The 122,552-nt window shown below is 43.6% G+C and overlaps 2 protein-coding genes and 1 long non-coding RNA gene across 3 annotated transcripts; 1 reads left to right on the top strand and 2 right to left on the bottom strand.

Annotated features, from left to right (window-relative positions):
• Nucleotides 1–3,200: 3,200 nt before the first annotated feature.
• On the bottom strand, nucleotides 3,201–5,640 carry LOC133346922 (uncharacterized). The gene is made up of 3 exons (XR_009755662.1): nucleotides 5,577–5,640; nucleotides 4,271–4,330; nucleotides 3,201–3,765 (listed from the first exon to the last, which is right to left on the bottom strand). It is a non-coding gene; the product is annotated as an uncharacterized LOC133346922 (long non-coding RNA).
• A 19,801-nt stretch (nucleotides 5,641–25,441) lies between these two features.
• Nucleotides 25,442–56,668, top strand: GCH1 (GTP cyclohydrolase 1). Its single transcript, XM_061559359.1, has 6 exons — nucleotides 25,442–26,332; nucleotides 44,678–44,787; nucleotides 45,951–46,006; nucleotides 46,196–46,227; nucleotides 46,829–46,913; nucleotides 47,942–56,668. Exons 1-6 carry the CDS (start codon nucleotides 25,927–25,929, stop codon nucleotides 48,066–48,068), a joined length of 816 nt encoding a protein of 271 aa, XP_061415343.1. The 5' UTR covers nucleotides 25,442–25,926; the 3' UTR covers nucleotides 48,069–56,668.
• A 5,046-nt stretch (nucleotides 56,669–61,714) lies between these two features.
• On the bottom strand, nucleotides 61,715–122,113 carry LOC133347248 (protein Smaug homolog 1-like). The gene is given in 16 exon segments (XM_061559358.1): nucleotides 61,715–62,206; nucleotides 64,047–64,130; nucleotides 71,179–71,248; nucleotides 71,250–71,357; nucleotides 71,937–72,192; nucleotides 72,505–72,626; nucleotides 73,603–73,688; nucleotides 75,129–75,362; nucleotides 77,082–77,199; nucleotides 78,906–79,014; nucleotides 81,865–81,973; nucleotides 82,392–82,697; nucleotides 85,812–86,049; nucleotides 89,292–89,674; nucleotides 118,867–119,843; nucleotides 122,006–122,113. Coding segments are annotated over 15 exon segments (2,559 nt in total). The 5' UTR covers nucleotides 119,174–119,843; nucleotides 122,006–122,113; the 3' UTR covers nucleotides 61,715–62,177.
• Between the last annotated feature and the right edge of the window lie 439 nt (nucleotides 122,114–122,552).

Genomic DNA, 122,552 nt, shown 5'->3' with positions numbered 1-122,552 from the left:
ACCAATTCACACCTTGTTGGCCACGTCTCAACGTGCATCCATCAAAGTCCCATCACAAGGGAGAAACACAACACAAAATAGACTAAACATGTTTTTTTGCCCGTATGGACCTGAAAACTCAATTTCCCTGTACAAGAATACAGGGTAAACCGGATGGGTTGACACGGTATGGTGTAGTAATATCAATACAGTATTTGTAGTCCCCTTAATCCGCCCACTTGTTGTTCCAGGAGTCTCAATGAATGAACGTTTGGAAGTTGGAGGGAGTACGTACCCGGGAAAAAAAACCGGAGTAGCTGGAGCAAACCCACAAATTACCCGTGTACTCTGTTCCACCGTGTGTCTGTGTGTGCGTGTGGGATGTTGAGGGGAGCGGTAGTGTAGCGGTTAGCGCGCTGCGATACAAACCCGGCGACCCGAGTCCGATTCTCGCTCACGGCCAACACCGGTGACAGCGATGATCTGAACCGCTCCTGGGCCTCCCCTAGGTCGACTCAGCCTCAAATGAGTAACTCGTGCGGTGTGTAAACATAGGCCACTCGGGAAAAAAGGCGGCCAGGCGTGGTGTTGGCCACCCACGCCCTTGCTAACGGCACTTGCCCCAACAGTATGTTAAGGCTATACGGGGGATCTTTGTTTTTTTTTAACTTGCCAAAGTTATGTTGGTAGTTCTTCTTCATTGCCATGGGGATGTATGGGAAGGGGGGGTGGAATTCCCCCTCCTACTGTGGACAAAAGGGGACAAGCCATATACTGTGCTCCCTAAATAGTCTTCACGAACACAATCATACAGACCAGCGTGGAGAAGTATGGTCATGTAATCCCCAATGAAGCCACGGTGTCGGGGTTTTCTTTGTACACACCAGTTGATTGACACAAAAGGGGCTGTTATATGTACATGTTACATTTTTGGATGTAAATGCCAGAGATGTAAACAAGTGATGTTGGCCATGTTTCAGGAGTCATTTAATGGTGCTGGACTTCCTTACATAATCTGACCACAATAACTGTCCCTCATTAAATTGTTTAAATTATCTTGAAATTAAAGGCAAAGCGTCTCTATTCTCAGGCAAGCATTGGGATGACACTAATTCTCATTGGTGGCTCTGTGGATGTCAGGGGCCAGTCTCGCCATGAGGATGATCGATGTTGACCTTCCAACAGATGCAACCGTTTTATTAGCCCCAGGCTGACAATGGGCTGAAATGACCCTCGCCATGATTTGAACACGTAACCTTTTAACTGTGGTACATGCCTTTTGGTCGTTTGAGTAGAGTAACACACTACTTGCATTCCATTGTTTATGTTGCAAATGTTATGCCACAACGCTGGGATTGACCAAATTAAAAGACCGAGCCAAATTCAATAACTGCTTCATGTCATTGGGTGACTAAACCACAAAAGTCGTAACTAGCTGCATGGGAAGCTTGCTTTGTATCATGTTGAAGTGCACAGTTCAAACTCAGCAAGAGCTTCACGGCGATGGTGCATTGCTCCATTATATGGCTAATTGGTTCCCCAGCCACCCCACCTGCACCACCCTGACCTTGTTTCATAGAATACAGTAAATTACTTGTTTTTTATTAACTTTTGGAGTGACACTTTGAAGTTCAGCCTATGTATTTGTTATTTTGTTTCTTCCAGATGCTGTAGTAACAGTAACATAAAACCCACTGGTCCAGGAAGTTTATTTAGGCTAAGGATCTGTGTTTATATGTTTGGAATGGACAGTGTTTTTTGCGTATTTATACAAGTTACGTGACACCTCAGTGCAGACAACCTCAGGGGATTCACTATATCAACCTCACCTATGTGTGGATGTACTGGTTTCAAGTTATTGTACAGTGGATAGTGTAATCTGACAACTAAAAGTTCACATTCAGGTGATCAAGCCAGAAGACTGCGTCGGGAGCAGCGGAGTGTATCGCTGTGATGTCTCCTTCGTAATTGTAGATCAGGCATTGCGTCGCTGTATGTTGGATGGTCTGTTCTGGATGACCACAGGCGCACGCTGGAGAATTTGTAATTTTCCATTTGTGTATCAGATATCTGCATGGTTTGTGCGGATACGGTTTAGGGTGGACTATGAGCTTCGTGGAAGACCAAAGCCATGGATTTTCTGCTCTGGGTGTTTTTCTCAACGGAAATACTATAAACGTAGAGAACATCACCCCCACCCGCTACTGTGAAAATTTGGCAGAGTCATGAGACTCGGTGAGGCTTTCCTGGTTAAAGAAACCTTCATGAGCCATCCCTCAGTCTTGTGATGCAACATTCCATATACAGTAGCTCCTACCCACGGGCAAACCAGAAGTCAAGCACAACAAGTTTGATGAGTTGAACATTTTTAATAATTGTTGGAGTGATACAACTGGAAAAGGTAACCGAATATGTGAACCTACAACAATTAGTCTACGCAGATTTAGAGAACAGGTGGGAGTGCTGTTGAAAACTGAATTGATCATGAAAGGCTGCATACAGATGTATCTGAATAAGAAAGTTTTAAATCAGTACATATGACCAGCAATATCAGAAACATCGACATTCACAAATAAACTGGAACAAAAGCTGAAAAGTGCACAAACATTTATGGGGAGAATTCAAATAATTGAATTACACTGACAGACAAAAAGAAGAAAATATGGAAACTAATTTTTATGGAAAAAAAAACAATTGATTTTAGACAAGACACAGTGCGAGAATAGATAATGACTGATTTAAGAGACCGGTGATGGAATGGCAGTCAAATGAGGGAATGTGTCTGAGAAGGTGACTCAACGAGGAGATGTCATGGGGAGGCCTTCCTGCAGCAGCGGATAGACAAGGGCTGATGATGAATACATTCAGAGTATTAATGCACTGAAGGGATAAAGCGTGGTTGGTGATAGATTAGAGAATAAGTGAAGTGTTTAACAACATGAGCAGCTCCACGAGAAATTATCACGTGTTTTACAAGTGCGAAATCACGACGTTTGGCACATAACGAAAATCACAACGGTGGTGGTTTGTATCGCCACTTAACAGCACCATTACAATCCCCAGTCTCAGAGAGTACCACCGCCCACTGGAACAGAGCCAAATTAACAGATGTGACTCATGACTTAAGTGATGCACAGAGGGTTGCATTCTCTGCTTCCCCCACCATCAGCCACCCATCACCTTGTTTTACCCTTCCCCACCCCTTTGATTTGTACCCAATCTCCTCCAACATTCGGGCACACATTTTACGAACCTGGCGTGTCAGCGAATGCATCATGAGCACTTATGTCAGCGTTCACCATAAATGGTGGCTCGGGTTAAACTAATCGGCGAAGATCCCAGAATAATGCATAGTGCACTTAATCCTGATTTGACAATTTAGATCTTGATAACAATAATATTTAAAACCATGTGTATGGGTTTTCCCAAGCACGCTTATTTCCCCGTCCATTTGCAAAAATATTCAAATTAGAATTAGAAAAATATGGCAAGCAGCATCCTCCCGAATAAAGCCTCATAAAACGTAGCGCCATTTTTCTCAGTAATAATTATAGAATAATTTAAACGTTTGTAATTTACAACCTTTTGTCAATGCCATGCTGGATGAAAGCCTCTGCATGTCATGTTCGTCATGAGTGTTGCTTGACCATACTTTACCACAGTGGTCTCAGTAGAAGATGAAGATATAAACAAGTATAACCCGTAAAAACAAGGTTTTTCACTATAAATCCTTTATATGCGTGGCGGCTAGAGTCCTCTCGTCCTCTGACTTGAGATGGCTGCCACCTATGGGTCAGATGATTGCATGGCAGCATTAAGCAATTGGTAATTAAATATAATATTTTTGTCCTAAAAAGTGCAAAATTTTGGAACAAAAATTTTCACGAACATTAATTGTCACGCACAACGAGTCTGTGTGGAAAATGTCAGCTCGATTGGATCACGGGAAGTGGGTTAAAAAACGACCGAAAGATTTGCACGGTCGTAAGCAAGCAAGCAAGCACGCAAGTGAACTTAATATAAAGGATTTAATAACAAATTACCATTAATTTCTTGGTATCTCGCCTGGTGCCACCGTGGTTAAACCCATCATCAAACAATTGGAAGGTTAACTAGTTGAAATCCTTGTTGGGTGTTGGCTCAGCCCATAATCCCTCCAGGGTAAATACAATTAGTACCACTTTCTCGGAACAAACTGGTTGACATCATTTGGATACATTTGCCCCTGCATATGGACATTCCACCACTCACTCAGAGCCACCAAAAGAGTGAACATGAAGGAGTGACTTACCATTTGATAGATGGTCCATCACTTGCATCTGTTGATTGAAGCATGACTGGAGATATAGGGCTACCAACAAAACCACAGAGACACAGTACCAAAAATTAGCATTGGAGCTTAATTTCTAAGAATCACATTCCAAGTAGCGGTGCGATTACAGAATGAAAGGTGCGCTGCAATATCTCACCGTATGTGTCATTGAAATGTACATTCTAACATAAAATTATACAACAGACTGATGTTTCAGGCAATGGGCCTTCTTCAGTGGCCCATCCCGGCCAACCTGAAAGCAATATTGTATTTTTACGTACTCTTTGGTTCTTTCGGTAGAGTCACGTAGGTATAAAAATAAAATAAAACAAAAAATAATACATCACGACGTTTCGATCGCCACACAAGCGGTCGTCCGCAGGTGGAAAAAATTATCCAGTTCCACTACTGAACCATGGATCAGAACCATGGTTCAGTAGTTCCACTGCTGAATTAGTTCCACTGAACCATGGTTCAGTAGTTCCACTGCTGGATTAGTTCTACTGAACCATGGTTCAGTAGTTCCACTGCTGGATTAGTTCCACTGAACCATGGTTCAGTAGTTCCACTGCTGGATTAGTTCCACTGAACCATGGTTCAGTAGTTCCACTGCTGGATTAGTTCCACTGAACCATGGTTCAGTAGTTCCACTGCTGGATTAGTTCCACTGAACCATGGTTCAGTAGTTCCACTGCTGGATTAGTTCCACTGAACCATGGTTCAGTAGTTCCACTGCTGGATTAGTTCCACTGAACCATGGTTCAGTAGTTCCACTGCTGGATTAGTTCCACTGAACCATGGTTCAGTAGTTCCACTGCTGGATTAGTTCCACTGAACCATGGTTCAGTAGTTCCACTGCTGGATTAGTTCCACTGAACCATGGTTCAGTAGTTCCACTGCTGAATTAGTTCCACTGAACCATGGTTCAGTAGTTCCACTGCTGGATTAGTTCCACTGAACCATGGTTCAGTAGTTCCACTGCTGGATTAGTTCCACTGAACGATGGTTCAGTAGTTCCACTGCTGGATTAGTTCCACTGAACCATGGTTCAGTAGTTCCACTGCTGAACCATGGTGCGATCGAAACGTCGTGATATATTATTTTTAGTTTTATTTTAGTTTTCTACCTACGTGACTTTACCGAAAGAACCAAAGAGTATGGATTCCTGCAGTCACGAAAGCTTCAAATCAAGATTAATATTGTATTTTGTTTGGTATGGAGTGGTGGCACGTGTCTATAATAGTGATTCATTATAATGGTTCACGTGTTTAAGTAGTTTCGTTACCTGCTGAGTTACGTCGTGGTCAGTAGATGGCAGTACAGAAGGTGTGATGGTGACTTCTGTGTAGTAGATCTTTGAGGACAGTACGTGCATTATATTCTCATACATTTGTATTTTATCCCTGTGAGCAATTCAGTTTGCTCTCATCGGCTAAATACCCATTTAGGCGTTGCCCAAAAACATTCAAATGCATGAACCTCATGCATGCCTTGCATGTCACTATTTTAAAATAAATGTAGGACATTCTTATTTCCTACAACACACAGTAAAAACAAGTGCAGTAATATATAATATTATATGAAGTACTAATCTCGGATAGTGTTGAGAATTTGAGCTTAATTGTAAAATTAAACGTATATGTAGCCTTTCTTCCATACACATTTTCCACTGCTAAATATAAATAATTTAGAAGTGTGCTCTTTTTTATTCGCAAAGTTGTACTAAATCATGATCAATGAAAGTCCGCAGTCACACAAGTGTCCGGGTTACATTACAATAAACAAACTATTTTTAGGTCAGCAAGGCAGTCATAAACCCAACTTTTGTGCGTCCTCAAAAATACAGCCAGGTAGTTGAATTCACTGACCTTGGCCACATGTTTCTCTAGGGCTTTGACATCACAGGTAAACACCAGAACAGTAACCAAGGGAAAGGTGAATTCTGAGACAAAACGACACAAAGATGTATTCACTGTGTGAATGTAATTGAAACCATAGGTTATTATCTGACCTCCAAGAATTAAGAATGGCATTGAGCTTCACCACATTTAACCATTTCTCATGTTTGCCAGATGATTAAAAGAGTAGATATATTTTAAGGTTCTGAATATTTATTTTTACTGACGCTACGTAAAAAAAGGCAGTGCATTTCTTTTCAACATTGTGGAAGTATTCATCTCCCATGGTGGCCTCGGGCCACAGAATAATTCCACATTTCCATGGGGGCCGCCCTCCCATCGCTGACCAGCCACAGTGGCACTCATTTTTGTTAACCCCGAGAGGGATGATGTACTGAGATGACACGTAACCAGGAGTTCAAATGTGAGTCACGCTCTATCTTTAGCTACAAACGTTAAACAGTGAACATGTACAATTCTCGAAGATAATGTAATCTTAATTTCGTAAACATCACCTGATGTATTCTAGGTTATTTTGGTAAAGTCACATAGAAGGGAAACAATAAAATAATAAAAATATAAAACAATAAAATTCTCACGACGTTTCGACTGCAACACAAGCAATCATCATCATGTGTGAAATCCACTGTGGATTGTTTTATATTTTTTATTATTTTATTGTTTCCCTTTTACGTGACTTTACTGAAATAACCAAGAATACGAATCCCTGCAGTCACGAAAGCTTTAAATCAAAAAGTCACCTGATGTGTTTTCCATGTACTCCCTACACAGTGTTTCTTCCAAGTTACTTATTATCTGTTGGGTAAATCAATTTCCGCAAATGTTTTGCCTACTTTATGCATAGTTTCCGATGCTACATCTCTACAATGTCAACTTGCAAATGTGAGTCTCCACACTTAGATATTCACTGGGAAAACAGTAATCTCTTTTTAAATCCTTTATATTAAGTTCACTTGCTTGCGCGCTTACGACCGTGCAAATCTTTCGGTCGTTTTTTAACCCACTTCCCGTGATCCAATTGAGCTGACATTTTGCACACAGACTTGTTGTGCGTGACAATTTATTTTCTTGAAAAAAAGTTTCCTTAACTTTACACTTTTTAGGAAGAAAAAAAATTATATTTAATTACCAATTTATTAATGGTGGCAGGCAATCATCTGACCCATAGGTGGCAGCCATCTCAAGCCAGAGGACGAGAGGACTCTAGCTGCCACGCATATAAAGGATTTATAGTGAAAAACTTTGTTTTTACGGGTTAATTTTTTTGGTAATTTTCTTTGGGGCCAACGGTGAAGTCCACATTCATATGGAATGGGCCAGTATCTTCATGGGAAAACCACGACAGCAGCAGTCCAGTTATGGGAGGGACATTACCATTGACTGAACTCTGCTCCCCATACAGTGCAGCACAATATACCGTCAGTGGTCATAGGGCCTACAAAGTGCAACAGTATCTTAAGTACAACGTATCCAGTGTGTGCGATTGCATTCAGGTAAACATCATAACACTTAAAACTCGCGCCTATGCTGCAGCTGTCACGAATGACCAGGGTTTTTCGATGCTGTTTAATAATGACGATGATTAAAATCAGGTCGGATTAACCATTGGCAGGGATATGTATAAAATCATGAATGTTTTATGACAACTTTACAACACAGATGGTATGGCATGCACACGTCTATTAGGAAATTACGTTGAATTTGGTGTGCTTTAGTATCCAGAAGCACTTAAATTTCCATTTGCAAAAGCCCCCATATACATTCGCTGGACAATGTCCACATGTATTTTACCTCTGCAATATGTGCGCATTGGCCCAGGACCATCTCCGACAACAGACCAAACAGAGAATCAGACATCCTCCTGTAAAGGTTGTGAGTTTGAATCCTGTCACAGTTCGGCTTTGCCCACCATCCTGCTTCGAGGTCAGTGTTGTGTGCACCGATTGGTGATTAGAGGGGCTGGCCACTGATCATTGGAACTGAGCGCCAGTCAATGCTACTGCCACCGATGCCGCCTTTCACTTTGCGTTTTCTCAACGCAGCAGTGACCCCTGGTGGTCATTCGAATGACATTAAACGGTTTTAAATGCCAGCGTTACGTGCGCTATCGTCAATGGCAGCTTGGTGTGACTGCTCCCATAACGTGACATATTCTTTGATTCTTTCGGTAAAGTCACGTAGTTAGAAGAAGAAAAATTATAAATAATAAAGTGAAGGCAAACTGTTTATAGAGGTTTAAAATGGGCGTAGCCCAAGTGTCAGCAGCATGGGCGGGGCAGCTAATGTTGATGTAAGATTGTAAGTGATACACTTGATGCAGCAAATCTGGCTGTGACGGTCCCACCTGATGACGGAGACTTGTGTTGCCTCCGAAACGTCGTGATTTTTATTGTTTTATTTTTATTAATTTTAATTTCATTTTTTACCTACGTGACTTTACTGAAAGAACTAAGAGTATGAATCCTTGCAGTCACGAAAGCTTCAAATCTAGAATTGTAAGTGATGGTCGTGGTGGGAAACGGCGGCGCTGGTGGTGGGTTTCCACCAATTAAAGGGCTGCCAGGTAATCATTGCACCTCGCTTTACACAATCGCACTGTTGACGGTGGAGGTTGCTGCTAGAGGTGATGGTAGTAGCGGGTAATGATGGTGCTGGTGGTGGGCTTCCACCAATGAACGTGACATAATCTCAGGATTCGGGGTAAATCATCGCAATGCAGTTAAGCACGAGGTTTCGATAAGACTTTAATAAGTGAGGTGTTATTCAATTGGTACGGTGGTAAAACTACGCAATTTTTTTGTTACACAAATTTCACACTCGGTGCGCTACTCCACCGTAAAAATCTACGATTGTATCGAGTTTGATAATTAGGAAATGGTTATAAATAAGCGGCAAGCTTCAGAGACATCGCAACGGAGAGTTGTTTATAAGAGCTACGTCTCCCAGATAAAGAGACACCGGGGAGACAAACGGAGATGCAGAGACAATACGGAGAGACATAAAAATTAGGTGTGTTTGCTTATAGCGCACAGACGTAGCTCTGCTGACATGTAATATGTTAAGTATTTAGTGATATTTACATGTTTTTTGACCGGGGTATTCATTCTTAAATATCATTAACAATTTACCTACATGGGGGGGGGGGGGGGGGGGCGAAACTCCTGTAATCTGCGTTTTTAGCGTATTGTTTGAGTCACAAATTGTGTCAAGCTCCTCCGATAATCCGCGAAAAAAATCGGATTCATGAATTCACGCGACTAATGCAGTGGGCACACCGTGAATTCTCAGGGAGAGGTCCATCCACATCACCGCGGATTTTTGGGTGTCTGCTGTATATATGCAGTCATTAATAGTTGTCCAAATTAAAATGGTTATTTATCAAATGTGTTCTTCAAGACAATTATGTGTTGCGTGACTCAGCAAGCCCGTTATAAGCGTGATACATTGTAAAGTCGCAATGCCTGGAACACTTCACGGAAGGCTCATGTTGACGAAACTGCAGTTGAAGAAGTTTTAAGGAATATTCGTACAAGTACAACAAATGAAAAACAGTGCGATAGCAAATATGAAACCCTTTCGACAAAGTTTCTGGGAAAATTATATCGCAAACATCTCGATTATCATCTTGTGCCGTGAAAAATATCGGCGACAACTCAAACAACTTACGGAACTCTGAAACCATCCACCAGAGGGCGCTCCAGACACATGCCAAGCGTCTGCTCTGCATTTACCATGAATACTCTTAGTGCCACACCATAGAAGTCTCACGCTATACTGTGCTTATCACTGGACCACTCTTCACACCGCCGATTAGCACGGTTGGCTACAAACGGCGTGAAAGAAGGTAAACATACATGCAGACTCAGGAAAGGTTGATTTCTGAGGTGGTCAGGTCACTTAGAAGTCAAAGCCTTGAGCCGGGATTGCTGAGATTCTGAGGTTAAATGCAGATTTCAGCCATGAGTGATTAAACTGGATTCTCAACTGTAACGAGTTGATAGTTTCGTCTCAGTCACCAATGTTTGCACCAAATAAAAGTTACATTACATTTTATTTTCCACTTATTTTGACTAAATTCCAGCTATGTGAATAAATATATTAATTTGACTGTCAGGCGATGAACTCATAACAAAGTCTAAAAATGTTTTAGCTTCTTTAAAGGCCACATTAAATATTTTTTGGGAAAGTCCTGTTAAAAAATTCTCTTCTGCAGCCATTATCTGACAAGGAGGGCACTGTCATGCACAATTATCAAATTATTTGTCTCATTATATGATGCACAGTTGAAATGTATTTGGGCCAAAAGAGTTTCATTCCTGTAGCCCAACCATTAATTTCTGCACAAAATTACTAGAGGTTAAAGAATTTTAAATTGGACACTACTGCATGGGCCACTGTTGATTAAAGATAGCAATTGTATACTGGTGTCATGGTCTAAAATGCAATTTTTTTTAAACATTACATTTGTTCAAATTGATATGTGACAAGTAAATCATTGTTTTCAGAGGTGTGTACAACCAGTAAGGCCAAACCGTAAAATGCAGGTCTTAACATAATTACACGCAAAACATAAGTCACGAACAGCAAGTTCACGAAATAACTAAAAATATCTGCATGAGGGACCAAGAAGATGGGCGAGAGCACTTTTGTGTCAATTTTGAGAACTCAACATTATGAATACATTCTAGATTTGAAGCTTTCGTGACTGCAAGGATTCATACTCTTAGGTTTTTCGGTAAAGTCACGTAGGTAAAAAATAATAATAATCCCACCTGAAGATGGATAATTGTGTTGCCTCCGAAACGTCGTGATTTAATTTAGTTATTTTAATTTATTATTATGTATATTTTATTATTATTTTTTACCTACGTGACTTTACCGAAAAAACCTAAGAGTATTATGAAAACCAACAATGGATCACTAACATCGTAATTCACAGAGAAAAATGAGCAAAACGTCCACAAAGAAGCATGGGGAGGTGCACGCTTTGAATTAAACTGAGAAGCAGGAAGAGTAACATTGCTTAGAGAACACAAGTAAGTTATTGACTGTTAATGAAGATGGGGCTTGAGCAAAACACATCACCAAAAATGACAATGGCCGGTATTCGAGACTAAGGACGGAGTGGCAGCCAAAGGAGAGAACACCCCTGAGAGGAACCCCATAATGGAGATGAAGGAAAACAGGAGCGAGATGGAGTGTGCATCGCACGATGGATATTGACAGCTTGGGGTGGCCTTCATCCAACATAGCCGATGGTCATCGACACACCGTAATATTGTCAAACGAAGTTCACTTAGAAATGCCTTTAAACACAAAATCTTCCAGCCGTCTTTACTTTTTGAGAGAAACCGGTACCTGTACAAGAATAATGAACATCAGCGATAGTTACTACGATAGTTATGGGCAGAGTTCAAGTCAAGCCACATCGGAAGTTCATTCGTTTACAGGCTCTGACAGTGTAAATGTCTTCACAGGGAAGGGGGGGGGGGGGCGACCAAAGCCTTGAAACTTAAACGTTTATATCGCAGAAAAGCGTGAGAGCATTTAGTAAAACGCTTGGAAGTGATCGAGATCACTCAGAGGACATTTTGCCCAGTCTATAAAAGTTTATGTTCACTATGCATGGACAGAATAACTGTACTGACATAAAATAAAGACGGGTACAACATCTTCAGACGTACATGCACATCAGACACTGGTCTGCCAATCAGACGCGGGATGCTTGCAATATCGTGCAATGCTTGCCACATACCAAGGCGCCGTCTTTATTATCACCGCTGACCACAATCATTCATCTCTGCCCACAGTCCTGCCGCTGCGACGCGGATAATGAGATATAATTTGGAGGATGAGTGAAATAAGTCAAACGTGCCCGCTTTGTTATGATTCCCAATAGGCACTTTGAAAACGTCTGCCTTCGTTAAAACTTAGAGCATGCTAAATCATTCAGTCATTTTAGTTACGAGACTGCCGTTTATATTTCATTGTCTGATCTCCACGCAATGTGCACGTTAACTCACGGGGGCGAAAGAAACATTTTTCAGATAGGTGCGGTGTCTGTGTGTGTCTGTTTGATTTTGCTGACTATTTACCGTTGCCCGAGGCACCCAAATCGTGCTTCAGAATGTCGTCGCTCTAGAAGAGGGTTGTGGGGTTTTCTTCTACTGGTATGAACACTCAATGGATGGTTTAAAACATATTTGGGGATAAAAAAATCCTCATGATAAAGTGCCCTATGACTCAACGTGGCTTTCCTAGATAAATAAGGAAACTCTAAATTAATCTATTATCTAACGTCATTGCCAATTGCCACAATTATACACACATACACACACTTCTGACAAAGGAACATAGCAAACACAATCTTGAATAAAGCTTTCGTGACTGCAGGATTTCATACTCTTAGGTTATTTCGATAAAGTGACGTAAGGGGCGAGAGGGTGCGGATAAAATTCAGAGGGCTTGGATGAAAGAGAGATAATAAATGAGACAAGGAAGTTTAGATATCAAACTTAACAAAATTTTTGAAATGTATTGCAACTGTTGTGTTTGCCGACTCTCTGAGTTGCATTACATTTCTACATTTTGTGAAGTTTGATATCTAAGCTTCTTTGTCACATTTAATTTCTCTCTATCACTCAAGCCCTCTTTGAATTTATCCCCCCCCCCTCCCCCTCTATGTAACGCCTTGTCACAGAGGCATGTTTCTCTCTTTCACCTGAGGACGATCGATTGTTGTTGCGATCGAAACGTCTCGTGATCTATTATTGATTTATTTTCCTATCTACGTCACTTTACCGAAAGAACCAGAGAGTATACGAACAGTAGTACTAATGATGATACCTGGCAGCCACGTTGCTCAGAGAAACACAAAACAAAGACATCGCAAAGAGTATTGAGTCATTGTAAATGAGTGAATAGGAGCGCAATATGGTGACCCCGAGCACCCATACATCCACGCAATCAATAGCAAAACAGGGAGACTGCGATAGAGCAAACAGGCGGCTGATGAGCTTGGTGATGGGATTCGCGGTGAAGATGTGCGTGCCGCTCATTTACGGGCAATATAACAGAGTGCCTGGGCTCTGCCTGGGCGTAATGAAGGGACGGCCACCGCAGCCACTTGTGCACGGCATCCATTTGGTTTTTTGTGGACGGCCGTTAAATGCCGCAGGAGTGAGTCGGAGGCACGGCTACGATGCATCTGTTCATTTTGGCTCCGTTTCAACAAATTAATCCGAATCAAAGCCAATTTCACTCTTACCATAACTTCCTTTGCCAAAGCCCCATCTGTAAGGCAATACATTACAGTGTCATAATGTTGTTTTGGGATAGTGGTGATGGAGCGGTTTTCTCAGTGATTTCACACGTGTACGAAGATTCTATGCTTTTATTTTATATTTTTTTCTGTGAGCAACTTCCCAATTTTGGACAAGCCTCTTCTCCATTTTCTTCCATTCCTTCCTTTTCCCAGCTGTTCTTGTCCATTTGTGGCCTTCAAATTCTCTCTTTGTGCCTTGCCATCTCTTCCACGAACTTCCTCTGATTGTTTTGCCTTCCTCTTGGTATCCACTCCCTCACCCCAAAAACCCTTGGGAAAACTCTGTATAAGTGAGCATTAATTAACTCTAATTCCAGCCTTAGGCGTTTTCAGCCAACTTAAAAAAATTGTAGGCATGCATACCCTCACACCCTACATACAATAGAGTAAGTAGTATCTTCTCACATTGGAGGGAGGGGAGTAAGAGGCCGTCAGTGGGGGCGACGGGCGAGGTGGTCAGATGCCCTCCGCAGGACCTAGAATAAGGCAGTCATAGGCCGTCGAAATTATGGTTTATGTAAATGTTGAGATGAGTTAGATTATTTTAGTTAATGTCATACATCCTCTGTCCCTTTCGGATGCTTGGAGAGCTGACAAGCACGGAGTTTGGTGCCTGGAACAAAAACATATTCATACCAACAAAAAACATCTACATTTAAATTATTTTCCCATTGAAACTACTGTGTCAGTATTCATCTCCATTCATAGCCTTCAGCCTCTGCTGGAAATTACGTTTTTTTATGGCTGTGGCTAATACAAGGTTTGATCAAAAAGTTGTGATGCTCTGTAATATGTGAGAATTCTCTCGTGAGTGAAGTCTCAATTGCCTCAAGTTGCAATGGGAGGGCATGCTGATGAATGCCAGTGGCCGAATTGCATCATCTCATTCCAGTGGTGGGTGGAACACTTTGCTGAAGGGACCGTGCCAACCCCCTTCTGACAGCTGGATTTCATGGCAAATGCTGAGAATGGCCCAAATTAGCTTCGAAACATCATAAGGGGTAATGAAATGGAAGTAATTATTTATTTTATTTCCCATGTAAAGCCCACTGAGCTATGAGCTATTTTTCGGAGATGACCTGGCCACATATGAAAGCTCTCAAAATTGGCGTATATCATATGTTGGAATTCATAGTCGCAGTGATATAATCTAAACGCACGTTTCTAAATATGGAGTGCATGACCACGGGGATAACATGTAAAGTCCAAATATACAACAGGTATTGTTAGGATTGGGATCGAATCCACGACCTGCTGCATATGAGGCGTGGGAGATAAAACCTCGCCTAAGCTCCGAATGGAAAACTCACATTGTAAATGCAAATCAAAAAATTTAATATTGCGTCGATACAATTATACACTTTCCCTTTGTCAATCCGCAGCAAGGTTAAAGTCTTCCCATATTGTGTCAGTGATGGTGGCTTGTTTGACCATACTTCGCCAAGCTGGTCAGGGTAGATTAGGTGAAGAGAGTTGTCTAGCACTGGTTCAAATATCGCTCACCGCTAACGAATGCCAAGACCAGGAGTCGATCTCAGGCACAGTGCGCTAACCACTGCTCCGCCCTTTTCAAGAAATGTAATTTCACTCCTTACTATCGCGAATGAATGACAAGTAAAATGCTTCCATTTCGGCTACTGTTGCTGTGGAAATTACATTAATAGCACAGCTTCAAAACAAAAGCTCTTGCCACCAAAATGTACATGGGAGAAGGATATCAATACCTCTGTTACTCGTTTTTGCTTTATCAATTAACTTGTCATCAGAAGATTGTGAGTTAAAGACCAGGGGGACTGCTGGTTTCAGCTTATACTACCTCTGAGGTAAAAACAAAATACGATTTTGTGAAAAGTCAGGAGTGGTCATCCTATGAATAGACCATCCCCTTTCATGGGAATAGAAAGTTTCCACCATTGGTTCATGGTCACCAGAATTAGTTCTGTGAAACTGTGGTGTGAAATGCCTACATGTGCATCTGACAATAATCTGCTGAAAATGTAGTTTGGTACAAAGTGCACCGCTTGCACAGTCAAACGCTTTCGAAGTTGGAGATTTCACAATGATCTGCTAAATCGATATGACAGCATCATCGTTTTCCTCGTGTGTAACCAACATTTCACTCTTCTATTTATTCTCACCGCTACCCTGGTCAACGTTGCCTTGAACTTCGCCGATTCCTCCCCGCTTATGTCGACAACTCAGTCGACCAGACTGAACGTTCCGTCTCGTTCCACGCTGTGCTCACCGTTCCCTCGCTGCTTCTTTCATCACACCGCTCAACATTGACTTTCCCAAGGTCTTACAACCTCGCTAAATTCCAGTATCACGTCCATTCTTATTTAACGGTGCAGTCTGTTTCTGGCCGCGAGGCATTTGGGACATTGGGCCTGTGTTTAACAACTGTGATTTTTTTTTAAGTTAATGTTTAGTTCTGTAATCATGCCACTCGGCTGCCTTCATTGGATGGTGGACTCAGATAAACACTTAATTAGGTACTTTGATTTCTTGTTAACTACTTACATCATATTATTATCGTCACCTTATTACAGGGCAATGTTTTTCCTGCATTAGATGCAAGTGGGCAGTCTGATGGATAGCGCAATTCTTGCCAATTGTTTTATATCAAACGCTCCCTAGTCCTTTTTGCATGAGTCTGTTAATTGAAGGGGTGGAACAATACATTTCTTCATCGATTAACGTCGATTCATAAGCTGCATAATACAGACAGAACATAATGCTCGTTAGAAAGAAAATCTGAGTTTTTTATTCACTTAAATGACACCAAAAATAAATGGTAATGCTACATTGAGGCTGATGGAGTGAACACAACTGTACAAACAAAATAAGAAAGAGGCAAAAAAATAATCGATTCTTACGTCAAAATTCAGCTCCAGATAGCAACAATTGATCGAATCGCGAGGGATAGATCATTATAACCCGAGTTAATATGTTTCACCGTTTGACTGACATTTAGAAATATTGACTTAAAGCTTTTGTGACTGCAGGAATTCATATTCTTTGGGTCTTTCGGTAAAGTCACGTAGATAGGTTCAAAGAAAATAACAAAAAAAATACAAAAAACTACGACGTTTCGATCGCAACACAAGCGGTCGTCATCAGGTTCGAAACGTCGTACCGAAAGACCCAACGAATAACACTTAGAAGTTTTAAGATAATGTACAAAGAGGATTGAAGTACATTTTGGGTGCAATGGAAAGAGTTAATTTTAAACATTCAACAATATATCGTTTTAGTTGTACTGTGATCTCACCTACACTGCTGAATGCCCAGGTAATTTAACCTCAGGGTACGGAGAAAACAACAGGGTGTGCGCGTTTGTGTAACCATTCTTTTCGCTTACCAGGGTGCACGATATGTGGACCTCAAAAGGGCATTGCAATTCTAAAAGGTCTGCAACAATCCAGGCTTGGGAGTATAATTGTGTGCTGGTGACCCATTGTGAGTCAGGCCAGAGGTACGCCAAGGAAGGAGGAGAAGCTGTGTTGACTCACCCGAGCATCCGTTTCAATAATTGTCATCGACCCCAGGGCTGAAGCAGGATTTATTATCCAGCGTGCGTCACCGGGCGGCAAATTTTTGTCACTATTAAGATCATTTTGGACAACAATGCTCAATCTGGAAAGGCCTAGCCATGGGTGGCAAGATAAAATGATAATGACGCAGTCATAGGTAGCTGGTCTATATGGGGGAAATCATATAGACCCTTTTACATATTCAGTAATTACAATTAGTGCATTTGTATTTATACACACGAATTCAATATGATACTTTATTGTGCAATGTTGTGGTAAGTAAACAGTGGATGTCCCATGGATAGACTGGGCCCTACCATAGGAGTATGGAATGTATACTTGTGGCTCAGGTCCATCAATGTCGATGAGATCTGCACCATTATAGAACTTTACATTTGTATTCTATTGTGTACATTGCCAACAGCAACTGTGGCAGCACCCGTTGTATTGTTTTGTCTTTGAAATTATTTAAAAATATGTCCCCACAATTTTATCCAAATTGGGCTACCAGTGTGATGTCGCGAGACGAATCATGATTTGATCTCTCATACAGCAGTGCCACCCTTTGTATTAGAAAATTGCCCACATAAGTGGATATCACAGAGTTACATCTGAGATCCCTTTCAGTCTCCTCTGTTCTACACAAATAGCTAGAAGTGAGCCACATTAAGTGTAGAACCAAATCTCATGTTTTTGTTCTTGTATGTGTATTCATTGGTGATTGGGCGAAGACCATCAATTCACTGCAACCTGAGAACCCAATTTAATCACAGCTTGCTATGCCTACATTTAAAATCGGGATGTCAGTGTTGCCGGCTGAGCGTTCTGACCTCAGAGGCACCCAGCCACCCTGCAGCAGCTGTTTTATTATTGCTTGACCTCATGTACTGTAAAATTAGGGTTCAAAGGCCACGGCCATGGTGGAAATTCAACATTCCCACGGCAGAAGTAATTATCCATAATGGAGTCTTTTTTTGGGGGTTAGAAAGCGTAACTATTAATGTGTCGGTAAATCCACCACCACCCAACACAACCAATTAGTAAGGTTTGTCACGTGAACAGACTATGCTAATTCGTTACTAGATCACACCGGTGTGTTGGAGAGTAAACCCACAACATTTACTTTCCAACACACCGGTATGATATAGTAACGAATTGGCATATTTTGTTTACGTGACAAACCTTACTAATTAGCTGCGTCGGGTGGTGGCGGATTTAACGACACATTTTTACTTACACGATCCAACCCAAAAAAACCTCTATTATGGATTATATTGGTCGTGAAAGCCTACGTGTTAAACTGAAGTAATTCTCTTCAGAGGATGACTGTTTAAATATAAATACGTACACACAATACATAAAGATCGTCATATCAAGATTTGCGAATGGTGAGGTGTGGGGGGGGGGTACATAGCTAATAAATGAGAAAACCCCAAACAGCAACAATTCTATACGAATTTCACACCGAGTCAAGAATACTTGTGTTATAACAGATAGGCCATAATCCTTCACGAAAAAAAGTATATTATTAACTTCCTTTTGGAAGACCAGCGATATCATCAGCTTTTCTCCGTTTCAAGGGAAGGTTATTCAACAATGTATTAAGGGAACACAAAAGAACCCACCAACTGCACACGATACGGTGACAGGGTTCGTAATTGCGCCTGACAAGGTGGCACCTGACTAACAATTTGAAGGTTGCGAGTTCAAATCCCGGTCTGAGGTCAACTCGACCTATCGATCATCCCTGTGGGGGGTCAATAAAAACACATTCCTGCGGAGGGAGCTGGTAGGAACGTTGGGTTGCTCGGTCAATGGCCAGGGTCAACGGCGGGGTGGTGTATTCCGCATATATGGCCGACTGTGAGGGCGTGAGTAGGTTAAACGTTGAGTTTTATAAGGGCACCACGGGGTGACCAGCCCCTCCCCACCCAGCCCCACCCAGCCCCACCCTCTCCACCCTCCCCACCCAGCCCCTCCCCACCATCCCCTCCCCACCCAGCCCCACCCAGCCCCACCCTCCCTCCCCACCCTCCCCACCCTCCCCTTTCCACCCAGCCCCACCCCTCCCATTTTTGGATGCACGACGGACGGACGGACAGAATAGTCCCCTGTGGGCTGGTGGAACCAGGAGGTTCCTACCAGTATTAGTACCACTTGGTGGGTAGTCAACTAACAGCGGTTGACCGATGGGAGGACTGTTCAACCGACACCAGTCTGCCCACGACCGGAAACAGTGACCAGCGCTGCCCCCACACTCACCAGAACGGCGAGGCACTGACATTCAGCTCGTGGATGGATTGTTTATAAATAGAATGCATCTTTGAACAGAAACGTGGCCCTCAAAGCGTGTCCCACCTCCACCATATCTCACGAGCGCGTTCTCTGGCCAGAGCCACAACTCCCCCCCCTCACCCGGCCGGCCGGCCGTCCCAAGCCTCCACGAGACGCTGACATTTGCTGCTGGCTATCTCCGCTGCCCACGCTGTCTGTGTCATCACACAGAGGCAGATATCATCTCGTTGTTTATGTTGGGGGCCCTCCTCTTTTTAATATCCCAGCTTTCCCGTGACGCTCGGAAACTGTGATTGCCATCATCATTATTATTATTTCCTCGGAACATTATACATCTTGCATGCTGCGCTCTGCTTTTTTGTTGTTGTCAGGTACCATTTTACCAAGGGTCGCCGCTCAGCCACTGCAATTACGCCTGGATCTAAATTGCTGTTTGAGCTGTTCATAAAAGGGCCAACAAATACAATTAACAACCAAAAGGGCAGCCTTCACAGCTGTGTGCATTTGCTTCACAATTTGAAAGTCAAATGGCAGCTGATTTAATAGTTCTTATTACAGGATGTGAATTCTATCATTTTATTCTATTGATTGTTATTATTTTTTTATGAAGAATGCAACTTTTGCCTTTTTGTTCAATGATGATACATTAGTGGTTCACTGATAGGGCTAGCAGGATTAAAACGTCGGTGTGCCTTACGTGCATCTGCCAAATAGGATACGTCTGTCAGTACCCATGCTCAGTGACCCATGCTCACTACGGCTGCTCACATGTGAATACCACCAACACTGTGACCTTAATATATATGAGCAGGTATGAAGTTCCATCTGTCAGTGCACTTGTTGAATCAGCCATTTAGTATTTCCCCTGCGTACTGCAGGGATAATACTTTTACCCAGGCTTCTCAACTCTTTTTGAGGAAGGTCATGGCAAATTTTTACAGTAGGGGGCGATGTTGATACTTTTACTTCCAATTTCATAATTGCCAGGAAATGTTTCAGCATTGGGATGTTTGCCCAATATCAGTGACAATGGCCAATACCAATTACATTGCATCGGAGGAAACTGGAGATGCCGGAGGAAAACATACAAACGACTGCTTCAAATATCACTTGCTACCGATGTTAGCCGTGCAGTTAACGCAGGTTACTATCAACATTTGTGGAATTTTTCGTTGTTCTATGGATGGACTTCTACTGCAACAGGAATGTGGAATTTCCAAAACGTGTTGATGGTTGTTAATGTAGATGAACAGTGAATTGCACACACTGACACCCACTAAGCTGTGTAAACTGTATATAGCATGTAATGTTCTGCATATTCCTTCAATAGAGGTGGTCATTCATGAATTTAGTTCATTCATTCATATATTTAACTTCTTTTCTCTAATTCTAGATTTGAAGCTTGATGCAGCAAATCTGGCTGTGACGGTCCCACCTGATGACGGAGACTTGTGTTGCCTCCGAAACGTCGTGATTTTATTGTTTTATTTTTATTAATTTTTATTTCATTTTTTACCTACGTGACTTTACCGAAAGAACTAAGAGTATGAATCATTTTCTCTACACAGTTAAAAAAAATATTTCTGCCAAAAAAAGTGACCAAAAAACACCCATAAGTTACAACAACAAAAACTAATTCTACCCACGGGAAAGCATGGCTGCTCTTAGATTTTATCGTCATCAATCATCAGCCATGGTCTATACACTGCTGGATGACGACCTCCACATATTTCACAGTTCGTGATGCAGCAATCCATCTCGCGCCTGCAACACGAGCTCATCTCATTGCTCCACGCGTCTCAGGCATGTTGTTCTCGACTTTCGGGGCAATTACCTTAGAAAGCTATCAATAGTACAGCTTTTTTTGTCATCTCCGAAAAATGTATCCCTCGCACCGTAGTGGAATAGTTGGAGGTTTAAAGCAATGACACCTGTGTGATATGATCTTCATACTTCCAAGTGTGTGTCTGTGCACAATGGTATTCACCTAGAACTGAATCATGTCCAATTATAGTCATTCAATAAGGGATTATACCTTCACAAACATTTTGTATATATGTTTAACACGCAGGCTTTCGTGACCAATATAATCTATAATAGAGGGTTTTTTTTTGGGTTAGATTGCGTAAATATATAAACGTGTCGTTAAACCCGCCACCACCCGACACAGCCAATTAGTAAGGTTTGTCACGTAAACAGAACATGCCAATTCGTTACCAGCACAGCACACCGGTGTGTTGGAGAGTAAACCCAGAACATTTACAATCTGAGTACGATGTTTCGCCAGAAATTACAGCCAGCATCATCAGGTGACAGACAGATTTGTGAAGAAATCCTCCTGTTTCATTCTTAAATAGAGGGATAGATGTGATGACGTCACTTGTGAACCACTCACGTGCGAAAGCCAGAGAGCAGGGGGGGGGGGGTTTAATGCCAACACATCACAATGGGTATCCATTACCGGTCGGGTTCTTCATATGGTGATCAACGTACATTATGCACGCGCGTTATGCATGCACATTGTTTTTGTAGAGCTCACAGGTAATCACCATCAACGTTACGGTGACCTGTATATGCATTAAGTTAAACAGTGCATTACTTGATGATTCGCTTCCAAGCAGCATTAAGCCTGTAGCTATCCCGACGGTTAATATTATTTTTATTTCTCTCAATTTCGATATATTATCGAATTAATCTTGGCCATTATTAACTAGTTTTGCACAAAACTTCAACATTATCAAAATCAATTGAGTGTCCTTGTTAGCAGGCGTGTTCTGCTACTGCTGACAGTTGTATTTGGGAGTATTTAATATTTATCTGATGTTCTTTTAGTCTCGTGGTGATCATTCGTCCTGTCTGACCAACATACCATTTGCCACAAAAGCAATTATTTCGGTACACACCTTCTGTTCAAGTTCAAGTTCATTTATTAGGTATAGCCCTGTGAGCCATTCAGCTCTTGAATCGGGTGCAACCGCAACAAACATAAACAAAAAACATGAACAAAAAACATCTTAAAGTGAATATGTGACTAAGTGCAAACAGAAAATCCAAGAAAAGACAGCAAAAATATTGCAGAAAAAACACCGTACACCAACGCTGTGTGCAAAAATCCCAGTGGGATGCAAGTCAAACAACAACAACAACCACAAGACAACTTAGATTAAGGCCATCCGTCTAACTCTGTACTACAACAACACAAACAATACACTTTTCGAAATCACCAAAATAAAGCCATGAAAGCAATGATAAAGCAATCATAGGAACTGTGACGGAATTTTCACAATAAATGGCATAAACAACATGTACTACCAAAACCCTGCAGCCATAGCTGGCTGCATGAGTCACTCCACAACAGCAGGAGCATCAATCGGAGTATTGTAAATTTTCAATGCACCTTTAAGATCAGCACACTAAATCAAAACACAGGTCATACTTTGTAGCGATCATCCAGAGCGAAACATTTTATTTTAGGTCACTGAATAGCACTGGCAGCTAGGGGTGTACAACTCCTCTAAAGCAGTTTTGAGTGAAGATCTCATAGGTAGTGACTCAAGTTTCAATTTATTTGCAACAGCATTCCAGACCCTGGGGGCATCAATAGCAAAGGCCCTTCCTCCAGTATATGTACGGCAATAGGGAATATTAAGCTGGTAAATGAGTGTAGACCTTAGGTCAAATTTGTTCTTTGAAACAGAGACGAGATCCAGCAGGTAATCTACAGATTTTTTTGCAAGTACATCATGAATAAATAAGATCTGGTGCACAAGCCGTCGAACATTCAGAGATGTTAAGTTTGACCCAATGTAGAGATCACAGTGGTGAGTCCTATATGGGCAGTTCAATGCAAATCTTAAGGCCGAGTGATACATTGAGTCAAGCTTCTTCAGTACAGTACTTGGGGCTGATTTATACACAATGTCACAGTAATCAAGTAGAGGCAGTATGGTAGCTTTAATCAATTCCAAACGGGACATAGGGGGGAAGCAGTGCTTGTGTCGATATAGAAAACCAATTTTAATTTTTGTCTTTTTCCCAATATAATCAATGTGATCTTCAAAATTCAGTTTTGAATCCAGGATGACCCCAAGATACTTATAGATCTTGACTTGCTCTATTTGATCATTATTTAAGGTATGTAATTGGGGAAAAATAACTTCCCGCTTTAGTCCTGGTGAGAAGCATAGCACCTTGGTTTTGGCAGGATTTAGGACTAGTTTAAGAGCAACTAGCTGATGTTGTAGTTTGTTGAAATCAATCTGGAGCTTAGCAATCACGTCATCCGGAGAGCGGCCAGCAGTAATTAGTACCGTGTCATCTGCAAAAAGATTTACCCTGGAATAATCCAGTTCAGTGCCCAAGTCATTTACATAAAGAGAGAACAAGAGGGGGCCGAGAATGGAACCCTGTGGAACCCCTTTTGTTATCTTAACACTGTTTGACCTCCAACCCTCTGTGAATACAGTTTGGGTGCGAGAAAAGAGGTAATTTTTTAACCATTTTACTGTTGATAGCTTCGGTAATACATCTTTAGTACCAGATATTCGTTTCTGTATTTCATGTACTGTGCCAAATCTGACTCGGATGTTTAGTTTTTTTTCCAAAAAATCTGGCTAGTTTATCAGTTACTCCTGCAATATACGATATTTTTTCAGATCTTTTATATTAAGTTCACTTGCGCGCTTGCTTGCTTACGACCGTGCAAATCTTTCGGTCGTTTTTTAACCCACTTCCCGTGATCCAATCGAGCTGACATTTTCCACACAGACTCGTTGTGCGTGACAATTAATGTTCGTGAAAAAAAATTCCAAAATTTTACACTTTTTAGGACAAAATATTATATTTAATTACCAATTGCTTAATGCTGGCATGCAATCATCTGACCCATAGGTGGCAGCCATCTCAAGCCAGAGGACGAGAGGACTCTAGCCGCCACGCAAATAAAGGATTTATAGTGAAAAACTTTGTTTTTACGGGTTATACTTGTTACCGTTTCGGCCGCGCCCGAGCAGAATATCCAGAAATGGAAGAGTTGTCAACTTCCACTTCCATGGTGAACTGGATGGACGGGTTTTGCGAGTTGAGATTATAAAAAAATTCGTTAAGTGTATATTTGCCCTGTGGCCAGACCACCAATGTGTCATTCACATATCTAAACCAAGCTATGTGTGTATGTTTAACTTTTTTGCGCATCGTACGTTTTAGACAACCATGCTATTTGGAGGTTGCGGCGAGACCAGATGATGAACAGGCGAGGCTTTCATCCAGCAGTGGATGGTCCACGGCTCACGATCATGATGATGACGTTAAAGATATGATTGTGATGATGAATGGTGATGATGGTGACGACGATGACGATTATGACGACGATGACGACGATGACAATGATGACGACAGTGATGGTTGCGGTGATGGCGACGACGATCATCATGTATCCTGCCTAAGACCCAATGAGAGTCAATATGATGCCTCTAACGTGAGTATTTTCTCTGATCCATCTTCTCCTCTTATACCACAGTATGCAGGGCTTCATTTCTCACTGGATATTTTTTCAGAGTTTTGCTGGACTGGATCGGCATAAGGCACTATCACTAGTATCCACAATAAAGTAACCTGTTATTTTTTTAATTTAAAGCTTTCGTGACTGCAGGGATTCATATTCTTGGTTCTTTCGGTAAAGTCACGTAGAAGGGAAATAATATTTCTATTGTTTTATTATTTCCCTTCTACGTGACTTTACCGAAATAACCAAGAATATAACCTGTTATTGTTATTATTAATGCTCTGAAATTCGTATAATAATACTGAGAAGAACGAGTCTAAGACAAATAAGGCGAGACGGATGTGGCATTGCCAAATTAATTCCGACTGAAACGAAGCGTTGAACGTACGCCGTCACAGATACCAGGTACACCCCATGAATCATCGACGTCTGTTCCGATTGCGTGGGCTGTCTGGTGGAGAGTGAGTGACGTGACGTTGCTCGCTGAGCGGCTGGAGGTTGCGAGGTGGGGGTCTCCCTCGGCTCTCGCTATAAATACCAGCTGGAGCCGGCCTCTCTCCTCACTTGTTGCGCACTTGCCGGCTACAGTTCCACAATCGCGCGCGCGCACACGCGCACGCGCACACACGCACGCGCACACACACGCGCGCGCGTAATTGCATAAGTCTTCACGCACATACGGCGCGAAAGAAGATCAACATTTTAAAGAAGATCAACATAATATTTCTTCACATACACACACATATATACCGACTCACACACACACTCCCAGCACACCTGTATAAAAAAAACAAATCACAGACAGGTATATTCATAATCACACACAGGTATCTACATAATATCCCACACACACACAAGGTGCCTGCATAATCACACACACACACTTGGCACGCCCCCTACGTGGACTTACACACAACGCACGCAGCTAACCGGCATAATCTAACGCACACGACCACCTACGTAAACACTCACACGGGGGAGCCGCATCAAACAACCCAGGGGCGATAGCTGCCTAGTCGCACACGCACACGCGCACACGGCAGCCGCACTCAACCGCGCGCATGAACGCTCACGCCAACACAACCATGGACAGCGGCAGCAGGAGCTGCTCCAAGTACGCCCTCGCTAACGGCTTCTCAGCAGCGGCGCAGGAGGAAGGGGATGAGGAAGACGGCGTGAGAAGCGTCGAGGGCACTCTGCCTACTCCTCCTGCTCCTCCTCCACTCGTGCTCCCTGCGAGTCACTCGGAGCGCACGAACGGGCTGCAGGTGGTGCCCGCTCCGGCGCGCGTCGCGCACGCAGCCCCAGCGGTCCCAGCGGCGGCGTTGGGGCAGCTGGAGGCCGCCTACACGGGCATCCTGCGGGGCATCGGGGAGGACCCGGGCAGAGAGGGGCTGCTCAAGACGCCCGGCAGGGCAGCCAAAGCCATGCAGTTCTTCACCAGGGGTTACCACGAGAGGCTCGCGGGTGAGTTGAGTTGTGGGGTTTTTTTTTTATTTTGCGCTGCGAGATTGTGAGGCTGTCACGGACGTTGTTGCGCTTTGGCCGTGAGTGGAAATGTAACTCGCGTGGCCCGGGGTGGTAAGGCTCGCTTGCGTTGAATGATGTACGACGCAGCTCTCCGTGAACAGACGGGATTGTACGAATGCTGAACTTCTTTCACACCACAGCGCGAAACCAACCGCGCTAATCGGAGGTGTGGGGGAAGGACAACAAACTAAACACAAAGAGCAGTTCTCAAGAAACGCGTTGTCAGACTGTTGGAGCAGGTTCTGTTAGCGAACGCATATTAAGGTCGTCAGCATATTTGGCGTCCTCTGGTCTAACATCGTTTGAGACGAGGCTCAAAAGAAAGCTGTCTCTGGTGTGGACCAATCAGTTTCAAGGACAATGCATATATTATCAGAGTACGCTTTTTGTTTGCATTCTGACCACAAGCATTGTGGTTAATGCAGACATGCTTCCTTGTAAAAATGTTTCAGTTTGGTGTTTTAACATCTCAACACCTGTTTTGTTGCCAGAAAAAAGGGGAAAAACCTATAATCGCATATTAAGGTCGGCCAACGCCAGGCTCTGCTGCCTTCGTGTCCCCAGCGATGTATGGTCACAAGCAACAGCGGATGCAGTGCTCATACAAGACTGGGTCGACCCGAGGGGGGGGCTCAGGACCGTTTTCAGATATTCCTCACCGATATTGGCCCCGTGAGCGGGAATCGAACTCAGCTGGCTGGGTTTGTAACGCGATAACTACGGCTCGCCACCACCGCTCCACACGCGCACAGCCTCTGAGTGTGTGAAAGTGCGAGCGGGGAGGGGGGGTATCGTAGTGGTTAGTGCAACTCGCGTTTCTGTGAGAGCGCGACGAACCTGGCGACCCGAGTTCGATTCCCGCTCACGGCTGAGCAGGCCCCACGTCGACTCAGCCTGAAATGAACACTTGACACGGTGCGTTAACATCAGTCCTGGGGAGACGGGGGGCAGCCGAGCGATGTGAACTAACTTCGCTTGGTGTGCAGGAGGTCGTGGGTTCGATCCGGACCCTGATGCCTGCATTTTTTCCGCGTGGTCGCGTGAATTTTTCTCCGAGTGCTCCGGGTTTTTCCCTCTACATTTAGAAACATGCGTTTTAGAGTATTTGGTTGCTGTACATTTCCACATGGTAAGCCACTTCGTTGAGCTGTCATTTGTGGGCAGGTCGCTTCTGAAAAAGAGCTTTACAGTGTAGCTCAGTGGACCTTACCTGGTAATATAAAAAATAGTTTAGTTTATACTTTATAGTTTGCCTGGCCTCACCACTCGCTCGTGCCGACCTTAATAGGCGCTCGCTAACAGCAATTGCGTCTGCAGTGTGTTCAGTATTTGTGAGTCTCGCTGGCAGGTCACGTAACACAATCACATCCGTGCCTTCATTTACGTGAATTCACTACGGCATTTGACACGCATCGTTGCACCCTCTCAGAGTGGGGTTTGGTATGCAAGTGAAAGTCATCAAATGAACACATGAATGTGTGTCAGAGGGGACTCGATGTGTCGGGTGCGTGTGCGTGTCCTGCCAACGAGATTTCGTCACTCCACGTGGACTCAAAGTGCACCCATCCTGACGCCAAGCGCCATGGTGACGTGGGCCACCTATTGGTGGCGGGTGTGTGTGTGTGAGAGAGATTGTGCGTGTGTGTGAGAGAGATTGTGCGTGTGTGTGTGTGTGAGAGATTGTGCGTGTGAGATTGTGGGGAGCGCTAGTGTGTGTGGTGGTTAGTGCGCTGAGATACGAACCCGGCCACCCGAGTTCGATTCCGGCTCACGGCCAGCACCAATGACGATTATTTTAACTCGTGCTGGCTCTCCCCTCGGTGCTCGAATGAGTACCTGGTGCGGTGTGCAAACATCAGCACTGGGGAGACAAAGGCAGCCGGGCGTGGTGCTAGCCACACCCCCCCTTCATAGGTGCTCGCTAACAACACTTGCCCCAAGCATCTGTTAAGGCCATACAGGCGAGCTTTGTCTTTGTGTGAACTTGTGTGTATATGAATGCATATTCTTAGGTTTTTTTCGGTAAAGTCACGTAGATAAAAAAAATACAATTAAAATTAATAAAAGTAAAATAAAATAAAAATCACGACGTTTCGGAGGCAACACAAGCCTCCGTCTTCAGGTGGAAGCTTATGTTGCCTCCGAAACGTCGTGATTTTTATTTTATATTTTACTTTTATTAATTTTATTTTTTATCTACGTGACTTTACCGGAAAAACCTAAGAATATGAATCCTTGCAGTCACGAATGCTTCAAATCTAGAATTATATGAATGCAGACAGCCGTTACCCCCGCAGTCTATTAAAACGTATTTGTGAATACAATTGTGGGAATTAATGTGTAGTGTGCGTGTGTGATAATTAATTAATGTATGAGCGTTGTGAGTCAGTGAACATGCATGAGTGTGAAAGTGTGAATGGGCACGTGGGGGCAACGCTGTGGCATTTGAGAGAATATCCGCGCAAGAGTGAATTCAAGTGTGATCGTGAATGCGCGGGTGTCTGTTAAAGAGATTGTGTGTTTTAATGTGCGCCGGAGTGAATTTACAAATGATCACACATGATTTGTTTAGGATAATTGCACATGCGTGAGAGTGAGCGAGTGATTTGAGTGCGTCAGGGTCTTTGCGTGCGCGTAGGTGTTTATACATTGCCGTGATCTGGGGCGCAGTGGTTAACATACTTACAATTGGAAATAACAATCACTAAAGAAGAATTCAAGAAGAAGGGAATAATTTATTCAGATTGCTTTAGGTTGAGTAACATCCCTGTTTCTAAACCAAACGTTTTTATTTTTCTCCGCCTTAAAAATGCACTGCCATCAGCATCCTGGATTTAATTAGTGGTCAACACACTGGGCCACCGCCCCCCCCCACGCCTAAGTTCAATTCCCGCTGACGGATACCATCAGCATCGAGCGATTCCTGCTGTGATGATGTGCTTCCCTTTAGCAGTGGATAGAGAAAAGTGCGTAATTCTATGATATTGATTATAACCATTTACTAACTGTAGCTTGGAGTCTATATTACATTATTACCAATATTGACGATCGATCCCTATCCCGTGAGCCAAGCAGCCAACTTATGCCTGCTCCGATTATGTGCAAACAATGGAACGTCATCTTCTTTGTTCTTTCGGTAAAGTCACGTAGAAAGGGAGTAATAAAATAATAAAAATAAAACATAATAAAATAATTCTCACGACGTTTCGGCTACAACCGAAAGAACCAAGAAGATGAATCCCTGCAGTCACAAAAGCTTTAAATCGAAATGGAACCTCAAGTAAACAACTGTCCACTGTTACTCATTCCCTGAAAACCACCCTTAAATGTCACTCCGCATCTGCTGAAGCTCCGGGACTGGATATCAAAACTTCATGTCACACTGCAATATCTTGATATTCCTCCATGGGACATCATTACCATCAGCACCAGCATCATTCAAGTGCTGTGTAGCAACATATATCACCACTGACATTTACAAACGGCTAGTTGTACTGTATACGTATGCCTGCCTGGCATTCATGCCATGCGGTCTACAGTGTTATCAGTTGTGATCGTTCTGGAAGGCCAGTGCATGTTTACTGATGGAAAGGCTCAGAGATTATGGGGTTATGAGGAAAAAAAAACACAAATGACACAGATGTACACACTGAAGCTTCCAGACAAAGGCACGTGTAACTGGACCGCTAGAAATGTAATAACAACAGCAACAGTAAAAGATTATTTGAGGAAATGACGGCACTAAAATTGCAGCAAAATTTGATTATGGCCAGGGCAAGGTTCACTATAGTCATCCGAATGGTTTAACACGTCAACCAATTTGGGTATGAGACCAGGCTCTTTTCAATAGAGATCTACTGGAAAATGTAAGCACAATTGCGTAAACATAAGTTGTATAAGTTCCAGTAAAAAAAATATGCTAGCAGGCTCACAATTGGTGAAATAAATGACCTTAAATCAAGATTATACAGGGTGGATCAAAACTCAGGACACATAGGGCCATTATTGTTTTTTTTTACAAATCACATAAGGTTATTTCATGCACGAATTCTCACCAATTGCATTTTGTTGTCTCAATTCATTCAGGTTACTTGGTCGAGTTTTGTCAACAACAGATTTGAGGTGACCCCACAGGAAGAATAAGAGAGTAGATATTCATAATGATAACGGATGGAATATTAACTTGAAGAATGAACAATAAAAGAAAGATGCCATTGTTAAAATAAATTACATTTTAACAATGGCTTTGTTAAAATATAACAATGGATCTTGATTTTACAGGGAGGAACAATGTTCCACACTGCCCACCAGGGATTATTTAGCTGTCTGTCTGACTGTCTGTCTGTCTGTCGTGCATAAATAAATATATAATACACACAGCTCTTTGATTGGTGGAGACCTTACAAACAGCTTATTGATTGGTGGAGACCTACTGCCGGGTACAGAGAGGGGAGGTGCCTAAGGGAGGAGGGTCAGGGGAGGGGCCTAAGGAAGGGGGGAGTCAGAGGGGCCTGAGGGGGGGGGTTCAGGGGAGGGGCCTGAGGGGGGGGGGGGTCAGCGGAGGGGCCTGAGGGAGGGGGGGTCAGGGAAGGGGCCTAAGGATATGGGGGGGGGGTGCTCAGTGGAGGGGCCTAACAGAAGGGGGGTCAGGGGAGGGGCCTAAGGGAAGGGGGGTCAGGGGAGGGGCCTGAGGATATGGGGGGGGGGTGGTCAGGGGAGGGGCCTAAGGGAAAGGGGGTCAGGGGAGGGGCCTAAGGGGGGAGGGGCCTAAGGGAGGGGGGGGGGCGATAGTTAAGGGGGCTGTCTGCCTGGCTACCTAAAGTCAAGTTATCTTTTATACATACAGGTAGGAACAACAGGTTCCACACTGCCCACCAGGGATTATTTGTCTGTCTGTCGTGCACGAATGCGCTGTCCAACCAAGTTCCTACCTGCCCACTCCGAAGGAACGTGTTTGGGCCACCTTATATGAGTCATGCATATGAGATTACATCCACACCTCTGGTGTTTTTGACCCTCTCACGCGTCGCACGCTCCGCGGACGCGGAGGAGTGAGCGGCTCGCAATTGTAAAGGTTGTGAGTTCAAATCGTGATTGTTGGTTGACTCAATCCAACATCTTTCTCGGGTCCATAGAACGAGTACCACATTGTATTCAAGCCAACAGCCGTTGTCCTGTGGAGAGACGCGTTCCTGCCATAGGAATGTGGAATTTCGGTGTTAATTTGGCACCGACAATGATCGGGGTTTCATTCAAGAAGGATTCATTTATTTAATTTTTTATCTGTTATTGCATCCATCAGCATCCTGATTACATTTGTCTGTGATTGGATTTCATTTATTACGTGGAACTTCCTTCTCGTTCATTCACTGTCTCGTAAATACACGTCCTTTAAATAGACAATAATGTTCACGGAAAAACAGTGCAGCCAAAGGCCTCTGAAATATTCCCCAAGACAAATCCTGCAACGACACATTTTTTAACAAACCTCTGAGTTCCACTGAGGTGGCGTGACATTTACTGAATGTGAATTTGAAACATCGTGTCACAACCACTCTCAGGGTGGCCCAATGCTTTTCGGGTCGTAGTCCGAAGACACATCATATAGCTGCACAGCACAACCACAACACAACCTGCTCAGTGGTGTTGTCCTGAGGCTCCTGACATTGGCTCCTCTCCATAACAATTGCCTGATCATTGGCATAGTTGCATAGCGTCAACGATTCAGAGACAGAGTTTATAGGAGGCACCTTCTTTATTAACACCTTCCGCGGTCTCGTCCACACGCTCTCCACAGTCGCTCAGCCTAGGGCCTGTACACAACACCGGCCGTCTAACACTGACGGCGCTGACTGAGTTAACCAACTACTCTCCTTCGCAGCGCAATATCTAGCGGAGACGTTTAGCGACGACGGCGACGAGACGACAGCGACGACGAGACGAGTCCACCCCCAGAACCGGCAGCCTCGAGCTCCCCCTCTCGGCTCCTTTTATGCTCCCGGCGCGGCCTGGCTCATGCCCTGACCGTGCCTCCCTTCTCGAACCCGCTAGCAGGTTCCAGAGGCCCACAGATGGGGTTCTCCGTGACCCTTGCCCTCGTTCCTCCTCTCTGCCCACACACCGTGCACACCCTCACCGGCGTGTGCGCTGTCTGTCCACCGCAGTTGCTGCTGCTCTCCACCAGCCGGCGCTATTACACTACAGTTGTAACATCTCGCTTCTGTCATTCAAGTAGGTGAACATCGACACTCCAAAATGATTAACCTATTCAGTCTTGGAAGCGTTGTGATGGCATTCTAGCCTAATTTGTTTTGTAAAAAAAAAACAATAATCATACGTCTTGCTGGAGAGAATGAAGAATTAAAGTTAATGACAACATTTCGATGTAAAGCTTTCGTGACTGCAGGGATTCATATTTTTGTTTTTTCGGTAAAGTCACGTAGAAGGGCAATAATAAAATTATAAAAGTAAAACATTAAAAAATTCTCACGTCGTTTCGGCCACAACGCAAGCAGAGGACGGCTGCTTGCGTTGTGGCCGAAACGTCGTGAGAATTTTTATTCAGTTTTATTTTTATTAATGTATTATTTCCCTTCTATGTGACTTTACCGAAAGAACCAATAATATAATGACAACATGTTGGATTGCTAGGAGCTAATGATGAGCACGTATGGGGCAAGTTGAGTATATGGTGGGAAGTCTGTAATTAGAAATATCATTGGTAGCATCTCGTTTATATAGTATATGTACAGCATACATCGGATACATTTTCATCATGTTAATCTATGAAAGACCAGTGAGGTGGCACTATTAATGGAGAGCTGGACATCACAGGAAATGCATTACTCATGGTCTTCATTCTTCCTGGTATGATAGTAATCAAGTGGTAGTATATATGAATAGCAAATTATCTATGTTTCTATCCAAAAAAGTATATCGCCTACACATATATATAACATTCTCTTTGTCCTACAAATGGATGGTCTTCTGCTCCTGACATTAAATTGCCTTGGCAGCAATGCTGAGCAGAGGGGCGCACTTAATGGAGTTGACAATCAGCCTCGGGCACGGACGGTGCCGAGATTCGCGCTGGCCTCTGTGAGCGGCTTGCATGATCACGGCAGATGACAGGGGCTCAGCTACTCGGCTGATTACGTTTGAGCCGGAAATTGTTGAACGGTAAAAGATCTACATGACGACATTCCAAATGGCAGGTCATCGTGAGCTATTTGAGATTTTGCTTGGCAAATGCGATACGCAGTAACGGTGACGCCTCCAGTGAATCGAACTTAGGTCGGCGTCTCAATATAACCCCACACATAACTACATTTTAAAAGAAGGAAAACGCCGTTACTATCTGCGGGCATAAAACCAGCAGAGGTTTAACGATGAAACCCAGTGACCCCCCCCCTCTCCATGACTGAGTAACTACACGAATCACAATGCAATGTTGTTGACGCACACTTCCCACCCACATGCATTGCCCACGGCTCTCGAGGTGTGTTCATTTAGCATGTACTCTCCACCAGCTGCATGGTCCATCCTGGTCAATGTTAAAGGGGTTTACATCGGCATTGGGTTAGCATAAGAAGAGTAACCCTGTCGAAGAGATAGTGTGGCGTATTCAAAGCAACGTTGCAGTCAAATGAGTTGAGAGCGGCCTTAGCGTTGTCACAAAACTGATTTTTTTCTCTCTCTTTCATAGCTGCCTCCGGTTTCTCCCCGTGCGTGGTTTTTACAGTAGCCAGTGGTTTCAGTAGAGTCTGTCACATCTAGCTAGCTTCATGTCCAGCTCCTACTGGGCATCTGTGAAAAAAACTGCGTTGTAGCTCATCGGGTTTCTCCAGGACAAATCAATGTTTGGGTAATTTCAATTAAACATCATTAACTGCTTACCAAATGCATTTTTTCGACAAAGTATACAGGGCATATGTATTTGTTATCCGTGCTATCTATTTTCCCCAAGCAACTTGTATGTAAATAACACACCGGTGTTTGCTGCACTCGTAACGAATTGAGACGTCTTGTTAACGTGACAAATCTTACTGATTGGCTGTGTTGATTGGCGGCGGGTTTAACGACACATTTATATATTTACGCGATCTAACCCCCCCCCAAAAAAACCCTCTGTTATGGAGTGAACTGCGAAAACCTGGAAGCAAAAGCCTCCTGAAATAAGAGCCAAAGCTACGCACCGTGTCGGCCGAGGTTCCAAAGGACTGAGAATGACGAAAGTGGGAACAGGAGCCAAATAAAGTGTCAATTGCCCGGCTGCACGAAGTAAGTCAGCGATGGCAGTATTTCAAGTTCTGCATCAGCATTGTGTCAATGATTATATAAGCTACTAGCTGTACTACCCGGCTTCGCCCGGGACTTGTATCCACCACGGCCGGCCGCCTTTGTCTCCCCAGTGGCGATGTTAATACGCTACAGCAGTTACTCGTTTGAGGCAGAGTCGACCTAGGGGAGGTTCAAATAATCGTCACCGGTGGTGGCCGTGAGCGGGAATGGAACTGGGTTCGCCGGGTTGGTAGCGCAGCGTAGCGTTAAGCACTACACCCACCGCTCCTCACACACCACACACGCACAGACACACACACAGACACACAGACACACGCAGACACACACAGACAGAGACACACACACACACAGACAGCACGCTAACCACTACACTACCGCTCCCCACACACCACACACGCACACACACAGACACACACACAGACACACACACACAGACACACACACACAGACACAGGCAGCACGCTAAGCACTACACTACCGTTCCCCCTACACAACACACGCGCGCGCGTCCATAGGTACACATACACGCGCTTGCCGCAGACACACACGACTTTCATGGTGCGTACGGCAGTAAACGACTGAAATAATAAAGCGGCAAAGCTGAGCAAGGAACGCCTTAGACCTGCAACACATTTGTGTAATGCGAGCGTAAAGACACAAACTCATACAAACACATACACAATACACACACACATACATGCAGACACACAGACAGACACATAACACACATACATACATACACACACATACATACACAGAAATACATACACACACATACATAGACACACACATACATACACCCAAGCACATGCATACACGTACATACACACATACATATAGACACGCAGACATACACATAAAGACATAGAAAAAAACCCACATACATACACACACAAACACATACACATACATACACACATACATACAGACACACAGAGATACACATAAACATATACACACATACACAAAAGACCCGGCTTCGCCCGGGACTTGGATCCACGATGCCCGGCCGCCTTTGTCTCCCCAGTGACGATGTTCACACACGACAGCAGTTACGCGTTTGAGGCTGAGTGGACCTAGGGGAGGGCCAGGTCCGTTTCAAATAATCGTCAGCGGTGGTGGGCGTGAGTTGGAATCGAACTGGGGTCGCTCAACCAGCTTAATGACTATTTGTACAAAGAACATATAAAGAATCGATTATAATAACCAGGCTACAGTCCACATTATAGACTGCCAGTACACGCAGTCAGCTTCATAAGCAGGCTAGAGTGTACATGATAGAGTGGCAGTACGCTCACCGAGCTTAATAATCAGGCTACAGTCTACATGATAGACTGGCAGTACGCTGACCCAGCTTAATGACTATTTGTACAGTGAACATTTAAGTAATCGATTGTTGGCGCGTTGGGTTTAAAAGTAATATTAATTGCACACATTGTGGTGGGGGTGGAGTGAAGAGTAGGATAAACTTTGATGAATTTACCTCAGAGTGGCGTGGTGGGTGTCGAGGCCTAGTAGCGTGCAGAGCCTGCGGCCTCGCCTAAATTGTCCACCCGGCAGAGGCAGGGTACGGGTGGCGTGCCTTCCCCCCCCCCCTCAGCGCTCCAACAACACTGTGTAATGGCTATTATTTAATTATTTACGGAGCCTATGAAAGTGGCGAAGGCGTGGCTAGCCGTTGGCAGGGGCAACCGCCGTCCAATGAAACTGCAGCCCTTGGCGAAGGCGTGGCTAGCCGTTGCCAGGTCCAATGAAAGCGGCGAAGGCGTCGCTATCCGTTGCCAGGGGCAACCGCCGTCCAATGAAAGTGCGTATGGTCCGAAATCCACACACACACACACAGACGGACAGACAGACATGCACGATTTTATATATATAGAAACGCGGCCTATCTCGTTGGATCTTGGAAGTGTATCAGAAACCTGCCTAGTTTGTACTTGGATAGGCCTCCTACGAGTGTGTGTCAATTGATTTAAAGTTGTGGGCTCGTGGTGCTCAGGGGATTACATTGCTGAGCTATCTCCGTCTCTTATTTATTGATATCTTTTCAATACCACGCGTTCAATTGTAAAGCTAAACTATTTTATTTTTACCAGGTAAGGCCCACCGAGCTAGCGACCTGGCCACAAATGATAGCTCAATGAAATGGTTTATCACGTGGAAATGTATAGCAGCCCAATACTATGAACGCATGCTTCTAAATGAATGTAGAGTACGCGTAATATATAGTACGGTTGCGTTCGTTCAACACGTAGTCTTTCGCGACCATTTATATTTACGCGATCTAAAAAAAAAAGTTTAATGTGGACTGTTTCGTCCCCTCCCAACCCACCATCCCGAGCAAGCCGTACGATGCTCATCACGTGTGCATATTAACGCACATCAAAATTCGCACATGCGAAACTCTTAGTAGACACGACCACTCATAAAACATCCGGCTGCTTTCACCGCACGTGATGGCAGGTGTGTAGAAAAAATATCAACAAAGACCAAAAAAAAACCCGGTATAGCCTTAGATCGTTGGGGTAAGAAGTGCTGTCGGAGAGCACTCATGAAGGCCGGCACGGCGCACGAGGGGGTGGGTGGGTGGCCAGCACCACGCCCGGACCGTCCTTTGTCTCCCCAGTGGCGATGTTTACACACCGCTATGCCAGGTACTCATTTGAGGTTGAGTCGACCTAGGGGAGGCCCAGAACCGGTTCAGATAATCGTCACTGGGTGTTAGCCGTGAGCGGTCATCGAGAATTCGGGGCTCCGGGTTCGTAGCGCAGCGTAGCGCTAACCACTACGCTACCACTCCCTACGTTTTACATACACATATGTGTATATATACACACACACATATACACACAGCACGCTTGACGATGTCCATGCTAATCGACAACGAAGAAATTTGATTCATTGGAAAGCCAATTTAACGGGGGAAGGCGAGACGGGCGGCGCGCGGGTCATATAATCGAATGAACGCGATAGCATGAATGTTCGGGGGGTGGGGGCTGTGGACAACCAGCGAGGCTTTGTGTAAACTAATCCGTTTACGCTAAAACCCTCGCAACACACTCGCCTGTCCGCGTGAGTGGTTTGACACACAACCGGCACCCCACGCCACTCCTACTCTCGCCTGTGTGCGTTGTGGGGGGTGTCTGTGTGTGTGTGTCTCTCTCTCTCTCGTGTGTTTTGCGTGGGGAGGGGGGAGCGGTAGCGTAGCGGTTAGCGCCACGCTGCGCTACGAACCCGACGAGGCGAGAGTTCCATTACCGCTCACGGCCACCAACAACCAGGGGAGATGATCTGAAACCGGTCCTGGGACTCCCCTAGGTCGACTCGGCCTCAAATGCGTACCTAGTGCGGTGTGTAAGCATCGCCGCCAGGGAGACAAAGGCGGTCGGGCGGGGTGCTGGCCACCCACCTCCTCGTGTGCCGTGCCGGCTTTCATAGGTGCTCGCGAACAGCACTTGCCCCAACAGTCTGTGCAGGCTATACGGGGGATCTTTGTCTTTAGTGTGTGTACATTCATTGGGGGAGAGAAAGTGTCGCGGGTATATATCACTGCGATACGAGCCCCAATAATATCCTTGACGAATATCCGTGCGCGGTCCTGGGCCTCATCTAGGTAGACTCGGCCTCAAATGAGTATTCCTGGCGCGGTGTGTACACATCGGCATTGGGGGGACAAAGGCGACCGCGTGCCGTACCGGCCTTCAATAGGTGCTCGCTAACATGTGCCCCTTTTGCTCGCTCAATCTGTAAGGTCAAGCGGAGGAGCATTGTCTCTGTTGGATGAACTTTGGGTTCTGTGTTATATATGTGTGCGCAAACTGCTTTCCTAAATAAACGATTTGCCTGCATGCGCGTGTCAAATCAAATGACACAAAGAGGCTTGGTTTGCACTAAGATGCTCAGCCACTTCCTCCGTGGGGATTCGCTGTTGCGTGCGATAGAAAATTCACTGTGTAACAAAAGATTTGTGTTTTGTCCCTGGGTAGTAAGTGTTATTTCCTAATTGATTATGCCTCAAAGGTACAGAAAATGGCTATTATTCCCCACAAACTTTGCTTTTGTGACCAGGACAGTGATATTTTGAAATGTATTTATTTTCCATGAGAAAACGTGTGCATTTGTGTCTTTCGTTCACATACAGTCATGTTCACAAAAGCAAAGTTTGTGGGGAATAATAGCCATTTTTCTTCTTGGTTCTTTCGGTAAAGTCACGTAGAAGGGAAATAATAAAATCATAAAAATAAAACATAATAAAATACAATTCTCACGACGTTTCGGCCACAACGCAAGCAGCCGTCCTCTATTTTGTATTATTTTATTATTTCCCTTCTACGTGACTTTACCGAAAGAACCAAGAAGATGAATCCCTGCAGTCACGAAAGCTTTAAATCGAAAAATAGCCATTTTCTGTACTTTTGAGGCATAATCAATTCAATAATAACACTTAGTACCCAGGAACAAAAATTGTGTTCTTTTGGTGTGTCTCGCTCAGTGTCTTTGTGTGTGTCTCTCTCTGCACGTGTGTCTGCCTATGTTGTTTCCGTGTCTGTGTTCTATCATTCATTCTTACAGATGATGGTTGCTTGTGTTGCAACCGAAACGTAGTATTATATTATTATTTGATTTGATTCTCTACGTGACTTTACCGAAAGAACCAAAGAGTAATTCCTGCAGTCACGAAAGCTTCCAATCTAGTTAGTGTTACATAGCGAAATCAAGTGTACCTTGGGTGTGTAATAAAAGGACTCAGACACTTCTTGCTGACTCCGTGTCCTTTATTTGGGGTTCGCGTTCTCCTTCCCACACGGCACTCCTCCTGAGACTCTCTCCCTGGCAGCCCCACATCTGCCTTCGCTCCCGTAGCCTTCCACGCTCCTGCAGCTCTGCTGCAGGCTCTTGGTGCAGCCCTCCGGCTGCCCCCACAGCAGCTCCATCGCTGCTCCCTGTTCCTCCGTGCGTGGCGATCTCGCCACCTCCCAATGTCAGCCCTTCGTGGCCTCTATGGCTATCTCGCCATTTCCTACCTCAGCCCTTCGTGGCCTCTGTGGCTATCTCGCCACTTCCTACCTCAGCCCTTCGTGGCCTCTGTGGCTATCTCGCCATCTCCAACCTCAATCCTCCACTCTCTCTTCCACCCCGCTGGCTGGCGCCGTCATGAGCCCCTCAGCCACCAGGCTGAGGCACGGCGACCACCCAACGTGTTCACCACCCTTCACTCCCCCGACTGACCCAGATAGCTTCCTGTCTCCCCGCTATAACTTCTCCCCCACGTCACCCTGACTCCTCCCTCTCGGATCGTCATATCCGCCCCGCCCATTTACGCCCGCATTACAGGTGGATAACCCCGCCCGTAAAATTGGGGTGCCACTCACACTCACACCGATACATACATCGCCTGCCTACTGGATACAGGCACCTTCCGGCAAGCATCTCTGTGTGCCTTTGGTGGGTGCCTCTCAGAATCACACACAGAGAGACAATTTATTTAAGATCTTCCCAAGTGCAGAGCTCCACGCGTGCTGCCACCGTGCTCAGCACTCTGCCGCTGTGCCGACGTTAGCGGGCACCGCACGCCACGGTGGGGAGCCTTTGTGTGGAAGGAGCTGAACACGGGTCTCACAATTGCACAAGCAAAACCTCGTTTTGCGACGCGAATCAATAATGCCCTGGCTGTACTGGACGAGAAACGTGAATACAAAAATGTCGATCGTCGACCGTGTTTCAATCCACTGCTGGATGAAGGCCACCAAAGCCGCTGAATGATGTTCAGAATTTGCTCCAAATTAGTTTTTTTCTTCTTCTTCGAAAGTGTGACAACCTCAACATTGCGTGAACTGTTCTGATGGTCCCTTTTTAAAGGTAATCCATATTGTTACCGATTTACGATTTTCAAATTTGTAAGTTGCGGATTACTTTCGTGACCCGCGTTCTTCATACACGAGCACATTCGGCGTGACTTTTTGATTGAATCTCAGATGGATCAGCGACTGCACCATGAACGTCGTCCCTCGCATGACGATCACGCGCCAGTATCCGCGTCTCTAACCCGAACCCAAGTCTCCGACACGACTATTCTCCCCGTTCAATCTTTTAAAGAAAATATTGGAATCGTTTTTTAATGCAATAAAACAAATCCCCGTTCAATTTTTGTAAAAAAAAAATAGATTTTTTTTAATTGCAATCGAAGGAATCGCGAGCAGTAATAAGTACACTCTAACTCACGGTAATCAGATTACAAGCAGAAGATGGCGTCAGAATGGAGGATTACTTGGTGATTGTTTTTCGTTCGTTTTTCGTTCGTTTTCCTTCGTTTCTCAATCCGCTTCTCCTGGTCAGGGTCGCGGCGGCAGCGTGTTGAGTCGTGGTGGTCTACACCTCCCTTTCCCTGACGACAGACTCCAGCACTGCTACACTATACACTACACTATACAATACACTACTATATACTACTACACTATACACTACACACTACTACAATATACACAGCTCTAAACTACTATACACTACTATACATTACACCACTATACACTACTATACACTACTACACTATACACTACTATACACTGCACTACTATACATTACTACACTATACACTGCACTACTATACACTACGACACTATTATACACTATACTATACACTACACTATACACTACTACACTATACACTACTACACTATACACTGCACTAATATACACTACTACACTACTATACACGACTACACTATACACTACACTATACACTACACTATACACTACTACACTATACACTGCACTACTATACACTACTACACTACTATACACGACTACACTATACACTACACTATACACTGCACTACTATACACTACTACACTACTATACACGACTACACTATACACTACACTATACACTACTACACTATACACTGCACTACTATACACTACTACACTACTATACACGACTACACTATACACTACACTATACACTACACTATACACTACTACACTATACACTGCACTACTATACACTACTACACTACTATACACGACTACACTATACACTACACTATACACTGCACTACTATACACTACTACACTACTATACACGACTACACTATACACTACACTATACACTACTACACTATACACTGCACTACTATACACTACTACACTACTATACACGACTACACTATACACTACACTATACACTACACCACTATGCACTACTATACACAACCTCGAGCTCTTCCTGTGGAATTCCCAGGCGTTCCCAGGCCAGCCGAGAGACACCGTCCCGCCAGCAGCGTGTCCTCGGCGGGCCCCGGGGTCTTTCGCCTTTTTCAATCCAATTGAATATTTATTTTTCTCACTCGCATCCCGTTACTAAGCGGCTCAGCCTTAATGAGCAACGTCCGAGTGTCTGTGGAACGCGAGCTCTGGGTGGTACTTGCAGTGATCTCTTTCCTGCGTGGCACGTGCACTCACCAACACCTGTTGCTAATCAATCCCGACAATAATCCTTGAGGGTTTCTCAGGGCACACTGTTGATGCCTGCAGGGCTCGGAGACATTAGTTGCAGGTTACCAACTGGCCACCTGACTTTCATATTCTTAGGTTTTTTCGGTAAAGTCACATAGGTAAAAAATTAAAATTAATAAATGTAAAATAAAAATAAAATAAAAATCACGACGTTTCGGAGGCAACACAAGCTTCCGTCTTCAGGTGGAACCGTTACAGCACGATAGCTGTACAGCTATTATTTTATTTTTATTTTACTTTTTTACCTACGTGACTTTACCGAAAAACCCTAAGAATATGAATCCTTGCAGTCACGAAAGCTTCAAATCTAGAATCACCTGACTTTCGTTTTGCAAGGCGCAATCCACCGTTTGATGAGGGCCTCCCCATGGTGTGTGGGCCACGGGTCTACTTTACCATACTTCACCATACTGCATCATGAGGCCTCCTTTGCCAGTATCAAAATATAAGAATAGGGTTTTCCCCTTTTTCTGGTAACAAAACTGAAACCTTTTTACGAGGAATCATGTCTACATTAACCACAATACTTGCGGTCAGAATGCAAACAATAAACACACTGATCATATATGCATTGTCCTTGAAACTGATTGGTTCACACCAGAGACAGCTTTCTTTTGAGCCGCATCTCAAACAGCTCAAAGACAATGCACTATCAGAGTAATGCGGGCTCGGGGTAAGCATCTTCACCGTACTGGTCAGTGCGGGTTGGTGATGACAGGGATCATGGCGAAGTACAATGGATTTTGCTGCGCTTACAATGTAGCTCCGACGCATCTTACTGGACATGTGTGAAAAAGAACTTCATAGCTCATCGGATTCTTCCAGTATAAATACATGTTCTGATTTCTGATCTTCACAGACGCCTGTTTTTGTGAATGGTGGACACCCATCGAGATGTTACCCAGCCTCAAGCCTGATTCACTTCCGCGATCTAACGAGATTGGCCACATACTGGGTTATTTGGCCAAAGGCCCATTGTTTACCATGTTATACATTTTTAAAATGAACGAGATATCCAATTAAAGAGATAAGAGAGCCCCTGACCCATGCCTATTCATGGGTTGCCGGATTCAACATGGATTTTGATTTATTCAGCATAAATTGCGACCACATTAGCATTTCACATTATTTCAGCATGTTTCCTTTAATGTTTCAACAAATTATGTACAGTACCTATAAACATATGTATGGGCATATTCATATTTTTGGAATGCGGAGGTTAATCCACCGCAATATTAGCCGTGGCTTGGAATCAATCTCAGGTCACCATGTTGATGGTGCAGGGTGCTAACCACTGGGCCACGACTCCCAATCATCAGGTTTTATCCATCATTATGATCTTGTCATCACATTTCACATTCCCACTTATTTCCCCTTCATCTTCGTGTGGAACATTACCCACGACCGGATCAAAATCCGTCACCATCATCACCGACATCAGCTCCAGACCAACACCCACAGCATCGGCAAGTGGAAAGCAAAAAATTAAAGAACAAAATACATTTTGGTGTTTGGGCAAGGAAACGTGCGCGTGGTGCGGACAAGGGGAGCAGCTGCTCCCTCTCGGTGAATGAGCGGCCACCCCCAGGGCAGTCACTCACCGGCGTCTCCATGGATCCCACATCCGTGGAACGTGAGCGCGTGCGTCACTCACTCGCTCACGCCGGCAGGCTGCGCTGATATAATCTCTGACGATAACGATTACGGTCGATGACGATCGCGATGTTGCATCGCGACAAATCCTCCCCCCCTCCCCAGCTTAGTTTATTACGCGCCAGTCCACCCGCACACAAAAGTTGAAAAGGATAAATATAGGACTCGGGCATTAATGCCCCAGGATAGAACTGGAGTGCAGATGAAGTCGGGTGAATGCGAGTCACCCCCATCGTCATTATCAGCCACTGTCAATCATCTGCTAGATAACGGAAATAATCACGATCCATCAAGGCCTTGCGATGCAACATTCCATGCAGTATCTGCACATGAGCTGATGTTAATCTCTCTCTCTCTGCAGTGGGTGGGCGACAGCCATTATCCCTTGTCGTGACATGTCTTGCCTCAGCTCACTTTTCTTGTTAGTCAACCTACTCAAACGGGCCCGCCCTCACAGTCGGGCATATTTACGGAATACACCACGCCGCCGTTGACCCTGGCCATTGACCGAGCAACCCAACGTTCCTACCAGCTTCCTCCGCAGGAATGTGTTTTAGCGGGCCATGACCGCAGCATCAGTGGCACGTGGTAGCAACTGCCACTTGCCCCGAGCCTTTCCGTCGGGGTGCTGATTTGATTTTGGCATTGATAATAGAGTACCGCGTTGCTGGGCAGTTGTGAATGATGATGCACGCCTAGGCGCCCTTTAAACACTGCCAGTTAGCAGATGTATCTTAAACTTCTTTCGCACCATACGTAGCCGACCATCATCCAAGAAGCTAAATTGTCTTTGGTTTTCCTCCCTGCTCGCAGACATCCTGAACGACGCGATCTTCAATGAGGACCACGACGAGATGGTGATCGTCAAGGACATTGACATGTTCTCCATGTGTGAGCATCACATGGTGCCCTTTGTTGGCAAGGTATGCTCCGCGCTGCTTGTCACTGGCTCGGTTTTACGCATTCACCAATTTCCAAGCTCTTTACGGAGTGACTTGGCGCATCATGTCTTCGGGGTTGATAAAATCACTTTGTAGAAGGTTCAGCACAATTTTTCTCTCAAGAGCCTGCTTGCTGACGTAGAAATACGGAGTTTGTACTTTTGATTCAAGGCTGCCAAGAGAGATGAACGCTCATTTGAGTTGATGTCTACTTTGATATAATACAGGGGCTTTTATTTTTGGTTAGATCGCATAAATATTAACGTGTCGCTAAACCTGCCACCACACGAGATTAGTAAGGTTTGTCACGTAAATAAAACATGCCAATTCGTTACTAGTTCAGCACACGCGGTGTGTTGGAGAGTCAATATCGTGGGTATGTTTTGTTTAAGGGGTAAACCTTACTAATTGGCTGTGTCGGGTGGTGGTGGGTTTAATGACACATTTATATTTAGGCGATCTAACCCAAAAAAACCTCTATTATGCATATTGGTCGCAAAAGACGTGTTTAAAAAACTTTGACCTTTGACCCCTATTCTTGGTCGTCTAACTATACTTGTTTAGTGCTTTCCAGTAACATGTGTGGGTGCTAATGTGCAACACCAGTGATGGTTATCTAATTTTATTTAGGTGATTTCGAAAACGTTTTGGTTTAGCCATATTTGTTTGTTGTAGTACAGAGTTAGACTGATAACTTTAATCTAAATTGTCTTATGGTTGTTATTGTTTGACTTGCATCCCACTGGGTTTTTTGCACACAGCATTGATATACGGTGCTTTTTATGGAAGACTTTGCTGGTTTTTCCTGGATTTTTTTGTTTGCCCGTAGTCACTTTAAGATGTTTCTTGTTCATGTTTTTGTTTGTTGCGGTTGCACCCGATTCAAGAGCTGAATGGCTCACAGGGCTATACCAAATAAATGAAACTGAATCTGAACCCGTGCTGGGTCTCCCCTATGTCGACTCAGCCTCAAATGGGTACCTGGTGCGGTGGGCAAACATCAGCACTGGGGAGACAAAGGCGGCCGGGCGTGGTGCTGACCAACCACCGCCTCGCGTTCCGTGCCGGCCTTCATAGGTGCTCGCCAACAGCACTTGCCCCAACAGTCTGTTGAGGCGATATATTTTTGTCTTGGGTGTGTACAGGTGCACATTGGATACCTGCCCAACAAAAAGGTGGTGGGACTCAGCAAGCTGGCCAGGTGAGCAGTGGTGGAAACTGCGGGTCGTTGTAATCTGGCAGTGCACACACAAGCTAAAAGCACACCTCGTTGCTGATAAAGAACAACAAAACGGGCAGTCCTTTTGTTTGCAAAAAAGCACGAGCACGGCTTAGGTTACATTATGTGACTGGGTATTTATAAACTCGTCTATTTTTGTGTTTTTTTCAGGATCGTTGAAATGTTCAGCAGGAGGCTCCAAGGTAAGAACTAAACAACGTTGTTAATATTGAGAAGAAAATAAGCTGTATTATTAATAATTCATCATAACCAGTAACGACTATCTAGACAAACTGAAAACTAGAAATGAAAGTACAACCAATGGGAGTGGAACGATGAAATTGGAACACGCACGATAAATCTATGAGTTTCAGCTGCATGAGACGAAAGGCATCGGTCGACATTGAGCTGTCTTCATCCAGCAGCTGATAGAGAATAGAATTGTAAAGAATAAATTACACACATGTATCTATATACACATGTATTGTATATAATATCAGAACCCAACCTGCACTGACAAGCATGGTGCAGTGTGGTCTTCATCCATCAGCGGATTGGCATAGGGTTATACACCATACTAATTGTATATACAACTGATAAATGGGCACTCTATGGCATGAGTACACAAAACAGCTGGGAGCCATTCGTGGCCATCAAATAGAGTAGATCGGTTTTGAGTGGCGGTATCTACTGCTATGTTCCCGACTCCCTCTCCACGTGGTCCATCACAAATGGCGACCCCCCCCCCCCCCCCTCCAAGACCTATGTGATTTTGTAACTTCTCTTCTTTGCCACCGCCACCAGTACAAGAGCGGCTGACCAAGCAAATTGCTGTGGCCGTGACGGAGGCACTGCAGCCTGCAGGTGTCGGCGTGGTCATCGAAGCCACGTGAGTTGCACGACAAACGGTGTCCGTGGCATACAATGGTCACTCAAGCCCGGTTTAAGCTACCCAATTACTGGAGGCCCAAAGCGGGACACATGGTCAGCTGGCAGCCCTGCCATCCCATTCAGCCCTGCCTACTGTGACATAGCCACACCAACATTAAAGCGCAAACTCCACAATCGCGTGTCTGGCATTGTCCCCGTCAGCTGCTAATGGGCCCCATCTGCATCCTCTGCCAACCCCACCCACTACTCGAGTAGCTCTGCCCGTACCTTTGAACAAAAACCCGACCTCGTGCTTGGGCAATGTGCACATTGCTCTCTTGCACAATAGATGCGTTCTGAATTTAAAAAAAAGAGGTTTTGGGACTTTTTTTTTTAGAAAGCAGGCAATCGGTGACCCGTAAACAGCATGGTTTACCGTAATAGGAAGTCTTGTCTGTCTGCATCGAGTTCTTTTTTTTAAGTTGAAGTTCGATCAGATTCCCACGAGATGACTCATGGCCTATACGTTACTTTTCAGAGCAGTGAGTCATCACTCTCTCAGTTCTTGTATTTTTGTTGCGTTTCTGGCACAAATAAGCAAACAAGTGGTTTCTATCTATGGGACCTTTTTGCCAGTATCCAAAACGATGAAAAACAAGGATAGGTTTTACCCTTTCTGGCAATAAAACGGGTGTTAAGATGTTCAAAAGCAAAATATAGATGCCATTTTCAAGGAAATCAAGTCTGCATTAACCACACGTACGTGTGGTAAAACTTGCAAACAAACGTGCTCTACCAAATTGTCAATTGCACACTAAAACTCAATTGCGTCGTCGAAGTGAAAAAGACAAAAATAATTAACTCGTCTCCCTCTTGGTTGGGGCTGTACCTATCTGTGCTGTCAGCTCTAAACCAGTGGCAAGATATTCCACATTTCGTGATTAGGAATATAAATACATACATTTTTGTTTAAATGCAGGTGAGAGTGTAGACTAACCCCCCTCTCTCTCTCCACCGCTCTGGGTCCTGCTACTTGCGCACGAGCAGCCACATGTGCATGCTGATGCGCGGCGTGCAGAAGATGAACAGCAAAACGCTGACGAGCACCATGTTGGGTGTCTTCCGGGAGGATCCCAAGACCCGAGAAGAGTTCCTGTCGCTCATCCGACACTGAGTGAGCAAAGCGAGTTCGTGGGCACGCCGCTGGCCTGCGGACCGCAACAATTGCGGAGCACGCGACCACCGGTGATAGCAGCAACAACAACAACTCTTCCTTCCCAGACCCCCCTGAGAGCCTTCAACAATCAACCCCATCCTGGGTAGCTGCTGCCACTGCACAAGCTTGTGCCGCTACATCTACACCTGTAGGGTTATCGTGCGGTGACAGACTGGAGCATTCTTTGTTAAGGACAAAGTTGTACCATTGGAACCTCATTTGCCAGTAAAAATATGATAATTGTTTGTTTACCCTTCTATCTGGCAACAAAACAGGGTAAAAAAACTATTATCATACTCTGATGGTGCATTGTCTTTGAGTTGTGCGCCTTTTGGCGTCATCTGGTCCAACCCATGTGAGACTAGGCTCTAAGGAAAGCTGTCTCGGGTGTGGACCAATCAACTTCAAGGACAGTGCACATTATCAGAGTTATGTTTGTTGTTTGCATTATGACTGCAGGTATTGTGGTCTATGTAAACATGACTCCTTGTAAAAACAAGGTGTCAGTTTTGTTGCCAGATAGAAGGGTAAAAAACCAATTTTGACAAAGTTGTAATTCATGGAAACAAAATCTGAAATTCTTGTAGGTTGCTAGAACAAGGGGGATGGGTGGTACGTTGTTTTTACCAACCCATGAATCAGGCCTCTGGAGATTCACAAAGGTAGCTATAATTGGAAATGGAATAAACAAATATAAGTGAGCAGAGCCTCAGCCATATTTGCAATGTAGTCAAATGTCAGTCAAAGGGATTGTAATGTTGTGATAATATCCGAGACAAGAAAACTCAGGTCGAGAAAATGTGATACCACAAGCATCTAAATCCAAAATGTACAGATATCTACTAAAATATATTTCATATGTTCTTGACGCATATTTACTCCAAATACAATTGAATCATATCCTGAGATTAAGTGCAATTGGAGCAAAAAGAAAACTTGTAAAAAAATATGTATATTCATGCATAGCTCTTATAATTTAATGTGTATGGTCTAAACTGTGTTTTTCAACAAAGCTAACGTTTGTTTGGTGCTCAGAGCTTCACGCATCTTTGATCACTCACTGGTTTCTCGCTAAGAAAATTACGCTACTGGAAGCCATTTTCTTCCCATGAATTCAAACCTTTGGTTTGGCAACATGGCCGACGGACGTGGCAACACAATGAGTGGATGGCAACAGAGTCCAAATATAAATTGTGTCATGAACACAGACAGTGGGGCAGTGTTTATCCAATCCTCCTGGCCTTGCTGCATTGGCTAGTAAATTATGTGCAAACAAGAAACACTAGCTGCTGCTGCTGCCGCCCAGAATTCATACCCATTTTTATGATCGCTTTTGTGCATTTAATTGTGAAAACCTTTTAAGGTCAATACTCGCCACTGGTTTATAAATGGGTGGAGTAGATGGGTGGTGTTTGGCAAGTTCTTTGTTATCCAAGCGTGACCTTTTATTATACTGCTATTATAAAACCCAGCCAGTCATCAATGGCGCAAGCAGCGTTCTCCACTCCGGGTTAATGCTGACATCTTGAGGATAAGCCCCAAGTCTTATTACAAAAATGTCAGTGACGAAAGTTGACGCAGTTTATAAGATATCGTACGATGTACATGATGCTGAACTTAACGGCTGTTTTAATATCAGGGTTATACTTACGGTACGTAAAATAAAAATACACAAAAGTCCTCTGTGATTATATGGAGGACACATTTGGGTATCATTCGAGTTTTCATGCTGTTTACAATAAAAGCATGTTTTATTCACGATTACTTATCCACAACATCGTGGGTATCATGAAGATACAATAATTGTCTGGGAGACATATCACCGAGTGTGATATGATGGACTCAACCCTTCTTGTTCACTCACAACATTCATAATTATCACTATTACAATTGTAAGGTCTTCTCATTATCTGTTGTCATAACACATTGTTTTAAGTATTATTTGTATTTACCACACGTTTTCAGTTTGTGGGAAAAGCATATATGTGGATTAACTTTCTTTTGCTTTATGGTGACGGCTTATGAGATGGCTGCATAGAAGAGGAATTTTATTTTGCAGTACTGATTTTATTACGTAATTTATAGAACCTGAGAGATTACACAGGCAGCAGACTTCAGTGAAGATGCAACATACGCCTCTATGTCACTGCCTGGGTGATATATCATTTGAGTGTGATGCAATAGGCTATGGGATGCTACTTGAATATCAGCCTGGTATCTCGTATACCATTGAAAGCTACTACTAATGTCGATGGGAAACTGGGGATGGGTCCCAATGTGTCAAGCACAGGTTTCTAAGCTACGATTAAAATAAAATCGCAGCAGAAAAAGATGTCCACTTGTTCACGCAGAGATATCTCAATATATGTGTGCATCACAGTCAAATACCTAGTTTCCACGTGATAGATTAAAGCAAGCTGGCCTGACTTGGCAATATTACTCAAGTTATCTTGTGAGTTGGGTCTTTCCCAGAAATACCGCTGGGTAACAGGTCAAACCGCATTGCGGCCAAAATAAAATGTAACTTTTAAATGAACGTATTGCCTCTTCACCTGAATTCTGATGGAGGGAATTCAGCCCCTTCCGTGAAAAGAAAGCGGCCAGGAAAATTGAGGCTGCAGCGAGAATTAGGAATAAAAACGACTGATTGATCCAGGAAACCCACACCGAGTCCATTTACTATTTTTCAGGAGGGTCCTGCTTTGGGTTTTAAATTTTTTTTGCATGTTTTCAGCCGATTTTACAAATGTGTGTACGTATGCGAGGAATCAGGAGAACCCGGAGAAAAAAACGCATGCGGGGGGGGGGGGGCAACACTCCCATGCAATTAGGACAGACGATATAAGACAGGCGATATTCGTCTGTACCTTGTGGTACTGCATTCCCCCTTGCACGCCAGGGTACGTCACCCGAACACCCAACTCGTGCTGGGTAACGCGGAAGTTCGAATTCGATTTCGAGTTTTCATGGCTCGCGGAAAACTGGGTAAAGGGGTCTCCCTCAAGTGAATAAAAGCGCGGTTGCTCATCTCCGTTAGCTGCCATAAGCCTGTGGCTAAAACTCCACATTCCCATGGCGGGGATGAGTCTAACTGTTGGGTCAACCGTTGTTATGCAGTGGTGCGCGTATATAAACATACACGCACCACTGCATAACTGCACACACCATGCATGTACGTTTACAAATGCAGTTGTTTATGTATGTACATCATATTTTACTGATGAGTTTATATTTATATTTTTATACACATTGCATATTTTGTACATACTATACGTACACATTTCCCGAACACTGCAGCAAACAACAATTGTAGAGCCCACAGAAGAGACATTACTCTCACCAACTCATGACCATGCTTATGGAAATGCCATATGCTCCCTTCGTGCCTCCTGTACTGTATCTGTAGTTTAGCGGTTTCGATTGATTCAGGGGTTTCTGCCAAAGTTGCCCAACCATTTGTTAAAAAAAAACATTTTGGCAATTGATGAAATTACTCAAATGGGACCTATGCACAGCAATCGTCGGCCCTCCTATTTGCATAACTTTGATGTCCCAAAGTCACTCTTGCAAATGATACGTTGCTCGTGTCTTGAGGTCTCACCTGGTTTTAATAAAATTAATTTCAACCACAATCCTTCGTGTAAAATGTAGCGCTCACACTTGGGGTTGTCCATGTTTTGTGATATTTAATGGTGCTGCGTATAATACTTCCGCGTGTGTGTTGTGCCAGAGTGAAATGGGAGGAGTACATATTGGGGTTTAGGGTATGAATGTAACCCAAAATGGAAATATAACTGAAATTTGTATTGGGAAATCGTGAATTCAAATCTACAATGAGAAACCGATCACAACAAAAGAACGAGTGCAGGATGGCAAACAAATAGATTTTACAACACACAAACATTTGAACTGCATATAAAAAAAAAAAACTCTCTACCTTTTTCTAAACCACTAGTTCAGAAGAACTGTTTGGTGGAATTTTTGGTCCTAGGCCATCAACTTGATACATTGAGAGAAAACATGAGACAAACCAGTCCCACACTCAATTTATTTCAGTTGGTTCAAGAAAAAAATAATCACAATGCAGTTTTTTTGAACTGGTGGTTTTGCATAAGTCTTTGTATAAAGCTTTTGTACATCTGTGTGTGTGTTGTTAAATCTTCATAGGACAACAGTGTAGAATTGTGAAACGTAACAATTCAGTGAATTGCTTTCCAAAACGCAAGTATTTTAATTTGTATGTAAATATATATTCGGTGTTGTAATTGTATAAGTTTACATTTCGAAGCATTTGTACATGTGTATATTAAATATATGTCTATTATACTGTATGTAAAGTGGTTTACATTTAGGAAATAGCATCAAGTTTTGCCTTGCATTTGACTTATTTGATTTAAGGCAAACGTACAGAAATGGATGTTTAACATTGTTTTTAAATGTATTGCTACAGGTAATTTCTATTACACGACAAGCGAGGATCCTGTCGTGGTCTCGATATCCAGTTGCTTTGCATCAACAGACTTCAACTTGTGATGTGCGCATCTTCAATGCAACCCGGTTTCAAAATTCCGCGCAACATATGATGACCAAAGGAAGTTCCTGCAGCACAAAGTGAAACATGCATCCTGTGCAGAATACCTTATGGCAGTAAAGCAAGCCGCTTGCTCAGTCATGGAATAACCCAGATATAACACAATGGGCTATCACTTTTTTTTTATTTAGAATACATCCTACAGAACCATCAGAACTGCACTTGCTTCAGTTGCACAAATGAGACTGTCCACATATATTGTTTGAGCTTGCCTTGGACGAATTCGTTGCAAAAGTGAACTTTTTCTGATATAACCTGATAAATCGTGTAAGCTCCGATTAGCAAGATTGGCAAAGTACGGTGGGAAATAAGTTCAGCATCCATGCTGGTTATCATGAGAAACTGGGATATAAACCCATCATTTCAGCAGTCAGCGATTTTACTCCAGACATCGAAAGAGTATAGAGTCCCACATGTCGCCCCAGCCAACTGTCCTCTCTCAATTTGGCGTCAGCCTCAGTCGTAACGCGAGAAAGTGATCACAACAAAAGTTGGTGCAGCGGACTCATGGCAAAGCCCTCTCAATATAAAGGGACAACAGGGCCTTCTGGTCTTAAATCCAGTCGGTACTGTTATGATCAAATGCTGTTCGTCAACGTTAACTGGAGTTCATGCTTAAACGCACCAAGGACAAGTTAGACCATTACCAGCTTCCTCAGCCAGGCGTAGAAACATCAGAATTACTCTCACGATTTGCTCATGTCTTACACGATCGAGAGGGGAGAATGACAACTACAGTTCTTGCTGTGCAGATGTACGAGCACATTTGTCAGCGGATGGGTTGGCGAGGGAATTATTGCGTAACGAATGAAAGTCCTGGCCAGGGGAAGATATTCTGCCCTACGACACCGTGCACGTGTACGAAGAGACACAACGGTCACAGAATCTATATATATAAAATCGTGCATGTCTGTCTGTCCGTCTGTGTGTGTGTGTGTGGATTTCGGACCATACGCACTTTCATTGGACGGCGGTTGCCCCTGGCAACAGATAGCGACGCGTTCGCCGCTTTCATTGAACCTGGCAACGGCTAGCCACGCCTTCGCCAAGGGCTGCAGTTTCATTGGACGGCGGTTGCCCCTGCCAACGGCTAGCCACGCCTTCGCCACTTTCATAGGCTCCGTAAATAATTAAATAATAGCCATTACACAGTGTTGTTGGAGCGCTGAGGGGGGGGGAAAGCACGCCACCCGTACCCTGCCTCTGCCGGGTGGACAATTTAGGCGAGGCCGCAGGCTCTGCACGCTACTAGGCCTCGACACCCACCACGCCACTCTGAGGTAAATTCATCAAAGTTTATCCTACTCTTCACTCCACCCCCACCACAATGTGTGCAATTAATATTACTTTTAAACCCAACGCGCCAACAATCGATTACTTAAATGTTCACTGTACAAATAGTCATTAAGCTGGGTCAGCGTACTGCCAGTCTATCATGTAGACTGTAGCCTGATTATTAAGCTCGGTGAGCGTACTGCCACTCTATCATGTACACTCTAGCCTGCTTATGAAGCTGACTGCGTGTACTGGCAGTCTATAATGTGGACTGTAGCCTGGTTATTATAATCGATTCTTTATATGTTCTTTGTACAAATAGTCATTAAGCTGGTTGAGCGACCCCAGTTCGATTCCAACTCACGCCCACCACCGCTGACGATTATTTGAAACGGACCTGGCCCTCCCCTAGGTCCACTCAGCCTCAAACGCGTAACTGCTGTCGTGTGTGAACATCGTCACTGGGGAGACAAAGGCGGCCGGGCATCGTGGATCCAAGTCCCGGGCGAAGCCGGGTCTTTTGTGTATGTGTGTATATGTTTATGTGTATCTCTGTGTGTCTGTATGTATGTGTGTATGTATGTGTATGTGTTTGTGTGTGTGTGTATGTATGTGGGTTTTTTTCTGTCTTTATGTGTATGTCTGCGTGTCTATATGTATGTGTGTATGTACGTGTATGCATGTGCTTGGGTGTATGTATGTGTGTCTATGTATGTGTGTGTATGTATTTCTGTGTATGTATGTGTGTGTATGTATGTGTGTTATGTGTCTGTCTGTGTGTCTGCATGTATGTGTGTGTGTATTGTGTATGTGTTTGTATGAGTTTGTGTCTTTACGCTCGCATTACACAAATGTGTTGCAGGTCTAAGGCGTTCCTTGCGCAGCTTTGCCGCTTTATTATTTCAGTCGTTTACTGCCGTACGCACCATGAAAGTCGTGTGTGTCTGCGGCAAGCGCGTGTATGTGTACCTATGGACGCGCGCGCGTGTGTTGTGTAGGGGGAACGGTAGTGTAGTGCTTAGCGTGCTGCCTGTGTCTGTGTGTGTGTGTCTGTGTGTGTGTGTCTGTGTGTGTGTCTGTGTGTGTGCGTGTGTGGTGTGTGGGGAGCGGTAGTGTAGTGGTTAGCGTGCTGTCTGTGTGTGTGTGTGTCTCTGTCTGTGTGTGTCTGCGTGTGTCTGTGTGTCTGTGTGTGTGTCTGTGCGTGTGTGGTGTGTGAGGAGCGGTGGGTGTAGTGCTTAACGCTACGCTGCGCTACCAACCCGGCGAACCCAGTTCCATTCCCGCTCACGGCCACCACCGGTGACGATTATTTGAACCTCCCCTAGGTCGACTCTGCCTCAAACGAGTAACTGCTGTAGCGTATTAACATCGCCACTGGGGAGACAAAGGCGGCCGGCCGTGGTGGATACAAGTCCCGGGCGAAGCCGGGTAGTACAGCTAGTTAACTATAAAGTGACGGCGTCTCTCTGATTGAATGAGCAAGGCGGTGGCTCGTCTCTGTTGGTAGCCCTGAACCAAGTGGGAAATGCTGTTCTGTTTTGATGGAGTGTAACAGTTGAACCACTGTGTGCGTCCCGAGGCTTCAACGGAGCAGTGTAGTTGGACTTAAGAGCCTCAGTGGATGATCTGTGTTGTAACCCGGTTAGTACCGACTCCAGTTCTTGCAACACTCAGTGTCCTCGGGTCTTATAGTGAAGGTATGTGCAATTTGCATTGTGCAATTACCACATGATATGTCGGCACAATTCAAGTGGCCGGTAGCTAAAAGATGTATCTGAATAAGTACACTATTTCTACATGTTTGCTTTGATACTTTAAGTAAAACAAATCCAATGCCGTAAGGGAGGTGTGGATAAAAGTAAAAACCTGGAGCCGAGCATCGCGTATAGTTAAGCAAATAGTCAACATTACGTATGAAATAGCTTGATAGAGGGTATTATCCACGGGCCAGGTACAACACCTGAAACCCAGGGAGTCTGCAACCAAAACAACAAGAAGCATGTTGTTTGAATTTGGTAAAGAAAAAAACCCTCAATATTACAAAAGCTGCAGTGCGTGTGAATTCGAGACGGCGGTCCTTAAAAAGAGCCGCATGCGTACGTTGAACTTCTTTCGCACCGTACGTAGCCAACCATGCTTATCGGAGATGCGGCCCCGACTCCTGCCTTGAAAGCCCCCCCCCACCCCCTATGCTAACACGCGCTTGTGTGGTTATCACGCAACAGACGAGAGCTCACATCAGGAGCAAACAGCTGACGGGGGCTGATGTTGTGGTCACAATGTTGCTCGGCAGGTCGGGCACACGACGCAGCGTTGTTCTCTGGATGTTGACGACCGTGCACTCGTCACAGATGTGCTGCAACATCATTCGTGCTTTGCACATTTTTTGTGTTCAGTTTGTTGGCCTTTCCCTCGCACCTCCGATGAGCACGGTTGGCTAGGTACGGTGCGAAAGAAGTTCAACACACGTGCGCTACATTTACTTTTCCCATGTTGTACGCTTGTACCGTGGCGACGGCTCCGTGTAGTTGTTTCATGTCAAGAAATATACAATGTTGCGGGGCAGATATTTCATTCCCGATTTGGTGTCTGAAACTGCTAAACGCCAGTGGCCTTACCTTTTACAGCTATACGTCGTCGGAAGAGTCTGCATTTAATAGCTTTGCGAATAAATGTTTGAACGTGGAACATTTTTCGGTGTACTTACCTTTGTGAGCGAACTCCAGCTGGATGCACAAGGGCATTTAAGGCAACCGTTACCAAGACACTTGGCATGGACAGTGTTTAACACCAATTCCTTACGTTCCTGGTGCTGAAATGCATCCATAAGAAAAGCCACTCAGACGGAGGACTTGTTTTCAGGAGCGGACGGCATCGGTTTTATTGATTTAAATATATTTTCACCCAATCAATGCAGTGTTTTCACACAAAACAAATGGGATACCCGACCACCCGGAAAATACCAACATGCGCGAGAAGGCAACACTATCCCGACACAGATGGACAGAGATTGCAATGAGTCAACGTGCTGCACTGCCTTTTCTTGGCTTGCCTTGGTATCGGACATCGACGAACACGGGGGGGAGGGAGGGAGTTTCACAACATTTATGCGACCCATCAACCATCGCCTCCACAGGGCTGAATGACAACAGGCATGCGCCACCACTGTCCAGCGGTGAACCTGCGTGGATTTATTACAAACGGTCATTTGCCTAACAAGTCGTTCATTAAAGCCCGGTGGAAAATCCTAAAGGGGAACAATTCTGAAAAACTGTGAGACTTGGTGCACCATCAGGTGAAAGGTCAAGGTGCGGCCCTGCAATTGCTCGTCACGACACCCCTCGAGGGAATGTGGCCTCATCTTTTACGCTGGCCAGACGTCTTGGAAGATATGGGATTACCCACACTTTACCCCACCTGCCAATCGACAGTGATGCACCCAACTTAAATTTACGGAGGATAGAGGCGGCAAGGAGGTTGGGGATCCAATAAATAGGTTTCAATTGCCCCCGCTGGGAGAACGAACCGGAATTACCAGACAGAATCAGAATCTTTATTTATCCTGGAGAAATCCGATGAGCAATGAAGCTCTTTTTCCACAGGTGTCCAAACGAGTGCGCGCAAGCCACTGCACTTCGGCAGAATCCCAACGCAACACTGGCAGCTCAGACAAAAAAAATCACGCAAACAAAGACGCACTTTACAATGTGTATTTCCGCTTGTATTTGTATAGCAAACTCCGATTAACACAAATACGAAAGTGGAGTCACTATACGTATTCCCTCATCAGAAGAAAATGCAAAGGCAACGCCAGGAAGTTTCATAACCAATCTGTTATCTCTAAAAGTTACATTTGGAGAAAAAAAATCAGCATGCCTGCAGCTTATCCAGCGATATATAAAAAAAACAAATCTTAGTGTCTGAAAGATATAGCAATTTTTTAAGTATTTTTCATATGGCACAACAAAAAGGTACATAAATATGAACACTATGCCCAAGGCATACACCGTAGATCAAGTTTGTGAAAACAGCAGAGTTAACAGCACAGGGGCAGACTTAAGATTGTGGAAGTTGGTACATGGAGTGTGCTGGTTTTAAACGTTACTAAACTCGAGGTGTCCCATCATCTTACACGGTTGGGATAGAAAAATAATCTCAGTTTAGGAAGTGCTAATCATAGTTCTGGTTAAATGGTGAACGGAATGGCAGCTTCAATTATGACCACGGGAACATCACCTCGACTCTCCGTGTCCATGCCCCTTGCAGAACTCCAGATCTGCCACCGAGCTAGCGTACTTCCATTTTAAATGGGATGTTCGTACCGTTGACGTAACAAATATCTCCATGAAGCCAATGCACTTGAATCACACAAGTAGGTTCTACTTTACCATCGTGTGCGTGTTAATTCCAAGCGCTAAAACAATTTACTTTTTTTTACGCTACCGTGAGACAATTTGTATGCATGTCTGTCCCTTCATAAACAGCAATGGATGCCCTTGCATTGATTTTCTTTGTTTTTTAAGCCAATGCAATATTGTGCCAAGGTCACTGATAAGGTTACAGAGTGAAAAAAACACAACATTGATTACATGGATACAAAAGCCGGGGCATTTTGTTTTAGATCATGCCTCTCAAATTAAATGTTTACGTTAACGCTTCAGTCATCACTGCTCCTATAGTTGCCTTCTAGGAAAAGGGGAAAACAAACCTATGGCAGACGTAAGTCAAATGTTTGGCAAATGATACATTATAGTAATTCAAAATATTAAATGTCATCGTTTAGGGTCATTGAAAAAATTACAACATAATTTTCGAAAGGAGAAATGTAAAACAAAGTTGTTTTTATGTTGACAATGACTCAGCACAAAATGGCCAACTCTTGTGAGTGCTGCTGTTTAATAAGTCTATTTAAAGTCCACTTAACAGTGGATGTCATGCTTTGGTAACTAAAACCATCTGAAGTACTTGGTGGGCTATGTCTATAACATACTTTTGCCAAGTTCTGCCACTCAAAATTCTTCAAGTCCAGAAGAGCAAGGCGCGAATACTTAAACCCACCAACAATGAGCGAAACTGTTTTTCAAATTCAATTAAACATGTTTTGCCATTAAACCCAACAGAACTTCCATCAACAACGCAAGACCAATGTGATGCCATTTTGTCCCACAGAGATCCATGTACAGCAAACTTGCAAATAAAGAATAACCAAAAAAATAAGCATTGCATTATACCAAAAACAAGCAAGCACACGCGTTGTTTATAATGTATATATATATGTAAAAAATAATAACAATTAGGAGTCACGGGGCATCTTATGCCAGACCCGGTCAAGCTCCTTTTGCAGCTTCAGCACCGCTCGGGTGCAAACTGTGAAACCAAATATATTTAAAAAATAACGCTCCAATCATCTTCTTGGTTCTTTCGGTAAAGTCACGTAGAAGGGAAGTAATAAAATAATAAAAATAAAACATAATAAAATAATTCTCACGACATTTCGGCCACAACGCAAGCAGCCATCCTCAGGTGAAGACGCTGTCTCCCCGACAGACCTGGTCTTCACGTCGTGAATTATTTCATTTGATACCTACTTGACTTTACCTAAAGAACCAAATAGTAAATTTCGATTTAAAGCTTTCGTGACTGCAGGGATTCATCTTCTTGGTTCTTTCGGTAAAGTCACATAGAAGGGAAATATTTTTTATTTAATTAAATTTTTATTATTTTATTATTTCCCTTCTACGTGACTTTACCGAAAGAACCAAGAAGATGAATCCCTGCAGTCACGAAAGCTTTAAATCGAAATATAATAAAATACAATTCTCACGACGTTTCGGCCACAATGCAAGCAGCCGAAACGTCGTGAGAATTGTATTTCATTGTTTTATTTATTATTATTTTATTACTTCCCTTCTACGTGACTTTACCGAAAGAACCAAGAGATGAATCCCTGCAGTCACGAAAGCTTTAAATCGAAATTTAACGCTCTAATCAGTGAAGGGCAGTAGATTCGAGTAGATGAAGACCCCAAATTGTGTGGATTTATAGAGCTTACACAAGTCAAGCAGGGCAACGTCAGATATATATAGCTTTCTAATTAGCCATGCAGCTTCTGTGCATGTGTTTAACTGCCACTCACGTGTACCTTTTCTTTCAAATATATAATTTGTGGTACTATTGCTAACTTGTGAATATGTATTGTTGAGTGGGAAGAACAAGTGTGCCACTTAACACCGGGGTTGAGTGTCCATTGTAAGACCACTCAAGTGTTAACAATGTCTATAACTATATTACGAGAATTACGGCAAAGCAAAGAATGGTGGGAATTAGACATCGTTCAAAGCAACACAATTTTTTAAACTCATCCAAAATAAAACTTCTCGACAGATTGCATTGAGTGGTGCTTTTAAGTGGGACTGCAATATCATCTCCACATCCAATTGTGGATCATACTCGGGAGGTTCTTGAAATAACACATTTTGCCAAGTTGACAGTCTTATCGTTCGATTGCGTAACTTGTCTCGCGGCTTCAGAGCAAACGATGACAAGTGATTAAGATTGACTTTTTACAAAATGTGCGAGCTTCCCTCCCACCCACGTAAGGTAAAGAACCAACGTTTATAACTACGTTACAATCTACGTTATAACTACGTTATAAACGTCATCTCTCTATCCAGTTGTTGTCAATAAACGATAGACAACATCTGGTTTGTAATCCTGTATTTACAAATGGTAGCTCCCAGAGCCGCAATAAGTTCAATCAAGTGACTTTCCAATGTTTTACAGTGGTTCTTTGTGTAAAGTCATCCGTGAATGCCTCGAGACCATTGACTCATTATCCTTTAGATTATGATGCAACCTTGGGCGAGAGTCCAAAATTTGCAATGTTGGTTCTGTGGTCTGACATACAGATACAACAATCACTCCCAAATCACGGACATATTCAACGTGAAAACAGACCAGATTCGATGCAACTCAATCGATTTAGGATGGTGTGAAAAAAAAAACAAGGTTAATCCCTTGTAGAGAGCACTGGGAGAGATGTTCACAGCCACTACCCAACCACGACTCTATCCTTAATGATGTTGCCTCCCTAGGAATGAATGCCACTCCTTAGCAGCAACGTTGCGTTATCCTTTCGGGAACCAGTTCTGTGCAGTCAATGATGCAAAAACGGCTCTACACGAAGCAATTGCCTCGTAAGCCTTCCAAATACAGCTAGTCCTGAACCCCACGGCCATTGTTGTACAACACTGCTAGGCCACCACTCATAGCAATACGAGCACCTCTTAATGGAAAGTGTGCTGCTATCGTATTTGTATTTTTGCTATTAAGCACAATTCCCTCCGTTGAGTGCATATTGACACGCAATGTCGGCTTAGTCTCACACACACATCACATCCGTAGAGATCAAAACTATTTCCAATAGCATCAGTGTGCATAGATTAAAATCGCTCGTGAACACTGGCACATACAGAGATGGTAGCCTCCACTAAATCTCCTCTACAACAGCGGAATGCTCCGAAGCCCATTGCCAACACCTGTGGTTCTGCAAAGGTTGACACCTGCGCCAATAGGTATAGGCAATGCCCACGGAGGTGATTTTGTTTTTTGTAGGTCTCAACTTGCCAACAACCTCTACTAGTGTATTTCAATTATATTCATTTCTTATGTAAGAAAAATAGACTTTAAGTGGCGAATCAAGCACGTGACGCCAAGCAGATTAAACTACGGCAACAGCAACGTCAAGGAAATATTTATTTTGGCGTCAGGAGCTCATCTTTGCTCCCTGGCCAGGCACTTTTCAGCAGAACCAATAAAAATACTCAGAAGCTCCATCAAGACGTATACCTAAGCTAACATGTATGGTAACAGTGAAATATTTGCAACAAGTAGGGCCCCTTTTATGATATTTTCTGAATTCATACCAACCCAGTAAAACCATATTGTTACATTTATACTTCAACAAAGAGTATAAAGTTTAGAAAATGGTGTGTGTAAAAAAAGAAAGGTAAGTAATGCTTCTGCATATTTATTTTTTGGCACTGCTCATTGCAAATTTTCAAATCTATATATAAAACTCAGACAAAAAAATGTGTTTAAAAGCCCATATTCAGGCCATGAGTTTGTGATGGGAGGTTATTGAAGTCGAGCGATGTAATGAGGCTGCTGCCGGGCACAGAAAACAGCCAACACCACTCCATCTAGATCGTCGATGTTCTTTCCATTCCGTCTGCAACAGAGAATTGGTCAACATGTTACATGGATGGACAGGGCGACAATGGTAAGGGTGCGCTTACAAGGGAAGGCTGAAAGATACCCCCCACCCAGTGACACCCTCAGCATTATCTTGTAAAGAAAAAGCAAATGACCAATGCAAGATCTCATGTATAATTTCAAGAAGGCAATATAGCACGTCCCCGAATACAATTGCATTTTTTGGAGGATCTGCTGAAACTAAAATGGGGGGGGGGGAATATTGCACTCCCAAAGCTCAAATAATAGTAACGGATGTAAAGCAATGCTGACTTGTTGCGAGGTGCATCTCCACACAGCACAGAAACGTCACAATCTAAAAAAAATAGCTACATTAGGTCTTCGTGGAAATCATGGGGTTATGGAAAAAATAAGTGGGTACATCAGGGAACCTTTGATGTTTACTGCCGGCCGAGTCGCGCTTGAAGAAGAGCCTCTTAGCTCACTCGGCTTTACCCGGCAAAAACTTGTGATTCTGATTCTTACCCCTGAAACAGCTCAATAGTGATGAGAAACTCTATCTCAGGAGGTATCAACTTATTAATAAAAAAAAACATGAATAAACTTAACTTTAATTTGTTTTAATCGACATGAACCAGTACGTATTTGTATAATACGTAAGTATACAGCTCTCACTTGGGCTTTAGAGATGTAAAAACATGACTGAATAATAAATTAATTTCTCAGAAAATCACGGTCAAGGGCAACAGATTACTGACATCCCGCTTGACCGATGACCTTCCAGACGATCACGCCCCCTGTCTCGTTATTACCAACACCCTTTAAACGACCAATACGGAAGGGAATAACAGGATATAATGATGCGCTTGCAACACGGCATCCAATAACACGTAACTATGACCAGACAAGATGCCTTCTCAAATGCAACAAAAGTTGCGCAAGGACTATCAACATGTGTTCCTGCCAACAGTGAGCCAAACACAATAAGCGACAATGTAACTATAGACAGGGTGGTTCTGTATCAACAACCACTCGGATAAAGACCGAATGCAAGCTGCTGTCCTGATTGGTGGTTGATAGGGCTGGTTTAGATGAAATTACAATGAGTATCCTAAGAGTCAGCACTTCCATCACTGAGCCAGTTTTGAAGAGCTGACAGTTTTGACTTCTATAAAACACAATATTTCCTGTACAAAATTATTTAAGATTTTAAATTGGACATTGAGACGGAAATTTATAGGAGGATATGTTACGCCAAGATCATGACCAAAATTCCAAATATTAAAACTAACATATTTTCTGGGTCTTTCGGTAAAGTCACGTATATAGGTTCAAAGAAAATAACAAAATAACAAAAAACTACGACGTTTCGATCGCAACACAAGCGGTCATCACCTATTTGGTTCAATGACCCTATCCGCATCAACAGCAAAAGAGTCAGGATGAAGTGTAGCATTACAACAGGGGATATCATAGAAATACTTCTTATGTCACATCAATATGGTTATTATTCACCATGAGGGGGGGGGGTCTCAATCATATGCTCTCAAACAAGTGTTTACAGCATGTAAATAATGCTTACATTTGTTTTTAAGAAATTCCAAATTAAAGAAACTAAATAACAATTTTGTTTTATATGACGCATTATTTTGTGGTTTCATTAATGACTAATTTGAGACCATCAACTCAGCACTATCACTTGAACACATGCTTTAATCACGTGGCTGAACAAACACAGCTTAGAACCCATGTGGCACCAACTCAGTGGTCAGACATACCCCCACCCCCCTCCAGCTCCCACAATGCAGTATGTAAGGGGAGTAGACAGCTTCCATCTCCAAATTTGCAATATCCACCTTCAAGGGCATGCTCCGTCATGCTCCGGCACAGCGACTCCAGCCTCGTATTTATCTCCGGCTCTGTCACCAGAACTTGAAACTCTGTTCCAAAACAAGAAAACATGTGTAAAAAAACGAACTCCGTGCAAAATCAAACAACTAACAGGGGACAATAACATCAGAACGTGCAAACCAGGTCATTGTTCAGTTGACCTTGAACCTTTGCCGCCCACAGGCTGTGACTGGCCAACATATGGAGGGTGGGACTCATTGCAGTGCTGTATACCGCTCTAAAGCTACATGGCTAGCAGACGATGCGAGCCATGTTGCTTCAGAAGAAGTGACAGCACCTGGAGCTACTAAATGCGGTCTACCAATAAAGTGTCAAAATATACGTCTGCAATAGTGATTTAGGAGGGGAGGTTGGTGGTTCATTCAAAGATTTCTGTGTACGTGAGACCACACCAACGCAGAGCAGTGCAATGGCAGTGGAGATATAAGGTTGTTGTCCTTTGTAGGGACTTTAAGCGTCATCTACCAGTATACTCTTTGTTTTTTCGGTAAAGTCACGTAGGTAATAAATTAAATGAAAAAACAACTAAATTAAATCACGACGTTTCGGAGGCAACACAAGCTTCCCTCTTCAGGTATGAATCCTTGAGGTCACGAAAACTTCAAATCTAGAATCTACCAGTATGCACAATTTTTCTCAAACTGGAGTTCAGGTTTTCTACAGCAGGACTCTCAAATAAAGGACATTCACGTTTATTATGTTAGTTGTCAACCCCAAAACATTTTCTTCGCATCACATTATCTTTTCTGGCAAATGCTGCCGCCCCCTCCCCTTCAACCACCAACCTCAAGAGATCACTGACATGAGAACGGCCTACACTTTCCACTGTCCAGGTAACATACATTTCCCACTCCTTCTTTCGTAAAGGCTGACATAGATGCAGAGCAACTACAATTTCACATTCAGGTGTTACAAGCCAGATAACCGCTTAAGGGGCAGCGGAGTGCATCGCTGTAATGTCTCCCATCGTATTCTTGGATCAGGCATTGCGTCGTTATTTGTTGTATGGTCTTGCTCTGGATGACCGCAGTCGCACATTGCAGAGTTGTTAATCTTCCATTTCATAATACACTTTTTGGGTTAGATCGCGTTATTTATAAATGTGTCATAACCCTCCACCACCCGACTCAGCCAATTAGTAAAAAAAGTGTCACGTTGACAAAAGACAAATAGTTCACTACTTTAGCCCACCGGTGTGTTGAAGAGTGAAACCACAAGATTTACAGTTTTTGAGTACGACGTTTCGCTGGTAATTGCATCCAGCATCATCGGGCAATTCGCCAGAATGGTGAGGCTCTGCTCTTGCTCCCGGTCTTAAATAGAGCAGCAGCAGGGTGACGTCATCATTTAACTCATCATTTGTGCATTAGGTATCCACCTCTGCCATGGTTTGTGCGGTTGCCATTTAGGGTGGACCATAAATGGAAGGAACCGGAGAGGAGGACCTAGCAGAGCATGGCTTGACGACATAAAAAATTGGGCCCAGGCAGATTTGAACTCCTCGAATATATTGGCACAAGACGAGAGGAAAGTGGAAACAAATAACACAATGTGTAGTGGACACCAACGGGCTATCTGCCCTTGGGTCGTGATGATGATCTCATGTTCCAACACCTGAAAAGTGTATGACTTAAAATGGCAAAGAAAAAATAACTAAGAACCAAAGATCGTAGGAAAAACAAAAAGGCAGTGTTTTTTTGGTTCTTTAGACTCAGCTGAAGCAATCAATGACTCAATGCGATGGGACAATAAAATACATTACATCGGTAGATAACTTGCTCTTCTGTGTCACTGCGTCATTCATGCAGGTACTCGGCACATGGCCCGAATAATTTCCACTGCGTCCCCATTAAATCTCCTTGCATTTTCCCATGTGCTTGTGAAACGCTCAATGAGAGCCAAAGCAACGAACGTCACGTAGCCCGGGCATGGACACACAGATGACTCAGTTGTTTCCAGCAGGTGCAAACAGTAAACTCAATTAGGGAATCGAATAATTGTACTTGCAAAGGTCACCCTGAAAAAGTCAACTAATAAGATTATCCAGTGGGGTGGGGCTGGATGGCTCAGAGATCAGAGCACTGCGTTGGCACCTCTGAGACCCTGGGTTTGAATCCACACTGCCGTACGTCATTAAATTGCGTTAAGTGACACGAGATGATGGTCTCAGCCCGATCACCAATGACGGCACAAAAAATACCATCTTAAATTTGGTATTTCATTTCATTCAATTATAATTCAGATTTGCGGCTTAAATATTTCTAATTTGATTGACTTTTTTGCAGGGAATATAAATGGAGCATTGAAGTGACCTCAGAAGTAGATCTGTGGCATCATCTTCAAGGGCTATTCTCTGACATGGGGTGATTTTTAAGGTAAGTGAAAAATATGGAAATGTCTTCATTCCATGACATGATGCCAATAACACAATTGGAATTTCATTGGGGGTAAAAAAGCAAAAAAAGATTAGAAATCACGTCTTCTCCAGCGAGTATTTTTTCGATCTTCAATTGCACCAGTCAATCGAATAAAATAAAATGTGTTAACACAATGTTTTATTTATATATATTCATATGAGGTAATTCATCTGGAATACCATTTTCTGCCCAGTTCGAGATGGTTATTCATCAATGAAATGAACAAATGCATAATTGCAAGTAATCATCTTCATACATATAAAAATATCACAATATATTTCATTGCAAATATCAACGTATAATTATAGTCCTATGTATCAATGTGTTGATTCAGCAACTAAAATCTATTCTTACACACAATGCTTGCAAATTGTGCTGTATACAACACATATATACATATATTTCATGAACTCATGCAAATAGTATGCAAACAGCTTTCTATAAAGCGTTGCATTACAAGCACACATCAACACAGCCAGCAATAACAATGCTTGCCCATATCATAGCAAGGAAATGAAATGTCTGGCGATTGATGTGATACCTTTTATGTCTACAGTTCATGAAAACATCATGATGTTGTTATTTCCATTAAATGAAACCGAAGGGCGATACAATTTTTCATGCACTGCACTATGAACTGGGCCACCAGTGCGATTATAGGACATGGCTAATATTAGTGGCAGGTGATATCTGAACATATCCATCAACCAATCAGCAATGGCCAGTGTGGTGAAGTATGATCAAACAAACACACATTACCTACATGGCATGGAGCGGGCCTTCATCTAGCAGTGGACTGACTATGGGCTTAAAAGCTAACAATAAAACATAAAAACGTATGTCCCTTTCTCCATTTATTTTAGGTGGAAAGTCATTGCCAATCACACCACTAGATATTTTTTAATCAGAATTTTACATTTTCTGCCAAAAATCCTTGGAGCTGCCTTTTTCGCCATATCATGATGTATTAGGCCTTACGTCTTTATCAACACTACCAATGTTGTTGATGCAACCACACAGCACATATTGCTTTTCCTTCGGCCAGATACCCACAACTGTTGCGGTCAATATCCATCCTCCCAAACTATACTCTTCCAATATCCTATCATCTGGCCCTGTCCACCAACCTCTGGCGACTCCACTCCAAAGGCTCTCTTCTTCATTGATTTATCCTCTTCAAACATAACAGTCACTTTTACATGAAACTTAATTAGTTACAGTTCCACTACAATCTTTGTCTAAAAATCCATGCCTACCAATTGATGAGTAAATGCTCATTAAGATGCCGCCGATAACGCCTTAACATATAGAGGACCACAGAGCTATGGGGGTTAAATTTGGCACCGAATCATGGCACGGGCTGCCTTTTCCTGCTTGTCTTTGGTTCCTCGTGCCTCTTGAGTTGTTTTCTCTCTTCGAGAGTGAGCGAATACTGTGCAGCGTGTTATAAGTAACATTTATTATTATTACCAATCTTAGCTAGCAAGCTTCTGGGTCAGAAAAAAACGATCCTACCAACAAGAAAGCTACAACTAAAGCATAGCTTTCCTATTTATGCTGAACATGCATCCTATATGTAAGTATAAAGTCAATAAGAAAACTCAGCCACTGATCATACAAACTATAGAGCAACGTTAAGTATGAACTTTGTTAACTTTTGAATAGGCAAATGTCTGAAGTAATGGGGAAAAAAATAAGGATAGCGAGTTGGAATGTCTTCATTTCCCAGACAGGTCTGAAACCTGCCTTGTGAGAGAAGGCATGGCGGATTTGGGAGACATTTATTCAACTTATAATGGGTTCAGGGGATTTCCTCTACTGCTGGTTTAACTCGCCACCTTTGACAGAAATGCACATGACGAGGTGCACATCGGATGGTACATTGCTTTCCGGACTGTCGACTATACTATTCAAACCGTCAGGAACTTTAAGTTGTACCTTCTGACACATATCATTCAGTCTTGTATTCTATAACAGAAAGGCATCCAGACAAGCAGCCTCTGGCCCGAGTTCTGCTGCATGCAGAAGGTGAGCGAGAACAAATAAAATCACGCACGTAGAGCATCCATTTTTTTCCGCTTGCAGTTACTAGCTAGTTAGGATAACCTCGCAAAATTGACAATTGTTTAAAATATTGATGTTCATTATTCATACACTTAATTCTCAGAACCATGTTGGGTCAGCTAAGGGCGGTAACTCGGTTGAAACAAAATTCAACAAGGGGTACAGTACCCAAAAAAAGGTTGCGAACCAATAGTACGTACAATTACAGTCTGTTCTCCTATAACACGTGCGTTCCTAACGCGAATTGGATATAACGTAGTAATAGGTTTTTACCCTTTCAACTGGTACAAAAAAATGACACCTTTATACAAGGCATCATGTTTCCAATAACCACAACACAAGCAGTCAAAATGCAAACAAAAAGAAACAACTCTGATGATGATAATGATATGCACTGTCCTTGAAGTTGATTGGTTCACACCCGAGACAGCCTTTCTTAGAGCCTAGTCTCCATTGGTGTTGGACTAGATGACGCCAAAAGGCGTACAACTCAAAGACAGCACACTATCAGAGTATTGAGAGCTCGGGGTAAGCATTTGCACTATGAGACCTCCTTTACCAGTGGCAAAATATAGTAATAGGTTTTTACCCTTTCAACTGGTACAAAAAACTGACACCTTTATACAAGGCATATAACGTGATTGAGTGAACAGAATAACGACGGGTGAGCAGGAATAAGCGGTTGTGCGGCTGCCTTGGCGTGCCATCACACAAGGCGGGATGCTGCTGGATGCTTCTAGATGCTCCTATGCTCGCCAGTCTTTGTTCAGCCTGCATACGCATCTCAAGTGTTATCGCGGACTGTGCTTTATACCCTCTATGAAATATTCTTTATTATAACGAGATTTTTCCATCACGCGGTGTTCTTCAGGAATGCAACTAGAGCGTTACAGGAAACCAGAATGTACATTTTCTGTTCTGAGGATGAAATGAGCCCATCCTTAGCCTGAAACCAAACTACCAGAGAAATTCCACGCATGTTATTCACATTTTAATGTCGGGGTTCACAATAGCAACCTTTTTACCCTGCAGGATACAGAATAGCTACATTGAGTCAAAGGTAGCCTGTTGATACAAAGCTGAAAAATAATATATTCTAAGGTTTTCAGTAAAGTCACGTAGGTAAAAAAATTAAAATTAATAAAAGTAAAATAAAAATCACGACGTTTCGGAGGCAACACAAGCTTCCGTCTTCAGGTGATTTTTTATTTTTATTTTACTTTTATTAATTTTAATTTTTTACCTACGTGACTTTACCGAAAACCTTAGAATATGAATCCTTGCAGTCACGAAAGCTTCAAATCTAGGACCGAAAAGTAATATTTCCCAACCATCATCGCAACCATGCCACCCGGCGCATTAGTCGCAGATAAAAGGGGAAACCCTATTTTCAATCTCAAAGCTGCTGAATACTGGCTGTATCTGGATGCTAACTCTGTATACTTGATGTACCCAGCAAAAATATGCACAGATGAGTCCGCAATCTACTTGAAGGCAGTACATTCCGTTCACTTCATAGCTCCCTGGGTGTTGCCATTTTCAAGCAATTATAATGACACTTGAGCCCCTGACCGTGACACCTTTATTGCAGGGTGGGTTTGTTGAGCTATCAAATGTGGCCAGGTGTCTTCTGAAAAATAATACACATTCCTAAGGAGGGAGCTGGGAGGAACGTTGAGTTGCTCGGTCAATGGCCAGGGTCAACAGCGGCGTGGTGTATTCCGCAAATATGGCCGACTGTGAGGGCGGGCACAAGCCGGCGTGAGTAGGTGAAACGTTGAGTTTTATAAGGCCACCACGGGGTGACCAGCCCCTCCCCACCCAGCCCACCCCTCCCACCCCCCACCCAACCCCACCCTCCCTAGCCAGCCCCTCCCCACCCAGCCCCTCCTCACCCTCCCCACCCATCCCCTCCTCACCCTCCCCACCCATCCCCTCCCCACCCTCCCCTCTCCACCCAGCCAGCCAACTGTTCGGATAGCTACAGACTTAATGCTGCTTGGAAGTGAATCATCAAATAATACATTGTGTAAATGCATGCCGATACAGGCCACCATACTTCACTAGGGATTATCGTTGGCATGGCTATTTTACTACACACAATGGCAGGAAGTATAAGATCAATGGGCCCGCAGAATGCACGTTGATTCGTCAATCCCCCCCCATTTTGCGCAAGAAGAGTGCAAAAGTGTTGTCATCACATCTAAGGCACGAAACAGGATGACTTCTCCAAAAATGTAGCTGTTGCCTGATGAAGCTAGTTGTAATTACTGGCGAAATGTCGTACTCAGATTGTAAATGTTGTGGCTTGGCTCTCCAACACACCGTTGTGCTGTAGTAGTAACGAATTGGCATGTTCTGTTTACATGACAACCCTTACTAATTGGCTGTGTCGGGTGGTGGCGGGTTCAACGACACATTTTATATTCATGGGATCTAACCCAAAAAAAACCTGTATTATGAATATTGGTCGCGAAAGTGTACATGTTAAATGGACTACCTTTCCGATACTTTGCACTCCTATCGTGTTTTTGTAGCATTTGTCGTTGTAACATTCTGACCAACCCTTGATCCAGGGTGACGGTATGTCGCTCACCTGACTGCTGACACAGCAGCATGGCCTGCGGGGAGACGGTCATGGGGAGGGAACGCGTGCGCTGCACCGAAGCCGTGCGGGCGTGGCGCCGCAACGCCACCGCTTCCGCTGGCTGCTCCTCCACCACCGCCGCTGGGGCTACCAGAGCTCCCAGGCAGGACTCCCCCGAACCATAAGTTCTGTTCAAAAGGGAGGCAACATCTGGTCGTGAATAATATTCAGCAGGATCTCAAACCATCAAGACACTTGCTAAATGCAAGCGAGACCAAACGTTGATCCTTTCTGAGCAATAAGTCTTCCTCCCTTCTCAAATCCTCGCGCAATTTTCACTCAATGTATTTGTGTGTCACAGGACTGAGAAGTGGTGTCAGCTTGCGGACGTCTTCATCCAGCAGTGATCATGGCTGTTGATGATGATGGAAATCAAATATATAAATGTATTAATATATGGAGTATCTGGCAAAAATCTATCATAAATTTTAGTATCCATATACAAAACCTCAAAACGAAATAAACAAAATCTGGGTTTAAATGTTCTCATCCACCTTCAAGCCCATCATCAATGATGGAAATATAATTTATGAATCTCTTCATAGCACTGCGACCTATATTCTGACTACATAACATGATTCATATGTCAGTATTAACATTCATCTAATGGCCATGAGAGAGGCACCTTCATCCAGCAGTAGACAGATCATGGCTGATGATTAATGACGACGATGACCTACCTAATGTGGCCAGCAAATGACGCTCACCTGCCGACCCTTAGCAGGCGCGATGACCGGGCTGCTGAGCGAGGCACGTGGAGGCGTGGAAACGAGGCCGTTGTTGCCGGGACCCATGAGACCCAGGCGGCCGCTACCCGGCAGGCTACGGTGCGGTGCAGGGAATGGGCGCGAGGCCCAGCGACTCCCCGATAGGCCGCACACCGAGCTGGCCGGCGCACCCCCCAGCACACTGCCGCCACCTCCCACGCCCGGCAGGGAACTGGACTGGCCAAACATTCCCCACCTTCACAAAGGAGAAACAAAACAACAACAACAAAAACTCAATTCGTGTAATGAGTCTGCGAAAGAGGCTGTGAGTAAAACTGACGCGTTAACTATGGGAGAGCAACACCTCCCCGAGATTTCTCCAAATTACCAGTGCCGAAAATATCTCTGGGTTGTGAGCTCCAATTGCGTTGAGTTAATCTCCCCCATGGTTGTTACACGTGGTAAAATCTCGCCATCCAAGCAGTCACAACACAATTCAGCTATCCTTGTACATAATTCGGCTATCTGTAGAGCTTGTGAATAGATCACGAAAAAAAGTGGTAAAGACCCCCGGGAGGGCTGCCGGAACGCCTGCATCTCGAAGAGGGCACGTCGCGGGAAGACGCGCAGCAACTTCTGCACTTGCAGCTTCCACGAAACCAGGCGCTTTTTCTGAGTCTCCGTGAAGGCCTGAGAGAAAAGCACACAATTCACATCATTACATGGTACTTTGCTCCGGTTTTTCCACCTTTGACAAACAACCTACTCGCCCACCTCGCAAATGGAGTCACACAAAAGCGCCTCTCCAAATGAGAACACTATCACTGGAAAGCCCAGTTTGTCGGTTATATTTATCCGAACGATTTCTACTCTGAATATCCCCATGTTTGTCAAATCAGAATCTTTATTTGGACTGCAGGAATCCGATGAGCTATGAAGCTCTTTTTCACAGATGTCCAGCACGGGCGGGTCATCAATACAAAACACGATGAGTGCAAGAAAAAAGAGAAAATTGTAAGAAAGTCACTAAATATAAATGAATAATATCTACATATAAATAATAACAAACTATATAAATTGTTGGTAAAATGGCGAAAGTCTACCATTTTATTTTGGACATTCCAATATCGGACGTAGTGTTGTTCTCTGATGAATTTAATGTGGACTTCTGCGGCTGTGTAATTCTCTCTTCTTAACACCAGATTACCCAGTGGCATTTGTTGAACGGGTAACACCTTATTATTAATGACTCTTGATGTCATACCAGAATTTCCACTAGTTAAGCAAATGTTAGTGGGAAACACTGGTTCAGAAGGCTCAGTAGTTAACTTGATTTTATTTCACAGATGAACACACCTTAAGAGTTTTGTTTTACATCATAGGGGCCAGATTTTCATCTGGTCAGATTGAGCACTTACGATGACATTTACTCAAGTGCTATGACAAACAAACTGACACACTGACTGAAGGTGATCCAGGAAGTCAACATTTTCATCCTATGGAGACATTGACCAACACCATAAGAAGGTGTAAGATATATCTCTGACTCAAGATAACTCATGGAGATTGACCAGTGGCCAACTGTATATTTGAACAAAGGAGACACTTTGCCCCCGACACAGCACAGGGTGAATATGGAGTCAAAGACTCATGAAGGCAGGCTTACCTCATGGACCAAACACTTGTCAAGGAGCTGCAGGTATGAGGCAACACTGTCTTCATCCGGATGTGACACAAGAAGCTGTGTGCACACTGGGCAGGCAACACAAAAGCACATCTATGCATCGCAGCATACAGTAATTCCTCGTTTAACGCGTTAGGTGCGTCTTGGGAAGTGCTACGTCAGGCGGAAATGCGTTCATCCAAAACAATTTCCACAAAATAATTAATGCAAGGATAAAGTTTGGCAAGAGGTGTGCGTGCACACATGAATCTTATGGCGGTACCCCGGGGTGCCATAGTACCCCGTCTCTCGCATAATGTCGGTGATGCAGTCACTTTTAGACCGTTGATGGTCGGCGATGCGGCAATCGACTCATCTCGACGAGCTGTACACGATGCACTATTCAAAGTTGCATTTGTCGACAACAGATTTTTTTATGCTATAATGTTTGGCGTTTCGACATCGCGGAGTAGCACTGATTTCGGATTGATTGGTACCCCAGTCACGGAGATTAAGTACACCCCTGGAAAAAATAGTGTCCGAGAAATAAAATATTGAATTGCCTCGGTCATTTTGTATTATTTGGTACCCCGGGGTACCGCCATAAGGATCACATAGTAAGATGGCAGGACAAAGAACTGAGATGAGGGTACGACGCATACTTTATCCTTCCGTGTGCGTATATACGCGAAAATAGTTCGTCATCAACTCCTCAGAAACCGCGTTATAATGGGCACGTTATGCATTGTGCGAAAAGTGTTCCCGAATAGAAGAATCGTATTATAGAGAAAACGCGTTGTGTGAAAATGCATTAAGCGAGGACTTACTGTATACGTAGTGCAATTATTTTTACTGTTCTATGTCATTATTCTAAAAAGCACGACATGCAAGTACTGCTTAGTTACAGATCTCTACAACAGCCGACGACTCGAACAAAACATCACACACATTGCTCTTTTATGCTGTGTTATGGACATGCGAGGTTATGAACTGACCACTGATCTAGATGTTCACCACTTCCTCAATCAGCCCCTGTATCCAAACCAGTGGATTTCAGGCATGTGCCACATGTCCAATAATCCTGCTTAAACATCAGGCAACCTTGCAATGCACAGAAATGTATACACCATTTTCACTGTACAACCAAAGATCAAGGTTCATTTTCCACTGCACAAGCCGAGGAATGCTGCTGACGTCACACACAAATAACACGCCTAGATGGATGTAGATAATGCAGACATTGTGTCTTTCCAGTGTAAATGACTGGAGAGATACAATGAATGCATAATTGTCCACAGCCCTGGCCCTGCTTGGCCCTGAACCGTATTGAGACGTGTTGTGAGGGTTAACGAATCGGCTTGATAAATACCCAATGGGAAACCACCTATACCGTGCAGGCCCGGCTTGGATGTACCAGTGGAAAAAAGCCTATCAATTGCCTAATCATGCTCAGCGAATGAAGGACGAGAGAGGCATCCTCCGATTAGCAGGGTTGGCTACGTACGGTGCGAAATATGTTCAACAAATACCTTTGCCCATGACGCGCGTAAACTGGCCCGGCAGATCCCCCTCGCTCACATGGGTTCCCTCATTTGCCGCACCCGCTGAACCCCCGAGGCCATCACCATGTGCGGCAGACAGGGTTCCCAGGCCACTAAAGTCGCTCCTCTCCATTCCTGCCAATGGCGGACGTCCTGAGACGCTGGGGCTGTTCCCAACCTCCCTTCGTCTTGCCGGGGATGAATTGCCACAGCTCCCACTGTCTGCAACAAATGCATTTCAAGCAATCAGTTCATCTGTTTGCTGGCAAACAAGCACAATCAAGGGATGGGAAGACATCTCCAGTGGTTCAGCTGCACCCCTCTAGCCACTCATATAAGTGTAGTGTCTCGAAATTACTCACACTGACACGGAGTAACAGGTCACCTGCTTACACTTTATTAATCATACTCTCGCACCCGATGTAGGCACTCCTAAGACTGCCTTCCACTGTTACCACACACTCTGCTTCTCCTACTAGCCGCTCTCATCTACTCCGCAACTCACCTATTCCGCACCTCGCCTACTCCCTCCTATCTCGCTGCTCCCTTCTCCTACGCTGCCCCGTACCCACCCACACGTCTGTCCCGGGCGGGGGGGTTCAGCCAACACCCGCCCGGCGACGGCGTGAGGGGCGAGGTCCTGTTGACGGCTCGAGCGACAGCGGCGAGATGTCGTCACTCCTATTTACACCCCTCCTCATTCCGAGTCCTCACGTGCTCCACACTTAAGCGGTCGCCTCCACGGCGTCTGTCGCACTCATTAATCCCTAATCATCACCCCCATCTCCCGTCTTTCTGGCACCAACCTCATGCTCCAATGCGCACACCTGCTCGTCTAATTGCACCCGCTAAACTGTGCGCACTGCGTACATCTCTACTCTACAGAAGGTTGACTGATAATTATCATGGCCTTGAGGGAAAGCTTGTCGAAATGCAGATAGTTACGCAAAGAATGCAGTTAAATACAGGTTACAGGTCGGTGTAATTAAGAATCCCTGATTATGTAATAATAGAGTTTTAGCAGCACTCCCATAAAAGGAGGCCCATGGACTTTTTGATCACACCTCATAAGATGCCTGTGCCTTATGAGGCAACACTTAAATTTCTGAAGGTTCTTATACCTTGCTTTGTAAAAAAACAAGAAGTAGTAATGTTCAATGGTTCCACTGTCTGGAACAAGTGTATTTTAAGTTGGTTATTGTCAGTTCACTCAAGACAGCTGGGGTTGCATTTATCTGCATTGACTCCTGTGTCAAGTTTCATTTCTTGCAGCAGGCGAGTCATCGGCAATTTGACGGGTACTTTGGTAATACTCTGTATAAATTACAAAGCAACCAACGGTAGTGCTATGGCCGCATGCTGTACATATTTTTGAAATGTTGTGAGCTTAAATCTCAATCTTGGGTTAACTGCCAAATTATTCCTCTGGGATTGATAAAATAAGTGCAGAGTGGGAAATCTAGAATCGTCCTGGGGAAAGCTTCGACTTCAGGAAGGAAAGCTGGGATGCTCACTTCGGTCTCAGGGCCTCCAAAGGTGATAAAAACGCCATTCTATAATTCTTAGCTCATCGCTGATCAGAAGATATCCAGGCACGCTTGAGCAACATCACATCCAAGTGACATTGTGCACCGGCCCGATGCAGAGAAGTACCAGTGGTAGATGCTGCTCCGGTCATTCTAATAGCGGCTTTTGACTAGCCATCGAACAATGACGGTTGCCACATCGTGCGCTTTCAGATGTGCTTCTGCGTTCGTCTGGAACGCTCTTCCTTCTGATATCAGAAAGCCACAGGAGCTATGCACTTTTAAATCTAGATTGAAAACTAATTTCTTTAGAACTGCTATGTGTTTAGTTTGTTGTTCTTCCCCGCAACTTCGATTTGCACGGTTGGCTACGTACGGTGTGAAACTAGTTCAACATACGTACATACATGCTCACCTTGGTGAGCACTGGGTGCAGAAGCACTCGCCGGCGAGTACATCTTAATGGGCGTCAGGATCATCTGGTGCAGTTCCTGCAGTGCGGCTCGTACCAAGCTACCGCCTTCCATTATGTCCTGCGAATGCAGAGAGAACCAGGGTCAGTGGTTGAGAATAGTGATGACACAGCCTAACAGACAGAAATATCATGACCACCTAATCTATTGTTCATAAAAGTAGTGTAACTCTTCAACGCCCCCCCCAGCGGTGCGATGATTTTACCCGACTGAAGGTTGCGATTCGAATTAGAAATCTATGCTGTCCAAATTTTACCATTTCATTTATACTGTTGGCATTTGAATGGTAGTGTACATTCAATTGGCCTCCATGTAACGTAAGCATATACATTACATGCAATTTCCACGAATAATAAATCGATTATCATGTTTCAATGCGAGTATTGTGAGCAATTATTTTTTTATTGAAATATCGATGCATCTTTCCATGCCTAATTCATAACTTGAAACATCAAAGTGCACCCCTCCCTGCTTGAATAAGAGTGATGCAGATCTGAGTGACTTTCCTGAGCGTTAGGAATCCACATTCTTAGGCAGGGACCACTGCCTCCACATGACAACCCTGGACTTCCAGCAAATTAATTATATAGTTTTCATGCAAATGAAATCATCGCCTCCCGACCTGGACTTTAACTTACATCCTTCAGGTTATAAGTGAAGCACAAACTTCTGATTCGGAGTTGAGTGCTTAAACACAGAGCCACCCAGACAATTTATATATATGGCATATTTTGGACTTGATTAAATGATTAAAAAGGATGCAGACAAGCTGCCAAAGGTAAAAAAAAAAAAGTATTTTCAAAAGCAGACCGTAACCCGACTTCTAAATCGTACGCAATTTAAGGGAATCCCAAGTAACCAGTGCACAATGTTACATTAATGAAATATATATTTTTGCCTATGCTCTGCTGCCACCTTTTGGGCATCTGCACAATAACAGATGGCATTTTCAGGGCTGGCCAAGGTAGAAGATGAAGTTACAACGTTGACAATGAACTGCAGTTGTAGAGAATTAAGAAAAGGTAGTGCAGGCATGCAGTGGCTTTAATTCAACAATACATGGGGAATGGCTAATAAGTGATCGTACTGAATTAGCCAACAGCTTAAAGAAGCAATTGTGCTTAATGTTACCAAACTATAAAAAAAACACATCATTCTATAAGAATAGGTTTTACCCTTTCTGGCAATAAAACATGTGTTAAGATGTTAAAACACCAAACTGAAACCTTTTGCAAGGAATCATGTCTGCATTAACCATATATATGCAGACATGATTCCTTGCAAAAGGTTTCCGTTTGGTGTTTTAACATCTTAACACCTGTTTCATTGCCAGAACGGGTAAAACCTATTCTTATATTTTGATACTGGCAAGGGAGGTCCCATGACAATATCACTCGACAGCACCGAGGCACTCGATAGTAACCGAAGAAATAAAATATATCCAAGCGCAGGACAGTGTGCCACCTTTATAGCTGTCAACTTCCACTTCACAATTTGAAATCCAGAAAACTAATATGGCACAACTTCCACCATGCCCCATTGTCATGGTGTAATGGAGGGGGGGGGGGCGGTTACAGCTCTCAGCTTGTGACAGCACTCCAATGTGGCTGTAATGTCCTGTCAGTGGGAACGACTTTCAAATCGTATTTCTCACGAGCAAAGCATCAAATTCGTGATGCACAGCCCAAGCATAGGTCCACAGCACAGCTGTTTGCATCGTCTCTTCCCGTTCAACCGAAGAGAAACCGACTGCGTTAGCTCCTCACCTTCTCGAGAGAGTGCAGCACATCGTGGCGCTCGCGCAGCTTTTGCACACTGAGAGCGATCTTGTGTCGAGCCCCCTTGGTGACGCACTGTGCGGGCCAAGCGAACGCCAGCACGTTCGAACACAAAGCAGTGGGATCGATTACTCGCGATGCAAACGCAAAATTAAGATCCAACTTTGAGTGCAGCAGCAGCAGCAACTGCAGTGTTTAGAGGTGGGTGAGAATGCGAGCACAAATGAACGTTATAGCAAAAAGGCTGAGAGACCATCATGATCTGGAACTGAATGACAGATGCACAGACAGCTTCCAGCCGACAGATGGCAGTGACAGATGCTGTGAAGCAGCTGTTGCTCACCCACAACCCAGGGGACACCAACGAGTATTCTGCCCAGCTGTCCGCCAAAGCTAACTCATATTGCATCATAACATACATTGGGAGGCAAACTCTACAACGATGTACATTTTTACCACTATCAGGGCCGCCAATGGAGACAGGCACCATCAATCTTGATTTGAAGCTTTCGTCACTGCAGGATATCCATACTCTTTGGTTCTTTCGGTAATGTCACGTAGGTAGAAAAATAAAATAAAATCACTTTGGGAAATGAGACAGTGTTGACTTGTGTTAACAGTGGGTATTCATTCATTCACACAAACATGCCATCATTGTAAATGAGTACACAACAGCTGAAATATTAAAAGGCACTTTCTTGTTGTGCACATACAAACCTTTGTACATCTACTGCTGGATGAGGGCCTTCCTATGCCACGCGGGTCGTGGGGGTTATATTTGGCCAGACCTCACCATGCTAGTCAGTGCGGAATGAAGGCAGTAAAATCAATTGTACTGCACTTCTGTGCTACGCAACATGTCACTCCGCAGACTATAACCTGTTGTGTATGGAAATGACCCATCCAAGCATTATTCAGGCTCGAGTCTACTTACTGTCTGAGATCTGATGAGACCAGGTGAAAGGGCATTGAACTTTCTTAAAAAAATATTTAGCAAAACCGTGGCTATGTAGACAGATATTAAGCTTGGTGAACATGTTTATCACTCAACTACAATGTCTTTTAAGGATAACTCAACTACTGTGTGACCCCCCACTAAAATTACTTTGGCTGTGCCGAGAGGTATTCAAATCATTTGTAAAGAAAGTTGAAAATATTTGCTTAAATACGGATGCTCAGCTAAATCCTCACAAAACAGATTTAGCAGCACCGACGGCTCAACTTCAATACTGTGTATGAGGCACATACCACAAGTGGACAACTATCTATTAAGCCCAATGGTTAACGTATCACCAAGTTTAACAAAATATGTTAAACAGGCACACACGTGTGTTGATAGTAGTTATGCCACGTGTTTTTATGAGAACAATACTTGAAAGACTTAAGCTAAGACTCTACCTCCAGTAACGTTGCATATGACATCATGCCTAAAGAGTCAAGCCATGCTGTTTGCCAAGCGTCACGGACTGTTGGATGATGTATGGGCACGGGACTGCTGTGCAAATGGTTTTCGGATTACCATCCAAAGAAATAACACGTTACCGCGGTTTTTGTTATTCCACGTGGAAGCATGTGATCTCCACTCACACAGTAATTCAACAAACACTGCTCACGTTAATCTTGCAAACATGAGGGGACAGTCACCCACAGCCATGAGAACGTCTATGTTGCATGTGCGTACAAATTCATCAATCGTTGTGTGCTGTGTATTTCATAGAATCTAAACAGTAACTAAAATATCAGAACAGAGTAGAAAGTAGTTTAATACAATGACAGAAAAAAGTGAAAATGGAGATGCTTTCTTGCTTAAATGAATGCGCAAAAGGTGTGAAACAATGCTCTGTTTTACAACATTAGAATTGCAGCGTGTTCTTATGAGACAGCTGCAATTCTAATGGGCTGAAGTGGTAAACACAACAATCAGTAAACAACTAGACATTAACCCTAAAGGTTTTCTTTAAAAAAGTATCAAAAGTCAAAATGTCTTTGCTTAAATGAGCATCGTGGGAGTGTCAGAGGTTGGAAGCTCTGCCTTTCCTCTTCTGATAACACCTTTCACCAATCTCTCATATCTCTCTTCTGATTACAACTCATACCTCTATTACATATATTCTGAAAAAATGTCCTGCTTCTTAGGTTTCTTCTGAATACATCTCCTGCCTCTTATCTTTCTCGCTTAGAAATTAATATCCGGTGTCTTTCATAGATCTCTCATCTGAAGACATCTCATTTATCACTTACACATCCATTTAGAAAATATCTCTATTAATACATGTGGCAAGCCGCTGTTTGCTTTCATCGTTCCACCCTTCAGTGTAAAACGTTTGGACATGCCTCGTTTATGGTGCAGCAAGTTGGTGTGATGGGCATGATAGGCCTTCCTAGCCATTTCCACACATGCATTTCAACAGAATAATTTAAGTAATGTAGACAAATCACTGTCAAGCAAACACCCTGCTTTCAAAAGTTTAACATAAATATGTCATTTAATTCCGTTGGCCATCAAGTTGGCGTCCTGGCTCATGGTTAATGCATTGTTGGCGATAGTTGCAGGCAAAGATTACCATAAAATTGTCCAAACAAAATCATGTCATTTGCCCTGCCCAGCTATAACATACTAATTTAAGCGAGAAAATAAAATGTATTATGATAATTTTACATAGAGCTATTGGGTGTCAGTATCTCATTTAACTTAAAACACTGGTTTAGTCATTCATGGCGGGAGTCTGGATTAAAATGCTGGATCTCACTGGTGGCTGCCGAGAACTCTGACGCTCACGTAGCCCACGAGCTATCCAGTTGCCCAACTGCGCTTCAGCGTTTTTAATGTCTTCAGCAGGAGACCTGCTTTTGTTAATTTCCCGACATAATTCATCACGCAGCTGTGGGATTTTAAACACTTGAAGATCATTGGTCTCAATGGCAAACTCAAGTCAGCACAGTTACCTGGTGCTCCAGGTGTTTCTCGGTGAGCGACATCATCTCCTCGTAGGTCAGCTGGGAGAAGAGTCCTGCATATTTGTGGAGCCGAAGGCTTTTAAGCCACGCCGGCACATCTGAGAAAAACGGGCAGTTGCAGGGTAATTCAGAAAATGCAAATTAAAATCGATTGTGTGTTAATCAATAGAACGACGTACATGCACAGCTCATTTGTCAATACAACGAGGGAAGAGGGCTACCCCACACGCCCTGCTGATCATGCGGGTGATTTGACCGTACAACAACCACACTAGTCCATCTGAGATGATGAACGCAAGCAACATAGATGTTGGAGAATACAAGAACACAACTTTGGATTTTGCTGTATTGCCCTGTGCTGCCCACCATAAAGCTTTTATACTATCCAGCCTCAACCCTGTATAGCTTTTCGAATTTGATTCCGGGCGATATGGTGGTAGGCAACAGTAAAACCTCTAAACCCTATCCTTCGCGTGCTTGTCCTCCACGCCTGCCACACCCTGCACCCGTGCTCACCCCGCATGCCGCTGCCCTCCTCCAGGAAGGTGTTACGAGCGAGGGGTGGCCCGTCGTCAGGGTGATCCCCGCTGCTGCCGCCGCTGCCCGATGACGCCACGCTGCCCTGTGGCGAGAGCGGGGCATGCGGCTCCGATGGCGGCAGGCACACCACGTAGGGGGGTGGTGGTGGCGGCTGCGGCGGCGGTGGGTGGGCGTGCAAGCCTGGTACGCCCCGCGGGCGTAGGTCCTCGTGCGACAGCCACTGGTGCGCCAGGCTGGAGGCTGCCGAGGTGGGTGTGGGAGACGCCGAGCGCTTCAGCAGACCTGGGGACCAGTGAGCGGGCAATGCACAAAAAGGTCGTCGTGATCTCCTGCTCAATTGAGCATCGCGGCGGTGCTCATCTTCTTTTATAATGGTCCTAAGCCAGCGGTGGATATACAACACTCCCGATGGTAGGTGCAAGTTTTTACATTGGATGGTGGTGCCTTTTAAGAGCAACCAACTCCACCAAAGCGTATGTAACTTAACATTCTATTTTGTAAGTGCATAGCAAGGCTGTCCCAGGATGAACAAACAAACGTGAGGTGTTGTTACGAGAAAAGTTTACTTTTTTCTCGAGTTAAATAATTATGCTTTTTGGAAATAGTGAAGTCTCATTAAAATGTATGCATTTTCTACATTATAATGAATATGAATATACTCTCATCTGTGCCTATGTGTGTGTCTCTCTCTGTGTGTCTCTGTGTTATCTCTCTCCGCTTGTGTGTCTGTCTATGTGTCTCCGTGTCTGTGTTTTGTCTCTCTCAAATTTAGCAATCTTTGGAAGAATGTAATCAACCAGGTAGGGTGTTGACTGTTGTTAGCCGACTCTCTGTGCTGTATTGCATTATATTTCTAAGTATACTAGGTTTGTTTTCTCTTTCATTTGTACCTGATGATTGCTTGTGTTGCAATCGAAACGTCGTATGCTATTATTTAATTTATTTTTCTTTCTAAGTGACTTTACCGAGAGAACCAAAGAGTGACGACAACAAATAATTACCCGCAAATAAAAACTTTATACGTTACTCATCACTGTGGTTGTCATCTGTCTTGAACCACTCAATCAAACTAAATAAATCATTAATCTGTTGGCTTGACTTCACAAACACTCGAGGAATAAAAATGGTCCACAGATCAATATGCCATTTGACGTCATAGCCACATGTGACATCACGTAGCACCATGTGCTGGCTTGCCTGATGCAGTTTGTAGGCCATAATCATAGGCAATCATTGTGAAGATATCATCTTCCAATGGATGAATCATCATGCTCGTATAAAGGTGAGATTTTCCACTGTAGGCAAATTTTTATTTCACCAGAACTTTGGAACTACGTTCATCTAATGCAACGCAACATAAGTATGTGCATTTAACATGCTTACATTATGTATCATGAATAATGTTATTCGAGGATATCGCTATACTATGAATTATTACGTGTTAATAAATGTGGACAAGAGAGATTCTGAGTGGAAATTGGGCAAATCAAGTTTCTTCCAACGACTCATTTATAAGTTTTAGCTGAAAGGTCAGCAACTTTGAAGCTCAGAATGGAACGTCACAGAAAATAATTGTAGATACAATCATGAAACGCACATTAAAAAGTAGCCATTCAAAGGTTTAAAGTTATCCTCCAATGTTCTATAGCCACAAACCTTCGAGGATGGGTGTCAAGTGTGTATCTGGCAGAGGGTAGTGAGAAGGTACGGTGTGATAACAGAAATAGCAGTAGCCTTGATCGTATCTTGAACTTGTACAAATCCTATGAACTTAATAGGCACCTATTTTAGTCTTGGACAACACACATTGGAACTTGCTGTACGCAATTAGCCCGACACATTTAATACAACGTTCGTCCACCCTCTGCGTTTAATCCATGCCCAGTGGCCTGACACAGGTATCTTGCCTAAGCTGCTATTGCTCTGGGACCGCATGTGCCCTCTGTAACAGTCTGCCACCCGGCAGCTAAAATTAAACTGCTGCCACTTTCTCTTTAAATCACCCACCGTGTCCTGTCTCCACTTCCTGCACAGTCTCGCACCCACTTCATCTCCCCATCATCCATGCAGCGTGTACAAAACTCTTTGGGCATGTTTCGTGATGGGTACTGCAAGATGCGACCATGTCCGTCCAGTGCTCGCCGAGCAGCATTGGCTTCGGGTTGCCGAACGAATGCATTGTAAGGTCGCACTCATGACACACAAAGTGCTTGCCACAAATTACCCACAATACCGTGCTGATTTCATCAAGGAGCGCAAACCATCACGCAAATTCTGGTAATCGTCGCAGCAGCGGCTTTTGGCTAGCCATTACACAGACGGTCACTGCATCGCGTGCTCTCAGATGCTCTGCCACGGCCATCTGGAACGCGCTTACGTCCCATATTAGGAAACAACTGGAGCTATGTACTTTTAAATCTCGATGTAAAACAAATTTCTTTAGAAGTGATTTTTGTGTTTAGTTTAACATCCTTCCTCCGCACCTCTGATTAGCACAGTTGGCAATGTACGATGTGAAAGAAGTTCAACATTCACATATATCCCCAAAGCAACCCCAGACATAATCTCAATCACTGACACGTTGAAAAACTGGCAATAGCAACACCGAGGGTACATGTAGAAATTGGTGCATTTATTCACAACACCTCCTGCCTATGCCTTCCGGCCGGAAAGCCTCGGCTTCGAAAGCACAGCTAAAGCTTTGCTAAGTGGCAGGCACAGTTGTTGACAGTCTCTAATTCTGTGGCCAGTTCCAAGAACCTTAAAAATAGTGAATAAAAAAAGCACAAAGTTTTTTTTACGATAGATGTGCTGCTGGAAGCTCAGAGGTTCAGATTTTTTTTCGTAGCCTAAAGGGTCAATGTACATTAACAAGGATTTATGGATATTCATAGCCTACAGTACTCAATCATCATTGTGTTTATAAAAGTACTTTACATTATAAGTTTTAGTTCATGTTACTTCAATAAAAACTTAAAATATCTATGTTTAGATCTGCCTGTGTGCCTCCATATCAGTGGCAAGTAGTTTCAAGTGGTATCTGAACTTGGATTGGCTCTCCACTAGGTTGACACGGCCTTAAATCAGTATCTGCCACCATGCTATTGATATTTACACTGGGGAAATGAGGTTGGCCAGCAATGATGCTCAAAACGTCATCTCTATCCCTGCCATCATTGCCTTGAAGAGGTGTTCGTTCTTAGTATTTGTTCACTGCCTTATACATGTTTGTGCAAAAGTGTTGTACAGAGACTGTGTGTGTAAGGTATGATTCACGTGAGAGCGTGAGACATGCTGAGAAAGGGGTGTTGCGTTTGTGCTTTCGATTATTGAAAACAATAGTTAAATAAGTTTTGTTAAATGAACCAAGGCCTCTGCAGCGGAAGTTCGCCTCACCAGTGCTACCGCTCAGGCCGTTCCCAGAGAGAGCTCCTCCGTGGCCATTTTCCTGCCAGCCGAGGCTGCCGTGGTGGGCAGCAGCCATCCCAGAATCCCGTGCGTGGTGCTGCGGAGGTTGATGCCAGCCATTGAGACGGCCTGTTGAGTGGCGACGCTGGTGGCCCAGGAGAACGGAGGTGTTCACTCCGCAGCCACCGACACCATCTTGGCTGAAGCCTCCTGGAGATGCCACCTGCTGCACGAAGTATCACAATAAGGTCCACTTCTCCACCAAGACTGCATTGAGTTCTAGATTTGAAGCTTTCGTGACTGCAAGGATTCATACTCTTAGTTCTTTCGGTAAAGTCACGTAGGTAAAAAATGAAATTAAAATTAATAAAATTTATAAAAAATAAAAACATTAAAATCACGACGTCATAGGTAAAAAAAATGAAATTAAAATTAATAAAAATAGAAACAATAAAATCACGACGTCGTGATTTTATTGTTTTTATTTTTTTATTAATTTTATTAATTTTAATTTCATTTTTTACCTACGTGACTTTACCGAAAGAACTAAGAGTACTGCATTGAGTGCCTAAAGCCCAGTTAAACATTGAAGTCGTCGACATGGATAACCACTCATTTGTTTCAACAAATATAATCTTGTAAAAACATCACCAAAATGGCTTTAATGTGAAGCAACCTTGACGCACGTTAAAGCAACATCACCAGGTTGTGCAGTGTATTTTGGTTGCCTCGCCAAATTGTATGGTGAATCAAGGATATTCTATTTTTTTCTTAACTTTATCAGTGCAATAATGATTTACAAAAGGCAAAAGTCAGTCTACCTATTGAAGTGAATGTGGGCTGGCCCTCATCTCCATTGGTGGCCATGAAAAAATTGGTTGAAATAACACATTCTCATGGTGGTACAAATCTCCCACTTGACTTTCCACAAAGTGATGCTCATTTTATCGACCCTCAGAGGAGTTATGATGTGAGGTGACCATCAACCAGGCTTAAATGTTACGATCTTATGATCGCTCTAAGCACACAACTGTCTGGCCAGATAGGCTCTTAATTGGCCTTTGATGACTGCCTAAATCACTAGTTGCACAATACAGATTTACAGTCCTATATTAAAATGCGGACAAAACAAACTTCAACATGTTCCACGTTTATGGCTATTTTCTCACAAAGTAAAATAAATGGAATGACACAATGGTCAGAGTGAAAGTCTATGAGAAGGTATAATTGACCAAAAGCATGAACTTCCATGGCAAAGCATTTGGATTTCGTCTGCTCACTTATTTTATCGGTTGCGGTAAGAATTACGTGTTTATTATCCTTGACCAGTGGAACATTTGTGCAACAGCTAAATGACTCAAGGCCCCAGACCAAAAGCAGATCCATCTTTCTTTTTTTCAAATAATTGTTTGTGCTAGATATTTTATATTCTGGGAAAACTTAGCCAAGTTATCCTCAAGTTGTGCTACGAATATGACGTAAGAGCATGCGATTCCTCTTCACATAGTCCTACTAAGTATGAGTGAGGTTTGGAAAGGGCATTAATTATTTAAACATTAGTATAGCTTTCACTACTCCAGACATTCCGTTTTAAAGAGAAGAGCGACACCAAAGCACAACGATCCTATTGTATTTTAGGTTATGCAACCACAATTATTTTCAGCCCCCAATAATTAAATAGTAATAATTATTTGTGATAAATATAAATGGGATTAAATAATCCCATTTGCAGGTGCTATTTATATTGATGCATCACAAGCCTTTACAAGAAGGCAGCTTAGGGAGGCCTTCATCAAGCAGTGCATTGATTATGACTAACAATGATGAGGACTTGAATAACATCTGCCCAGGTGATTCAGTGGCAGAACACTCAACGCACAATTGTATGGTTACGAGTTTGAATCCTGGTCAGGGGTCAACTCAGTCCTTTCATTCCTGAAGTCCAAAATGTGTCCTATAGATAGTCTGGACCATGCTGTGGGAATGCAGATTTTCCACCATTGGTTCAGGGCCTCCAATAGATGTGCAGTATATACATACACACTCTACTTCACTAAAAACGATCCACCAAAACAATTACCACGGAGCACCCATTAATATCTGCAGAGTGGCCAGGTGCATTGGTTTCTAAAATAACTTGCCTAGATCCTCTATCAACCAATCCAAGATTTATGATGCACAGTACTCAGAAAAAAAACTGATGCAAGCATGGATAGCACTGGGCATATTAAACAATTAAACTAAACAGGAGGGGAAAGGAAATATTTTTAGTCTGGTCTTAAAAGCACCGATTGTCACGGCTGACTGAATTTCAGTCAGCTGACTTTTCCAGACCACCGGCGTTGCAGATGAAAAGCTCCGTTTGTCATCCTAAACAGAATGGTTTTCACACACGGCAGTGTCATCCTAGATGAGCGTAGATTACGTAATGGTACGTATGGGTGGATTGCATCACTCAGGTAGGTTTGTTGACCGGTTGTCTTTGCTAGAAAAGCGAGCACTGAAATCTTGAATTGAACTCTCTTATGCACTGGCAAGAAGTGAAACTCCTTCAAAGGCTGGTAAGAAGTGGGGCAAGGGTATTGTGTAGACGCTGCCGAGGCCATCGTTTACTCCGTACAGCAACAGTCAAGGAGTGTGGAAACAAGACTACATGCGATGATGGTACTTGCGACATCTTTGCGTATGCAATATATGTAATTTCTAAGGTGACACGGAGCTCGGGCGTGACGAGTGCATGACCGGATTAACTCGCTGATAGGCAATTCAAAGGAGTGATGTTTGTCGAGTGTAATGGCCAGCAACTTGAGATTCTTTTGTTTATATCGAACTGCCCGCCACAACAATGGAAACTGGCATGCTCAAACATAGTAACGTCCGATGTGTAGCAATCTAACCCATTTCTTCTGGATCTGAAAGCTCATAGCAATTACCCTAAAACATTGCATTCGTCACTGCACCCTAAAATTATTCTACACAAAGTGATTTTGGAAAATGATGACGCGAAAATTATTGTCAAGATCTTTGCTTTATAATCATGTACAATCACGTACTTTTTCACAATTGCAAAACAGAACTTATCTCAATGGGTCATTTCACCTGGTGAAATAATGTCTAGGAATTAATGAATATTTCAAATGATGGCAGCATGAGAAACATCAGTGATGAGTATTCTGCTTGATGTACTGTACCTGGTAATTCCATCAGAAAGTCGTGTCTAAGTAACACGAAAATGCTCTGCAATTGCCCGATTGTTCTATATTCTTGGCAAGTAATTTCAAGCAATGGGCACAATGAATCAGTAGCTTGAATGGTTGACATTTGAAGCAAGAATGGCTTTGCATCATTTTGTATAAACAACTGTGTGTGAACCAAGCATAAGCACTGCTGGGATGGGAAAATGTTTACTGTTCGCATGTCCTTACAAAGGCCTTCCACACCTACCCGCCAGTGGCACAGTCACCTCACCTGGTGGTGTTGACTGTGGTGGTGGTGCTGGTGGTGCCGCTCGCTTGGCGGGCAGTCCACCGAGCCCCTCCGGCCAAGCGACGTGGCTGTTGTCCCGGAGCCGCCTCTGCCGCTGCTGCCCGCCTCCTCCAGGCTGTTGAGCCAGCCTGCCAATCCGCCACGGTCATCGGCGTCCAGCGCCGGGTGAATGAGGGCATACGATAGCAGCTGGCGCGCCTCGTCAACACGGCGGCCCGTGTCGAGCGCCTGGGCGAGCGCGCGGGGTAGCAGCGCCAGGTAGCCGGCCTTGGCTTCTGCATTGCCGGGCTTGAGCAGCGGTAGATGTGACAGCAGGAGGGGCACGGCCTTGTCCAGTGGCTCGTGCTGCCACTGCCCAATGCAGGCTACAGCAAAAGCAGGGCAAGGCAGAGCATGAGGCTAATGGATTAGGACCATACATTGATGTAGCTGCCAACACAAAAAAGTACAAACAAACACTGAGTAAGCTCCAAAGTGCCTTAAAGGAAGATGGATTCCTAAAAATAAAATGGCTCTTCTCTTGTAGCTACATAGCGATCTTGTGGTGTTCTGGGCTGTCTGGCCCAGGGTTTGAGCTTAGTGAATGACAAAAAAACTAAAGTTTTCAAGTGACTTTTAGTAGTGCCATGGTAGATCTTTAGTGACATAACTGCAGTGATGTATTGAACAGTACAAGGGTCACGATACTGACATTACATCGTGTGACGTCAGGGGAATGATGCTAAGGTCTGCATTACCAGGTCAGGAATCCATTTGCTGTACTGGCAATAATCTGGTCACCTCACACCCAAATGGGTTTGTGAGTGTTACAGTCCATGATGAAATAATGTCGTGGACCTATATATAGTGCATATGAATCGGACACAATATCTGGTGAGGCACTGGCACTTGAATACACTGCCCTCAAATCGGGCCATCTTGTATGAATTCTATGAACTACACTCCCATATTGGAGCAGGACATACCAGTGAAGAGTATCTCTGTCTGCCAAGTTTGGATATCCTCATAGAGGACATTGTCAAATTGTGAATCACCTACACTGTAGATATTAACTTTTGGAACTGCAGCCAAGCCTGCCTTAACATGTCCTTTAGCTGCGAGCTTGGCAATACCCAACCTGCTTTGTTTCGCAAACTCGGCCCTTCATGGGGATCTTTGTAATGGTGTTTGTAACTTAAGTAAACTTTTGGCCACCTGATGATGATGATGATTGCTTGATTGCTTGTGTTGCAGTCGAAACGTCGTGATAATTTTATTGTTTTATATTTGTATTATTTTATTGTTTCCCTTCTACGTGACTTTACCGAAAGAACCAAGAATATAATAAGAATATAAACAAGTGTATTTTTCTTCTTGGTTCTTTCGGTAAAGTCACGTAGAAGGGAAGTAATAAAATAATAAAAATAAAACATAATCAAATAATTCTAACGACGTTTCGGACACAACGCAAGCAGCCGTCCTCAGGTGAAGACCAGGTCTGTCAGGGAGACAGCGTGACTTTACCGAAAGAACCAAGAAGATGAATCCCTGCAGTCACGAAAGCTTTAAATCGAAATTTAAGTGTATTTTTGCTCAGAGATGCCTACGCCACATCCTTATATCTTGAAGAACTTCAGATGTACAACAATTTCGTGAGACATTTTCAAGAATATCGTGACGAGCGGAGTTGACCGTACAAAAAGTGGTGCAAAGCAGCACACTAATGTGGAGATGCAGATAAGCACATATATCGACACACCATCATTATGGAGGAAGATTAGTAAACAAGCAATAGACAGATAGTTGTTTCTCCACTGTAGATTATTGCGGTTTACAAGAGACAGCCTCGTGATGTCAGATAATCAACTCATTGAGGTGCATTGTGTCACTCGTTTGAGCAACCACTGTCTGCAACTATCTATCACCGAACCTCTACAACTCTGTGTGCCCCAATACATTTACTGAAGACAATTTCACCGACGCAGCTCACCAACTCGTTATTACATTCACACAAACGTACTGTACATGTGGCCCCTGCGCACTCACTCACCCCTCCCCCTGTAACAAACTCGTGTGGGGGCACACCCGGGGGCATATTCCCCGGGCCCCAACATCTCCGATCTGGGCACCCCGTGGAAAGGGTGAGTGTGACGGGTACTGCAAGATCCAAATGTATCTCTCCAGTGCTCGCCGAGCTGCATTGGATTCCAGTTGCCGAACGAATACATGAGGTCGCACTCATCACTCACAAAGTGCTTGTCACAAATGAACCACAATACCTTGCTGATCTCGTCAAGGTGCATAAACCATCACGCGAACTCTGGTCATCCTCGCAGCGGTTTTTGGCGAGCTATCGAACAAAGACGGTCACTGCATTGCGCGCTTACAGATGCGCTTCTGCGGCCACCTGGAAAGCGTTTCCTTCCGATATGAGGAAGCCACTTTGAGATATGCACAATTAAATCTAGACTGAAAACTGATTTCTTTACAACTACCTTTTGTGTTTAGGTTGTTGTCCTTCCCCCGCACCTCCGATTAGCACGGTTCCCACCTCCTCAAACGCAACCTCCACAGCGCCCCCTCCCTCCCCCATGGTGCACACTTCACCCCTTTCACCCCTTTCCTAAGCTACGTGCGCAACCACCCGCTCGGAGTCGTATGAAGAGCAATGTATTATTTTTTTACTTTGTACTCAATTGCGCAAAAAACTATACGGATCTCGGCAATGGCATTGGTAAACGTTGTGGCTAAATTCGCAGCGACCAGAATATGGGGCTTTATAATGAAAATGGTGACGTGACTATGGACAAACGGACGGGGCAGACAAACAGTGAGGGTTTGATGTCAATATTCCTAAAGCTGCCTTAAAAATTATCTACAATAATATTCCAATTGTGATTTGAGGCATCGCGTCATTTACCGCAATAGCTACAGTAAAAAAACCCGATCACAAAACGACCTCTAAAGTCACTTCCAATAGGGTTCTACTTCAACAAAGAGTACTTTTATTGCACAAAAACTTGACGTTTTCGGTTGAGTGAAAACCCAAATTTTATACGTGATGGCTGTTTGTACAGTTACTGACTTGTGTCACTTGAAAACTTGCTCAAATCCTGAGCGATTGCCGAGCTTTGAACTAAAGATCCCGGTAACTCTACTTCCTTCACACTCCGCCACTGTTGTGTAGTGAGTACAGCGAAAAGCAAAAAAAGCCACCGCAGTGAAAGCACATGGGCATTACACTGGGCGAGTTGGCCAGACAGCTGTTTACTGCAACAGCACGGCTGTAAGAATGTTAAGTGCGACCAAATGTTACTTTCTTTACAGCACCTGTGGCCAGCCATACCACTTTCGCTGCATGCAGCGTGAAGCAATGCCACTATAGCAAGAAAAAACATGTTACTTTTGAGTGTTGTGCAGCACCCATTTCATCTACACTGGGGTGTCCTAAGCCAGCGATGGAAATTCCACACGAATGTGGCAGGGCCCGGCATCTCTACAGGATAATCACTACTGATCTGTCACCAAGTGGTACTGATATTATATTCTAGCACTCCAGTTTTCTTTACCTAACAGCCCAATGAGGATTTGAGGTTTTCTTGGGTAAACAAATAACTAAAAATCACCGTAGTCAACCCCGAAACAGACTTTCACGCATGACATACAATTTGAAGCTTGTGGCTAACCACTGGCTAATCCCAATCATGATGAATCGACATTGCCACCATGGCAAAGTACTCATGTTGATACTGCCACTGAAAACATTGTAAAAACAGCAGCAGCAACTACCTAGTTATACTTCATTCACACAGCACTAGTCCTACATATGGAGGCTTTGTGACAAATTGTTTTTATCTGGAGGAATGAAACCAACTTCATTGCAGCAAGGCCAAGGAAATATCTCTACGTGTTGTATGTACGTCGAACTTTTCACACCGAACGTAGCCAAGCGTGCTAATCGGAGGTGCGGGCGAAGGACAACAAACTAAACACAAAAAGCAGTTCTAAAGAAATGAGTGTTCAAGAGAGATTTTACAAAAGCATAGCTCCAGCGGCTTCCTACAACAGCAACATGAACAAGTTAACGAGCAAATCGGGTAGTGACACCAAAGGGAGCACATTGTCACCGACGATGAAATGTGTGGTCGATGGACGAGAGAAGTTGACCACGTGATTTGAGTTCAATAAACAAATTTGGAATGCAGTACGCTATGAGGTGGTGGGTAACGTTTGAGAGGAAAGCCCCTTGTGCACCCTTCAGCAGCAACACCCTTTGGTTGCACATTGCTCATTGGAAGATCGTAGGAAATCACAAGTAGCAATGCATAGTGAGACCCACCACCATCCGTACAAGCTCAAAGAAGAAATATGGCACAGAGAGGGCAGCAACCGCTCAATGTCGAGTGGTTGTTGCCCCCCCCCCCCCCCCCCCCCCCCCCACCGTGTACATAACCGCAGAAAGATGCATTTGTGTAAAAACAGCAGGCAAAGTGACCGTGTGCAATCTGGCCCTCTAATAATAAACGCTCTCAGATGAGCCTCATCATGCCGGCTGCCTCACCAGCATGACCAATCATAACAGGAAACATTTCGATGCAAACAGCTCATAAGAGCCCCATTTTTAGCACACGAATCGTGTAAAGAGGCCAGCTTGCTGAGGTCACACACACACACACACAGATTCATCAGCAGTTACTCAGCCCTTCCCTGTTCTTAATTAAATGTATTTGATTTAACCAGGGCAAACCGCCGTTGCTTAGAGATAGCTATTGTTAATTTCACATTGCTAAACATGAATCTGATTGTATAATGGCAGCATTCAACTCTAATACAAAGCAAGTAGATAATAAAAAAAATGTGACTTGAACTTGCAATGCTCAGCGTTTGCAGTGGGTTGGGTTTTGTTGTCGTCTGTTGTTGGTTAACTCGATGAATTATCATATACACATTCCTTGAAGGTCTACTACGGTCATACAAGTAATTTTCCTCGGCCTACATTTCAATGAAATAACGTTGGTTAATATTTGTTCAAACCTGTACAACACACAACAGGGAGATACAATATTCATATATAGGTAATTAAGTTGAAGGGCATTGTCAAGATTCGGCTTTTGTCCTTTACGTACTTGTAACAAAATGAGCATTAGGCCGCGCTCAAAGTGATGCTGAGAAAGCGGTGAAAATTCGACTTCATTCATAGGAATTCCAAGTTGACTTCCTTCACACTGTTACTCACATTATTGACCCCAGAAGGACGGATAGGCGAATAGAACCCTTGGCCAGGATTTAAGTTTCAAGTTAGGCACTTTGCCATGACACCATCCTGTTTCTGCTTAATAATACTACTACACAATGGCACTCTTGCAAATGATGTCACAGGGTCTTAACATTTTCCTACAATTATCAAGGGATGTTGGAAATTGAATAGTGCAAACTGGCAAGGAGCGCGCACACCAACTGCTAGAATGTGCAGTCACGCCTCATAAAAAGGTTAGATTGTTCATGTATGGTAGCACCTTGTTCATCAAGGACATTTGTGCATACCATGTGCAGTCTACAAGACACATGAGATACTATACACACACTTTTTTCGTGCTTCACTGCCAAAATACCAAATACTGTAAAGCAGTGTAGGTTAGGCCACTATCATCTGTCGGTAAGTAAATCTACAAACTTACAAACTTTGATCCTGCACAACACTGCGATCTCCGGAGATAATTTTCAAAACATGTCATTGCTCAATGGCAGTGGTTCACGTACTCTGTTATGAATCCAAATATCGCTGAGATGTATCAGAATAGCACAGATCACAGCAGTATGGTAGACGAGGAAAAATACACTAAGGTGATGATAAAACAGAAAGGCACGGCAGGGCTGGATCATGTGTATAGAGCTATTCATTGCCGTCCCAAATACACTAATTCTCTCCAGACACAGAAGGCACAGGTCAAGTCTCGGGGCATGGTAGTAGTAGAGCAAACATCCAGCCAGTACTCTGGCAGACACTAATGTCAACGGAGAATAAACCTGAGTGAGCATCTGCAAATCATAACCCATCGTACATCATCCACACATGTGTGTATGTATATAAACAAGGGGAGCAGCGGTGCAGTGGTTAGTGCACTGCACTTGAATCCCAACGACCTGGGTTAAATGCCAAAACTTGCAGAATAGTGGCATATAAAGCATGAACCTGGTGTGGCATGTAAATGTAAGACATTTTTGGGGGAAAAAGGCAGCTGGGCATGCTGCTGCCCACACCACCCCCTTCAAGTGCTGTGCTGGCTGTGACAGGTGCTCACTTACAGCACTTGCTTCTGTGGTGTACATGCCTCTATGGGGGATATTTGTCTTTATATATAAAGTCCAGTCTCTGTGCAACTGCCTACCCAATACCCCACTGGCCTCGCCACATGGGGAACGTGGCATTTGGCACAAGTGTCTTACCCAGACGGGGCGGTGGGTGTAGGGGTCCGTGTGCGGTTTGCGGGGATGGGTGAGGGGCAATGTCACCACACTGCCAACTCAAACGGCTGCTATAAGAAAAATCATTTTGAAATAATTTTGTAACCAAGTGTAGCTTGGACTGGCTTGGACTGGTTGACTATTGGGTTGTTTGGTCAAACTGTGAAAAGAAGATGAATCGGGAGGAGATTGCTGTTTTGCCGAGAATTCTTAACTCCAAATGTTTCTATCTAACTAAACTTGCATTTTCATGTCCTTTTCTCAAGCAAATAACAACCTAGTTAAGTTAAAAAACCTCTAGTGCCATGCATTCAGTAGTTCTATATTCTGCAAAAAAAGTGTTAACATAAGCAACCATTTTTTTTAAATCACATTTTTAGTGGATAATTTATATATTGCAGGTGTGCAATGTCAGCATTTTATTTGGCAGCAGGAACTCAGACAGACAAACAGAAAAGTTGAAGAAATTAATATTTGAAAGGTAGTAAGTGCACTTTTGAAGTATGTATAACATGTTTAAGTTCCTTAAAGGAAGCCAATATTTTGCTTTGGTCTCGTTTAAAAAAGAAAGTGCATGCAGACACTAAAAATGGCAAGTGCTCCAACGTCCAACTTTTGACCCTTTATATAACTTATAATTCTATTCTATTCTTGCTTTTGACAACAATAAGCGATATGTTGCTTTGCGACGCCATGCTAAACAAGCTTCCGTCTTGTGTTGCCTCCGAAACGTCGTGATTTAATATATTTGTTTTCTTTTTTAACCTACGTGACTTTACCGAAAAAACCGAAGAGTATGGATCCTTGCCGTCACGAAAACTTCCAATCTAGAATTATAAACAAAATGACCAGACTTCTCTAATTCAACAACTTTAAAAGCTCTGCTTTAACAGGGTACAGTTTCAAAATGACGAGCCTTGTATTAATTTATGGAATGTCAGTCTGTAAAGGCTTTGAATTAAATGCATTACTTACCATGGAGATGCAAAATTCATTTTTGTGATGTCAATTCAAGTCTGGTCCCCATGGGCACATCTATAAGATGATGATCATTAAGAATTTAACATTTTCAGAATAAGTGGTTGAGTAGCTGAAGAGGTATTTGCCAAAGCAATGAACCAGTACTCCCTGATGACCAGAGTTAAAATCATGAACTCTTGCCCAAGTTAAAGCAACTTTTTAAGTGTAGCAAGTTCATGATCTGAGGCCTGTGACCAGTGAATGCAAAAAAACATGCCAAAATCTAACTGTATGAAAAGTCAAGATTTTTCTTCCCATCAGTGGCATAAATGTTTTTTTTTTAATAAAAATTGTTTATGTGTAATATGACCCAAGCATAACTTTAACATAATTTGAGTGTTTATACGGAATGTAACAAGGCACATAATTATGATACTATATGAGAAAAAAGTTTTGCTGGATGGGAGGGGATGGATGGATACACTGCTAGTATTCTTTGGTTCTTTCGGTAAAGTCACGTAGATAGAAGAAAAAAATATCATAAAAATAAAGTGAATAAAAGTACCACGACGTTTCGATCGCAACACAAGCGGTCGTCCTGATGACGACCGTCCTGATGACGACCGCTTGTGTTGCGATTGAAACGTCGTGGTATTTTTACTCACTTTATTTGTATTATAATTTTTTCTTCTATCACTTTATTTTTATTTTTTCTATCTACGTGACTTTACCGAAAGAACCAAAGAATATAAATTCCTGCAGTCACGAAAATTAAGTCAAAATTTACACTGCTAGTATTTACATATAAATAAAAATTACATTGATATGCAGCAAACCACTTCATATAGAGCATGAGGGAGCACCATCAGAGTGCTGGGTGAGAGACCTAGTCTTCTGGGGCAATTCACCAACTACGTGATGCTTTGCCAAATTTAACGAGAAGTGTCTTTGCCTTATGACGGCCGGAAACTGAAAAGTACATTAAAATCTAAATAAAAAATAAAAACGTTGGGTTTATTCGGCATTGGTTCTATGAAGAATACATTCATTCACTTCATAAATGACAACTGCGAATAAATAGAACACCTTGGCACATCGAGCCAGGAGGATTAAAAGAACACATTCTACCCTCCACAGATGCGATTTCATATTAGAACCCTCCCCCAGTTGAGTACATAGATCTCTCACAGATCCATATGCTCAAACAGCTATGCAGGATTCCTTGAACTCTAAAAATACGGCAAAACGTCTCACGTGAAATTATATTTGCACCGTGCTACTGAGCTTGCCTAATCAAGGAACAACTATTGAACACAGTTCACACATTATTTATTTACAAGCCTTTTTATAGGAAAGGAAGTCCGTGTCTCCATTTTCAAATGACTATGCGGCAGTACTAATCACTGGTAGTGGTCCTGAGTCAGTAGAGGAATCTCCACGTACCTACTGCAAGATCTGGTATCCCACCACTGCTGACTTCCCACAAAAATCGTGCCACGACTTTTTTTTTTATTCTTGCAAAAGTGAGATGAGCACTTTAACCATAGTGCAATGTGACAATCCTATACATTATTATTTATTATTTTATATTATTTATAATAATGTATGTAATATTACAACAAGCCAAATACGGATGTCTGCAATGACAGCAATGACCTCCAAGGACAGCATTTTGACTTGGTGTGAAAGTTTGTTCTACGAGTGGATCGCACGAGGACATTTGGCTGGGAGGTTGTCCGATTCTCAGGACCTCCGTGCATCCCATTCCCTCTTTCTAAACCCCTCGCTTTTGTTCTGCTTCTGTCATTTCCTGTTATGTGTTTGTACGAAAGCCCCAGCCGCATGGGCATGGCAACAGTGAGCAGGCCGCTCACATCTGGATGGAATTTAAGACCAGTGCAGGAGCACTTGGTTAAAGGGAAAGGAAGGAAGAGGCAGAGAAAAGGGGGCAGATGGAGAGAGGCAGAGAGAGGTGGCTTGAGATGAGGGTGTGGGGATGAGGAGGTAGGGGGAGGCATATTGCATCGTGATGAATGGCCCGATTTGAAGAGGCTTCAAAAACAGGGGGTAGGGTTGTTGGAGGTCATAGGTTACAAATTCTGAATCCTTGACGAATACACGTGGGTAACAAACACACACAAAATCTAACACGTACACACCGAGCAGCAGAGCAATCTGTACAACCCAGTGCTGTTGGAGGAATGAGTGCGGTTTTGTTTTACAAAACTCACGAAATACGGCATGTGTGCAACCAGTAAAGCATATAGGTTTGTTTTCAAAGCACTGTGCATGAGGCAGTATTTACAAAATCGCTTTTCAAAAAAATAATGTCAGATGCTATGAATTGTACCAATGCTCATAACCAGAGAGGTGGTGGCAGTTAGAGAGTCGTACCTTTTGCCAACAAAGTCTGCTTATTTTCCATATTTAAATAAGAGTCTGGCACTGAGGTTGATGGCTGGCTCATGGGGTTAATGCCAATGTCAGAGAACTGGGCTGACACTGCCGAGTGCCTGGGTTAGAATCCTGGTCAACCCACTTCATATATATTTGCAGGTTCTTAAGTAGAGACAGCTGATCATTTCAGTGTAAGTTGAAACCTGCCAGACAGCTTCCCAATAATAATGCCCAAATGTGTATAATGTGGGCAAAACAGGCTAAGTACTGTAAAAATAAATGTGGGGTATTTTTTCTTATAATTACAGTGTGCTGTGTACTGCCATGATTACTGCATGTGCAATCGAAAGGACACGTGTGGGTATAATCACACATGCATCACAATGCACGAGTGTGGGTGTAAGCTCATATACCCAAGGGACTCCGCAGAAGATGTTTTTTTCTGCACAGAAACATTCCACGTTCACATTCCTAAGATGGACACAACGCATGTTAATTTTTACCACCAAGACACACTCACTCAGTGTATTAGATCCAGAGTGGAAAAAGGACAAGTCGACCCTGAACCAGAATTTGAACTCTCAACCTTTGGACTACGAGTTGCCACAGCATCACCTTGAGTCCAAGACAAAATGTGTTATTGTCTGGAAAGGTAACACCTTTCCGGTCTTGATTACATTTGATACTTTCTCACTTGTTAAAGCCGTGCACAGCGTTAATTTTCCATATTCATTTATAACGTGATATAATAATAAAATTACTTAAACTATTGTAAAATATAATCACGTACAATCAAGACCGCATTGTAAGAATAGATTGTGCAGCAATACCCACAGGTCAAGTTCATGGATAAGCAACGGAGCGCCCATCATCTCTCTGCAACCGATAAAAATAGGTACAACTTCGTGGAAGTCAACGGTGTTTGTTCAAGTCACAGAATTACCTGCCACCACTGGCTCAAAAAGATTGCCAAAGGAGATGAGCACAAACTATCTACCACTCGTTTGCACATGGAGACGATTTAAGTAAAACTATTACGTAAATACTGCCAGAGACTGCATATAGGTCATGACTGTCTGAGAAAAATATGCATCCCATCGCAGTGCAGCCAAAAGGTTACTTCTTTCAAGGTGGAAAACCACCTAACCGGGTTTGATGTTGATGTCAACATCAGGGGTTAAGCACAAGAACGGGCCCTTTCCGGCTCTGACGTTAAATATAGCCGGCACACGCGGCAGGAAAAATTGAGCAGACACCCGGCTCCAACGTGACCTACCGCATCAAGAATTTTGTCCTGGTGACACAATGTCAACAAAATCCCAAATAGAACGCAGAATACGGTCACTTATGGGCCACGTGGCACCCTCCCCCCAGCAGCCAACTGGTCCAGGACTAAGAGATAAGCTGCCACCTCGCCACTTCCGTGCAACATATGGATGGGTGAGGCCATGCCATGCCAAGGCTCTCACCGTGGACCACTGAAAGCGGTTTGTGAATTTTCGTGGCACTAGACTCAGCACACCCTGCATATTTTAGGAACGTGGCGTGGCTGGACTCCAACGGAATGCGACGGCGTTAAATTCAGAGCGAACACGCAGCTGCCGGGGTGTCCCGCCGAGCACGTGCGTGCGCAGTCTGAATGAATCGTTTTGCAGTTTTCTCACTGCACAGGTTGAAATTTGGGCTTGTGAGAATGTCTGGCTTTTTATATTAAAAAAGAAAGTGAAAGCACAGCCTGTCTTACATTGGCTAACCGAAGGGAATGTTCCACCCCTTGAGCAAGCAGTGCCTCTTTCATTACTCCAAGAGCAAACCTCGGCCGCCTTGTAGAAGTGAAAAAAAATCGTGGCAACATAGCAGAGATTTAGGCAGTGTCCAGTAATGATCACAGAGAAAACCAAAGAAAAATATTTTCACGAGGAATCCTATGTATTTCTTTATGAAATGTGTACTATAACATTCAGAACTATATCCGTAGAGTTTTGCTGATTGTATAGTAATGTAACGCACGTGGTGTAAATACGTTTCGCGTGAAGGCCCCTGGGAGCGTGAGATGTTGGGGGAGGAGGCTGGGGTATTTGAGTCGTCTGAACGCACCGTCAGTGCTACAGCAACCTAGACTAAAAATACCATGACACTGCAAGTCATGCATCCTATGATGACTGCGTTAATTTGTCAAACTTTGAATGTTGAAACGTTACGAGTGCTTGGGTGGTGTCCATCTCCACTGACAGTCCTGAACAAGTGATCAAAGTTCCACATTCTATAGGTGGGGCCCAAGTTTATTCAAAGAACAACAATTGTTGAGTTTAACAAAATGGTAATCATGTCATTACCCCTAAAAAACGGGATCGGTTGAGTCAACTTCTAAAGGGATTTGATATTGCAACCTTTCCGATGAGGAGTCAATACTTGAACCACAGAGCCGCTCTTGCAGTGGACTATTAACACCCGGCAATACAGCGAGGAGGCCGACTAAAATGTCTAATTAATGAGTGCTGTAAATAGACTGAAAGTGTAAGTGTCATATCGAGAGTCTTCTTGTAGCCCCAAAGGACCCGTGCACACAGCTGGCCAATTTGCGACACAAACTTCATCGAACAGGTGAACATGCTGAACAAGTCCTGGACCAATGAGGGCATGAGCAGAGGGAATTTGAGAGCTCAATTTACACAAGGGTCTCAAAAGGCCCAGTTACCCAGTGTATAGTCTGGAATGCACCACTCATTGAGAAGCCTAATAATGCTTAAGCCATCGCAATAGACATTAGCTGCCCATGCACATATCTGCCATATCCTCTCACCAAGTGCTGATTGAAAATACCACGCTGAACACATGAGCCATGAGAAATATCTATATTGTGGACTATTAAAAGAATCTTTTTAAAGAAAATTTATGGCCGAATGAATGTGGTGGTCAAAGCACTTGCCACCGAGCCAGTTTGCACAAGATCGATGGTACGATTCCCACAGCCAACATTACATTTTTGCCGAAAATGGCACCAGTGTGCTATTCATTCACCATTAATTAAATCACCGTGGCATAATTGGAAAAAGTGAATTATTTTACGAAGCTTCTATCATCCTGAATGTTAACCGACATTTTCTTAAAAACTGTACGCAAGCAACTGGTCTCTCAATTATTTACAGAGCAATAAAACGGAGCATTTAATGTCAGCCAGGAGCACTATAAGTCAGGAAGGCTCGAACGACATCACTGCAGCATCACCCAAGTGTGTTTTAATACATCACTGCAGATGCGACTCGAGTTCCTGACTAACTTAAAAAAAATAGGAGCAAAACTCCAAACTTGTTCAGAACAGCACAGGACACAATGTTTAGCTAGATTCTACAATCGCTACGTCTTTTGGTCTCCATATCCACTTAAATACAAAGCGCATTCAATACTACCTTTTAGTGCTATTGGTGATTTTATAACCACTATATAACCTACACAGCCATAATTGGGAATAATCAAAAAGTAATCATATAATATTTAGTAAAGCCAAAGACCAAAAGATTAGTAACTGGGTCTTGCCCAATAGCGGCACATGGGAAAAAGAACCCCCTCCCAGTTCTCGGTTGTTGCTAAAAGCGCCGCTCTTCCATGCTCTGCTGGCTGCAGCAGTTGCACCCACGCTTTCCACAGCCAAAGAGGGGCCCCCCTATATTTAGATGCCGTGTTTTCAAACTGGATGTTGTATCTCCCCGAGGCCTGTGCGAAAAGGGCTGACTGCAGGATTCCAGCCATATGTCATCCACTTAGAAAGACAAGACACTGAGTAATTCATATGTAATCACATCAAGGAATTTAAGTGTCTCCTTGCTCAGATGAGCAGGATGGGTGTTATTGACGCTCTACAAAGGGGTACTAATTTTATCAACCCCAGACGAATGATGGGGTGAATTGACTCCCAAGTGGGATTTCAACTTGAAACCTCCCAATCGAGTCAAGTGCTCTAAAACCACGGTGCCACTAAGTTGCCCTCTGGAAAGACTGGACCCCACCGATCAATGGGGAATTTCCACCACTGGTTCAGAAAAACCGTACGAGCACAGAAATCAGCCCTGCCAGATGCTCGTTTCAGAATGAAGGCTCTTTGAATATTAAAAATTCCAATGAATTGTTTGCTTTTCTCCAATGTACTATGTCAGTTCTTTGCTTGGCGAATACTTAGAACAATGATTATCTTTTTCCAAAGCAATAATATTTTATCAACGACCCGCTAATGTGAGTGTTCATGCAACAATAGGCCAATGGAACAAATTACTTGTATGCTATTACACCGATTGCAAATACCTACCGTCAATAAAAAAAAAGTACACGCCGAAACAAAATAAAGTGGCACCGTCAAATTAAAAAGGAATGGTGTGAAAAAAAAGCAACATGGAATCCTTAATTTAATGTAACCCTATTCTTTATAAAAGTTATAATTACCAAAAAAATGTTAATCATGACCAAAGTTTTTGGTGGTTAGAATTATATTTTCAAGGGCTTGGTTAGCACGCTGATAGATGAAGGTCTATTCATGCAATGTGGGTCATAGGGCTTGTTTGACCATACTTATTCAGCTGGTCAAGGAGAGTTAGTTTTAGGCACAATCCAGGATTGGTTCAGATATTCGATGCCACTTGGTGTTAGCAATGGCTGGGAATCAAATTAAGGTTGCCAGGTTCCTCGTGCAGTGCATTAATAACTGAGCAACCACTGCACTACAGATAGAGCATATTATTTAACAGGGCATTGTTAGAGTTTATTTAAATATCCATATCACTTTTTACTGTTGCAGCAATGACAATGAATATCCACTGCAGTTGCATTACATTTTTTATCATTCGGCGTTTTAAACTGTTTCTTTAATTTCCCCTCATTTGCGGTCCCGGCTCCTACTTTTAATTCTCAAATTTAGATTCCAAAGAACACAGGATGAGATGTTACTATCCTTTGTGCAAGCACTTCCAAGAGTTCATGAACAGTGAGCCTGGTGAAATTTGGGGAGCGCATCGTCAGTAGTGACCCTTTGGTTCCTAGGGTGTTTCGGCCTTTCATACTATACACCCTCCCCAAAGGCGGCCAGCGACAGGGTGATCAATCCTACGCTTGCGTCCCATTCCCAATTAGTCATAGGAGTTGCCTTGTTGTTGGTAGCCAACATCCCATGGGACTATGCATGGCAGGGGCGTCCTCCTCCCTGAGTCAAGCATTGTTGACTGCATACCTCCTGGCCCTCTCACTTTGGGGCCCAGCTGGGGTCTTTCCTCTTCATCCAGAGCCACTGACTGCTGCCTTCTGCCGCCTCCGATACAGCTTTGATTGCCGAACGCTGGCTCTGGCCCTTAATTCCCAGGTCTCTAAGCAGTCTGGTTGTAGATGTTGCAACAAAACCTCTGCAGCCCACCTCCACTGGTCGGACTTCTGTGTTCCAGCCATGATGATGTGCTTCGGCAGCTAGATCGGCATAGCGCAGATGTTTTCGCTCATAAGCCTCATCTACTGAGTCCTCCCAGGGTACTGTGAGCTCAATGATGAAGACCTTCTTGAGCGAACGGGACCAGAGCACCATGTCAGGTCTTAGGGTGGTGGTTGCGATCTCCGGAGGAAACACAAGTTGCCGGCCAATGTCAGCTAGCATTTTCCAGTCGCAGGCCAAGCGCAGCTGGTCTCGCTCTATTGGTGTAGAGCCGCTCTTCGGTGGTTTAGCCCCTTCGCGGACAAAGGTCGTCCGTAAGGGGTGTGATGCTGCTGAGGGTGGTAGGGAGTTGGTGGCAGCTCGCTTGTCCTCCAGGGCGGACGCAAGGTTTTTAAGGACTTGGTTGTGACGCCAAGTGTAGCGTCCTTGGGTGAGGCTTGTTTTACACCCTGTGAGAATGTGCCTGAGGTTGGCTGGCATGGAACAGAGGGCACAGTCCGGATCTTCACCATACCATTGGTGAAGATTAACTGGTGTTGGAAGGATGTCATATGTTGCTCTGATGGAAAAGCTCAACCGCCTCGCTTCCATGGCCCACAGATCCTTCCAGCTGATCTTCCTCTTCTCCACACTGTCCCATCGAGTCCACTGTCCTTGTTTGGCAAGAGAGACTGCCTTGGCCCACCTTGCAGCCTCCTCCTGATGGCGTACTTCCTGCACTACCATCTTCCGCCGCTCTGGTGCAGTGGCCTTACTCCAAGCAGCACGGCTAGTTAGCCCAAGGCCTCCTCTCCCTTGCTGAACATGACCCACAATGTCAGCATGTCTGAGGGCTGCTGTTGCCTCCTGGACTGCTTTTCCTGGCCTCCATTTGCGCCCAGTTGCCAAGGTCGGCGCGTTGTTGCTCACCACTGGGTCTCGAGATTCATTCAGTGTCATCTGGAGCCTGGTTTTTGCACACTTGAATTCCTCGGTTAGACTGGTGAGGGGCAGCTTGAGGACACCATCTCCATAGAGGCCTATGGTGGTAAGGCATCGTGGAACTCCGAGCCACTTCTTTAAGTAGCTCGTGGCTCCTCTTTCCATCTTCTCCACTGTTGAGATTGGAACCTCATACACTGCTAGGGGCCACAACACCCGGGGTAGGAGACCAAACTGCAGACACCAGGCCTTTAACTTTCCAGGTAGCTGGGTGTTGTCGATGGACTGTAGGCTACTACTGATGTCTTTGCGCAGCTGTTGCACCTGGTCTTTGTCCTTCAGGCTTGCATCATACCACCTTCCAAGGCTTTTTACCGGCTGCTCAGACACTGTTGGGATTTGGTCATCTCCGATGAAGAATTTCAGGTCACAGAGTACTCCCTTCACAATCGAGATGCTGCGTGACTTGGATGGTTTAATCTTCATACGGGCCCAGCTGATGTTCTCCTCGAGTTTTCTGAGCAGTCTCCTGGTGCATGGGACAGTGGTGGTCAATGTTGTAATGTCGTCCATGTAGGCTCTGAGTGGAGGGAGGCGAAAACCAGAGTCGACTCGCTGTCCACCAGCAACCCATTTTGAGGATCTGATGATAACCTCCATTGCCATTATGAATGCCAATGGAGAAATGGTACATCCCGCCATTATACCTACATTCAGGCATTGCCATGAGGTGGTGAACTCTGAGGTGGTGAAGCAGAACTGCAGATCCTGAAAGTACGACTTCACCAGGGTTGTGATGGTGTCCGGTATGTGGAAAAATCTGAAGGCAGACCACAGGAGTTCATGGGGCACAGAGCCAAATGCATTGGCGAGGTCGAGGAAGACTACATGGAGGTCCCTTTTCTCCACCTTGGCCATTTGGATCTGGTGCCAGATCATGCTGGAATGTTCCAAGCAGCCAGAGAACCCTGATATTCCTGCCTTCTGTACAGATGTATCGACGTACGCATTCCTTTGCAGGTACTCGGCCATCCTCTGGGCAATGATCCTAAAGAAGATTTTACCCTCGACATTCAGTAAGGAGATTGGGCGGAATTGGCTGATGTTCACTGCATCCTTCTCCTTAGGGATCAGGACCCCGCCTGCCCTACGCCACACTTTGGGTATTATCTTCTTTTGCCAAGCTGTTCTCATAAGCCTCCAGAGGAACCTCAGGACGTCTGGTGCGTTCTTATACACTTTGTACGGGACTCCATTTGGCCCCGGGGCTGATGCTGTTCTTGCCCTTCGAACTGTGTTTTCCACCTCTTTCCATGTCGGAGGGCTGGTCTCAATATGATGTTCCGGGGGTTCAATGGGTGGGATATCTGATGGGATGGCCAGATGTTCATGTCGCTTTGAGTCAAAGTTTGTTGTTCTCAGGTGCTCTTCTAGGTCTTTCTTTGTTGTTTTTAGAACTCCACTTTTTTCCTTCGTGAAGAGACTTTTAAGGAACTTGAAGGGATCTTTATAGAATCGAGTTCTAGTTTGTTCTTTCTTCCTTCTGCGCTTCCGTAGGTTCTCTGCTCTACGGAGGGATGCCAACCGGGTTTTGATGTCAGCCTGAAGTGCCTCTATGCCCTCCTTTTCCACTTCCGAGGCTTTCTTCCACTGTTTCTTAAGCTGTCTCCTTTCTTGAACGAGGCGCTTGATTTCTTGTTGCCTCCTGGAAACTGGTGGGGTTGGAACCTTTCTCCCGCCTTTTGCCTCTTGCACTCCAAAGCTTTCTGCCCCGTACTCATAGATGATGTTCCCCATCCTCTCCAACTTCTTCTCCACAGTGCCTCGAAGTTTCTCGAGGGTCAAGGTAAGGTCAGTATTCACTGTTTCCCACAACTTCTTGTCACTGGCGCCAGGCCACTTCACATACGGTCTGTGCCCTGGTAGTCTCCTCTCGATTGCAGGTCTCGGAGGCTGGGTGAGTTCCACTCCTGTTGTTGGTTCCACCTCAGTTGTTACTTCGGTGCTTGAGTTTACGTCCTCCATGACAGTGGTACTGATGCACTGCAAACTATGGTTTGCGTCCAGTTGCTGTGCTTCATTCGACTGATTTGATCGCTTTCGCAGAAAGTAATCAATGCGAGGCCTCTGTCTCTCTTTACCCAAACACCCCTTCTTCCCCTGGTGGATCCTCAACCCATGGTGTGATGTAACTTTCCTCCAACCACAGACACATACCTGCATCTGTTTGTGGCCTGCTGTTGCAGCGGAACTGAACATATCCTTACGTTTATGTTTCAGTGATTTAGTGTGGTATAATTACAGGAAAAATATAACTGGTCATCTGAACTGCAGGCAGGCATTCCTACCTGCATTCAATTACATAAAGCACCATTTAAGCAACTGGACCCCACAAAATCACATGGCAGCATTCTTAAGAAAAGGTCATCCAACAAAACCAATTTCCTGAATTGTAATATTTGAAAATTACAAACGTGCCTAAAATGTAGTCAGAATACATTTCGATTTGGAGCTCTTGCAGTGAATCATCTTGTGTCGAAGAACAGCTGCCAAAAAAATACAATACAGAACTACAGGACATAAGAGTAAATTGCATGGGTCTCTTATTCAATACCAGGTGTTGCACGCACATTCCCTGTAAAGTGTTCATTACATAAAAATAAACCCAAATAGTCCATACAGCTGGAATTCAAATTTATTTTTTTGCGTAGTCATTGGCGACTTGGCTGAGACATTCAACTTACTATACCTTAAAACAAACCCGAAACTTGGTTTCAATCTCATCGCCTCGGTGGTGATGGGCTAAATGCTCTTGATGGAAGTGTGAGGGTTAAAAACCCCTGAACCAACCGGCCAGCTAAAAACAAATTTAACTTCCAATTCACAACATTAACAACATGATACATTTTAGAGTTATTTTATTTAGTCATGAATTTGAAAAAAGTGTATAGTTTAAATGTTAAAACACCATGTTAACTTCATTGCCACTGCTATACAGTCACAAACACGTTCTCCCTATTCTAGGCACAGCTTGCCACAGAAGGCGCCACGCATATGGGAAGCGCTTATTTATATTGGCCACCACACACGTGCCCCGCTCTTCCTCCTCAGCACACCAATTCTCCCATTGGTTACTGGCAGGCCATGACTTAAGCCGAAAAGAATGTTCCTCCTCTGACGATCCCGAGGATTATTTTTTAAAGGCGAAGACGTTTCCAATTTTCGGCGAGGGAGACGCAGAAAAGCTCTGATCATGCCTTCTGGAGGAAATGGACCTCTAGGATCCAAGTGTACACGAGGTTTTGCGTGTGTGTGGACATGTGCGTCGGCTTTACACGCTGGTCTTACAGCTGAGTGGGGTGCTGCGGTTAGAGCACTCAATTCACAACCATAAGATTGCGAGTTTAAATCGTCGTAGTAATGTCAACTCAACCCGTTATATCTCTGGAAGTCAACAATGCTTGTGACAAAATGAAGCTGCCCTCTGCAATAGAAAAGTAGAATGTACACTCCTGGCTAAGAGGCACCAACAAAGATCAGCGTTTCAGGAAGGAGACACTGAAATGAACGTCCTCAACAAGATGCCCTGCTGGCATAAGTATTACGCATAAAGTTCTCTCAAGGCATAAGGTGAAGCAATATGCATTCTGGTAACTCCCCACAGGCCACTCATGAAGACAGAGGCCAGATAACTGCTTCTGTGGTCTCTTCAATATGCACTGTGCTTTGGGCCCGACAAACAAAGTTCAATTATTGGCCACTGACTTACATCAGCTGCGAGTGATATCTAACCTGGTCATCGGCCCCCTCCTTCACCAACCCACACGGACCAGTATGCTGAAGTATGGGGAAAGAACCACCATGACTGGTAAGGTATGAGGAGGCCTTCATCCAGCAGTGATGAGACAAATGGATGTAAATTATTAGTGATAAGTACAGCATGATTCGTCTTCATGATGCGCAGTGAGTGGTTCACCATTTGCCTATGATCTACTATAGCCATCGACTATAGCATGACATCTACTGTACTATCAGTTTACCGCACTGTACCCAACCATTGGGTAGTGTGGATCTTCATTGCATATTCAAGAGCCAGCGGTGAAAATCCCACATTCCCCCATGACAGCAATCAATCTATCTGCAGAGAGAACTACGGCTGCATCAGCGTCCGGCTGGGATTTGAATTCACAAACTTAAGATTGTGAATGAGTTAAGTGCTCTAATCACAGTTCCACCTGGCCACATTTAGCCAAGGTATATATACCACCCATACCAAGTGAACGCCTCAAAGTTTAGCTGGGCTGAGAAAATAAAACCATTTACATTATATTTTGAGCAGTCATTCATTGCCAAGCTGAAACCCATCAGCTTTATTACAAATAAGAACAATACTTAACTTTTGGTGGCATTTGGGTTTAAGATTCAAACTCAGGATCAGTGGTCCTGGCATAGTAGTTTGTTACTTGTACATGCATATTTAACCTCATTAAGTTTACTCTCGGTAAAGAGGTCACTCATGCAGTCCACCCAGTCATGTCTGGTGAAATAAAGCAAGCAGTCTGATTAATATAGTCTCAACTTCATGAGACACACATTGCTTAAACACTTATCATAATCCAACATTATTTATTTTCTCTATTAATGTTCTATGAATAGTCATGCAAACAGTTCAAAACTAAACATGCATCACCTGCTTTACTGAAACACTTCCCCGCTCTTCAATCTTCCTATTTATAATTCTATTTGTGGAGGCTACATGATCCCATTTTAGTGCAGTATTTATTTCACATAGCATCGAAATCAACAAACACACTCGTGGCATAAATTCTAAAGTGACTTCATCTGACTGCAGACTATTTCGACTTTTGCATTCCTCTGTTTCTGAAAAAAAATCTTCTGTCAATGGAGGGGAACCTAGTCACACAAATATCGATTGGATATGGGGATGTTTTTGTGGGGGAAAAAAAAACAATATCCATTGTCGGGCATGATGATAATTTTAAAAACGGAACATCTAATGACAGCTACCCCCACCTGTGCAACAAAACAATGGAATTGCAACACGACAGGTCAGCCTCACTTGCATTTGGGATGTGGAGACTGAAAAGTAAGTGAGCCAATGTGCTGCCGATCCAAAAATGTTTTAAAGCCACTTTGCACCAGAGGTCAGCCTGACCCATTACCATAGTGGCAACCAAAAACCACAACAAAGATGGGCAACACAAGGATGGCAGTCTGCTAATTCAAACAAGAATTTCAAATCTTTGGCTTCAATATGTAGACAGGGCACTGCAGATAATAATTATAATATGAGACCACAGGATGGACTGTGGTTCTGTGCTCTGAAATCACATTTATTATGCAGTTTAGAGTCTAAGCTCAGGGCTATGTCACAGCACCATAACTGCACTACAATGTGTTGGTATTGAAAAGTATAGAGGCACTGATGAGTTGAGCGTAGATTTTTAACATTCCAAATCAACTCAAGAGGTTTATAGGTCATCATCAGCCATAATAAACGCACTGCTGGATGAGATGTTTGTATTTATGAAGAAAAAACAAACGTATTTTCTGGCTAAGTAATGGAGCAGTAGCTCTGCACAAGCGATTGAAATTCCACATTTCCTTAATGGGGGCCAGTCTTTGTTCAGGACGGCCAATGCATGTTGTACAGTCATACCCCGGTTTACGTCGAGGACACGTTCCTGAAATCCGTGACAACAAATATTGAAACGACGCGCATCAAAGCAAATCTGCAGGGTAGGTGAAGGCGAAGGCTGAGAGGCGATGGATACGAAAAGGGAAGGATGATGCTGTCAGCGATGTGTGGGTTTAGACGACGCAAATCAGGTCCTGGTATTCAGTGACGACGTATGTGCAAAACCATGTTAAAGGGGAGACGTATATCGGAGCAAAACTGTACCATGAACACACCTTACGTTATAAACATAATTTCACGAAATGGGAAAGAGTACATTATTTATAACATATAGCTTTGAACAAAATCACAGTATTTTACAAATTATAACTTTCTCCACCATGAATAGTACAATTGTCAGCCTGTTTCAGTCCTGTTAATGTATTGTTAACAAACCACAATAAACACGTCATATCCTGAAAACAATATCTTTATATGCACAGTGCTTGGAACTAAATTATGCTATTCTTAATAATGTTAAACAATTAAATAAATTACTCTTTGGTTCTTTCTGTAGTCACGTAGAATATAAAATCCAATAATAATTATTTATATTTTCTACGTGACTTTACCGAGAAAAAAAGAGGAATTCCTGCAGTCACGAAAGCTTTGAATCTCATTAAATAAATGTATCTTAAATATGTGCCTCACTGAATGCATCTCACTGATGAAGGAGTATGGTTTAGTGCATATCTCTAGCAGTAGTCCTTAACCTGTGAAAATCAGTGTTTCCATAGGACAACTACTTTTTGGTATCCCACTGACTGGCATTCATTATTAAAAGCAAAATAATTATAGGCCGAGTCAACACTGACCAGCATTTAAATTAACCACATTTTAGTTGCAACTGGGCACAAAAAACAAAATCCATCATACCTGTGACCTACCTGTGCTATGATATGGATCCTCATCTAGATGCTATGCAACACAGTGGAGCAAGCAAAGTGATTGATACGCCACTTGGAAACCACGAATGCCTCCATCTGCAACTTGTACTAGAGACTTACCAATGTGTCTGGAGCTAGACCATGCTATTATAAACCTTAAATAAATACTCTTTGGTTCTTTCGGTAAAGTCATGTAGGTATAAATCATCAGGTGGGAAAACCACATCAATTTTTATTTTGCTGTGGTTTTCCCACCTGATGATGATTGTTGCGATTGAAACGTCGTGATTTAATTAATTTTATACCTACGTGACTTTACCGAAAAAAACAAAGAGTATGGATCCCTGCAGTCACGAAAACTTCAAATCTACCTTAAATAAATGTAAAGAAAATATATTGCTATTAAAAGTCAACTATTTACACCCCAGGATGAAAGGTAGATTTTTGTTTACTGTTGATCGCAATACCAGCGCTTGAAGTAATATTTAATGTAACTTTAAAGGATAAATTCCTTCATTAACCAGCATGTACATGTGCATACAAGGGTACCATTAACACCCAGTATGAGAGGGTCATTGATTCAGCCTAAGCCAGGGGGACAGCTGGCCAGGAAAAAGTCTATTGATTCTTCATTAGGGTAGAACAGCAGCCTCTGTGCAAGGGAGTGAGATGTGTGTTACGAAAACACTGGGCGTGCACTCTCACCCGAGCCCATGCAAATTGGGTGGACTGCACGGCCAAGGCCACAGTGAATTCTGGAGGCATACAACTCACGCAATGTTGGGTCAGTGGTCATGGAGAAAAAACTGCGACTGTACATTCAGCAACAAAGTCCTAACAAGCACATGGCAATGCAATATGAAGGAACTTTGCTGCACAACATTAAGTGTCTACCAATGGTTAAAATTCCCCATTTCTGTAAAAGAGCTCACTCTTTCCACTGTTGACGCTCCACACATTGCTACTCATTTTAATAACCCCAGCGATGTGATGACGATGGCTTGTGACTCGTTTTTGAAGCTATGATCTCCCCACAGCAAATGATTAACAATTGACTGTTTTTCAACATAAAAAAAACAAAAATGTTGTCCGCTAACCTATTGGCTAGCTGGACCCATACGCGCATAATACATTTGTACAGTTTAAAAAGGAGTGACATGCTGAATGGACAACACGATAGAGGCAAGCACATCATTCCACGTGAGTCACAAATTAAACTGCAAAATTGCTTTTGAGATATCTACACTGGGGCTTTCATGAATGCATGCATCAGTGTGGCCTTTCAAGCACTCGGAATATGACGTCACAAGTCAATGATTGAGTGAGGCTTAATTTCTCAATTTTACGGACCTACTTTTTAAAAGCAAATAATGAAACAGCTGGCAAACTTAGGGTGTGTTTATATATACCTATATATTGCACCGTAAATAAATAGGCTCCACATATTCAAGTGTCCACCGTGGTCTTAAATTAAATTATGCGATCTTTTTCTTAAAACGGACATTTTTAAGTTGACAGGTTTTGTAGTTTTCTTACATGACACCATTGTAACACACCCATTTAGATGCATGTGAAATAAATTGGGACAATGAAACATCGGATTAAAACGAATAATTAACATGGAGTACACTATTCCATTCCCTCATACTGCAGATGAAAAGAAAGTGATTACGGAATGGGGAGTATTGTGGAAACAGGAGAGGATGGTGGCACAAGACAATGCCGTTAAGAAAGAATGCTGTCCTCAACGTATTCATGTGTGTGCAGGTAGCTTATGCCCAAGGGGCAGAGCACAACATAATGACATCGTGCTTTCATCATGATGCGTGATTTGCAAGCGCTCATTACATAACACATTACTTTACATGAACATAGTCGTCAAATATTCCACATTGCATCTTTGTTGTTTCAACGGCAGCAAGGAAGACTCCCAAATTTTAGCAGTTTCAAGCCAGCCAGATTCATAATTATAGCAGTGTTGCTCTTCTATTTTAAAGCATATGGCCAGTTTTTGCAAATGCAGAAATTATCAGGCAATAAGAGAAAACAAGAGTTCGGTAAATTGACTGGTGAGCATTCTGCGCATAAGGCTACATGGACACAAACATGTAAGGTAGGACCATGCTAAATTAAATCACAACGTTTCGGGCGCAACACAAGCATCCTTCTTCAGGTGGGAACAACGTAGTTGCGCCCGAAACGTCGTGATTTAATTTAGTTTTCAATTATTTTATTTTTTACCTACATGACTTTACCGAAAAAACCAAAGAGTATGAATCCTTGCAGTTACGAACACTTAAAATCTAGAATTAGGACCATGCTGTCTACCTGCATTCCAGCTGTGTAACAGATTTCACAAATAAAATGCATACTACATAAATACCCTGCTCTTAGTGTAAAAACAGTTCACGACCATCTCTTAAAGTAGGAATACCACATGAAGGGGTTGCAAGTCAAGACCACGTGCCTGGCCACACGGTATCTCCAGTTCTGATGCTGACATAATTTTAGGCTGAGTTTATATAGGAAAGGCTCAAGTCAGCATTAGATATAAAGTGCCACTGTCGGGCATGGTCTAGAAATTAATATGGGCGACTGGGAATTTACAGAAGCGTGCTAATCACCATGGCATGAGCACGACACATACTTAGCCTGACTGACCTTGAGGGCAAGTGCTTTAGAGCACCTATTCGGACTGGCACAGCAAATTATAAAGTAGTGTATCAGCACAACACCTAGTGTTGATGTTCACATACTGGATAATGTGCTAATCTGAGGTTGAGGCGAACGTTTGAGAGATTCGACACAAATTCAGATAGTCATCCCTCGTTACACAGCAACTCAATAATCGGAATTTCGCCATAACGTAACGTATAAATTCGGGAACAATTTTGATCTACGTTTAATTTGCATTTATGGAATTTTTAATCTCTAAACTCAATTTTTTGGGGGGGGGGGGCAGGGAAACAAAAAAATCCACAGTCTGTCATTCATCCTAGCGGGCATTTCAAGCGGCTCCAGGTCGTTTGTGAGGTGCACTGTTCACACTGTATTGGTTTCTAGCGCTCTTCGTGCCGTCGTCCAAGCTCGACTTTGTGTCAATCACGCCTCGTGCCGTACTGTGCAGGGTTTGTCCCCCTTTTCAACGTTTGTCAGTAAAAGTCAAGACGTCTGGAAAGAGGCCATTAAGTGCAAGTGATAGCAAAAGTGCATAAAGAGTACGGTCCAGTATTTTTATTTCACAAGTTATTTTGAATATTATTATGAAGATTTTATAACATTATTAATATAAACGTGCTTATAAAAATGTTTCCTGCATTCTTAATTGTCATTTTGTTAGGTCTTTGGGCCGAAGTTTGTTACGGAGGAATGCATCTCCAATTTAATAATGGATATCAATGGGAAAATAGGGTTCGATAAACGGAATTTCGCTTTACGGACAACTTTTCAGGAATGTACCAGTTCCAGAGGGATGTCTGTACAAATTTCCAATGCAATGCTTAACCTGGAATAGCAACACAATGCTCCCATCAGTACTCACCCAAATTTATGTTCTTAAATGTAAATGTATGCCATTATTTGCTTACACTTCAATGACTCAACGTCAAGTTTATTTTGTTTAACCAGGTGAGAACTCAAGTCCCATTTGCAAGTGGCCTGGGTAACCAAAATGACAAAAAGCAAAACAAATAAAGTACAGCAATGAAGCAAATAGAATCCATAACACAAAGTGACACATGAGAATTAAAAAATATTGCACAAACATTGATTAATGCACATAGCGGTCGATGGCAAACTACTTTCTTGAGCTGTGCAGGTCAGCGGTTGTATATCAAAGTCTTGTGTCAATACTTCGTTATATATTCATGAGCAGCTTTGCTAAAATGTTGTGCTTAAAAACCTAGCCATCTCCAACATTTTACATGTAATGGAATGAGGAAATAATGAGAAACTACTTAAACATGCATATAATTGTTTCCATCAACATTCAAATATTAAGTTTCTTAAAATCGGTCAACAATTGTGCCAAGCTGGCACGGGACACAATACTGACCGCAATTCCATGCAAGGGCTCAGGCTCAATTCCTGCTTGCAAAGTCCACATTTACAACTCACTGGAAGTTACAAGGGTCCTTCCAAAGTCAGCTATGGGATTCTTGCCTTTATAGTGCTTAAGTCAAAAGTCAAAGACTCTTTCTGCCGCTAAAACAAGTGTGGGGCAGAGTTTGTGAAAATTCTATATTCATGTCGGGGAGCAATCTCCTCATTGGACCACCACCGTTAACTTCTCAGAAAGAGGGGTTGGCATCTTCCCCCCCACACACCTCTTCCTGATGCTGAGGGGCATGAGTGTGATTAAGGAATATGGCTTATGCAGCTGCGATGGCTGTGTTGCTTACACAGTCGAAACCTCCCCCCGGCAGATAAAGAAGATATTCCAGCTGGCTATGACAGAATGGTAAGCCCATTCACTGTAACGTTTTCCAGCATCCCATGGCCAAGAATGAGGAAGCTTACTGCAGGCTTTGCCTGGGAGGTTTGGAAAGCCGTTCTGCACTACAATGATGAACGGTGGTCTTGAGTTGTTGAGGTGGAAACTGCCTTGGCAGCCACCATTTGTAGTACCACACCAATCACAAACCGTAAGGGAAAGAATGGTGACCCAATATCTGAGCCACAAGATCAGGTCTGCAGATTTGCTGAGCATTTCTGCGAGGTCTTGGGGGAGGGAAAACCTTTCATCAACTCAAACCAACATTATTGGGCAAGGGAGGCCTGACCTACAAACATTGCAAAACCTCAAAGGTTGGAAAAAGTAGCCACCTCCTATACGCAGCTCTCTGTTGAGCAATCTGCCGAGGGTGTGCAAAAAGCAAACTGGAACCTGCGATCAAGTAAAGCACTGGGCAAGGATTACGTCCCAAGTGAATTGTGGCAATTTTTTGCAGGCTACCCTATATGACATAATTAACGGGTTGGCCCACCACTGAACATGTTCTGCATGCTTGAATATATATCCTGGTGTTCTCTCTTTCTAAGAATGTGGCATCTCCCTCCTTGGCATGCCAAGAAAAATCTTGACAAGGACTATTCAACACCATCTTGTTAGAGGATTGGTAATTATGGTATTGGAGTGATGGATGAGAAAAAAAGTCGACTAAACTTCAAAACCAGCACGGACATGTTAGAGCCCAAATGGAGACATTTTTAATTACATTTATCGGAGTCTCATAGACAACCACCCAATTGTCAGATATCAAGAAAGCCAACACATGAAGTGATGTTGTTGCATCAGTGGTGGAAGTTCCAAATTCATTCTTGATTTGAAGCTTTCGCGACTGCAGGAATCCATACTCTTTGGTTCTTTCGGTAAGGTCACATAGGCATAAAAAAATAATTAAATTAAATCACGTTTCGAGCCCAACACAAGCATCCGTCATCAGGTGATGATGACGGACGCTTGTGTTGCGCCCGAAACGTCACCCGAAAACGTCGTGATCAGGTGATGATGACGGACGCTTGTGTTGCGCCCGAAACGTCGTGATTTATTTTATTTTATTACCGACGTGACTTTACCGAAAGTTCCAAATTCATGTTTGAGGCTAAACTCTACACTCGATAATCAGTCGTTTTTTTATTTACCACAGAAGGAAGATTGCCCGAGTCAACCAGCAATAGGGGATTTAAACTCGAGGTCTTCCAACTGTCAGTGCAGCACTTTAATCACAGCAGCACCAAGGTAGATTGTTTTCAGGTTCTGTGGGAAATAAGGAAGTAAAGCAGTAAAGTGTACTGTCATGTCATGTGGGTGACCATCCTCCATGTGCACTAAGTTAGAATGTGAGTTTCGATTAGACAACAACATTTCGTAGAAAGTCATTGTCCACCACCGAATTACAAAAGCAACTTTCCTAAGCAGTATCATTTTTCAAAGATAATTTACTCTATGTTAATGTAGAACACAGTAATACGTTTACAACTTATTGGCACCAGTTTAGTGAGTTGACAGATAGCGTTAGTTCTATAAAACCCTTCACCACTCCCAGGACAGCAAGTTATTTTGATATCCTCCATTTTATGAATATTTATTATTTAAAAAAAACATCTAAAATATATTCCAAATGTATTCTTGGCATTACACCATTGAATAAAAAAATTAAATTTGAAGTCTTGCAGAGAAATGCATCCCTCTCTGGAGAACACACGTCATGTTTGTGAAGGAACTTCAATACATGATATTTCCATATTGGATAGCATACCCCTTACATATCCTTAAATAGTGTTGTTAAAAAAGAAAATCACTCACAACTGAAATATATACCAAAAGCAATAAAAACAAACATAAATAGTATTGTTTGTGTAGGCATTGGTGACCAAGCCGAGAACATTCCATAGACTTGTAGAAAAATGAACAATTCTCACCTGAAATGTGTGATTGGTGGCGCTAATCTCCAATGGCTACCCCGAGTCAATGATGAAAACTGCACATTTCCAATGCAGGGGCTAGTAACCCTATATAGAAAAGCCACAGTTTAATTTTCCCAAATCGTAACCGATTTTATTGACTTTGGAATAAAGATGTTCAACTACCAATGGGGTTTTCAACTACCTAACTTCAATTATGAGCCAACTAACAAACAATGCCACCCAGCCAGGTTAGACTTGACCACTGAGATTAAATCACAGATGACCCATATTCAAACCAATGATCGAACAGTGCTGGGTCTGTGCTTTAACACAAACATTATGCATCCCATAAGCCACCCAGCCAAACACTTTATATTCACAATTGGGAGTCACTGAATTTACCCAGGCACGGACAGTGGGTGAGATTCTCACCTGGGTCGTTGGCCTCGCGCTCCAGGACACGTAGCTCAGCACTCTCCGACAGCGAATGATCCAGGCAGAGCTGCAGGAAGCGTGCCTGGGTGCGGCTCACGCGCTTGAGAAGTGCTAGCAGGGCCACCGTCTGCTCGCACTCGTTCCAGCCCTTGAACCATCCCGAGAGGACGCCCACCTGGTCGCGAAACATAGTGCCGCCGCCGCCTGCCAGCATGGCCCCCCGCCGCTCCCCGGCGCTGGTGGCAAGATCGACCTGGGCGGGCGTGCACCTCACCGTGGCGTCATTGGCTGATCTCCTCTTCATGAGGGGATGCACACAAAGTTGGCCACACGGCAGCTGCAAGTGGACATAGGGCTCTCCGCCAGGTGAATTTCACTCGATTTAGCCGTCAAAGCAGGTAACGTCACGATGGAGCAATAGCCGACAGTTGGCGTCATTCATTAAATGGTCGTGGAGGATCGAGGCCCTGAAGCTAAAAACGACCCGAGGACACGTTGTCACCTGACGTTCACTAAACCACTTATGGTGTTTGCTTCAGCAGCCAAGCAGGGTTTTCCACCTCCCCCGGACATTTACGGATCACGACTATTAAAGGCATCGCACGAAGCAGCGTCACCACGATCACGCCAAGAATATCTTCACTGTTGACTCGTGGTGACAGCAGTACTATTTTGTTTAACACTTCTTAGAAATCAAGCTCGCTTATCTGAATTATGCACCTCAAAACCTTACCAATTTCAGCAGAATGGGAATATATCAAGTGAATCGTGATCTCGTAATTCTATTTCCTCCTGACGTATTTTTTTGCGACTTTTGGAGTCAGGTCTTGCCTTGCGGTTCTGTGCACTCTGCACTCAGCTGTGTTTGCAGGAGTCAGGTCTTGCCTTGCAATGCTTGTGCTCTATCTTGGCTAACTTCACTGCCCCAAATCCTCGTCTCCGTTGACCTCCTGCACACCCATGCCTCCGGGGCTCTGTGTGTAACAAAACCACACAAACGTAGAGCTCAGTGTTGTATTTTTAGTCCTCATCTCATCCCACAAGAGGTGGAAATTCAGACCAAGAATTTGAGCTTTGTACAGTACTGATTATTTTGTCTGTACCCAAATGGTATTGTTTGATTGCAATATACAGTGGCCCGTTAAAGTATTAAAAAATGACAGGATTTTGTGCAGGCAATCATTTATTTTGTTTATTTATTGTGGTGCGAATGTACTTTATTCGCCAGGGTAGCATGTCTCAACACATATCACTTTTACTAATCGCAGTGTGAACGTGTGTTGTGACTGGAGCAATATGACCTTTGGTAGTTTATTCGTATATTTGACTGGACAAGCTGAAATTCAAATAGCATTCATACAGCATGACAATACAATTGCTCTATCGATGACCTGTGCAATCGGGTAATTATAAGGGTAGCATGAAGGTAAGTATGCTGCAAACATTATTTTAACCATGTAAAAGAAATGCAGTCTTTGCGGGATAAGAAAAAAGGTTAGAAATGCAGATAGCAAAAAAAGTTTACAGAGAATGATAATGACTAAGAATATGTATTCGTGTATTTTAATACAAGTATAATACTGCAAAACTACTGCAATGCAAAATAAGTACGTATTATATGTATGAATACAAAATAAAAGGCTGAAAACAGTATATAGTGTTATTTCTACCAATTCAGTATAACATTACGATGGAGTAATCACGTTAACTGCGTAAACGATATTATCAGTTATAAAACGAAACACATTGCAGTACTGTAATTATAAGACTATCATAAGCATGGCAAGAGAACACAGCCTTGTGTTAAATATATAACAAAGTACAGAGTGGCACTATAGTAGGCAGTGCATTGCGGTACTTGTACTGTTGTAATAAAACAAATCATACAATTTAACTGTAAGTAGAACAGGCAACACAGTGAATGTATACACAAAAATAGTATGCATCATAATAAGAAAACTACTGCAATATAGTAACCACGCTGAAAAAGACGTGTTCACCAGAGGGCAGCAAGATCCATTGTTGTACTATATACTCCAAGCTCCCGCAACTATGCTCTCCACTCTTACCCAAATTCAGGAGTTGATTTGACAAAAAAGGCTGTGTACATGGATCATACGTAATTCAAATAACAAGGCTGTAGAAACACGCAAGTTTATTTTTTTCTTACGTATGCCAAATTTTTCAGGAGCCCAAAGTCTGCTAGCCACAATTTCAGGAGTTCGTTCGTCTAGTTTTGCTGTTCCTCCCAGTTAAAGGAGCGCAGATCCCAGCGGTTTACTACATGGTCCGTAGTTTATAATACGTAACAAAAACGATGTGTACATCATAATTCAAAAACCAAACGACGTGTTGGAGAAGGTAACAAGGCCAAACACTTGCACTACCTCGAAAACACGTGGATATGAACGTAAGCCAGCCTACGAACCCTCGTGAAGTCACAACTAAAACAAAAATCCATACTCTCAAAAGTTTCAAACTCTGTCAGATGGCGTGACGACACTCGAGTGTGCATTTTATAATGACAACATTTTGTCCACACAAAAAAACCCCAATGAATAATAAACACACCAAGAACGGCGCTTTAAACTCCCGTGTGCGGGACGAGAGGCATAACCGAGGCGAGAAGAAGAACCGTGCACAGTGGCAGCATTTGCGCTATGACTCGCCTCCTCCGCTAAAGTTGTTAACGGACGCCGCTCCGCGGGTTCGCCTGCGGGAATCGACGCCGCTCTCCCGGTAGGGACGCCCAGGCAAACCGTGGGGGTGGGGGAGAACCCCGAGGCTCGAGTAGGCCGCGCCGGACAATTTCACTGAACTTGGTTGGGGGGGGGAGGGCACAGCGGCACCTCGACGCTAACGACTTTCCTCTTTCAAACTCGGCTACGTCTCGGCAACACGCAGCAACTCCCTAGCACCTAACTGATCAGCGACTGTTCGAGTTTGTGTTTTTATTCGAATACAAATTCCCTTCGATTGCATCTTAAATCATGCGTTACGCGTCGCACTGCGATTACCGCACCACCGCACGACGATTATTTGGGAACCGGGTTCCTCTCTCCAGCACGAACTACAGAACATTACCACGTCAATAACTCGTAATTAATTGTAAATGTAATAATAACCATAATAATACCATCGCTTGCCTTGCGTTGGCGGGAGCCCCGTGCATACGGCCGGAGCAGCCGCGGCGCGATCCCGTTATGGGACTGGGAATGGCACCGCCTCCCAGAGAGCACGATACCAAAGTGCACCCAAAAATCCAGACAACACGCCCATCGGCATCTTCACAAGGTGCACCCCAGAGGTCCACACGGCACGCCCATCGGCATGCTCACAAGGTGCACACCAACCGCCATTCGCCACTAATAATTGCATAAATTAGCATAATTTACGATAATTACGCATTTTCCCAATCTTCATTTAAACATTTTTCCTCAATATTCTTAGGTTTTTTCGGTAAAGTCACATGACTTTACTGAAAAAACCTAAGAATATGAATCCTTGCAGTCACGAAAGCTTCAAATCTAGAATTTTTCCTCAATCTTCATTTAATTTTTATATACAACAGCGGTGACGTCTCCACGGCGCTTGTGCCAGACTATGTGCACGTTAAGGCCACGTGAAGTGTCGAACGCCCGCTGGCAGGAGGTCACGAGACAGACCCAGCAGGTGCCATGGGT

This window comes from Lethenteron reissneri, chromosome 25 (assembly GCF_015708825.2).
Source record: "Lethenteron reissneri isolate LAM-NWPU_2019-01 chromosome 25, ASM1570882v1, whole genome shotgun sequence".
Taxonomy (NCBI): domain Eukaryota; kingdom Metazoa; phylum Chordata; class Hyperoartia; order Petromyzontiformes; family Petromyzontidae; genus Lethenteron; species Lethenteron reissneri.
This window is presented reverse-complemented; position numbering and strand designations above follow the sequence as displayed.

Bases quoted from the DNA above. Each gene is read 5' to 3' on its own strand.
- GCH1 (XM_061559359.1), top strand. From the start codon at position 25,927: ATGAACGCTCACGCCAACACAACCATGGACAGCGGCAGCAGGAGCTGC. The intron at 26,333-44,677 runs GTGAGTTGAGTT...CCCTGCTCGCAG, and splicing joins TTACCACGAGAGGCTCGCGG to ACATCCTGAACGACGCGATC. The intron at 44,788-45,950 runs GTATGCTCCGCG...GGGTGTGTACAG, and splicing joins TGGTGCCCTTTGTTGGCAAG to GTGCACATTGGATACCTGCC.